General features: G+C 41.4%; 1 protein-coding gene across 1 annotated transcript; it reads right to left on the bottom strand.

Annotated features, from left to right (window-relative positions):
* Nucleotides 1-11871: 11871 nt before the first annotated feature.
* On the bottom strand, nt 11872-86315 carry LOC309601904 (transportin-1-like). Its single transcript, XM_082335163.1, has 25 exons — nt 86256-86315; nt 85994-86107; nt 72540-72615; nt 51484-51633; nt 46520-46626; nt 45399-45532; nt 42850-42931; nt 41991-42113; nt 38019-38137; nt 34198-34258; nt 33394-33565; nt 31100-31252; nt 29127-29352; nt 28024-28195; nt 26448-26534; nt 25556-25663; nt 25164-25322; nt 24363-24450; nt 23175-23273; nt 22870-22965; nt 19947-20022; nt 19063-19162; nt 17511-17585; nt 13530-13672; nt 11872-11974 (listed from the first exon to the last, which is right to left on the bottom strand). Exons 2-24 carry the CDS (start codon nt 86096-86098, stop codon nt 13565-13567), a joined length of 2676 nt encoding a protein of 891 aa, XP_082191289.1. The 5' UTR covers nt 86099-86107; nt 86256-86315; the 3' UTR covers nt 11872-11974; nt 13530-13564.
* Between the last annotated feature and the right edge of the window lie 45972 nt (nt 86316-132287).

Genomic DNA, 132287 nt, shown 5'->3' with positions numbered 1-132287 from the left:
AGGCTGCATGTGTAAAGACTATGCAAATATGATAATTAGTTCCAGGAAACAGAATGAATATGTATAGTAATTCCGGGAAATCCAGTGCACATGTATGTAACAGGGGGATATAAGCTTTGACTGATGCAACATATGGCATGTACGTTAGGTGGAACTATCCCCCGTGCATCCAGTGCTGCAATAAAGAGAATGCCTGTTTCTTAATGCTATATTGGTGTTAAGAGGTTTATTCCTGATTTCAGTGACATATACACAAACTGAAATTATTATCTGATGAGAGATCACTGGTGAGATGATGGCCTACAGTACACTTCTGGGTAAGATGAATGTTTTTAACGTCTTTTCTGAATTCAAGATAAACAAAAATAATTGTGTACACAGTTATAGATAGCTACATTTATTACAGTAAGAAGTCAGCTGATTTTTTTTTCAGTTTTGTGTAATACCTCATCAAAGTTCTTTCGAAGATACTAATGATTTTTGTGTTTTATTGAAGCATTTACTAGCAAGGTTTAACTGCATTGTTTTCAATATCCCTGGAATGATGTATTCCATCAGGCTGCATCATCTGGCTCGCTGTATACTTCAATGCGCACTTCTATTGATCTAGTCACCAAGCTTGATTGCATCCCATAGTGGTGGGTTGACCCTGGCTGGCCACCAGGTGCTGACCCAGTCACTCTCTCACTCCCCTCCTCAGCTGGACAGGGGAATGAAAATGTGACAAAAGGCTCGTGAGTCGAGAAAAGGACAGGGAGATCACTCAGCAATTACCATCACAGGCAAACCAGACTCGACTCGGGGAAATTAATTTAATTTATCATAGAATCATCATAGAATCATGGAATGGTTTGGATTTGATGGGACCTTAAAGATCATCTGGTTCCAACCCCCCTGCCATGGGCAGGGACACCTTCCACTAGACAAGGTTGCTCAAAGCCCCATCCAACCTGGCCTTGAACACTTCCAGGGATGGGGCAATTTATTGCCAATTAACAACAGAGTAAGATAATGAGAAATAAAACCAAATTTTAAAGCACCTTCCCCCCACCCCTCCCTTCTTCCTGGGCTCAACTTCACTCCTGATTTCTCTACCTCCTCCCCCCGAATGGCGCAGGGGGATGGGAATAGGGGGTTGCAGTCAGTTCCTAATGCTTTGTCTCTGCCGCTCCTTCCTCCTCACAATCTTTCCCCTGCTCCAGCGTGGGGTCCCACCCACAGGAGACAGTCCTTCACGAACTGCTCCAGCATGAGTCCTTTCCATAGGGTGCAGTCCTTCAGGAACAGACTGCTCCAGCGTGGGTCCCCCATGGGGCCAAAGTCCTACCAGAAAACCTGCTCCAGCGTGGGCTCCTTTCCATGGGGTCACAGGTCCTGCCAGGAGCCTGTTCCAGCATGGGCTCTCCATGGGGTCACAGCTTCCTTCGGGCATGCACCTGCTCCGGCATCGGGTCCTCCATGGGCTGCAGGTGGATATCTGCTCCACTGTTAACCTCCATGGGCTGCAGGGGGACAGCCTGCCTCACCATGGTCTTCACCACAGGCTGCAGGGGAATCTCTGCTCCAGCACCTGGATCACCTCCTCCCCCTCCTTCTTCACTGACCTTGGTGTCTGCAGGGCTGTTCCTCTCACATATTCTCATTCCTCTCTGTTCCGGCTGCTGTTGCCCAGCAGTTTCTACCCCTTCTTAAATATGTTATCACAGAGGCGCTACCACCGTCGCTGATGGGCTCAGCTTTGGCAAGCAGTGGGTCCGTCTTGGAGTCAGCTGGAACTGGCTCTGTTAGACATAGGGGAAGCTTCTGGCATCTTCTCACAGAAACCACTCCTGTAACCCCCCTGCCCCCTCCTGTAACCTTGCCATGCAAACCCAATACAGTCATTTATTACTTCAGTTACTTAAATTATGAACCCAACAGCATTGTTTCAGAGTGAGTCACTTGGTACCAATACTCCACCTTTATTACTCTTCTGCTCTATTGCTGCCAAAAGCATGTTTCATCAAATCAACTTTAAATCAAATGGAAGGATTAGAAAGCATTAGTTAACATTAGTAACTACAAACTGCAATAGTTTAATGGTTGTAAATTTCATTTTGACTCTTTCCAGTCACACTTCAGCCCTGCATGAAAAATCCTTTGTGATTTCTAATATATTCAGTAGATTCGTTACTACAGGTACACCATACTAAGTTTTCTCATCTAAATTCTATGTAAGAAAGATGGGGAAATAACATGATAAATTATTATGCTGTAATAATGTCAAGTACCCCCGTGACTGTTCACTCAACTCCTGCTCAGTTTGGCTAACAGCTCATGCTAAGGCCTGATGCATGCTGGGAGCAGCGCCATTAGGTCAAAGCAAGGGCAGGACCGGTGGTCAAAAAGAGCTAAAGGGCCATTATGCAGCCATTATCACCTGCAGATTGCTGTCTCCTGCAGCCATCATCTTTGCATATTGATTGTCTGGCAGTTTCTTCAGAATCTGCTAGCTCATGGAAATGGCATAGACCAAACCTCCAAGCTGGAGGGTATAAAACATCAGCTTACCCAAAAAGCTTTTGAAGGGAATTCAACAGCAGCTGGACTGCTGAGGCTTTCATGCTTCCCGGTGTGATACAGGGGATGCCTGCACCATGACAGAGGAGGAAGGATGAGCACTCTCACCGTTGGCTAGGGAACTAATTTTTCTCATAGGTGCATGAGTTAAGAGTTATGGGTTATGAGTTGCGAGTTATGAATTAAAGAACTTGCATGTGAGAAACCTCACGACTTGAGTGGTGAATAACTTAATTCATGTGATAGACTAGTCTGGGAAAAGGGGACTGAGCCCTTGTTTGTTGGGTTTGTTATATTTCTTAGTGAACTCATAAAATAAAGTTTAATTTACAGAGTATGTTGTCCTGTAAATTTGAGAGATCCAAATGGACCCTGACAACCCATTCAATGGCTAGCTGAATTTATATTGTTGATGTATCAATATATTTGATGTTGCGTACGTATGTTTTAGGCACTTACCTTGAAATATGTCAATCAATGAACTTGAAGCAGCTTATTTGCAGTCAACTAATAAAAAAATAACCTAAATGAAAGAGACTTAAGCGTTTAAAGGATTTGAAGTAAATGAAAAGCAAACAAACCTCAATTGTTCAGAAGAGCAAGCTCCAATTGTATAACTTCACTTAGTACCAAAGTGCTCCATAGTACATACTACACAAGCAAGATGTAGTGTCCAGATCGCAAAGATCTTCTCCAGTCTGGTTATAATATACAACAGAAACAGAAAAGGTAACTTGTGGTAGAAAGACCTGAAGCTATACTAGTAAGATTACATGGTATCTCAGGAAGGTATTCTTAGTACAGCATAGCAGAATAAATGGTGCTTGTGTTTTTAATTGAACCAAATAATGGTTCACTCTGCTGGAACAAAATAATGTCGTCTTCAACCCATTGAAGGAAAGAGAATATTTGTTCATACTTATGATGATTTGACATAATTAACGTTTTATTAACCATGATGGCAACACAGACGTTAAGTATAGACAACTATCAAGATGGACAACAGATGCAAGTAGTAACAGAGTTAAAAACTGAACAAGATCCCAACTGCTCTGAAACTGATGCAGAAGGGGTGAGTCCTGCCCCTGTAGAATCTCAGACTCCAATGGATGCAGACAAGCAGGCCATTTACAGGCACCCACTATTTCCCTTGTTAGCACTATTATTTGAAAAACATGAACAATCTACACAAGGCTCAGAAGGCACAACTTCAGCTATGAAATAGAGCCTTTAATTATTACTGTACTAACAAAGAGGAAATGCAAAGGCTCAGGAGTGAGTTTTATGAAAGACAGTAAATGAAATAATGAAAAAAGATATTAGCCTGGACAGAATTTTTAGCTAAGTAAGAAGCTGCCATTTGAAATGCTGCAAAAGAGGTAAAACAATTTGCTTATACAGGTACTGAAGTAGGATTGCACATTAAAAATCAGAATGGCAGTACGGACAGGATAGGCAGTAAATGGGTCACGTTTGGGCAGAAGTCATGCTATGTGAAAATAATTCTAACCTTTGATTCTTCACAACATCCATAGGTATACATACTACTGCTTACAAATGGCAGCCATCAGCTTGAGCAGCTGGAAGACAGACATGAACTTCATAGTATCCTTATTACCTTGATAAAAATCTTAAAGCCTAAGTGCTTATGGACGTGTGCAGACTTGTATTAATAATGATTTAGAGGACCTCCTGTCTCCACACACATTGAGTAACATCCTGTTATTTCTGCCAAATTTGAAATTAAGATAATGAGGGGTTTTTTTTAAAGAAATAAAAGTAGTCAAGATGCCTATGGTTCTTAATTAGACAAAGCAAGCTCTGAGTTGTACCATTGGGCAATTATTTCACTAACAACCCTCTGTTAAATGCTGCCATTTTATGGATTGAGAAACAGTTACACAGCTAAGTGAATGTTTGCAACAAGTGAGAGCTGTGGCTCAAGGTTCCAGTTAGCTTCCATCTGGTTTTGGCCCAAAGACAACAGTTTTGGTGTGTAAGCAAAACTAAAATTAGCTACATCATCTTATGGCAGAGTACTGGAGGAAGTGATGCAACTATCTTACTCCCTTATGCTAAGGTATGTAAAGAATTAAAGAAAATGGATACTTGAATTCTTACTTTGTCATGCGATTCATCTGTTCTTCCAAAGTATTTCCAATGCTCGAAGGAAAAGGTGCACACATTTACAGGCCTGGGGTTATTTTGGACATGGCTCCAAAATGTTTATTTGAGCAAGTACATTTCAGAATGAAAAATGTATATGCAAGACCATGACCATCATTGTGCTAAGGAGAAAAAAAAAAATTAATATGCAAGATGACTCAAAATTTCCTTTTAAGATATGATCAAGTTAAAGGAAGGCACTGAAAGATGCCTTGTGTCAAGATGCAGTTCTGGGAAGAAAAATACCACTTCGGAATGTAGTTGTAAAACATTTTGCCTTTTTTTTTTTGTTGGTTTTAAATCAAATCCCTCTTTTTCAGTTTTTTTTATGGTCTCATTTACTGTTTGAGTTTTCAAACTAAGGAATCCTTCAGTTTCTATATTTGCAAGCCACAGAATCCCCTGAAGTAGTCAACATGTATGTAAATCTGAAAGATAACTTGAGAAAACTGCAAATTAAATACGTCCTACATGTAGGGCATTGCTTGACAATCATTTCAAGGTAAAAGGACTGGCAAATTACATTGCTTCTCATTGTGTACAGTACTTTATCAGAGAAACAAAATTCTATTTAGCATTTGTATTAAGCGCTGGGGGAACAGAGAGAAATAATGGACAATTAAAAAATATCAATATCTGTGATAGTAATACTTCAGTAGTTATGCATCCAAACTAACCTGTATGCTGTAAACCCAGGGGAAGACTAAGTTCCCCTGTATGTTTAATAAAGGAAAGTTATGACTATCCATTTTGCCAAGGGGCAATAAGAAAAGGAAAAATGGGTAAGACTGTCAGCGTAACAGAGTTTATTTTCATATTTTAAATATAAATTAAGATTTGACAAAAATTATTTATACCTGAAGCTACAAAATAAATACTTCAATTTTTACTTTTATGATTCAAATGAAGGTCTGGCAAAAAAGAATTAGTGTCATAAAAATCCCTGAAAAACTGTATGATTCAAAAGTAATTCCTTATATGCCATCACTTATACATATATATGTTAATAAATATGCAGAATAATTGCATGTTTTCCTTAAAAAGTAGACTGATTATTGGAAAAACACTTTAGCCTGCCATTTTAAGCCTGCCATTAATCAGATTAATATTTGGGTGTCTTTTGGAAGGTTTCAATGGTATAATATTGCTCATTTTACGCAAAACAAGGGCAAATGCCTCTGAAAGAAGTGCATTTTACTTATTAATACTTTATATAATCAGTATGTTTCATTATGAGTCATTCCAGGATAACAAAAGCTACCAACATCTATTCTGTAAGCATTTAACATATATAAAAATTAATTTATGCACACAATATTCCGATTGAAATGCTTTATTTTTCATTCATAGAATAGAATCATAGAATCGTTAAGGTTGGAAAAGACCCTTAAGATCATCGAGTCCAACCGTTAACCTAACACTGCCAAGTCCACCACTAAACCATGTCCTCAAGCACCACGTCTACCTGTCTTTTAAATACCTCCAGGGATGGAGACTCAACCACTTCCCTGGGCAGCCTGTTCCAGTGCCTGACTACCCTTTCGGTGAAGAAGTTTTTCCTAATATCCAACCTAAACCTCCCCTGGCACAGTACATCTTTAAATGAGATGCTTTTTTTTTTTTTTTTTTTTTTAAAAAGAAAAAGTAATAGCATGACATGTTGAAAGGACAATCCTTTGCACTGATTATCTGCCCCCAAGCAGCATGAAACATCTAAACTCAATTGAATAACTTATCCAAAGATCATTTTTGTTCAGATAAAATGAAAATCCTACTTATTCAAGAGAGTCCAGAACTTACATGTGTGAACCAGAAGAGTGCCCTACTGAGTCAGGCAAAACACAAACTGAACATGAAATTTTCATCTTTCATTAAAAATTGGAATGCAACATCTATATTTAAACAACTTTATTAACATAGTCAAGCAGTGATTAACATTCACATCTATTATGTCACATCATACAAATGTAAATACAAAATTATTACAGTACAATATATATTCTCTGCATGATCCAAAATATTTGGTGGCCCCAAAAACTCTTTAAAATTCAGCAGCTTATCAAAAATTAAAACCATATTCTATTTAAAATGAAGTTCTGTTAGCAAATATGCAGACTTCAAGAAATATCACTCAATTTAGTACAGTTTGAGAGGTTTCAGGAGGATATGTTTGAAGGAAACATTCCAACATTGTGGCACACACAGAAACATCAGTTTTAAAGCTTTCAAGCAAAACTCATACAACCTAAGTTGTCAGCAGAAAGATCAGTCATCTTTCATTTTAAACTATTTTATATACTGTATCCAATTAAAAGCTTTAGAAGTGTTTAGTATTAGTAAATCAGACATACATAGCTACCTATCTTTTCCCATGAAAAAAGACAGTATTACACTGGAGATTTCAACAGCCAAATAAACCTGCTTATACTCATCTTTTTTTCTAATCACCATCCCCGCAAAAATCACCCAGGCCTTCTCAATTTTGTTGCTCACCCGAAATAAGGAATTAGATACCCAAGGCAAAAGTAGCACAATAGAACCAGCTTATAGAAAAATGATACTATACTATAAGCGCCGAATTCTTCGAGATGTGGATTTGGCTTACTTAAAAAGTATACTGTAACACCACACAGGGATTCATCTTTTATAGAGCCATTTTAACTTCCCTCACATAAATACATTCAAGTAAGTATCCTTATTATTTTAGCAGAATATACTCTACAAGGCAAGCAACAAGAGTACTCACCTCAGAGTTTCCCATTTAAACTAATTATCTGGCCTGCTCCAACCATTAAGTGCAAAGAGCAAGCATTAGCGGTAGACAAAAACAAGTTTCTATTGGAGAAGAATACTTAGTAGACTGATGGATGCAAGTCATTCTGGCAAATGCATAGGTGAGTGAAATACACAGCTACTGATTAAGCTTTATTTACTCAAGATGAGGTTACTGGAAATACATAATATATCACAAATATGTATGCAAACTACATCAGTATCTATCTGAAATAACTGCAGGATGTTTTGCAATTTACAGCAGTCATTTCACTGTAGAGCTTAACCTTTATCTAAGATAAAAAGTTACTCTTTAGACCCTATATAGAAGCTTTATGCATTTATCCTCATGAAAGACAGTATTGAAGCAATTAGTGTTAAGTTGCAACTTCTTTCCTTGACAAAATCTGAAACAAAAGATTTCCAATACAATGTTACATTTAAAGCATTTTTCAAGAAATATTTCAGTTGTTTGAATATGGAGGCATTCTCCTCAAGGGAAGAATGTTTTTGCACCTTTATCTGTTAATACATTCAATATGAATAAAATAGGTGAAGCAAAAGTCATTATTGTCCAACAGTAGAAGGTTAATTTAGAGTAAGTTTAAGACAGAGGAGCTGCCTAATATGAAATACATAAACTGATATAATTAAGACACATTTTTATAAGCATGTGTTCTGAACAAAAAGGATACAAGAGTATTCACCTGAGATAAAGCTAGTATTTGAATATTTCTAAGTAGCAATGAGTTTCACTTGAGGAAAGCCACTTGAAGCTTTAAAATATACATTTTACTATTATACAATATATGCAGTTTAAGTAATTAAGATTGATGCTAACATAAAAGTCCTAAAATAAAAAAAAAAAAAAAAAATCACAGTGTATCAATATTGTTAGTTACAAAATTTATGCTACTTCATAACTTTTAAAAATTATAATGATTATAAATTTTAAACCCATTCTTCCAAAACTGATCTTTTGAGTACAAGCTTTAAGGAGCAATAAACTAAAGCATAAGAATTAGCTTATTACAATTTAAATATATACATATTCACCAATTTAGAAAATAATCAAGCTTTGGAAAACCTTTACAAAACTGATTATTTTTGCTTGTACTGCTTAAAATAATGAACTAGTCTAGTCTTTTTTCCTAAATGAAAAGAGCTGTTTCCTGAATGTGTAATGAAAAAAATTTAGTATTGAACTTCTAATTTAACAGCAATTTAGAACTGCCAAAAAGATGCATTTTATAAGGATTTTAAATACCCTTTCTGTTACCAACTTAGGTTGATCAGCAGCTTTTCTTCACTCTCTGAATCCTTCAAAAAGGGAAACTCAAAACAGGAAAAAGGCATATATAAAAACAGTAAACACTGACCTCCTGAGGTTCCTACAACAAAAATATTCAAGTAGAAAATCTACACCATTACTTAGCAGCAGCTATTTCTGTAGTTTAGCAGACTAACAGCACTTTATTCAGTGTGTAAGGAGCAAATGAAGCTGTGCTTTTAGCATGCTAAGAGGCAGAAACACTGGAATGTAACAAACTCACAATTCTACTAGTATAAACATTCAGTCAACATTCAAGAACTGTCAAGACTACACCACAAGAATTAAAATACTTTTTATATATCCCATGATGCAATAATGGAATTATAACTGTTAATGCTGATTCAGAACTTTTCTTACCTCAGATTAAACCCTAAATGGCTTCTGCAAATCTCTGCACTATAGTATGCATTAGGAACATGGTTTATTTGCTTTAAAATATACCATGAGAGAACTTACTGATACAAAAGACTATTTTGTCCCTACTGTTTATTTCTGCCTTAATTATTTTCCTTGCTGTTATACCAGATCAGTTCACATCTGTAAAAATACCTATTAAAATACTATGTACAAAAGTGGCATCCTAAACTAATCTGAGGTGGAGTCATTTTATTTGGTTAAAAGGGCTTTCTGAAATTTAAAAAGTTTAGTTAAACTTAGATTGTAGCTGTAATGCTACAGTATTATTTGGGTAGGTTTTCTATTCTACAAATTTTTTAATGTCATTTCTCTGAAACTCTTCCCTAATTTTCAAACACACTCAAAATTAAAGCAAGTTTGCATCTAAAATAATATCCTACCTTGCTAAATTTTAAAGTTTTTTTTTTCTTTTTCTTCCAGAATTTGTTTTTAAAGTGTTTTTAGTGACTAAAACTATTACTAATTTACTTCAGTGTTATTAGTTAAGAAGGAATTTTGTATTTGCTACCAAAGCAATGTAATTTGAAAGCAAGTTATCACATGCAATTTTGACCAATTTGAATAAATTGGCAGGGGGGAGAACGGGACACATTTAAAACATGCATCCTATCATGCATTAAAAAAACCCCCAAACTCTTCAAACAGCATTTATAAGTCCACACTCATACAGCTCAAACTTCAGTGCAATGGCTAAATCATTTAACGCTCAAAGAACAGAACCATGCAAAGAACAGCAAGTTCTTAAAAAAAAACCAAACCAAAACCCAAAACACACAAATAAACAAAACCAAAAAAAACACCAAAAAACTCCCCAAACTGTTATCCAATATGCAATTCTGCAATGCAAAGGTGAGAAACTAAATCTATAAAAAAGCTGTTATGGCTTAGTTTTGTTTTGCAGGTTAATTATGCAGCACTTGAAAAATGGAAAGCTGTGGCTTCACCTCTGACCAGCAGAGTTAAAAATCTCTCCATTATCCTTTATCATCATGGGATACTCTTTAGGCAATCTAAATTAATAAAGACTTGCCACTTTCAGATGAACATAAGATCAAGTGTACCAGTTAGGATTTCACATTCACAGTACATAAGAAAATACACATGGAAAGAAAAGTAAAGGGTTAACTTAACAAGGATTTATTCACAGGAATACATGTAAGTAGAGGGGAAAAAAAAAAACAAAAACAAAACCCAAAACATCAACAGAAAAGCTAAACAAATGAAATGAAGAGGATCCAAACCAACTTTCACTCTGTAGCTTTAAACTTGCACCCTTGTGTATTTAACTACATCACAAAGGGCCACCAACATGCGCCGATACATTGTAGATACCCTGCATTACATCCATTAACTTAACCATCTCTAAGATCATGCTGTGAACAAAAAGAAAGCATAAAAGGTAATACGTTGAGTGGGAATAAACACAAATATAGCAATCGTCATCAACTTATACAATTGTCTTTATGTGCCAACTAACATTTATGCAGCCTTTAACAGGTCTTACCATGTAACTCATTTTTAGAGATTCTGCTAAAAATCACTAGTATATAACCATGCAGAAAGCACATCACATTGACAGCACAGAGGCAAATATTTTGCACAGTTATATCAGCTTTCCACATTGTGCAGGTTACACACAATACAATATCAATCTTAATCTTAACAGATCCTAAAAAGGTATTTCAAGGCCTAATTGTTAACTACAGTACTTTATATCCATATTCTTAATAAAAATAAGATCCACAGAATCTTAGAAAAGGAATTTTAAATGCAGGGCTATATTGAATTGCTAAACTGCAACACAAGACTGGCGCAACATAGGGAAATGTATACCAATTTCACTCTATGTGATGCAAGCATGCTACTTTCCCACTAATTTAAATTACTTCTGATCACTATGAGCCAGAATGCATGCCTGAACCTTAAACTGCACGTTAAGAATAATGCCTTACTCTAGGAATGAAATCTAATGAAGTACAATAACCAAATCATATCCACTACTTTAATTTTTTTTAAATGTAAAAATTAAGATTTCAATCTTTCCTTTGAAGTGTCCTTCCCCTTACCCCAAAAATGAAAGGAGTGACTCATTTGGCAGCTTGCAGGTTGCTTCATTTTGTCCAAGTTAACCTTTATTAATTTACAACGGAGTTTCTATATTGTACACTGCAAGTGCCTGCTCCTAATACAGACACAAGCTGCATTTTAACTGTACTAACTTAATTTGTTTATTTATTCATTAACATGCAAATTACCTAGGAATCCCATCAAGCAGGATGAAATAATGTAGAAAACCCCTACTTAAAAATAAGCATAAAAGAAAAAAGAAAGCCTTTTACTGTTTGTGACCCCCATTCTTAGGTTTCCTTTACTGTGCGCAAAATAGTTTTCCTCTTTACGTATCCCTATGGTTCAATTATATGTTTCTTATTTTGTTACAATTCCCCACAATAGTCCAGAATGTGCTGTTTTGTTAATAGGTTTTTTTTTCTTCTTCACATCCAGTGCAGAGTTGTAATAGGAGACAGATTTCCACCCACAAAGGCTCCAGATGTTAAAACATTTCCCAACATCGACTTAATACAGTGACGGCAACACCTCCCTCCCACCCCTCCCAGTAGGGTTGGGATTGTACTGTATTCCCTACTGGTTTACCCTTCCCCCCAGTAAAGGGTAACATTTTCCCTGGGTGCAGAGGCTCCCTCATAGTCTCCCAGACTGAAGGACCTGTAAAAGAAAAGACAGAGGTATAGTTAAATCTTATATTGAACCTTAACTGACAGATCAGTGCATAAACAAAGAGCTTTTTTGCCTTTTTTAAGCGGTAGGTGCCAACCTTTAACTTAAACACAAATTTATGCCTAGATTTTCCCTTTTAAGTCTGTTTAAGAAAAGAGCCCATTTATACCAGATAAATTATTATTCATGAAACAACACCATATACTTTAAAGCTACACTGACAGTTCCACTATTGTGGCTAAGCTTAGATTTAAGATAAAAGCAGTCCTATATATTCTAACAAGCTTTTGCCTTTTTAGTATAAGATTATGAGGTAGTTATGACATTGAGAAAGAATATTAAATGTACTTTCTACTGACTTAACAATTTCACTTTTAGATGGATTAAACAAGATAGCCATAGTGTCTCCTCAGTACAAACTGAGAATAATTGACAATTTTACCACTTTGGATTCCTCTTCATTAGGATGAAAAAAACCCACTTATTTCAGAACTAAAATGCCCTTATAAATATGTAAATGTTTGAAATTGGTTTATTTTTAATCCATTGTTCAGATCAAACATGTAATTCAAACAATTTCTTATGTCACTGACTGACAAATCTTAGGCTGACTTTTAAATCGTTGTCCATTCAACAATAAAACAGAATTGCATGATTCACTCCCATAATTTTAGTACAAAAATTCTAGAGGAAGTATCAAATTTATATAAAGATTGAATGAATAAACTTAATTTGCCCTCTTTTTTGGGTAGTATAATAATCTCTTCACAGTATCACACTACTTTACATGCAGGAACTTTGCTTTATACAGTGTGCACAAAACAGCATACAAAGCAAGGTGGTATAATAATACAAGTATTCTAGAATGCACAATCACTGTTCTTTGCTGAAGTTGAATCATTCCCCAGACAGAACTGTAACAATTCTGAATTGGTGCTTAAAGTGGAACACGGCAATAATAAACACATCAGCCTCCCCAAAACATCAAGCTCTACAGTCAGTAGAGTTACAGGTTAGCATAACACCCTTTATTCAGTGCAAAGATCATCTAGTATGTTGTTAGGAATGTATTGGACTTCTCATGGCTAAAGTGTCTTAACAAACTTGCTTTCCTATCCTAGGGAAATATTCCTGCTTAGACCACATCTACCATCTACTAATTCATAAGACATAAGGGAGCCTGTGACTTTAGTATGATGGCTTGAGGATTATAATCATCATTTTGCTTATTAAACCTGAACGGGCACTTTGTTACACCTACACTTCCAACCTTATCTTGATACACTACTGTGCATATTATTCTCTCTCTCCCCCAGAATAAAAGAACAGAGTCAGACAACTGCTTTTGCTACAGCTACCACCATTTAGGTACACTATCATCAGTTTGTTTTTTTTTTTTTCTTCTTCTTATAGGAAGGAAAGATATCTGTTCCAGTGTAACTGAAAAATTTTAGTCTAGTGAATTAATTATGCTTCATATAATGTAAACAGGGAGGAAGTCTGTTATACAGCTCTGTTTAGCAAGGAAGATTTGTGTGCTTACCTCCAATTATGGGACTGCAGCTACAGTGCATAAGGTTAAACTCCATAGTAAGCTGCAAGGCGCTCTTTTAAGGGAAGAGGAAACTGGTCAGAGAAACGCCTCCAATTCTCATCCCCAACTTGATTTTTAAATCCATGAAGAATCTACAAATGAGGGGGGGAAGTCAAGATAATCATTAAACAGCAGATACTCGATCATTATTTACTAGCAACATACGCAGTAAGCCACAAACTGCTGGATTGTGCATCTGTCCATTTGAATTTCCCAGTTTAATATTTAAATGTTACTAAGAAACAAAGGAAGTCTAGTAATGGCTTCCTTAAAAGAAAAAAACCATTTCAGTTAAGGGTGACATATAGAATATAGCTACCCACACAAATTAGCATAAAATATATAAATATATATTCTATATAAATATAAATATACATATATGTGTGTATGTATTTTTAATGACTATGGTGACTTAAAACCTAGAGTTAAGCCATTTCAGAATGCTAAACATTTTGTCAATTGACACAGTTTATATGTTAAGATTACTGTATTCATGTTTATTTTTTTAAATGTATAATATGTTCTAGGAGGAAAGCTGAGCCAGAACCACCGCCAGCATTTGACAGAATGAATGCCTGTCAGTTTCTAGCACAAATACAAAAGCATCCTGTGAGAGCTGTGTTTTTATCATGGAACCTGTAGACAACTATTACTAAAAAGGAAGTTATTAAAATCTTTTGTGTTTTGAAAGAACAGGGATCCACAGCAGTCAAAAGCCAGCATAAAGAGGGGAAGAAAAAAAAAAAAAAACCCAAAACTACAGGTTTCAGTCTGGACCCTCCAATGTAATAAATTAACTGAAAACTACAAAAATTAAATGATACTGTCAAAAAGGTCTTCGTATTTTAGCTTGAAAACAGCAGGTTAAAAGGCAAAAGAACAAAAGCAGATTAAATGGCTCCTCTTAATAGAAAATAATGCAGAGCATCTATAAAGTTTTGGGGTTTTGTTTGTTTGTTTTTTTGGTTTTTTTTGTTAAATTGTGGAACAGTCTCATGAAAACATCCTCACAAAAAAGGCAATGTCAAAGTTAAAGCTCATGGTACTGAGTTCACCCTCAACACAACTTTCTCAAGCAGAGCTGTTCTTAAACAGCACGTAGCAATAACAACATTAGTGTCACCAGTTAATTTACTGCTTTTTTCCCTGAAAGAGACCTTCCACAGGCAGATTCACCTCTCGTAACCCAAAGAGACTGATTAGCCAGCTGCTAAGAAATTACCGAAAAATCTAAGAATGTTAAGGTACAACAAAAGGAACACTTTAAAAATCATCTTCCAGTACAGCAAGTGAGCTTCAGCTACAGTCTTCAGATATCTTGCTTTTATAAAACGTGATGCAATTCTTAGGGTATGTATCAGATCTCAACACTGTCAGCTCATCTACCTGTGCTCTTGGAAGGGGTATTTTATCTCTCGGCTCTAGTGCTCCAAAAACAACAAACAAACTAACCAACCCACCCACCTCAAAATCCAAACACTTGGACAATCCACTAGCAAGAGAAAGACCTCATAGGACTACAAAAAGCTTTTCTGCATTGTTCCTAAAAGGCACAATTATTGTTGGAAAAACATGTAACTGGACTACAGTAATTGTGTATTCAGCTTGCATGGCAAAAAGCACAAAAGAATACACTTTAAAAAGCAAGGATATCCTTATGCGAAGTGACCAAGAAACATTTTTGAATGCATTAGATCCCACATGGATATCCCATGGATATCCTGGAAAGAATCTGAAAGAGAGGAGCATAGCTTATTGAAGCAAGTATTGAATGCTGAAGGACCAGGACAGAAACATGTACTGAAACTGCTTTGGACAATCATCACAAACAGCATCCTGGACTTTCTTTTAAGCTTGTATTTGCTGTTTCCTTTGGCTGATGCTAGAATACTCACAGCCATGCATTTCCTGACCCCGATATTAGAATCATAGAATGCTTTGGGATGGAAGGGACCTTTAAAGGTCATCTAGTCCAACCCCCCTGCAATGGGCAGGGACATCTACAACTAGATCAGGTTGCTCAGAGCCCCATCCAGCCTGGCCTTGAATGTTTCCAAGGATGGGGCATCTGCCACCTCTCTGGGCAACCCGTTCCAGTGTTTCACCACCCTCATCGTGAAAAATTTTTTCATTGTGTTTAGTCTAAATCTACCCTCCTTTAGTTTAAAACCATCCCTCTGATCATTTTTGTGGCCCTCCTCTAGACCTGCTCCAACAGGTCCATGTCTTTCTCATACTGAGGACTCCAGAGCTGGATACAGTACTCCAGGTGGGGGTCCCACCAGAGCAGAGTAGAGGGGCAGAATCACCTCCCTCGACCTGCTGGCCACGCTTCTTTTGATGCAGCCCAGGATACGGTTGGCTTTCTGGGATGCGAGAGCACATTGCTGGCTCATGTCCAGATTTTCATCTACCAGTACCCCCAAGTCCTTCTCCTCAGGGCTGCTCTCAATCCCTTCATCCCCCAGCCTGTATTGATACTGGGGATTGCCCTAACCCAGGTGCAGGACCTTGCACTTGGCCTTGTTGAACCTCATGAGGTTCACACAGGCCCATTTCTCCAGCTTGTCCAGGTCCCTCTGGGTGGCATCCCATCCCTCAGGCGTGTCAACTGCACCACTCAGCTTAGCGTCATCTGCAAACCTGCTGAGGGTGCACTCAATCCTGCTGTGTCATTAATGAAGATATTGAACAGCACTGGCCCCAGTATGGACCCCTGAGGAACACCGCTCGTCACTGTTCTCCATCTGGACATCGAGCCGTTGACCACTACGCTCTGGATGCGACCATCTAGCCAGTTTGCTATCCACTGAAAAGTCTGCTCATCAAATCCATATCCTTCCATATTCCTTTGAAGCCTCTCAGATAACTGGTCTCCTAACTAGGAAAGTGAGATTTTTGTCTTTGCTCCTCAAGATGGGATTCAGAAGTTCTAGATTCTGTTCTGATGTTCACACTTGGCATTACTTGAAGAGAAAGTGCAAATACTGACCCATGATCCAAGTACGTACTTAGAAATATGCTCCATTTTAGCTTTAAGAGGATCATTAACTTTTGACATACATCCTTCCTAAAAACAGAGATTTCACTTTAGAACATACAAGGGGAGCCACACTACTTAACAGTAACAACATCTGTTCATGAAACTGAAATAAGTTTATTTTGTTCTGGTTTTTAACCTAAGACACTAGTGCCAAAACACAATATATTATTTTCTGGGTGTTTTTTTCTTTTTTTTTCCCCCTGCTTGTTTATTTTACACAAGGCAAACAGTCCTTTTGCTTAAATTCTATTGACACTTTGTCTAGGGATGCATTCTTGGCTATCACTGTACATTAGTTTCTTGAAGACTTGCTTATCGAAGAGGAATTCTGAGGAGGATTAAGCAATCCCCAAAATTTATTTTCAGCTGAAGCAAGATAAACAGATCAGGATACCACTGGAAGATTTTTCATTTGCAATTTCCTAGATATTTCTCAAAAAAACGTAGGCATCTTGGGGGGGGGGGGGGGGGGAGGGGAAGGGGAGAAGTTTTAAACCACACAGATCTCATTTTCTAGAAAATAAAAAAAAAAGTCTTATATGTGGTATAAAAAAAAACAACCCTGTTCTTCCAAATGCAGTCAAAACGTAGTAGGCTAGACATTATGAAAAGCTCTTTGAGGATGATTATCCTTTCAAATAAGATCTCAAGTGAGCTTTTCAACACTGTTAAAAAGAATTTTGGAATAACCTGAAAGCATGTAAGAAAATATAGGTAAAAAAAACTTCAGATTTTTATGATGTTTTGTCTGAAAGTTTATGACTTTGCAAGAAAGCCTTCATGACCACAAATACAGTAAGTGCTAACAGTGGAAACAGAAAGCAAGAAATAAACAGAGGATCCAAAACAACCACAGTTCAGATATACTGTCATACTAGAAACATTACCTTACAGAACATGTCTCGAAGATCATCTTTTGGGCTAATCCATGATGCAACAGCATCACAAAAAAAAATAAAGTCCTATAAGATTAAACAATCACATAGGTTAGAAGCCTCAATTTATAGGTCTGAAAACAATGCTTGATGTTCGTTCTAGGAATTGTGCAGGGTATTTGATCCTAATTCACAAGTGCTTTTGGTTTTATGTCTTTATTTTCCAGTTAATTCAGACAATAATGGTAAGTTATTGTATGCTTAAGTGTATGGAAATAGAAATAGCTGAGTGTAGGAATAGCTTTGTTTAATCAGGTTTTTGATTAAAGAAAACCACAGAAAAAAAACCCAAACAAAACCAACAAACACACACCTCCTCCCCTCCCACGCCACACTTGTCTAACTAATTCTTTCAGTACACATACCGAGTTTGAGAACCAATCATCTTAATAACAGTCGACAAACTCAAGACCACACTTGCAACTCACTCTCACATATTTCCAGTTGGGAAAAAAGCTGCTGTATTTCTTTAAGCAGAGGCAGAAGTTGTTTCTGGGATACACAGAACGTTTATCATACAAGTTCAAAATTAAAGCCATCCCAAAATCCCTACATTTAGTTCATCCGCTGTCATGCATTACCTCCTATTACACCATTAAAGTATCAGTCTTAATGATTAAGTTGATAATGCACATGGTTTTGGATAGGAACTGAGGATAACTACTACACAGGAGGAGAGCTGGGATAATGAAGAGTCCTTAATTACTCCCTCCCTTTAAGCTGTGTGAAAGAACAAATGGGAAATGAGGGAAATGCTAAGTACAGAATAAGGGATAAGTGAAACGAACTGAAAAATTCAAAACAAGATAGAGGCTCAATTCTTGTGTTTCAGAGAGAAGGATTCCAGGCAGAGGAGAGGGAAATTCACCTTCATTTTCCTCTTCAAAAATATTACATTGGTACAGCTTTACTTTGGAGCTGCGGAGACTAAAGAGCAAGTCATATTCTATTCTTGAGATGTACCATTTATTTTAAAGAGATGCATCTTCCTTGTCATATTGACTATTTAAGCAATATATCCAAAGTTGAAACAGAATCTTCCCTACTCAAGTTTTAAGAATGAAGGGGTGGTTATTGTTTTTATTCTGTTTCTTTTTTTAAAAGCCTAGATTGCATCTGAAAAATAGGTTTTAGTATGTCAACTTTTGCCTTGTATTTTCATACATATCCTCAACATAAAAAAGACTGACAGAAGTATCAAAATACAGTTAATCAAAGTTCATTATTTACGTAGTCTTTATAAGTAAAAGATAAAAAAATGAATTTAACAATACTGTCCTTTCCTTTCCATAAGTGATAATTACTGAAGCAGAAATGCTGATGTATCATGATATGTATCATTTGAAATATAAACATTTTGGCCTCCTTGATGTCAAAAAAGCAGCTACAGCATGTACTACAGGGAATCAACATCAAGCTAAATTTTTTCATACTCCATATATGGCTTTCACTAAATTTCACATGAGTAAAGAAAAAAACATTAAGATCTATTTATGTATCTTACTTGGACTACTCCACTGGGGTTGACCGAGATCATGGTACATATCCCACGGAACGCTGAATCCTTTTCCTCATTGTCTCTTATGTTTCGCAGAGAGGTGCACCTAGTAAGTTGGAGAGCAAAACTTAGCTAATTCTACTACTTTTATATTCAGTCAAGTCAGAACTAGATGACAGTATTTGATGGAATAAGTCACACTGATAAGATTATCTGAAACACTATTTTGAACACTTAGAAAGATACTTGTTGCATACAGTCTTTACTAGTATATTCCCATTAGGCATCATCTCCAGAATCTTGCTTTCCTGTTGCACTATATACAGTCGGAAAGTGTGACCTGTATTCCATTAAATACAAAAGAAACATGTATATGAAATATTTATAGAAACTATCATTATTAGAAGCAGAACATATAATACTATTGCAGTATGAATTATGTCAGATACCACTTACAGAACAGTTATTTAACTTTTACAGCAGCAAGCAAGCTATTTTATACATAAAAAGTCTAGAAACATATTCCTTAGAGCAATTCAAGCCTCAGACTGAATTTTAAGTAAAGTAATGCAGTTTAAATTTTACAGTATTTGCATGCATTGTATTATCATTCTGGTGGATTTTAAAATGCTCTTTCGTAGTCAAGCTTTAACACGCAAGCATGTGACAATCTTATCCCATGCATAAATTAGTCGTTAGCCACAACATAAAGAATACATGACGGTGCTACTAAAAACTCACAAACCTGATAGGACAAGATTAGTCACATGGTTGGCAATGATTAAGGATTGAGATTTTGTAACCAACTCAAAATATATCTAAAAGTGAGATAGAAGAAAGAAAGAGAGTGAAGAAAAATGAATTAAAAAAAAAGATTGAATAATACACACCAGGGTCTTATAAACTGCTGTAGCATGGGGGCCACCTCTTGAGGACAAACGTAACCAAGACGACCAATTGTTATTGCTAAGGTAATGCAATCACGGTTATACACCACCAAACGCCAACCAAGACATGAGCAAATGAGGGGGGAGGAGAAAAAATAAAGAAAAAACAACAAATAACTCAGAAACAGAAGCCAACAGAATCTGTGTATGATAGTAAACATAAGATTTCACCAGTGCTGTTTATTACCACCCCCTAAATAAGAGGCAGCAACATATATGGTATACTCTCCAGGGTAAAAGAAAAATTAAAGAAAATGAGAGAACACCAAAAAACACAATTTAAAATCCAAAGGCTTTCTGATGTAAGCAGTCATTCTGCCCTCTTCAGAATCATCTCTTACAGTAAATTTACCTACCATACACTTCAGTTTTTAATAAAAAGAACTATTATGGATACTCTTGACAGAAAGGAATTAACCATTTTCAGTTTTAGTATCAAGTAGTCCTAAACATTTTATTTTTTCAATATTTTGAATTCAAGATTTTAATAGACCTACTATCTATCAGTAAAAATACATTTATAAATATTTTTACATTGAATATATTGTGGTCTATCTAATAAATGCTAAATAGATTAAACACTTCTCAAATAGTACCAAATATTTGTTTTCTTCATAATCTTGTAGAGAATTTAAAGTGGTTGCTAACTCACAGCAACTGACTGCAGAAAATTAATTCTTTAATCCCAGTATTTCTCCTGTTCAGAAAAGGCTTCCTCATAAAAGTTGCATAAGAATCTGACTTCTGATACAAAAGCATAAGGATACATGAAAAGCAAAACCACTTCTTTGGATGATTAGGTAGTGTGGTCCTTTGTTCTGAGGGACAGACTGAAGAAAATATCATCATGCAAATGTGTTTTAATGGTGTTTGCTCAACTCACAAAAGATTAATCTTTAGAAAAAGGAGAAGGTGGGGAATAACGTATCAGGATTACTTGAAGCAAAATACATGAATAATACTAAAATCCAGCAGATTTATATGAAGCAGAGAAAGGAAACCTATGTTCAAGGGACATACTATGCAACACCAATTAACAGGCATTTGTGAACAGTTTCATGAAACATGCAATAAAGCAGATGATGCTTTCTCCAATAAAAGTTTAGTGTAGGATACACTAGCATTTTGAAACGTACTCATTCCATAAAAGCTGCAGCTCACTGGTAATGTACTATTTTGCCCAGACATTACTCAGTTTCAATATGCACTGCCTCAAATTTTCAGCAGATCTAACTTATAAAACTGCATTTGAAATGCTACTTTCAAATGAAAATACACTTTTTGAGGTTCATCTGTAAGTTCTCACAGCTACAGTCTGTACAAGGAATAGTAATTTCTGTCAAAGCTTAACTTTTTGGCATGTACTCATTATTTTCTATGCAACTACTTTTACTTAAGGTGGTCTCATATGTTTCCATGGAAGTGTTTTCATAGCTCATTACATAACAACCTAAAGCAGAAAACAGTAATACTCTTGCAGGTACCAATGGCATGCAGCACAATATCCCACAACAAAATTATAATAAGTACACCACACCCAACATTTATTTGCAGTTATGCATCCACATTTAAAGTAACTATTAAGATACTAAAAAAGTCAGTGTTTGAATGCTTCAAAAAATTCTCTAGCACTGATGGAAGCAAACATTTAAGTACTGGATGCTTCTCAGTTACAGGTATTGCACATCCATCAGTGCAGACGAAGGGGGTTGGGGCAGGGGGAAAGAAAATTTATATTTCTATACTATTCCATGGTGTATTTCATAACAAGTAGTTATTTGCTCCAAAATTATCTTTTCAAAAAGCAGTACCTATAATATGCCAGACAACTAGGCAATTTTTCCTTCAAGTTCACCTTCCATACTAAATGAGGGGGTGGGGTGTAGAGAATACTGGAGGAAAAATATGTACTGAAAAAAAAAAAAAAATCTCTCTCCAATTTATCTCATACTTAGCTGAAAAAAAAAGGTAACTGTAGCACTGAATTTGCATCACTTTCAATTATGTCCGGTATAATGACTAAACTATAATTTTTCTTACAGGACAGTTTTCAAACAGAAAAAAGTCAAAAGATTCTCAATTAGTAAAATAGTAAACCAGAACCCTGTTAAATTATTAATAAAGTTTTGCTGAAGTATGGAAGGTGCTCTTCACACCAGAACATGCCCTCTATAAATGCAAAAGAAACAAGCCTCAGAAATTCTGATTCAATAAGGCATTGGGGGACTGCTCCCAATTTGGAAGGCAAAGCTGCTGGCCAGAACATAGAAACGTGCATGCCACTGTGTTAGACTTGTTTTCAGAAATTTGTTATTAAGTGACCAGGTAATAGAAGTTATGCGTAATTTCAGTTATGTTGTGGTAAAACTGCCATTACAGATCTAGATTTTTGAGCATATTACTACAAATTAATCTTAAAAAAAAGTGCATTTTTTGTAAATTCAAAGAGTTCATTAGTTGTTTTATATATGCCAATTACATTTGTTTCAAACACTAGACATATATATACAGTACACATGTGTAAGGACATGCATATATTAAAGCCAGTGTAAAGCCACTAAGTCTTTAAGTGTTACTGCATACATTTGTCATATTGTATACGTAAATAAAATTGGAAGAATACTTAAATAGATGATAAATAAATATAAAGTGTTATAAAGGTGAGAAAGCAATAACTTTAATAATCTAGATATATGATAGATGTCTTGCTGCAAGACTGAGACTTGTAAGAGCTTCTGCAAAATAGTTTTTGCTTATAAAAGACAAATACATAGCAATAAAATAAGTTCTATGCAATTTTTTAAATCATTATATAAAAAAATAATCTCTAATTCCCTTCATCATGAATGGTTCAGTTTTTGGGTACCTGTGTTCTCTAACAATGTCTTTGGTGTGTTGGGTCTGTTAATTATTTCTACAAGCTGGTGCAACACCATTGGAATATAAGGCTGCATCTCTATACCTGAAACAGCCAAAAAGAAACATTCAGAAGAAAATTACCATTAATATACATGATCTGGTACACTGAACTTACTGTCAAGGACAAGAATATTAAATTTAATTTAATTTTTAACATGAAAGTATCACTAAAAATAAAAATAAAAAAAACCCCAACAACAGACAATCCATTCTAAATGTGCAAAGATTCAAAGAAAAATTTAAAAATCTTACCCATCTGGATGGAGATTTCTCCGATTGCCCAGGTGGCATTGTTACACACAGAAATGAATTCAGGGTTTAGGTTAGTTCCCAAAACGGGCATGAAATCAGCTAGAAAGAACAACATTTTAAAATCTCATCACACAATACAACCATCTTGTCCCATTACTGTAAGATCATGGGGGGGGGAGGGAGTTTTTAAAAAATCATGTAAGCATATTTAAATTATTGTAAAGCAGTACACCTGAATTAACAAGAGCTGTATTTCTGCTATATATCAGATTAACCTGGATTTTACAATCTAAGCAGATCAATGCAAATCTTTTCAAACTATGATTTAAAAATATTTCTAAATAGGCTTTACCTTTATGTAACTCTAGAAACCTTTTTTCTCCCCTTCCTGGGGGTGGGGGAAGAAAAAACACACCTGGAGAGCTATGTATTCAGCTGTGCTAAAAAAACCCAACCCAAACCAAAACACACCCCCAAACCGAACAACAACAAAACAAAACACCAAATACACTCCCCCCCCCCCCCAAAAACCAACAGCCAACAACAATGAAGCCTAGAAGGCAAATCACCGCCTTGATTAAATTTTAATAAAATATTAGTCACAAAGATAGATTATAACATCTGCCAAATAAATTTTAAATTCCAAGCCTATCCAAGCATTCATTTGTAAAGTTAAGTGTTTCTCAAGAGTATCTGAGGGAAGAGACAGTGAATATCGTGGAAGTGTATAACTGAAGTTACTTCCCTACTGAAATTAAAAACAAAGCAAAAAACCCAAAACCTACCCTCTAGCCAAGTTTTCTAATTTCAATATATATAAATTATATGTAACAATAGATTCTAGTAGAACAAAAAAGCTACAAATTCAAGAATTTATCAAAGAAAGCAACTGTTCTAATTGAAGTCTAAGTACATCTGTTTTGCTATATTCCAGCACAACAGGAAGCATGTTACATTATAAAAATCATGCAGCAAAATGAACTATTGCACTGTCTACAAAAAGAAGAACATGTCTTAAACACACAGTTCAAAGAAGAAAAGACTACAGATACTTGCTGATAAAGGAAAATGAAAAATTACACCACCATTACAAGGCAAGCCACAGAAAATGGAACTTAACAATGGCTAAACCAGTCTCTTATCAGTTTGTAAAACATGTTAATTATTTAATATGTAAAAGAAACATACCGATGCAAGGCTTAACATGCTGAAAACACGCCTTTGTCAGATCACCTAACAATGCAAAAGAACTCTGCCGTACCTCAGGCATTTTATCCTAAAGAGAGAAAGAAGAAAACCTGACAATTCTAGAAGTGTTTCTGATTCTCTTAAGAAAGAAAATCCTTGGATTTGTGGTGGGTTGACCTTGGCTGGCCACCAGGTACCCACCAAGCCGGTCTCTCACTCCCCCTCCTCAGCAGGACAAGGTGGGGGGGGGGGGGGGGGGGGGGGGGGGGAAATGAGATGTAAAAACTCATGGGTTGAGATAAAGACAGTTTAGTAAAGAAAAGCAAAGGCCATGCATGGAAGCAAAGGAAACAAAAAGGTTTATTCTCTACTTCCCATCAGCAGGCAATGTCCAGCCACTTCCTGGGAAGCAGGGCCTCGGTACGCATAGTGGTTGCTCCAGAAGACAAGCACCTTAATAACAAATGCCTCCCCTTCCTCCTCCTTTCTCTTAGCTTTTATTGCTGAGCATGACATCACATGGTATGGAATATCCCTTTGGTCAGTTTGGGTCAGCTGTCCTGGCTCTGTCCCCTCCCAGCCTCTTGCCCACCCCCAGCCTACTGGCCTTTGGGGCAGGGGGGTTGGAGAGACAGCCCTGATGCTGTGGGAGCACTGCTCAGCAGTAGCTAAAACACTGGTGTGTTATCAACACCTTTCTAGCTACCAATACAAAGCTCAGCACTATGAGGTCTGCTATGGGGAAAGTTAACTCCATCCCAGCCAGACCCAATACAGGATTAAACAGGTTACTCATCTCACCTGCATGCATTGGTACATTAGTGTCAGGATATTGCTGCGAGCCACTAGCTGTTCAATGTTGCCTCCAAGTCCTTCAGCTAAACCACTGAGTAAATCAAGAGCCACAATCATGAAATCTTTATCTGGAGCCTCATATTGGTCTGGCTGAGCATTGTGCAGCTGCAACAAATAAGTACGCATTTTCAAAATGAGTATTAGATTTTCTCAGGGGTATGCATAAAAGTAAAATCAAAACAAATCAAACAAAAAAAAATTAGTTTCAGAACTGCAGCTTCATTTAAATATTCAATGGTTAATACTACAAATCTCCCTGCAAACCCGTAACTTTACATAGTTAATACATTGGTTTAAGAAGATATTCTGAAATCATTGGAATAGCAATAGAAAAATACCATGGCTTGTGCAAGAGTCTTCTGCACCAGATTTACACAACGCTGGTACACAGGTTCACAGTACGGAAGAAAGCCAGATTGCAAGGCAGTAGCAACTGACGACAGGCACTGGAATAAAATAAAAATAAATAAATAATAAAAAAAGGAGTGAGAGACACACACACTAACTTTCCTCACCTCCCCGAAATACCTTTTACTTAGGAGAGGTAAATTAAAAGCATTTTAAGTATACCCACAAGTAACTGATTAAGTAAAAACAACCTAGAAAGGCAGTACCAATTAGCTAAGCCAAGGCAACTGTCAGCTAATTGTTACTCTCTCCTACATATGTCAGTTGAGAAAATTTCTCAGAAGCAGCATCTTCTTAGAGGTGGCCAAGAAAGTTCATATGAAGACAATTACTATAATTCAGCTAGCACTTAGACTTAACTTCAGTATCTTGACAATGTACAAGTCGTAACATTACCCAAGAGTTATGAAACTAATTTCTCTAGAAGTGTTTTCCTGCTTCACACTTGGAAAGCACAGAGAATAGACTACATGGTCTGGTTCATACCTTCAGCCTGATAATAGTTTTAATGGAGGGATGAAGGGAGAGCAAGGAGAGAGAGAAGACAAGAACAACAGGGGGATGAAATAATTTTTTTTAAAAAAAGAATCCCAAAGAAAACACTCAAGAATGGCAGAAAAAAAAAAATCTAAAAGATTTCTGCTAAACCTAATGACATTTCATCAGTCACAAGATTTTCTCACTACAGTCATATTTTCTCCATAATGGGAAATACCTAACACTGTCAGCTTTTACAGTCACACTTCCTAGTAGGAGCATCTTTAGTAAAAGGGGTAATTCCTAAAAGAAGTTGATAAAACATATTCAAATTTTAACATTTACCTCTAATAAAGGGAAAAGATCTTTATCTTCATCCTTCAACATGTTCCACTTCTGGATTAATGGAGGCATTAGCATCTGAATATATTCCTGTTTAGGATGAAAATGTATCAGCTACTGAAACACTTCATTGCATACTAGTTTATTTCAAAGCTAGAAAATTGATATATTAAGAATTGATATATTCTACTCTTTCAGCAAAAGAAAATTGATATACTGTAATTCAATCATTGTTGCAATATATAGTAGTAGTTTAACATTAGAATTTACAATTTATGTCTTAAGTTTTTTTGCTGAGGCACATAAGTACCTTTTCAAAATGAATCTCCAGGTTTGGCTTCAGTCTAGCAACTTTTAATAGCTGCCTGGGTTGTTACAAATCTATAGGATTGCCTCAGAAAACGTTTTTACCAGCAATGCAATCTGGCTGTGCATCTGCCACCTGCTTTTCTCAACCATTTCCCATTGCCCTGATGCTACAACCCTATCCCCCCAAGTTCCTGAAACCTCTTCCTCAAGCAACTACCCATCCACGAAGAAAGTAATTTTCTATTCCTCCAGAAGGGCGCACTTACCAATTCTGTATAAAGATGTTGCATCTTCCCTGCCACTGCTGTCACAGTCACAAGGACATTAAGCAAGGCATCCCTGTAGTACTGTTGCTCCCAGAAAGTATCCAAAGAGCCAACAGATGCCGCAAGCTAATGCTATGTCCAAAGATACAATATTTCAAGTGACTGAAGAAAGTCCCACCATCACCAGGAGCTCTCATTTAGCTTCCTCCTGGTGCTGTCAAATGTCAAGCTGGCCAGGGCCAGAGAGAGATTGAAAAAGATGTCCTTTGATGGTGTGGAGTCTTGGACGGCAAGTAAAATGCCATGGCAACAACCCAAATTGTTTTATTCTAGTGTGTCTATGTCATGTGAAGCACCATAGAGAAATAAAGCAAATTTCAATAGCCATCATAAGATGTATGTGACATGTATGCCTATCCTATTAATGAACATATGTACACTACAAAAACCCCACTATATTTCCCTGTGTATCTGTGCTTTGTCCAAAGGATTCTGTGTTTTTATATATAAAATGCACGTCTGTCCCACTCTCAGATAAAGCAATTTCTAATGATGATGTGCTCCAATACATTGGAAAGACACACAGAGCAGCTTAGCTCAGCTTAGTTACCAAAAAAAAACCAAACAAACAAAAAAATCAGTCATTAGAAATTAGCACACACATTCCACCAATTTCTTTAAAGTCCCATTTCATATCTATATTGATATATGTATCTCCTCTGAGCTGAAAAATTCTGAGAATGAGGAAAAAAAAGTCATGATAATGAGAAGCACATTTCACAAGCCACCACACACCCAATTGTTTATTCAAAATGAGGAATATTTGTGTAGTGGGAAAATTACATGCAGTCTATGTATTTTACATGTAAATATTTATTATTATTGAAGCCTACACAGAAAGGTCAGCATTTCTGTTTTATAACATGTAAAGCACACTACAAAACCCACCAAACCAGTTTTTCAATATATGACAAGTGCTTCTACAGAACATAAGGTATACTCACTGGTTTATTTAGATGATGTCCTACAGAATCTGCTAGAGTTCCTATAGCATCATAAAGAATGAGCAGGTTTTTATGCTGGTATTTACTAAATGCGAAGACCAAAGTGTCAAGTATATACGCAAGATAAGGAACAAGCTCTGTACAAGCCTCCTCTTCTAGAGTAGCAAAGGCACTGAATGACAAAAAACCCACCCCAAACAGGTCAGTCAGTATATTGGAAAAAACCCAAACAAAACCACCCCAAAACACCCCACACTACCCATTTTTGTTTAAACACAGAACTGTAATTAGTCCTCAAATTCATCCAAGGTATGTTTTCAAAATGGTATTACTGAGATAAACTCAATCTATTTTGATTGAACACAAAGATTCAGCTCTTACATCGTGATGAGCAAAATTTAAAAATATTCCTAATCTAGATCTAATTCTGCTTTATGAAGAAACTTTCTTGGCAGTCTGCTGTGTACATTCCTGCCCCATGCAAACTGACACGTAAAAGCTTTATTTGCCGAGTTTCCTGCACAAGAAATGTACCCAATGGTGTGTCCGTTATTATTATTTTTTTTTTAATATTAGCAGACAAGGAGGAGAAGGGAATCTTACCTCCAAGGATCTCCTTTCAAGAGAAAGGGAATATCTCTTGAAATAACTGTAACCCAAATGTTTTGGTAATCCTGAGCTAAACATAAAAAACATCACTAATGCAATGACTGGATAGTTTTCCTTTGTCATCAGTATTGACCTTGTTCATAGGCATATAAAAGCCAGATTTCTGATCAATGAAACTTCAAATAATGAAAATAAACAGTTGTTACATAAAGATAATGTCTTTTACTGCAATAGATTGTTTAGTTTGGTGATTTATATACTCTGAAAACAAACTGGACAAGAGAAATACAAATTAACTTTTTTCATTTTATTACAACTCTCAGTAATTTGTGATCCTTCAGAAGAAGTTGAACCTACTCCAATTTAAAAGGAAAAAAATAAAATACATTAAGAGCTAGAAATGGACTCATGCATTCATCAATAAAGGCATTAAAATAGATTCCCATTAAAAAGCAGTGTCATGGACAGTCCTTTTTGTTTAAGCTTTGGCTCACCTGCAGGCAGCTTCTTGTACTCTCTTGTTGCTATCCAGAATACGTTTTAGCAACTCAGTCATTAATGGCTTCAAGTATGTGTCTGGGGGTTGACTAACTACCCAGTGTGCATAGCGACTAAGAGTCCAGCATGTAATGGAGCGCACAAGAGCCTTTTTGTTAGAGAGGCACTGAATAAGGTGAGGGATCAGCTCAGGAAGATATGGAATCATACCCTGCATGCAGCCTAGAAGGAAAAATATAGCTATTACAGTACAAGAAGTAGAAAAGGTAATAGAATTTTTTGTTATTTCCTAGAAGGGACATATTTTCATCCTCTATCATGTAGTAAAAATTTTTAACAAAATACAAAGCAAGTCTACCTAATTTATGTTAAGTCCTAAAAAGAAACCTCACCATAAACAATAATTAAAATCCCCAATAAAATTTACATTCATTTCAACTACATTTCTAGTTCAGTGCTTCCCCAATCCCCAGAAATTCTGCTTTATTAAATGGAGTATAGCAAGAACATCCAAATAAAATTAGTTTATTGTCATGGTTTAACCCCAGCCAGCAACTAAGCACCACACAGCCGCTCGTTCACTCCCCCCACCCCAGTGGGATGGGGGAGAGAATCGGAAGAGTAAAAGTGAGAAAACTCATGGGTTGAGATCAAGACAGTTTAACAGGGAAAGCAAAAGCCACGCACACAAGCAAAGCAAAACAAGGAATTCATTCACTACTTCCCATTGGCAGGCAGGTGTTCAGCCATCTCCAGGAAACCAGGGCTCCATCACGCATAACGGTTACTTGGGAAGACAAAATGCCATAACTCCGAACTTCCCCCCCTTCCTTCTTCTTCCCCCAGCTTTTATTGCTGAGTATGATGTCATATGGTGTGGAATATCCCTTTGGTCAGTTGGGGTCAGCTGTCCCAGCTGTGTCCCCTCCCAACTTCTTGTGCACCCCTAGCCTGCTCGCTGGTGGGGTGGTGTGAGAAGCAGAAAAGGCCTTGACTCTGTGTAAGCACTGCTCAGCAGTAACTAAAACATCCCTGTGTTATCAACACTGTTTCCAGCACCAATCAAAAACATAGCTCCATACTAGCTACTGTGAAGATTTAACTCTATCCCAGCCAAAACCAGCACATTTATAAAGCTTGGAAGTCTTATGCTAGTCTACTCAGAGTGACCAAGACAACAAGTAGAGAAAGATTAGGCCTTGATAACAAATCATTAAAAAGAATTCCTTAAGAAATTTAATTTTCTTCTTGTTTTCTCCTAATATCACACAAATACTGACCAGCAATAAAAGCTACACAAGTCAGCAAGGGCAGTATTATACTGAGATTTGCCAGAATTACTAACTTTTACCTTGCTTGACTTGCAATCAAAACCAACAAAAAAGTTTTCTAGCAACAAAGTATGTTCACTAGGCACTGTAGGGAAAGATAGATAATCCAGGCATGGACCCAAACATATTCCTTCAGTTTGCAAAATGGACAGAGATGCTGGAAATACAGGCAAAAAGCCAAGCCTGTGAGTAAATACAAAGAAATGGAAGTTATCACATTTAAATCAGAGAACCATCTACGAAAAGCAGCTCAGGGCACTGAAGTCACAGGACCGGTCTTCTCCATTTCTGAAAACACTGAATGAAACGTAGGGCTCAAATTTATTAAATATTCCTCTTATATCAAATCAAGATAGTTCTTCATGAGAGACCAATAAATATATGCTGCAGAGTTAAGAAAGGAACGAATAAAAGAAATTATCCAAGTTATTTAGCCTCCAAAACATGCATAGATTTGAAAATGAAAAATTAAACAAATAACTGCAGTCACCAACTAGTAGATGTAGAGATTAATCACCAAAACCAAATCAGCTAAGGACATATACTTGTTTGCACAAGTAAATTCACCTAGAAGGAATCACAGAGCTGCTTTAGAACCAATCAAAAATTCAGCAACCTGATATGCACTGTTGCCTTACCTTCAGCAATTGCTCCAAGAACAAGGATACCAGATTCTTTAACGACCCATTCGGGATGGAAGAGCAATTCCTTCAAAAGGGGCAAGATGTGTGGCAGAAGTTCATCACGAAATACATTAGCCAGGACATCTAGAGCAGCAGCAGAACATTTCCCTGAGGGGAATTAACAGTGTTAATCTCTGCTTATTATACAAGCAGTTGTAGTTAGACAGTATAATCCTCATTTTAACTTTGAGCTGCCAGGGCATTAGGAGGAAAGAAAAGGAACTTCCATTTCATTACAATACATAGGGATCCACTGCGCTCTGGTACAAAGCCGGCTCTTACAAATCCAATTTTGCGGCATTTTATAGCTGTTAAAAGGACTTATACACTGGGGATATTAAAACACTCACTGACAGGAACCACACCAATAATGTTGCAATATAAATACACTACATAATTTCAGGATGGTGTAACACTACGGAAGAGGGAAGGTCTGTGACGTGAATGTAACATACTAGAGAAACTAAGGAGAAAGGAGAAATAGCCTAAAAATATTAGCCATTGATTAAAAAGAAAATGTTCAAACATGATCCATATGTCAAAGCAAAGAAAGGCAAAATCATCAATCTCTAGAGACTGAAAGAAATTTGCTGGCCTTTGCTCAGCTTTTATATCTTACTCCTAATTCTGTGATGCACCAATACAAAGAATACCACCTCAAAATTTGTTTGAAAGTTTTTAATCTCATTTTTAGCACACAAAAGTTCATAAAAGAACAACTTCAAAACATGATTCAGAAATCCTTACTCTGGTTTTCTGCTGTGGTGTTGTCATGTCTAGAAAAATAATAAGATGGATTTATAAAGAATGCTTGTATTACAGAATTTATACTTCACTTTTTTTGCTTATTATGATCTCAGTTCCTTCTTAATCTGTCAGAAATTATCCAACTAGAACAAAAGTATATACAAGACAGGTAATCAGGCAAAAAATATGTTGCAAATGTAACATGCAAAAATCCTAAACTGGGCCTAAACTGCTAGTGGGCCCAAACAGGACACAGGTAAGTTTTCAGCTGGGAGGTAGCAACTACTAGAATAGATAATAAATACAAAACTTTTTCTGCTCTGTTCCTAGATGATGTCCAACAGGTTTGAAAAAAACAAAACATAAGCCCTCAACTCAGAGCATATCTCCACTGCAAAGCAATAATAAACAGCACAGACTCCCCAAGACCAGCACCTGCTGCTTTCAGCTAAGACTGTTTCAGCTTTCTACTAGAGGAAAAAAAGGCAAGCTCCCATATTTAGTTACCAGGTCTCATTAGTAAGCAATGCCGCTAATTGTCAGGCTGTGCTGATGTTTCCTCTCTGTTCAAATTAGAAGTCAAATATAGAACACTGGATAAGAAATAGGGCACACAATTCTGAATTTCAGATAATCCAAATACTCTCAAGTCCATATGACATACATCAAAACAGATTTCTTAACTGTTCTATTCTCTCTCTTTCCTAGTCAGCTGTAGCTTCCTCACCATCTTAACCAAAACTGTGGACCACAGGGCGCCCTCTGTCATTTCAGCTATATTTTTCTGAAAAATATGTATTTAATTCTGCAATCTCTACACACAATGACTACAAGAACAGCATTATGAATTTAAAACTATAAAAAAAAGATACTTTACAAAAGCAAGCATATTTGTGCTTATTTTCTTCTAAAATAATAATTTTAAATGTTTAGATATGTCTCAAAGTTGTTTGATCCATAAGCTTCAAGGTACATTCATCTGTACTACTGTACTACATCTGAACTACTGGTAATGGCTGTCAGTAGCAGCATGTTCAAATGGGGGGGGGGGGGGAATCAAACATACAAACCAGATTTAGAGGAAAGACTGAAGTAAAAGAAAGCATTAAGCTTCCTCAAGTAAAGTACAAAGTGTAAGACTTTTTTTTTTTTAATAAAGTAAATAGGTGATCCATGATTTGTATTATCTTGTAGAATTAAAATTCAAAATCCAAAGCTTCCATTGAATTGCATCCAGTAGATGTTTGCAGCTCTACCGGCCATATTTGAAATAAGAAATAAACTTACAGATGGCTAGCTTTTGTCAATACAGTTATATCGCCAAAACGCCACCTGAAAGACTCCCCCTCTGCCCCAACCACCGATTATATCAGCAGATAGTTCTTTTTCTATTCAAAAGCAAAGCCTCAGTATTTCTATATACAAACTCCCCTTTTTGCTGTGGTTCTTGTATTATGCAAATAGCTATATTTTAAAACATTTTACACATTACTTTGACATACTTAAATTCCAGTCAGAAATAGTATCATCATCATCATCAAGATCATCATCATCATCGTCATCATCTTCAATACCATCTTCTTCATGTTGCTGAGCTACTGTCCGTGAACGATGAAAACGAGGTCTTATGTCCTGTTCACTATCTGGAATAGCTTCATCTTCTTCAACATCCCCCTGTCATCAAAATGTTTTATCAGATAAACTAGTGCAACTATATTGCTCAAGGAAGTTAAGAATGTAGTGTAAATTTTAGTTCAAGATTTTATAAGCATATGAAAGATTCACATCCCACTTGTGCTGCCCAGCTAACTAAAAATGCCATTGTTCCTGCATTCTGCTACAGTATTTACCAGAAAAATGACAGGAAAATAGAAGCAAGAGAGGTAAGCTCACACAAAAGCACAAAGTATCCTTCTTGTTAAGAAATTACTCTTGACGGGAATGAATTAGAAGGAAGAAGAGAGAGAGAGAAATTCTAGTACACAGACACATTCTAAAATCTGATGGAAAGAGCTGTGTAGTTCAAGCTAGAAGGGCATTAGAATTAATTCTGAACATTTTTTTAGGCTGCATTGCTGCAGTAATTCATGGGTAAAAGTATCACAGCTCTGCCAAAGATGGGTGGGAGCAAACAAATATGGCAGAAGTCGCATTTAATTTTTAGAACAGCACACCTTGCCCCAGAAAGCTAAATCTCCATTGAACAGATGGCAGACCAGATCTGGCCTACCAGCTCAATCATTCTGATTTACAAGTCAGAAGCTAACCAGATATTCTTACTGAGTATAAAAGAACTCAATGCTTACCTTCAACAGAATAATATCGATCTCTGAATATTTCATACCATTTACCAGCACAGGTATCAGCCTACAAAGAAATATTGATACATGTAAAGAAGGAAGACCCTGGTAATTACAGGCCTGTCGGTCTCACTTCAGTGCCTGGTAAAATTATGGAGAAGGTCATTCTGGGAGTTATTGAAAAAAAACTTGAGAGACAATGCAGCCATTGGTCATAGCCAGCACAGGTTCACGAGGGGAAGGTCCTGCTTAATCAACTTAATTTCCTTTTATGACAAGGTCACCCATCTAGTTGACCAAGGGAAGCCAGTAGATGTGGGGTTTTTTTGGATTTTAGCAAAGCTTTTGATACTGTCTCTCACAGTATCCTTCTGGACAAAATGTCCAGCATACAGCTAGACAAGTCCATAATACGTTGGGTGAGCAATTGGCTGACGGGTCAGGCTCAAAGAGTTCTAGTAAATGGGGTTACATCAGGCTGGCGGCTTGTGCTCTTTAATGTTTTTATAAATGATCTGGATGCAGGAATTGAATGTACATTAAGTAAGTTTGCCGATGATACTAAACTAGGAGGAGCTGTGGCCTCCCTCAAGGGTAGAGAGGCCTTACAGAGAGATCTGGATAGACTAGAGAGCTGGGCAATCACCAACCGTATGAAATTTAACAAGAGCAAGTGCCGGATTCTGCACCTGGGATGGGGTAATCCTGGGTATATGTACAAATTGGGGGAGGAGAGGCTGGAGAACAGCCCCGTGGAAAGAGATCTGGGGGTTTGGACTGATGGCAAGTTGAATATGAGTCAACAGCGTGCCCTGGCAGCCAAAAGGGCCAACCGTGTCCTGGGGTGCATCAAGCACAGCATAGCTAGCCAGTCGAGGGAGGTGATTGTCCCACTCTACACTGCACTGGTGCAGCCCCACCTCAAACTATTAAGAGTCTGTCCAGAGGAGGGCGACCAAGATGGTGAAAGGTCTTGTAGGCAAGACTTATGAGGAGCGGCTGAGGTCACTTGGTTTGTTCAGCTTGGAGAAGAGAAGGCCGAGGGGTGACCTCATCGCAGTCTACAACTTCCTCAAGGGGGGCAGCGGAGGGGGAGGTGCTGATCTCCTCTCTCTGGTGACCAGCGATAGGACACGAGGAAATGGAATGAAGCTGCATCAGGGGAAGTCCAGATTGGACATTAGGAAAAAGTTCTTCACCAAGAGGGTGGTCGGTCACTGGAACAGGCTCCCCAGGGAAGTGGTCACAGCACCAAGCCTGTCAGAGTTCAAGGAGCGTCTGGACAATGCTCTTTCTTAGTCATATGGTTTAGTGTTAGGTAGTCCTGCGAGAAGCAGGGAGTTGGACTCGATGATCCTTATGGGTCCCTTCCAACTTGAGATATACTATGATTCTATGTTGAAATAACACATAAATAAAAGCAAGCTGGTTTTCAGTTACCTGGGCCATAATTTTCGTTGTAACCACCCCCTCCAAACAACAACAACAAAGGGTTAGCCTGATAACAAAAGCTAGTACCTTAACCATACTTCATTTCATGAGGTTCATCAGTAATTTGTAATCTGAAAAAGTGTTAATTTCTAACTAGAGGTAGCCAGATGGCGCAACCGAGTTTTACACTTTAAAAACAGGATATTCTTCCACATGATGAAATTTATTCTGAAGTACCTTTCAGGAATTAAGTCTAAAGCTTTTCAGTAAGAATTCAAACTCCCAAAATATGCTTGATAAAAGAGTTATTAAGTTGGCTCTCACAAATAGTATTTGTCACTTTATTTACTTGTGGCTGAAGACTCTACCTCACTACTCTTAAGGATGGAAGTCTAACTACATTAAGCCCTCCTATCCTTTTGTGATTACTTCAAGTATCACCCCTTAAGACAAGACCCCAACATTGCAGAGATCTTGACGTTAGTCAAGTCATTAATCTATATTAGAACTTTACTTAGTTATTAAACTGGTTATGGCCATGGGACTCCAACGGTACTGATGTATGGCAAAAAAAAAAAAGTACTGGGGGGAAAAAAGTAAAATACTTCACATAAAACCACATTCACTACAAAAATAAATCCATAAAAATAAAAATATGTATTATAAACCAAATCAAGCTACTGAAATCACCATGGACTGACCCAGCACCAGTGACAGACTCAATCCCTGTATATTCTGCAGCTGAGAAGTATTGTTTCTGAAGGTACTCAGGCCAGCAATAATATTCACGCATCTCAATGGCACGTTACCTTCTGAACTTTTAATGAAAGAATAGTAAGTATTCTGATTAACATCCATTCATTGGCATTTCTGCAGCATACTTCATGAAGTATGCAGGAGCTATGTATTTTATAAGAAAGCCTACAGGAGCAAAATGGAACAAGATATTAAACAAACAGGTTTTTAGAAGATCTTGTCCCATTTAATCTAATATAAAAAATTTAAGATTCTCATCAAGTATTGGTAAATTTATATAGCTCCCTAGTCAAAAACGACTCACCAACAAGTTGTTTTCAACAAATATGACATTGAAAGATGAGAGATATGTAATGTTACTCTTATCTGTTTTTCTAGAAGTTTAAAAGCTTCTTAAAAAAACACAACAACTGAGGATGAAACTGTTGCAATGTCAATGTTCATGCAGGCCAGAAGATGTTTAAGTTTTATACTGAGAAGGTGACTAGTATTAATATGTGTGTTGGGAAGGGGGTAGGTAGAATCAAGAACTGTGCTATCATTGTTTTGTCTTTTGAGCTATAAGTGTAGGAGTTAAGTAAAAACATTTTAAAACTTAGAAATCATTTCTCATAATATTGGTTCTCCTGTTTTTAACTCCTATTCCTGTACTGCTACAGTAGGTGTTTTAATCTCAATTCTCTGCTTTATAATTGCTTATGAAAACTGAAATTTTGACACACCCCTTTTTTTTTTAAATTGCTTTACATCTAAAATGGTCATATTTGCTGAAAAGAATGCATCTCCTCTCAACATCTTGACTGGAAGAACAGAATTACAGACAGAACTGCTCTAGTATTTTCAAAAACCTTCCATGCATATGTCAAAAACAGAGTTTCCATTTCCTGGGAACACTGAAGAATTGGTTTCCTATTGTGAAAGTCTTCAGATTAGTCTGGAAAAAAGTTACAAGCACTGTTGCAGTCATGCAGATGTTTAAATCTCAAACATGGTTATTCATTCCCGTTCAATCAAGGATCTACATTTTAAGGCTTAGGATAACTTTTTGAAATTTACAAAAAAACATTTTTGAAACTTAAAAAAATACTGTCAGTCTGAAGAAGTATGAAGAAACACATTATACGTGCTTTCTTCAAGTTTAAATTGTAGTGGCAACTGACATGAAATTGATTCCTAAATCTAAATGATCTTGTCATTTTGTTATGTTCTTCATAAAGATGGGGAACCCTTGGCATGACTATGCACATAGAAGCATTGCACAGAGATGCTCACAATAGCAGTTGTCAAGACAACGTGTTCACGGTACACCAGATATTACAGGTAATGTCACATGGAGATGTTTGTTGCACGTTAGTATACCTTTGCATCCATCTGATGCTTAACAGGCTGTTAAGCTCGAGGTAAAGCACCAGTGACAGTTTAGGTTGCTTCTGGAGCTGAGTCTGAAATCCGCAGAAGTCTTTTCAGGGACCTCTGTGCTACAGCCATTTTTAATATGCACAAGAACTAGCTACAGGAAACTCCTTCTAAGCATACAGCAAGCTAGATACAGTCTCTATAAGAGTAACCAGGAACAAGTCAACTGAAGTTTAAAGATGACTATTTCAAAATAACTAGGAGTTGTAATTCTTAATACTTACTTAGTAAGATGCCGACATAATACATCTTTACAAATTGGCTGTTCAGCCAAAGTCAGCCAAAACTCACAAGCCTCCAAAGCCACATTTTCATCTTGGTCCTGGGTCCTTTGAAGCATATACTACACAATATAAAAAAAAATTACTTGTATAAGATATAAGTTTTAAGTGCCCAGAAGAAGCTATCAACATTGCAAAGTGTGTTTGCAAAAACAGACTATGCTACCAGAGTAATTTTGTCTCTTTGGAGCGAGGGGAAGAAACAGATATAAGAGACTACTTAAGGCTATGGTGAGAATAAGCCAAGAGACTTATTCTTAATGCTAGATGATTCAGATTCTAAGTTTCTTCACTGCTTAAGTGAGAACATTATTGCCAAGGAACTATAGACAGAGACCCAAGATAATAAACTGCAGTTTCCTGAGAAGTTTTTTTTTTTAAATTATTTTACCACCCCCCCTTTGCCCTTTTGAATAAAAAGGTACAACTATACACTTAGTAAGATGGAAATACTTTTTATATCCAGTACCATAAAAAAGCTTCCCTTTCAAATCTTGATTACCTGACAGGATGCAATTAAGTAGAACCCATAAGAGGGAAAAAAAGTCTCACTTTTTTCTAGCATGAATGGTAATTCAGAGATTCAGTATCAAATCCTTAAGGACGCTGTTAAAATTTAATCCCCCTTAAACAAAAAATAATCGAATACCTGCATAAACAGAACGTCTAAGTATACCACGGCTACATCAGTTTCTTATACACAACTGCCAAAACAATTTAGGGAAGATGCTTGCAACTTCCAAGATAGTAATTTCTGCATTCTTCCATGCCAGCCCTTATTTCTGAAACAGTTGGTTCTTCCACTCATTTTAGAAGCTGCATGGAAGTCATGCGGCTACCTTTCCTCACACATGGATTTAAAATGAGCAAAAGAAATCCTTCTTCAGAATACCACTTTATTCTCAAAGTTAAAAAGAATGGGGTGACCTATATTATCCTTACGCATTTCAGGGATGCAAGATTTGCCACGAACACACCCCTTCTTACAGAACTGCACTAAATTGCAAGTGTTTCCTAAAGGGTCACTACTGTGATTAAGAACTCACAGTAACAGAAATACTGCTCTATTTTGAGTTGTCAACAGATTACAGCTTGGAAAATTTGAAAAATGTCCCACCCATTGCAAGCAAGGCTTCATTAATGCACCTGAAGTGATTTGGCATTTTTCCCCAGAGGGCTTGAAAATCCACTATTTTGTTGTATCCAGTTATTTGTCACAAAGACAAAAACAGAATGACAAAAAGTAATCTCTGTTTGAAGGTGCTCCTCATACTGTCACTTCCTCTTTAAGTATGTATTATAGTATATGCATCATGAAGTTAGTAGATTGATAAGGCTACTTACACTCAGTGGTATAAGACAGCCATATACACAGCCTGGAAATCATAGAACGCTTTGGGCTGGAAGGGACCTTAAAGATCATCTAGTTCCAACTCCCCTGCCATGGGCAGAGACGCTTTCCACTAGACCAGGTTGCTCAAAGCCCCATCCAACCTGGCCTTGAACACTTCCAGGGAGGGGGCATCCACAACTTCTCTGGGCAACCTGTTCTAGTGTCTCACCACCCTCACAGTAAAGAATTTCTTCCTAATATCTAATCTAAATCTACCCTCTTTCAGTTTAAAACCATTACCCCTCGTCCTATCACTACACTCCCTGATAGAGTCCTTCCTCATCTTTCCCGTAGGCCCCCATAGTAAGAACAGTGATACTAGTAACAAAGTAAAGTGTGGGAAGAGTATTTGAAGGCTTTTTTTTTTTAATATTATCATGCCAAATTTTAATAAGTACTTTTAATGATAAGCTATAAAGTTCTATTGACTTTAGGCAATGGAAATAGTTGCTTCATAACAATAAATTACAAAATAGCATAGGAAGATTATTCAAAACTGGTTTGCGTACTCTGTAACAAACAGTGTTGTGTTAGTTTTGTTATGTCAAGCCATCAAGAAAAGAATAGCATGATGCACAAAGCATTAAGAACGCATCCTTTGAGCAGTAACAGACGTCTTTATCTGAAGAAAGCGACAGGATGCACACAATCTTATGACTTCAGCAACAAGCTGAGTTTGTGTGTTATAACTTCATAACATCAATACTTGTAATGAATGAATAGCGTAATCTCATTATGCATTGTATAATAAAAAGTCAGGACTTCTATTGAGAAAGATCTTAGGAGTCATGTGTTTGGCTAAATATGCTCTATGAACATACAAGTGCAATCTAATAACTGAAATCTGTTAGGTCAGTTTACTCCTGACATATCCTGTTGTCATGTTCTCAGACAAAGGAAGGAGGGAAAAAAAAAAAAAACCCAAAAAACCCCACCACAAAAAAAAATACACATCTGCTCACCTGAAAGTACATGCTCAAAAAATCCACTGAAATCCAAACTCAGCCATTCCTGTATGCTCCAGGAACTTGGCAAGAAAGTTAATACTAAACCTGTCTGCTTCAAAAGCATGATGCTGGCCAAGACCTTCTGTCTTAGAATCACTACTGGATCATTAATATACTTAACTACTTTAAAAGTGATTCTCCATAAGCATAAAAAAAAACATCATGTGGACACAAGTTTCTCTCTTTTTAAGACTTCCTTCAGTTAGAGCAGCCACCATCAGCAGCATTCAGCTTGGAGGTAATTCAAGCTTCAAAGGGGCAAAACCGACTCATTTGAATGTTGAACAATAGTCAGCTCTGGGATATTACATTTGCACATACCAATATGTATACAGAACTGGGGAAATCAGTAACAGTACACAGCAGTCCCAAAACTGGGGGGGAAGTCTAAACTTTGTTATAGAACAAAAATTCACTACTACTGCCTTTTGTAGAGAAGAAGCTTAGTAATAGTTTTCCCAAAACCAAAATACCAGATACAATGAATGAGAATACAATCTTGGATCTTCTTCTGGTTGGTGACATCATTTCTACCTGCAAAGTCCAGAAGTTCCTTACTGATCTTAGGAGGGTGAAGAGCCAGATAAGTTATCACTTGTTGACAATATAATCTCCAAAGCTTTATTCTCTCTCTCTCTCTTAAAAAAACCCCAAACCCAACCAAACAAAAGAAAAAAAACACCTCAAGTACCAATAATCCCTACTTTTCCTGTGTTACATGAGAACATGTCTGCCAGGGTTGGTGTCATGGAGTTCCAGACATGGAACTTCCAACACATAGGAAGACTAGACAGCAGGCCAAGGCTGTCACAGGTCACTTCAATTTTATGCCTCTCTAATGCCTTTGTTCAGGAGCAAAAAAAACTTAACACCTTCTTCGTGTTGTCTGGACCTAGCCCTTATGGAATTTGACACTGGGTTACGACCTACTTGTTCATATGAAATCTGCATAAGAAACATACTGATCTTAGCTATATTTCCAGTCTAGCAAGTAGTATATGTAAAGGCTACCTAGAAACTTCCAGTATTTCCCAGAAACATGGAAATTACAACTTAAACAGTTGAGCAGACAAAAATCAGCTGATTGGTCCTCTGGTAGGCAAGTCTGCACTAATCTAGAATGATAAAGGAACTATCAAATGACACTAATATCTACAACTGAATGCAATGGCAGGCAGCTTCGTTAGTAGCTCAAAGAGCATCTCAGCTATATAAAACAACATTCCTTATCCTTGTTGTGGTCAAAAGATCCAAAAAAGGTGACAGCTTCAATTTGTAAACTGTAGCAGTATCAGCCCTAGAACTAAGATTTTTAACATGATCTTCTCACTTGTGGTCAGACAATGCCTGGCTGCTCCATGGTATATCTGATCCTGGCCATTTCAGGATCAATTAACTTAACGAAGAATGAACAACTGCCATATGTCTTGTCTGTCAAATAAAATGTCAAGTTAGCAATTAGCTAAAAAGAAACTTTCACATGTTTCAGCATGCAATCTGGGAAATGAGACTCACCTCAACTATACTAATCATATGAGGAAGCAGGCGATCCATTCGAACTTCCAGCAACATTACCAGAGCACGGCAAACATTTTTGCGTACTTCAGGCTCCTCATCACCAGCCAGTGCAAAAAGATTCTGTTGGAACGTAATACCAGTTGAAAAGTCTCAATTCATCTAGCTGAACTTGTATTTAAATTGACATTACAGGCAAACTAAAGTATGCAAACATGTACTTCTGTACCCTCCCACCCCACACCTCAGAATACCATATTATTTCTTAAAGACATACGGTTTAGCAAATGAACTCTCAGACTCTCAATGTGTATTGTTACCCAGTGTTTTGGTCATATGTACAGCATACATTATGTACATTAGATACAAGAACATTATTTCCTGAATTATTTTTTTTCCCCTAAACATTAATGAAGTTCTGAAGCTAGAAAACTCCTTCAGTACATAACAGTAGCAAATAAAATACTCTAGATAACCCAAAATATCACCTTTCTAATCCACATTCAGTAGCAATATTCAGAGAGACCCATCATCCAGACTCAGTGACATGATGATCCCCGTACTTAACTCTCCATCACAGGTAAGTGACAGACTGCTGCCAGTACCTTTATGCAACAAGAGTTTCCTCTATTTATGAAAAGGAAGCATCTTTCAAAATACTATTTCTTGGGCTGGGATAGTGCTTAGACTAATCTGAGCGTAAGCATACAGAATGAACTTCAGTCCATGGGGATTGAAGCTAAGAATGGGAAGCCAGCAATGGGGAGTTTGGGGGTAGTGGTGGTTGTAAAACATTATTCAAAGCTCTTGATAAATCAGATATGTAATTTAACTCCTCCAACCAAGAATGCACACTCACCTCAATAAAAGAATCTATGTGCAACATAAGAGCTTGAGTTCTGCTGATGATAAATTGATTGACACATGCAACAGCATGAGACCTACAAATGGAACAGTTAAAAAACACATTTTTCATGAATTAAACATTTTCTAAACTGTACATGGGCATAAAAAACATTAGGAAGCAAATCACATTGTCCAAGCATCTTCTAGAGGCAAAAGGGAACAAATCTGCACATCTATATTGTTACCAAGAAAAATTACTAAACCACATTTTTAAGTACCACCTTATACTCCAATATATCTAATAAATAATTTAAAATAAAGTATTCAGTAAATAAAAAACAGAGCAGGATGACTATACCTGGTACATTTGTTCCGAAAAGTACGTAAGGATGTTCTTTTTCAGTATATTATGATTATTGATCTTCTCTGATATTAACAATTCCATACAAGTCAACATGGTGAAATTTTAGCACACCCTTCTTCATTGCTAACTATCCAACTGCCTTTGCAATATTTTTAGTATTTAATGAGACCAATATGCATCAGTAATATAGTTGTAGCTTAGAACAAATACACACTTGCATTAGGATACATACTAAAACACTTGTGGTAGAAACATGCTAAAAGTGAAGAATTGGTTCTTCTATTCCATTTCATGCAGCCATTACTTACAAGCCTTTTTCATTCTCAGAGATACAAAAGCCAAATTACGCAAGTAAAGACACAAGGCAAAGCTACCTTTAAAAGCCTTTGAAGATCCATTCAAGTATTTTTATTAATGTAACTACAAACGTCTAGTCTGTTCAGACATTTCTTGGAAGACAGTCTCATAAAAGTGTGTTCAAAAGTCGTCTTGACAGATTTAAATATAAAGTATTTTACTGACACTATTAATATTCTTCATACTTCAGCACTATGTACTGAAACCAAGCCATGGGTCAGCAGGTGATCTGCTTTAAAGTTGAAACTGGTTTAACTATCTCAAAGCCACAAACATCACAGCATACAAAAAGTGAAAGACTGTTTAATGTGATAAGGAAAAAGGAGGTTTTTCTCCATCTTTCCCAGCTCCAATGAAATATTAAGCTTATCTTTCCATAAGTGCAAGTTCATGTTTTGTTATATATTTTTCTTAGTGTGCATCTATTTTAGGTGAGTTTCTAAATCTTATTTAAATCCCATCATGATATATTCCTAGTTATACTCTTCCTTTTAGTCTTCACCATCTACTACTGTTGGCAATAATTGCCGCCTCCAAGTTGTAGAATCTTTCAATATATTTTTCAAACAGGAGTTCAAAAACACATTTCATAGAATCACACAGAATGGCTGAGGTTGGAAGGTACTTCTGGAGGTCATCTGGTCCAATGCCCCTGCTCATGTAGGGCCACCTAGAGCTGGTTGCACAGGACCACATCCCAACAGCTTTTGAATATCTCCAAGAATGGGGACTCCACCACCTCTCTGGACAACCTGTTCCAGCACTTGATCACCCTCGCAGTAAGAAAAAGTGTTTCCTGATGTTAAGGTAAAACATCCTGTGGTTCAGTTTGTGCCCACTGCCTCTTGTCCTGTCACTGGGCACCACTGGAAAGAGCCTGGCTCCATCTTCTTTGCACCCTCCCTTCAGGTATTTATATACATTGATGAGATCTCCCCTGAGCCTTCTCTTCTCCAGGCTGAACAGTCCCAGCTCTCTCAGCCTCTCCTCATAGGAGAGAGGCTCCAGACCCTTTATCATTTTTGTGGCCCTTTGCTAGACTTTCTCCAGTAGCTCCATGTCTCTCTTGTACTGGGGAGCCCAGAACTGGATATGGTACTCCAGGTGTGGCCTCACCTGGAGGGTGAGGGGAAGGATCATCTCCCCTGCTGGCAACACTCCAGCCCAAGACACCATTCACCTTCTTTGTGGCAAGGGCACATTGCTGGCTCATTTCAGGGTAAAAGCTACTGTTCTTGTTGATAAATATTAGCAATAACAAGTTAATTCTGGAATTTTTCTTCTATCCTATACTTCTACTACTTTGGAGAGATTAATACTGTATTAAAGTAAGAAGATGTTGAACCCATTTAATTTGAACCAGCTGAAAGATAAAGAACTTTCTAAGTTTTGGTGCAGTTAAAAAAGCAGAAAAATATTTTTCTGCAAGAACTCAGAAACTATTATCAGCAAACGATTTTTTACTCTCCCATTGCTGCAGTCATTACAAAATGAATGCAAGATAGTTCTTTATAATCAGAATATGAAATTCTAACCACAGCATTGAAATAAGATATTATTATTATTGAATAATAATATGCAAAATCTTAAAAGGAACAGTTTGATTTTCAAAGTCATATTCTAGATTTGGAAGATATATAAAGAGGTGAGGCTGATCTATTAAATAAGCAGATAAGCATGGGAATTACTGATGCATGAAATCTCTGTGCCTTCTCACATTTGCACATGCAGGATCATTTAAAAAAACTAAGCATGTTTTAAACTGATCTACAAAGTATCAACCTCGCTGCTCATATAAATAAATTTTTAACAGGTAACTTCAGTACAACACCTAAACCTACCTTATTTTTGGACTGCTGTGCTTGAAGAACTGCAAGAATTTAGGTATCATGATATTGAGTGGTCGGTCCAATACATCACTATCTAAAATTTCAGCAGAATCTTCACATATCTTCTGAAGAGCGCCAAATGCACCCTGTTTAAAAAAAAAAAAATCTGTTCTTTTACATTTTGAAGAAAGTAACATTTCAGATTTTGTACAGAACAGGTAATTTTAGCGCAACACCACAGTAAATGTAGCTAATTAACAAAGTAAATGTAGCTAACTAAATATGGAGTTAAATTAAAACATCCTTAAAGGCTTTTTATTCAAGCACTTTATACTGTTATTTGTAAACTCTCAAGCTGGATGAGTCTATACTAGAGAAGTGGTAATTTTAATTTTAGCATTCAATGCTCATTTATTCAATCATATTTTTAAAAATGCTTAAAAGCAAGATCTTATTTGAAAAATAAATGGCAAGTTGCAGAAGCATCCAATTTAATTTCATATACAATTTTATTTCGTTTAATGGTTTGTTATAGGGCAAAACAGAACTCTGGACATGATGGTCAATTTGAGTTTCATTTTCAAGTGTAATTAAAATTGTGTGATCGCAGATTTTTATTTTTTAAAAATCTGACAAGACTGTTTTCTCCTCATAGCTTAAAACAGTTGAGCTGATATTTATTTACTTTCCTTCATAAACACCGAACAAAAACAGTTCATTTCACACTAGCCTGATATAGCAGTGACAGATCATGTTTCCAGATTAAGTTATAAGAAGAATGAACAACACTACTTTTAAGTAAGAGAAAATTCAGGGTCAACTTGATGATGCCTAAAAGATTGGGCATCACAAAGTGGTAACTTCAGGACACTTCTCAGCTGAGATGCTATGACTGCCCATCTACAGTCTTATTCTGCTTTTATGCAAAGCAAACAAATTCATTTGAATGAACACTAAGAACATAGAATACAGGTAGAATAAAAAGTATCACATTTGAGCCACTGTTCTCTGAAGAGATTATATACATGCATATACACACACACAAAATACTATACATACATATAGTATCTATGAAGAGAGATAAAAAATAATCAAATTTAGATGATAATCCATTTCAAAATAAGTCTCCTTACCTCACAGGTATTGTAATCTTCAGAATCCAACAGGCTGCAAAGCTTTGGTAAGAGTTCAGGCCAATTCTGTAATTCCCCTTTTGAAGCAATGGTTGTTATCAGAATGCCTAAGCGAATCAGAGGAATAAAGGAAATGAGATCTCATAAATCTTCACAGGTTCCACACTAATTTTTCTCATTTTACTCCTCTCAAAGATCTAAGGAGTTAAGAAATTTCTTGTTTTATTAAGAGCTGGCAAGCATAAAAAGAGGAAGTACATTTAATTACAAATGGTATTTGAAGGGCTTTGAAATACAAAGGCAGGTTGTTCCTTCCTGCTACCATGAAGGGCTCAGATGTGACAAGTCAAGCACAAAGTAATTCCAGTTAAGGCAATAATCATGCCCAAACACTCCAGGGCAGGTTCTGCTCTAAGTTTACTAAAATCTGTACAATTCTTGACCTCCAGTAAACATAGAGTATCCATCTCAAGTCACCTCCTCTTTATTATGATATAAAAGCATGAACATGGGAAGCTGTCATTCAATAAACTTATAACCCAATGGTAAATTATGTGTTCACAACTTTACTATGTTTACACAAAACATTAAGGACACATTCTAAGACTGAGATACCTACTAAGAGCTTACACACTATGGCAGGTCATCCAGTGATCAGCTGTAGGGGTTGGCTGATTCAGATCCAGGAAACAGATAGGATGGCCCAAAGAGTCACTAATTCCATTTCCAGCACATACAGAAATCCCAGGAAAAACCAATTAGGTGACAGGAATGGGAAAGGCTGCTTATAAACTAGGACCAACTATGAGTCCATTTTGCCTCAACTAGTAATCTCCCAAGTGACAAGTGACGAAAAAAAGCTTTCCTAAGCTTTTTCATTGAGCTAATTGCCATATATCCTTTTTCTTTGGAATAAAATGTTAAAATTCTTATTAAATATACAAGAATACAGGACAACATTACAGAGCAAAGGACATTCTGGGCGAGACACAAAGATATTTTGCATTGTGTTTCCTTTGATGCAATAAGGCTGGAGAACCCAAGAGGACAAAGGGCAAAAATGAAGACAGAGGTAAAACACAATTTTACAGCTCCAGAAGTAGCTTGCATCCAGTTGTCTTCATAATTGCAACTAAGTAGAAAAGATTCCCAAAAGCCTATGGAGATCTATGGAGTCTTAAAGACTATTTCTCCTGAATATTATGCTCCTGCAAAGAATATCAGATGCATTAATAGAAAATAGAAAATACATACAAAATAAATTAATGTTCTTGCCTCCTAGACAAAGTACTTAAATTGCAAAATTGTCTCCCTGACTTAGATCTGGCACAGGTTTGTAGAATTAACACGAATTGAGAAACAAACTTAAGAATGAAATTCCTGGAACTCCTCTGGACCAACATGTGAGAGAAGTCATAAGTCTTAAAGGGGTTGGTAGTTTTGGAAAAGAGTTGGTTTAAAATATTTTCAAGATCATAGAAGTTTTCAGAAGATGACAAATGGTCTGTCTGTACTTGTAATATGTGCAAGCTTTCACAGCTAAAGGAAAGACTATTTGAAAACTACTTTAAGCATTCTTCAAAAAGGCTTATCCTAGACAGCAACAGGATAACCTAGGAGGAAACACTTCCAGATGTGTAGGCAAGAAATGACTCAAGGACATCGTCCCCTTGCAACAGAGATGCATGCAGTTCAGACCATACATGTAATCACGAGCTTTCTGTAAAGGTCTGCAGAGAAGCCATTTAATGTTGTGCTTTTAATGTGGGTTCTGTGTGGTGTGGTTTGTTTTTTTTTTTTTTAAATGATGAAGAGACACTTTGGTGGGGACAAAAATAAATAAATAAATAAATAAATAAATAAATAAATAAATATCAAACTATCAAGAACTTAAAGAGGCAACAGGCATAGCATTTGAAGTTTTGCAAAAGGTTTTAAGAACAATGAGGAAACAGCCATATAAAATAAAGTTTTAGGCACTTATGTTCATGTTAAAAGAAATCTACATAGGCTTCTAATGAGCTTCATCTCCTTTCAAATGTGAAATAGTTCCCACCCGCCTGCTGCTTTAGTTAGCCAGCAGGGAACAGAAGACACCAGAGGTTTGCCTTTGTGGCTTTCTCTGCAACACAAACACAGAAACAGGGTCATCAGAAGAATAATCAAAGTAAAGAAATAATCAGTTTAGTAGCTTGCAGCGTTTTGACAGGTTTGGGCTAGAGTTGACAGTTAAACGAGGCCTTTCCTTCTGACCAACATACTAAGCTGCAAGGTTAGAAACTGGAAACTGAAAATCTTTATAAAGGTGGTCTTTGATTTGTAATGAACTTAATTACAAATCAGTATTACAGAATCTGTTCATATTTCACTTGACAAATGTGCAATCTAACAAGTACAGCAGTTGAGCTAATTGAGCAGTAAACACATGAGAGAACAGACTCCAGAGGGATGTCAGAAATTGTTAAAAACAGAAGTGTAATTGTCATGACAGCATCTTTTATGTCACTATTCCAATTACATGCAACCCCAGTTTATGGCATCACCTCTACAATAAAAAATTTGAACGTAAAGAAAAAGCAACTGTGCTTCAGTACTTTCATGCCAATAACAGGGCAGGGGAAAGGTTGGGGGGTTTGGGGTGGTGTTTTGCCTCTGTAGCTCCTAAAGTTGATTTCTGAACCCCTCAATTCTAAAAAGTTGAACTTCATGACAAAATTCCCCCCTCATAAGGAAATCATTAACTTTCACTTTCCTTCTGCAATGAAGCTCTTCAGTCCTGCCACTACTCTTAAACACTCAAACTATTTCCCCTGCTTGCTTTTAAGCAGGGAGCTACACTAAGGTCCTGCCTAGACTAGAATCCCCAGAAAGTTTTAAGAACAGTCGTAGACACCTCCTAAATAGATGCATTTATTTCCTGGTAAGTTTGTGGGTCCTCAACACATGCAGCCGTCTTTTTTGAACTTGAATCCATATTTCAATGTTGGCACAAGGGTTTTTAAAACCTGTACCACACAGCACAGAGAAGTTCCACACTTACTCATTTGGGGGTTAAAACATGGAAAAGCTAAGTAAGGATACAACAATGTGTAGTTACCATTCGGCCCTGAATCACAGTTCTAAAATAGACTCTTATTGCCATCTTCATTGTCCTCAGTGAGGTGACCTCTGAGAATGTGATTAATCAGCTTGCCTCCATCTTGGTCAAAAGGTATTAGCTTTTGTCTGGTTAGAACCAGATGCCAAAGACCACAAAGGCTGCATTACTTCTTCCCTGATGCTATTTTGATGTACTTGCTCATCTTCCTCTCAGAATTCGAGAGATCTTATTTGCGGTTGGCTCATTAAATTGATAGCACTTGAACAGCAAAAACATGTACGCATCTCAAAGAGCAGCCATGACTAGCACATGCCAACTCATATGCTAACAAGGCAGCTTAGGCAGGTAGCAATATATTTACACCCGGCTAGTATCAAGAGACCGGCGAGTACTGGACCAACCTCACTATTAAGACAGAAGCCTACAAGGATTCAACATTTAATTACTTCACACAACAGAGTGCAAAACACATTATAAATAGCAACTCTTATTCTGTAAGCATACGGTTCATCAGTTAGTACGCATCTTCAGAGTTCATATATGCTTGAATAATCCCTGCAAGGACCACTTAAAGCTCAACAGTAATTGAGCTACTAATCCACAAATGTTTCCTACTAGGAAAAATGAAAGAATAAACTGCTCAAAAACAAACAAACAACAGGCCACACACACACACCCAGCCGCCACTGCCACCACCACCATCAAACCACCCTAAGACAGCAATCCAAACAGAGCTGTAATATAGTCTTATATTCTTTAGTCAGCTCCATTGTACTCCATTGACAACTCGCATGAACAAACAAGCAAGCACAACTCTTCTACAACCTGAAATCACAAAAGTACCTGCCACTCAAAGACTTGTTTCTACTGTCATTAAGGAAATGGGGCATTAATAAAATTCACAGTAAAGCAGCTTCACAAGGGATGAGACAGCAGGAAAAAGCAGAGATGGACATTTTTCTCTAGTCCAAAGTCCTTAACCCAGATATCTGGAAAACGAATCCTATAGAAAAAGCAAAGGACTCTAAAGGAGCAATAACTGGTAGATTATTTTATAACAGAAATCAGCTGATACAAGCTGAATTCCTTTCTGAACTTGCACTCGCCCCTGTTTTTTTCTACTGTACTTAAATATACATTTATTTTACTTTTTTCTAGTTTTTGGAGTGGACAAGGAAAATTACTATGATTGTAGTAATTGGGGGAAATCACATTCTCAAAGAGCAGACAGAAAAGCAACATTACCTAGAAATAAGTAAAAATAACGCAAATATGCATGTCATGGAAGAGGTGTACTAAAACACAGTATTTAGGAAATCAGAAATCCATGCAACAAAAACACTTCTATCTGATGTTCTGATCACCACATTTTATCTACTGTTTTCTGACAGAAGGTATTTAAAAAACAGAAACTCATTATGTTAATGTGTGCCATGCATGGTATAATGATCCCCTGAAGGGGTGTGCATATGGGAGGGGCAGGGAGGAAATCAGCTAACAGAAGTGTTTCATTGATGCAAGTGGAGTGCTGAAATAGTTCTGAAGTCAGACCTTTACCTTGTTCCTGGTTTTAGGTACAAAAATTGGCAGCAAGCTGAATTTCAGTAGATTCAAGTAAACTTAGTCACATTTCAAGAGATATGAACTGAATTGCTAAATCGGTTTTAAGAGAATAGGAAGCAAAAATAAGTGTGACTTTCATATAGTCACACTGAAGATTAACATCAGCATCAAAACATGACGTAGTTGTGACAATTATCAGAAGCAAACAGTTTTAGGAGTTTAATAACTCTCACTAGTACAGCTCTCACTTATATCAGTAACATTTCCAGTGTGCAGAAGACAGCAATAAGAGTAAACTTACCTACAGTAGCTCTAATTAAGGGGGAGGAATCACCAATGTTGTTCAGGCATTCACTTTTAATGAAGTCAGTTACCCCATTTGGAAAGTTGCGAAAATGCGCTTTTACATTATTCTTCAAGATGAGACCACTCAAGGAACGTGTTGGTTCATCTGCAAAAGAAAATAATCACATTCAAACTTCGATCAGCTCATAGGATAAAGCAGATTTCCAGAACAATGCAACAAGATCAAAGCTTATAGTGAGAGATATTAATCTTTATTTCCTTATCTCTCCTTCCAAATACACCCATCAATTCACATAGCAAAGTTTTTTTCGTTTCAGAGTTCACTATTTCTATTTATTCAAAATTAGAATATCAGTATTGCAAATTCTACATTTAAGAGTTTTGTATAGATATAAGCAAGGAATAGATTGAACTCATGGGATATAGGAGACTCATGAAAGACATTAGTCAACCAAAGACATTCAGACATTCTGATTATACTGACAGGCTTGCTGTAGCACTATTACTGTACGAAACAGATGACAACCCAGCTTTCACCATAGTAAGACCTAGAAATGAGGTAGGGACTATGCAGTAAGTCTGTCGCCCCCTACTCACACAAAAATACAGTGTTCAGTTTTCCTATAAAATATTGTACTCCCTTCAGATACCAGCTGTTCTATTAATCTGTTAATCTATTAAATTAATAATTAGAGGGAGAACAAAAAAAGGCTTTAAACAATGTTAACAGGTAAGTGTTATATAGTGAGAACCAGAAGAAAAAAGCCACCAGACTTGACCCAAACAGAGTAATAATTTAAGTTTAGGCAACAGTTTGAGTTCTCTTCACTGAGCTCTTTTTGCCTGCAAATTCCTCTAAGTTATTGGGACAAGTAGAGGAGCGGAAAAAGAACAGCCTAGATTTTTCAGTTATACTGGAGCAGGCTCATGTTTAGTTCTTCAACCAAGGGCATGAGTAACTTGGTATTACTTCTGAAACATGCTGAAAGTGAGATCTGGATGTTCTACATAGAAAGGATTAGTTTATAGTATAAAAAAATTTAAATTTACAGTTTACAGCAATCCTAATCAGCACATGAAGCTAATTTTAATTAGCATTTTAGCCACTTGTTTTAATTTTTTTTGTATGAAGCTGATGTTGTTTAACCTCGGTAGGCTTAGCTAAGTACCACACAGCCACTCACTCCCCACACGGTGAGATGGGGGAAGAGAATCGGAAGAGTAAAAGTGAGAAAACTCATGGGTTGAGATAAAGACAGTTTAACAGGGAAAGCAAAAGCCACGCACACAAGCAAAGCAAACCAAGGAATTCATTCACTACTTTCCATGGGCAGGCAGGTGTTCAGCCATCTCCAGGAAAGCAGGGCTCCATCACACATAACGGTTACCATCACTCCGAATGTCCCCCCCTTCCTCCTCCTTCCCCCAGCTTTTATTGCTGAGCATGACATCATATGGTCTGGGATATCCCTTTGGTCAGTTGAGGTCAGCTGTCCCAGCTGCGTCCCCTCCCAACTTCTTGTGCAGCCCCAGCCTGCTCGGTGGTGGGGTGGTGTGAGGAGCAGAAAAGGCCTTGACTCTGTGTAAGCACTGCTCAGCAGTAACTAAAACATCCCTGTGTTATCAACACTGTTTCCAGCACAAATCCAAAACATAGCCCCATACAAGCTACCATGAAGAAAATTACCTCTATCCCAGCCAAAACCAGAACAGAAGCCCTGATTTGGGCAAGAAGTAAGGATGTTCAAAGTTCCTTTGCACCAAGAGTTACAGTTTACACACAGACCTATTCTAGGCCTTCAAAACATTTAACATCCCAACAGAAATATAAGCAAAATAAGAGATATAACTTTCAAATATAAAGTATTTTAAAACTAAGCTTCAATTTAACCAAGCAGATATACAGATACTATGAAGCTCATTGTGTCAGAAATAGCCAGATTAGCCAGCTGGTTTAGATAAAAGTCAAGGGCATATTAAGGCGAAACTTGAGCACTGTTTTTTCTTTATGGACTATCCTATGGGACACTGTGGTATGAAACATCTTAAATCCATTCCTTTAACCAAAATAAGAAAAGAAAGACTATTCTTCATATCCCACAAACTTGCAGCAGAGATTCCAAGGGATTCATAGTGAAAGTCACATCTCTGCCAAATGAAAAAGAATTAAAGAAGCAAGAAAAAGAAGAAATATTAAAAACAAAAAGCAAAACCAATTATCACCATATTGAGAGGTGACAAGCAGATATCACAATGATGGACACTAACCATTTGAGCTTGAGAAGCAGCACAGAATCTGATACTTGGGCATTTTTTAAAAACCACACCATAGTCAAAGATCTTAGTTTGAGAAAATTTTTTCTGAATGCACAAAGATATTTATGGAATCCAGGTGTTTAACAACTTAACAGCTACACTGTCAGAAGACAGTAATATAGGTCTGGATGGAGTTCTTGCTGTAACACCAAGATTACAGGCAGATGGTCTAGGAGCCGAGTAAGACACTCTTTAGTCTTCATAGATTCTGTGAGACACTCTGTCAGCCATATGCTTCAGCCATCAAAAGAGATCACAGTCTTGCCTCCTATCTCAGTCAACCTGGAAGTAGAGTTGACAAAAACATATAGTACAAGAAAACGAAGGAAAGTGAAGACGACCTCTGGGATTTGATATCATCATTGGTGCCAAATAAGTTCAGTGGAAGATTCCCCTCTCGCGTTGCCTCACTTTATAATAAAACCATATCATGCAAATATCATTTGGTCCTCGATAAGTTTACAATTGTTGCAAGACTAATGCTAGTTCCAGATTTTAATGGTTTACAGACAAAGCAAAAGGACACATACCTGTATTAAACAGATATCAATTATTTTAAGGCTACTGTAGTGATTTAAATCATAGAATCATAGAATGGTTTGGGCTGGAAGGGACCTTAAAGATCATCCAGTTCCAACTCCCCTGCCATGGGCAGAGACGCTTTCCACTAGACCAGGTTGCTCAAAGCCCCATCCAACCTGGCCTTGAACACTTCCAGGGAGGGGGCATCCGCAGCTTCACTGGGCAACCTGTTCCAGTGCCTCACCACCCTCATAGTAAAGAACTTCTTCCTTATATCTAATCTAAATGTACTCTCTTTCAGCTTAAAGCCATTACCCCTTGTCTTATCACTACGTGCCCTTGTAAAAAGTCCCTCTCCAGCTTTCTTGTAGGCCCCCTTCAGGTACTGGAAGGCTACTGTAAGGTCTCCCCGGAGCCTTCTCTTCTCCAGGCTGAACAACCCCAACTCTCTCAGCCTGTCCTCATAGGAGAGGTGCTCCAACTCTCTGATCATCTTCGTGGCCCTCCTCTGGACTCGCTCCAACAGGTCCATGTCCTTCTTATGTTGGGGGTCCCAGAGCTGGACGCAGTACTCCAAGTGGGGTCTCACCAGAGCAGAGTAGAGGGGGAGAATCACCTCCCTCAACCTGCTGGTTATACTTCTTTTGATGCAGCCCAGGATATGGTTGGCTTTCTGGGCTGCAAACACACATTGCCAGGTCATGTTGAGCTTCTCATCAACCAACACCCCCAAGTCCTTCTCCTCAGGGCTGCACTCAATCCCTTCATCCCCCAGCCTGTATTGATACTGGGGGTTGCCCCGACCCAGGTACAGGACCTTGCCCTTGGCCTTGTTGAACTTCATGAGGTTTGCACAGGCCCACCTTTCCAGCCTGTCCAGGTCCCTCTGGATGGCATCCCTACCCTCCAGCATGTCGACCGCACCACACAGCTTGGTGTTGTCAGCAAACTTGCTGAGGGTGCACTCAGTCCCACTGTCCATGTCCCTGACAAAGATGTTAAACAGTGCCCATCCCAATACTGACCCCTGAGGAACGCCACTCGTCACTGGTCTCCACTTGGACATCAAGCTGTTGACCACAACTCTTTGAGTGCGACCATCCAGCCAATTCCTCATCCACCGAGTGGTCCATCTGTCAAATCCATGTCTCTCCAAGTTAGAGACAAGGATGTTGTGCAGGACAGTGTCAAATGCTTTGCACAAGTCCAGGTAGATGACATCTGTTGCTCTTCCCTTATCCACCAATGCTGTAACCCCATCATAGAAGGCCACCAAATTTGTCAGGTACAATTTGCCCTTAGTGAAGCCATGTTGGCTGTCACCAATCACCTCTCTGTTTTCCATGTGCCTTAGCACAGTTTCCAGGAAGATCTGTTCCATGATCTTGCTGGGCACAGAGGTGAGACTGACTGGCCTGTAGTTCCCCGGGTCTTCCTTTTTTCCCTTTTTAAAAATGGGGGCTATGTTTCCCCTTTTCCAGTCACTAGGAACTTCACCAGACCACCACGACTTCTCAAATATGATGGATAGTGGCTTAGCAACTTCATCTGCCAGTTCCCTCAGGACCCACGAATGCATCTCATCAGGTCCCATAGACTTGTGCACTTTCAGGTTCCTTAGATGGTCTCGAACCTGATCTTCTCCTATGGTGGGCGATACTTCATTCTCTCACTCCCTGCCTTTGGATTCTGTGAGTTGGGCGGTGCGGCTAGAGCACTTACCGGTGAAGACTGAGGCAAAAAAGTCATTGAGTACCTCAGCATTCTCCATATCCCAGGTAACCAGGTCTCCCGTTTCCTTCCAGAGAAGGACCACATTTTCCCTAGTCTTCCTTTTATCACCAACGTACCTATAGAAGCTTTTCTTGCTGCCCTTAACATCCCTGGCTAGATTTAATTCTATCAGGGCTTTAGCTTTCCTAACTTGATCCCTGGCTGCTCAGACAATTTCTCTGTATTCCTCCCAGGCTACCTGTCCTTGCTTCCACCCTCTGTAGGCTTCCTTTTTGTGTTTGAGTTTGTCCAGGAGCTCCTTGTTCATCCATGCAGGCCTCCTGGCATTTTTGCCTCACTTCCTCTTTGTTGGGATGCATTGCTCCTGAGCTTGAGGAGGTGATCCTTGAATATTAACCAGCTTTCTTGGGCCCCTCTTCCCTCCAGGGCTTTATCCCATAGTACTCTACCAAGCAGATCCCTGCAGAGGTCAAAGTCTGCTCTCCTGAAGTCCAGGGTAGCGAGCTTGCTGTGCACCCTCCTCAGTGCCCTAAGGATCTTGAACTCCACCATTTCATGGTCACTGCAGCCAAGGCTGCCCTTGAGCTTCACATTCCCCACCAGCCCCTCCTTGTTGGTGAGAACAAGGTCTGGCATAGCTCCTCTCCTCATTGGCTCCTCTATAAGGAAGTTATCATCAGTGCATTCCAGGAACCTCCTGGATTGCTTATGCCCTGCTGTGTTGTCCCTCCAACAGATATCGGGGTGGTTGAAGTCCCCCATGAGGACCAGAGCTTGTGAACGTGAGGCTGCTGCTACTTAAGAACTAGAGTGTGTCCTCAAACAGCCATATTCCCCCTAATCAGGGCTTGTATGACATAGGGTGCATATGTGACAGCAACAAGGTTTTTGTAGCTCACCCAGAAGTCCAGGTGAGCTAAGAAAAGGGCTAGAATACAGAAAATGTATGAAGTATATCACTGTATGAAGTAATGCATAGTCTCTTACCCTGATCAGTAAAATATCCATAGAAGTGGACATGAATTAGAGTAGCATCCTACCTGAGAGGACAAGATGTCACACAGCTAGGTATTAAAAAGCATTTATTACTCTTTATAGAGTAACAGCTGAAAATGGCATCTCCTACCCATGAGGCTACACGCTGGTGTCTGATCTAGGCTGCAATGGCTCCTAGGAAGCAACATCACCACTCCTTTCTAGATTTTTCAGAAAGCAGACTTGCTGTGAGACATTAGGATGGTGTCAGAACAGTTTCAGTGTGCTATCTTGCAGTGCTGGGGCAGGTGCAACTGGTTAGCTCATCACTTTCATGAAGCCAAGTCTAGCCTTGTAAAAGGAATGTACAACTTCTCACATTTGTCACGTGCAAATAAAAATGCCTTTCATTTAAGGCCAAGAGGGAGTAGAACCCAGAAAAAACACAAATATTTTTTATACCACCAATAACAGTACCCACAGCATTTTTTGCCAGCTCCAGAACAGAGTATCTTTCCTGAAGGCAACCTAAAGAGCCATATAAAAGTGTGTCTTGATCCCACAGTCAAGATACCGGATGCTAACATCAGTAACTGACTAAGCATTACTACTGCTTTTGCAAAGCATTTTAAACTCCTTTCTCTTTCTTCTATAATGACATAATTCTCACTCTTCAGAACTGCATGAAGATTTTACTCAGCTGTGCCTTCTGCTTTCAAGAGATATTCAAGTGCGACAGTGTCATGACAGGGTCATTAATACCAATAATGACTGCAGCTCAGTATAGGCAGCTTATAACAGTGTATAGCCCTGCAGCACTGGACTGGGCAACGCCATTCCTTCCTAGTGAGGTTGCCTGCTTCATCTGAAGTGGCACACACTGTTCAAGCAAGTACAGATTCAACAGTACAAATTTTTATTTTGGTATCTCCAAGGCAAAAAGTATTTATGTAACTTCAAGTGATCAGGGTGGATGTTCTTCTCTGAACCAAAATATCTACTATTGATCAGAGGCAATTCTGACTGGGAAGCTTTAAGTCTCAGGAGTTTTAAGCATTCCAAAATGGCAGGCACTCACAGTTTCCCCTCATTTTCCTCCCTCCCCAAGGAAAAGAGACCGATGAAGTCTTAGGTAGAAACTGAAAAATAAAGAGACTGAAGATGGATTTCAAACAACTCTGAATGACTCTGAAGAGGAAGAGCAGCACAATCACACACCAAAGCTTCTTAGACATAGTCTCATTTTCATTGGTACTCTGAATAGCAGAGGATCAGTCACTTCGCTCCTAGTAAGAACTCTTGTGTAGAAAAATACTAGAAAAAAGTTAAATTTCTAAAATAATAATAAAAGATGAAATTGTATAAATTGTATATTGAATTAAAAGCAGGTACACGTTCTCTATTTTCTTATTGTAGCTTGATGCACAGCTGTTTAGGAAGAACACCTCCACTAGTGCCAAAACTCTACTCTGCCATTCGTTAGAGTGCAACCTACTATTGCTAATTGAAAATCTGGTTATAGTGTAGAGAAAAGTCAGCCAGAAAAGGAAGGAGAAAAAAAAAAGAGAGAGAGAAACACACTGAGTACAGGCTTAGGAAATAATGAGACAAGGTTTTTGTCTTGATGAATTAATTGTGTATTATAGGGGAGGAAGCCTATACTGGCAAGGAAGCGTACCAGTTAGAGAAACAAAGTAGCCTGGCTTTATAACAAGACCTATACATGCATGCCAACATGCAACTTTCTGTTAAGCTACACCTATAGGATGTAGACAGGAGAAGAAACTTCCAATGTATAGCATCCTATACAACACCAGCATTGGTGAGTGCCCTGTATCTTGTGCTTCCCAGTACTCACTTAGCAGTCTGAACAGTATTCTTAATTACTAAATTTGATAACACTGCCTCTTTTCATGAAATCCTTGTGTTCCAACAGCTATTCGCATGACATTGTCACATTTTAATATATAACATTCACCTTTGATCTATTCAGAGTGACCAAACTTCTATTCATCTAACCATGTCATTTCTTCAGATAAGAATAATTACTCTAACTCCTAATTCATTTATTGCCAAATGCTGTCTAAGCAACTTCCATTGGGAAGCTCATAATTTCGTTTCCCTATACACTTGACAGTGTTAAGGTACTTGTGTCCCATCGTCCCCGTCCTGCCCTGCCCCCCAACATACAAATACCAAAGAGAGATGACACTACTTTTTAGATGTTCTCAAACTGCAACAATAACCTGCATTCATTCCATAGTTTGGGATCTTGTAGCGAGTCATACTATCAGTACAGTGATTTTCCATTTCTTATTAAGGATTCTTCTGCTTTTGATAGAATTCTAGCACTGATTTAACTGCAGGATCAGGAGGTGATACATAAAATGGCATTAGAGAGGAAAAGAGCTGAGACAACCAGTTTATGGGGATATGACAGAGAAGCTGAAAGCACGAGTGAAACCAGAGGATTAGTTCTTTAAACTTTTTGTGTTTTTGCAAGCCTGTAGAGATATACAGATTTTGGCATTCTGATTGACCTGTGGTCATTATTAGTTAGAATGCAAAAACTTGCATAACTAACCAAACTAATTGTTAGTCAGCTGTTCAACACCCTTCCCACGTTCTCCACAGCTCAGTTTTATTTACAACGCTGTCTTCAAAAGCATAGCTGTTGCTACTTAATATTCAATAAATATGCAACACTCAGCATCAGCAGAACATTTCCAGCTTTGTTTTGGTGTCTTACAGACATTCCTAAACTTAGGCAGTTGTGTCAAATAATTTTCCATGACTCACATGAGTCAATTAAGCACTGATTAATTTCAGACTAGCCACCACATTTCAAGGTCATTTTTATATTAAGATATACCAAACATTTTGAAACATCCTCATTCTTGCTTCTGACGTGGTAGTAAACCATACCAGTTTAAGCTGAAAGTGTTATACTTAAGGCTACTTAAAAGCCCAGCATCAAAAAGAAAAAAAAAAAAAAAAAGTAGGGTCTTTTTCTGCTAGGAAACTCATGAAGGTGTCTCTGTACTGTATTCTTATACATTAGGACAGAAGAAGATATTCATCTGCTTCTCATATGACACTGCTCTGGTGGGATCCTTATGTTTTGGTTTTAGCTCTTAAAAGAGACAGCCAGTTTCTCATTAACAGATCAGAAATCTTCATGCACAACAGTGACCCTAGTTATGATTTTTGTCACATTTTGCATCTGTACATATTAAATCCATATCACTAGTTAAAACACACAAAATGACAGCTTATTTCTAAAAAAAAGATTTAACAGCTTTGAGACTGAAATCAGCAGACAAAGAAGTTTTGCTTTAAAAAGAGTTTCGCCCTAAGATTTAAATTTGCCAATATCACAAGTGTAAGAGGGCAAAATATGAGCCATGCTCATAATCATTATATCACAATCTGTGAATGGATAAACACTAGCAACACCTTCCCTTTCTCTAGGGAAACACCACACAGGGATGCTTGATATTGGCATTTTAAGTACACTTAGATCTGACATGAGAAACAACAAAGCAAACATCACTGAGCAGGAGAGTTTGACTTAACAAAAGTATACAAAGAAATACCCCTTACAGCAGACTATGTTCAGCTCTTAAGTTATACTAAGGAAAGGCTTCAAAGAGGTGGCTAAATACCTCCAACTTAACAAAAAACCCAAAAAAAACCCCAACACCACCACCCCCAAAAAAAAGAAGAGACACACCTTTATTATGGGGCCAAAACAGACCTTACCCAAGACTACCTGAACTTCAGAAGGCGGCACAGCAAACAAAACCAAAAAAAGTCTGATAACCTTAAGAATCAAGGGAAAGCCTGAAAACTTCTGTCCTTTCTGTCCACAAGCCACTTGAGAGAAAACATATTTCAAGACTCACCCCCAAAATGACTTTGCTTACAGTGAACAGCACCTTTGAAGAACCTAAACCAATATGGTTAAGTACATGAAGGCACTAGGCTAGTAAAACAGGTACTATGATCAAGAACCTTGTTATTGTACCTGTTCCTTTTTCAATGCTTTCTCTTTATGGGCTTCAGGTATAGGGAAAGAGATAATAGAGGTCCCATACTCCACTCATTCTGGATGCTCAGAATAAGGAGTTTCAATAAAGTATTCCCGAAGTATTGAATCACATAACACAATCCACTGGATAACTTCAAAGTTTCTTTCAAGACTCTTCAATTAAGAAATAAAAATCTGTCACTTCTCACACATGGTATGTATGCCATAGAACTACTTCGGAGAAGCATTTTCCTTAAATCTGCATTACAATATCTATACAGAAGCATGGAAAGGAAGAATTAGCCATCATAAGGGAGAAAAAAAAAACACATGGAATTTTTAGTGGTCTGATCTGACAAAATTCATTATCTCATAACTTGGTTTCCCTTAAGATATTTATACACCTCAATTACTTTATGCATTGATTACTAAAACTCAGTTGGGCTTAATTTCTTTTTGTAATTCTTAACGTATCTGAATTTAAGGGGAAAATAAATGTTTCGCTGTTGTTTAAGTAGGACACTACATATTTTATGCAGCATTTTAAACTGTAAGAGTACATTAATCTGACTTGACTTCTGAATTGTAATCTGATCAGATTCACTCCTTGGCAGTTATTTTAGTCTATTTAAGAATGACATTATCTGGGATGATGGTATTGGGGGTGGGGTGGTGGTGGTAGTAGGGGGGGTATTTGTTTTAGTTAAACAGTTAAAGCTGCTGAACCACTTTTCAGGATTAATCCTGCTTATCAAAAATACCTTCCTGAAACTGGAAGCTGGTTAATCAACACCTGACCTCACACAATGGTCTTTTTCTTGCTCAGCTTCAAAGATCTTTCAACACCAACACACCAAGAAAGTTCATAATGGAATGGACTCATGAAAACTGCTGTCCAGAGCAAATTTAAATTCCACCACTCATCAGAAACCATTCACATCAAACTCACAAGACCGCTTTGGATCCCAGTAATAGTTTATAAAAAGCCATTTAAAGTTCTGCTTGCAGAGCTAGATGAATTGTTAGTGTTGTTATTACCAGAAAATAAATTACCATCTGTAGTGACTTCTATTGAAATAAAAACTTGGGGGAGGATGGGAACAGGACCTTCCTCCATGGTAATATTTTATGTCAAAATAAGGTACTCTAAATGATTAAGTCATCATATGAACAAGATCAAGAGTTGCAGAGACACTGCTCTATCTTCAACTGGTTTTAAAAATCCAAAGCATTTTGGAAATAAACTTAAAAGACCATCCTTAAAGCTAATGACAAAGGCAGTACTCAAGCAGTATTCTCAATCCCAGCTCATCCACCTTCAGACTAAAAGTTTATCTTGAGGATTCTGATCCTTGAGTGTGATAGCCTCACACCAGGCCACGATCAATCCACTGAGATAACACTCTAGTAAGACCAGAGTTCCCACATTAGGATTGGGTGAAGAATCAGTCACTAAAACACAATCCAAGATTGGGATCACAAGGCCTTTGTATAGCTGTAACAAGATAGATAACTATGGCTATATGGGCCAGCAGAAAGTGACCAGGAACATCATGCATTTGTCTCAATATATGTTCCCATTAGACTGGTTCTTGCCAAGAGCCCAGCAACACTCCTAAAGGACAGGGAAAAAGAAGCCAAACTCAAAACTTAACAGAAACTGTGTGCAAACTAACCATGTCCTCTATCTCTTGCCTAAGAAGAATAAAAGGTAGATCTGAGAAAGGACATATATGTTTTGGCAATAAGGATGGACAGTCTGAATCTTAACTAGAATAGATCCTCTCATCAGTAGTTCTGTTCTATTTTCATCACGTAGAGAGGCATTAGGTATGTCATATCTTACCTAAGAAGCGGTAAGCTTTGACACCATTTCTGTTCTTGCAATTTTCATATAAAACATCCACCAACATGAAGGCCATATTAGGCTAAGTAGAATTCTGACACCATATAAAGATAGCTTCCTTTTCTGCTCTCTCAGAGGTGTGAAGACCACATTCAAGGAACAGATACAGGCATAAACATAGTAGGAATAGTCTGCAGAGATTACAAAGTCTCCATATAGTTTATCCTTAGAGTTCAATAGAGAAATGTTACCAAGAGGCAACACAGTAGTCTCTGCTGATGCAAGTAGACAGCATCATCTCAGCGTATGCTGATACAACCTTGCATCAACAAAATATTATGGCAAGATTATGACAGAGTCATCACACCCAATACTCCCTAACCAACAAGTTGAATTTCTGAAGACTGGAGAGTATTCTTGGTGAATGACAATGGCCATCATCTTTTGATAATTTAGCGTACGCCAGATCCACCTCTCATTCACAAGGTTCAGGATGCTGTACGAGATAAAGCAAGGTGTAATTCCAGGTTAAAAATAATAAGAAGAAAGACGCAGGGAATTGACAGAATTGCCCTACTGTAGCGGTTTTCGTGGCAAGGTCTTTGGTAGCAGGTGGGCTGCAGGGGTGGCTTCTGTGAGAAGATGCCAGAAGCTGCCCCCATGTCTGACAGAGACAGCTCCAGCCGACTCCAAGACAGACCTACCACTGGCCAAGTATGAGCCAATCAGCGATGGTGGTAGCGCCTCTGTGATAACATATTTAAGAAGGGGTAGAAACTGCTGGGCAACAGCAGCCGGAAGAGAGAGGAGTGAGAATATGTGAGAGCAACAACTCTGCAGACACCAAGGACAGTAAAGAAGGAGGGGGAGGAGGTGATCCAGGCACCAGAGCAGAGATTCCCCTGCAGCCTGTGGTGAAGACCATGGTGAGGCAGGCTGTCCCCCTGCAGCCCATGGAGGTTAACAGTGGAGCAGATATCCACTTGCAGCCTGTGGAGGACCCCACACCGGAGTGGGTGGATGTGCCCTGAAGGAGGCTATGACCCCGTGGAGAGCCCACGCTGGAGCAGGCTCCTGGCAGGACCTGTGACCCTGTGTGGGACCCATGCTGGAGCAGTCTGTTCCTGAAGGACTGAACCCCATGGAAAGGACCCATGCTGGAGCAGTTTGTGAAGAACTGCAGCCTGTGGGAAGGACCCACATTGGAGAAGTTCATAGAAGACTGTCTCCCATGGGTGGGACCCTATGCTGCAAAAGGGGAAGAACGTGAGGAGGAAGGAGCAGCAGAGACAAAGCGTTAGGAACTGACCGTGAGCCCCATTCCCCATCCCCCTTTGCCAGGGGGAGGAGGTAGTGAAGTCAGGAGTGAAGCCAAGCCTGGGAAGAAGGAAGGAGTGGGGGGAAAGTGTTTTAAGATTTGTTCTTATTTCTCATTATCCTGCTCTGGTGTTAATTGGCAATAAATTAAATTAATTTTTCCCCAAGTCGAGTCTGTTTTGCCCATGACTGTAATTGGTGAGTGATCTCTCCCTGTCCTTATCTCGACCCACGAGCCTTTTGTCGTGTTTTCTCTCCCCTGTCCAGTTGAGGAGGGGAAGTGAAAGAGCAGCTTGGTGGGCAACTGGCAGCCAGCCAAGGTCAACCCAGCACACACATATAAAACAAAGAGATCTGAGAAGCAGCAGCACCAACATGCACACACTCTAGAAAACAACTCATTAACAGAAGAGAGGCCTATAGGATTCTGAGCTCAGCTCAGGGGACAGAAAAGAAAAAAAAAACAACAAACAAAATTCAAAACCCAAAACCAAAATAAAAAACCCAAAAAACTAAGGCAGGGCAGAGCTACTACATTATCTTCCAGGTTTTATGCCTGCCAAACCAAGAATGAACAGCTACACTAATAGAGCATCTACTTGCCAGATGTTAACTGGGAATGCCACACAGCTGGTACAAGCAGGTCCAGAAGATTCTTAAACCATCTGGATGATAACTTCTTGGTACAGGTACTAAGGGAACCAACCATGAAAGGTGCCTTCCTCGATTTGCTGCTTACTAACAGAGAGGGTCTCGCGGGTAAAGTGGCGATTGGTGGCTGCCTTGGTCACAGCGACCACGAAGCAGTCAAGTTTAAACTCTATGGTAACAGGAGGAAAACTGCCAGCAGGACCTCAACTCTGGATATGAGGAGAGCTGACTTCAGGCTGCTCAGGGAACTACTTCGTAAGGTCCCCTGGGAAAAAGCTTTTGAAGGTGCTGGGGTCCATCAGTGCTGGTCACTTTTTAAGTACCACCTCCTAAGAGCACAGGAGCAGGCAATTCCAAAATGTCGGAACTCAAGCAGGCAAGGTAGAAGGCTGGCTTGGCTGAGTAGGGATCTTATGCTAGAACTAAGACAAAAAAAGAAAATGTATGGCCAGTGGAAGCAAGGTCAGGCGACATGGGAGGACTACAGGGACGCCGTTCGCCACTGCAGGGAGGAAATACGTGTGGCCAAAGCTCAACTAGAGCTGAAGCTGGCCAGTACTGTGAAGGACAATAAAAAGAGCTTTTTTAAATATGTAAATAGCAAAAGGCAGGCCAGAAATAACATTGGCCTGTTACTTGACGAGCATGGTCACCTCACAAACAGGGATACAGACAAAGCAGAGACATTTCATGATTTCTTCGCCTCGGTCTTCAACACCGATGATGGGCTCTGGGACGCCCAGAGCCCTGGGCTAGAGAACCATGACTGTGAGAACAACAAACTCCCAACCAACCCCGAACTTGTGCGATATTTGCTGCTCCAGCTGGATCCCTATAAGTCAATGGGGCCCCATGGGATTCATCCGAGGGTACTCAAAGAGAGCTGGCTGATCTCATAGCAAGACCTCTCTCAATGATTTTTCAATGCTCTTGGGAATCTGGGGAGGTCCCAGTTGACTGGAAGCTGGCAAACATTGTCCCAATCTTCAAGAAGGGCAACAGGGATGACCCCGGTAACTACAGGCCTGTCAGTCTCACCTCTGTGCCTGGCAAAATTATGGAGAAGATTATTCTGGGAGTTATTGAAAAACACCTGAAAGACAACGCAGTCATTGGTCCCAGCCAGCACGGATTCACGAGGGGAAAGTCCTGCTTAACAAACTTGATTTCTTTCTATGACAAGATTACCCACCTAGTTGACCAAGGGAAGCCAGTCAATGTAATCTTTTTGGATTTCAGTAAAGCCTTTGATACTGTCTCTCACAGTATCCTCCTGGACAAAATGGCCAGCATACAGCTGGATAAACACATAATGCAATGGATGAGCAATTGGCTGATGGGTCGGGCTCAAAGGGTTATAGTAAATGGGGTTACATCGGGCTGGCGACCAGTCACTAGCGGGGTTCCGCAGGGATCCATCTTGGGGCCAGTGCTCTTCCATATCTTCATAAATGACTTGGATGCAGGACGCGAAGGTTTGTTATCAAAGTTTGCTGACGACACAAAACTGGGAGGAGCCGTTGACACTCTTGAGGGCAGAGAGGCCCTGCAGAGAGATCTGGACAAATTGGAGAGCTGGGCAATCACCAACTGTATGAAGCTTGCCAAGCCACTTCCCATCATCTATCAGCAGTCCTGGTCAACCGGGGTGGTCCCAGCTGACTGGAAGTCAGCAAATGTGATGCCCCTCTACAAGAAGGGCCAGAAGGAGGATCTGGGGAACTACAGGACTGTCAGCCTGACCTCAGTGCTGGGGAAGGTCATGGAGCAAATCATCTTGAGTGCCATTACACGGCACGTGCGGGACAACCAGGGGATCAGGCCCAGCCAGCATGGGTTTATGAAAGGGACGTCCTGCTTCACTAACCTGGTCTCCTTCTATGACAAGGTGACCCGCTTAGTGGACGAGGGGAAGGCTGTGCATGTTGTTTACCTGGACTTTAGTAAAGCCTTTGACACCATTTCCCACAGCATTCTCCTGGAGAAGCTGGCTGCTCATGGCTTGGATAAGGGCACTCTGTGCTGGGTTAAAAACTGGCTGGATGGCCAGGCCCAGAGAGTGGTGGTGAATGGAGTCAAATCCAGTTGGCGGCCGGTCACGAGTGGTGTTCCCCAGGGCTCAGTGTTGGGGCCAGTCCTGTTCGATATCTTCATTGATGATCTGGACGAGGGGATTGAGTGCACCCTCAGTAAGTTTGCAGACGACACCAAGTTGGGTGGGAGTGTTGATCTGCTGGAGGGTAGGAAGGCCCTACAGAGGGACCTGGACAGGCTGGATCGATGGGCCGGGGCCAACTGCATGAGATTCAAGAAGGCTAAGTGCCGGGTCCTGCACTTGAGTCACAACAACCCCATGCAATGCTACAGGTTGGGGGAAGAGTGGCTGGAGAGCTGCCTGGCAGAAAAGGACCTGGGGGTGTTGGTTGACAGACGCCTGAACATGAGCCAGCAGTGTGCCCAGGTGGCCAAGAAGGCCAATGGCATCCTGGCTTGTATCAGGAATAGTGTGACCAGCAGGCCCAGGGAGGTGATAGTGCCCCTGTACTCGGCAGTGGTGAGGCTGCACCTCGAGTACTGTGTTCATTTTTGGGCTCCTCACTACAAGAAGGACATTGAGGTGCTGGAGCGTGTCCAAAGAAGGGCAATGAAGCTGGTGAAGGGTCTGGAGCACAAGTCTTATGAGGAGCGGCTGAGGGAGCTGGGGTTGTTTAGCCTGGAGAAAAGGAGGCTGAGGGGAGACCTTATTGCTCTCTACAACTACCTGAAAGGAGGTTGTAGTGAGGTGGGGGTCAGTCTCTTCTCCCAAGTAACAACGGACAGGACAAGAGGAAATGGCCTCAAGCTGTGCCAGGGCAGGTTTAGACTGGATATTAGGAAAAACTTCTTTACCGAAAGGGTAGTCAGGCATTGGAACAGTCTGCCCAGGGAAGTGGTTGAGTCTCCATCCCTAGAGGTATTTAAAAGACGGGCAGACGTGGTGCTTGAGGACATGGTTTAGTGGTGGACTTGGCAGTCATAGGTTAACGGTTGGACTCGATGATCTTAAGGGTCTTTTCCAACCTTAATGATTCTATGATTCTAAGTTTAACAAGGGCAAGTGCCGGATTTTGCACCTGGGACGTGGCAACCCTGGATGTACATACAGACTGGGGAACGAGAAGCTGGAGAGCAGCCCCACGTAGAGGGATCTGGGGGTTCTGGTCGACGGCAAGTTGAACATGAGCCAACAGTGTGCCCTGGCAGCCAGGAGGGCCAACCATGTCCTGGGGTGCATCAAGCACTGTATTGCTAGCCGGTCGAGGGAGGTGATTGTCCTGCTCTACTCTGCACTGGTGCGGCCTCATCTTGAGGACTGTGTGCAGTTTTGGGCACCACAGTACAAAAAGGATATGAAGCTACTAGAGAGTGTCCAGAGGAGAGCCACGAAGGTGGTGAAGGGTTCAGAGGGGAAGCCGTATGAGGAGCAGCTGAAGTCACTTGGTCTGTTCAGCCTGGAGAAGAGGAGACTGAGGGGAGACCTCAGCACAGTCTACAGCTTCCTCATGAGGGAAGCAGGGGCAGGTACTGATCTCTTCTCCCTGACCACCAATGATAGGACCCGAGGGAATGGCAGGAAGGTATGCCAGGGAAGGTTTAGGTTGGACATTAGGAAAAGGTTCTTCACCCAAAGGGCGGTGGAGCATTGGAACAAGCTCCCCCAGGAGGTAGTCACGGGGCCAAGCCTGACAACATTTAAGAAGCATTTGGACAACGCCCTCAGACATATGGTGTGAATTTTGGGGTTGTCCTATGCAGGGACAGGAGTTGGACTCGATGATCCTTGTGGGTCCCTTCTAACTCAGGATATTCTATGATTCTATGAAATGATAATTTTCATTTACAAACAAATTAGTAAAAACAAAGTTCTTTCATTCAGATATTTTTCAGTTAATCTGGACTCCATCTCGCCCAACTAAGGAAGATCTCCGAGCACCATGCCTCCTGGCCAATACCTTCTAGAGTCCTATACCTCAATCTTTAATGGCTTGGGATCATATTTTATTCCATCAGCTTGCCTACTGTCTGACTTCCAGGACTGCATTCTCTTTCCTCAATATTTTTTATATTGTGATATTTCTAACGTCAGGGTTTGTCTTTAGAAATGCACAGGAGTTTAAAGAAAGAGAAAGGAAGTGCTTAAAGCTAGGGCATGCATATGCCATAGCTGCAAGCTAGGGCATATATTTCCACTGATGAAATCATAGCACGGCAACACCTGTTTCCAGGAAGACCCAAGCTTAACAAGTTCTGACAGCTTAACAAGGCCCCCAGAAGTTTACAAACAGAAAAAAACACCACATACATGTGTAGGAGTACCACAACAGACCTAAATCCAGCAAGTCATAAGCATTCAGACACAGGAGCCTGACAAAGCTAACACTGGAGGAAAAAAAGAGTTTTTGCTGTTTTGGGCTGGGATAGAGTTAATTTTCTTCATAGTAGCTAGTATGGGGCTATATTTTGGATTTGTGCTGAAAACTGTTGATAACACAGGGATGTTTTAGTTACTGCTGAGCAGTGCTTACACAGAGTCAAGGCCTTTTCTGCTCCTCACACCACCCCACCACCAAGCAGGCTAGGGCTGCACAAGAAGTTGGGAGGGGACACAGCTGGGACAGCTGACCCCAACTGACCAAAGGGATATCCCAGACCATATGACATCATGCTCAGCATATAAGCTGGGGGAAGAAGAAGGAAGGGGGGATGTTTGGAGTGATGGCGTTTGTCTTCCCAAGTAACCGTTATGCGTGATGGAGCCCTGGTTTCCTGGAGATGGCTGAACACCTGCCTGCCAATGGGAAGTAGTGAATGAATTCCTTGTTTCGCTTTGCTTGCACGTGCAGCTTTTGTTTTCCCTGTTAAACTGTCTTTATCTCAACCCATGAGTTTTCTCACTTTTACTCTTCCGATTCTCTCCCCCATCCCACTGGAGGGGGAGTGAGCGAGCTGCTGTGTGGTGCTTAGTTGCCAGCTGGGGTTAAACCACGACAGTTATACTTTTTGCAACTCAAAAGTAATACCTCTGGTGCTAAAACAAAGCAAATCCCTAACCTACCCATAAGATATCTTAGAGGCGGGCCTCAGTGAAACAGCCAGCTTTGCAAGTGAAGTTATTTGTTTGCAAATAAAAGTTTCCTTGCAAAGTTATTTGTCTTTGGCCTGAGTCTTATGCCTCTGCAGGCAATTTGGTAGAAGCTCCATTGCAGTAAAATAAGTCTTTAACACACATTTTAATACACAATTCCCACATTCAGGAGCTGTCACCTAAATGGTTCTTTAAGCACAGGTTTCTCAGCTGTTTCAACAGTGGCAAAAACTGAATCAAAGGTTAGTCACACCTGCTATCTTATCAAGCTCTTTCTCATGCACTAGCTATCAAACCACCTTAAGTTCCACTGAATAAGCTGTCAGTGATGTTGGAAGCTTATTTCCATGACTCCTTCTTCTGGGATAGTATGGCCATAACAAAAGTATGAACTTCCAACAGTACGAATATCTCTACTTTGGACTGCGGTGTAAAGCACACTAGCTCTTTCCCCTAGCCAACAACCTTGGCAAGGCTGTAGGACAGGCTGCCAACAGAACCCTCTTCAGGAGGGAAGAGGAAAGAATACTTTCCCAGTCGTACTGAAGACAGTTATCTACCTGATGAGTCCATCACATTTTCCCCTACTGGTCCAAAAGAGGATGCAAGAATATTTTAACTACTGAATAGCAGTTCTAAAGGTCTCTTCACCTTGCTTAAGCAGGACTAATGAGGGACAACAGAGGGCTGCTGGTTGGATTCAAAGCAAATCCAACCAACAGTCTTCTGTCATCCCTCATTAGTCCTACCCAAGCAAGGTAACAGGATATTTGGAACTTGACAAGTACTATGAAAAGCACCAACACTGGACTCAATTATAGCACCTTCAAGAGTCTGCAAGTTTCCTGAACTAGAAATACAAAGTTAAAAACAGCTGCCTAGGACAAAAGATTATGACTAAAAATGTCACTTATGCAGGACAAGAGCTTCTCTGAAGCAACAGCTGCTTCTCAGCAGTCTCACAGAAGACTGACTTAATGTACCTATGAGAGATATCAGTGCAGTCTGATCCCAAACACCTCTTCTCAGAGGTTAACTTGCTACTTCTGCCCAGCTTGCTTGCTCAACTTGCCAGATCCTAATCCCCCCCCCAAAATTTAATACTTTAAAACAACCATTTTGCAATGGTTAGCATCTCCTACCCTTCATTCCATTCCATTCCATTCCAGACTGATGCGTGTAAACATTAAGAAGGGGAAAAAAAGACTATCAGATAATCTAAGGAGATCTGTTGGAAAGAGATTCTGACACATCACTAAACACACATCAGTATCTAGAACTTCAAGCTCAAGTGGTGAACAGAATGAAGAAAGGGAAATTGGCAAGTAAGGCAGTGTTAGAAAATATATTTGGGGGGGGGGGAGAGATATGAAGCAACCCTCTCGGCATATCCTTTGTACAAACTCCAAATCCCACTACTAGACTTACTCCATTTTTCATTTTTCTGTTAATGGTATAAAGCACATGAACAATTAAAGTATGATAGCATACTCATTAACAAGTAAGTATTGAATACTTTATATCTACACTAGTACCTTGCTCAAAATTTTAATATCCTGGCCGATTCAGGTCTTGAAAGTGCGCTCGCTCTCAAACTTGAGGTACTCCCCCAAGGCCTTAAAGATTATCAGGAGATTTCCTACATAGAACACACAAAAACATTTGGATATACTCCAGCCTTCAAATATGAAAATATACTTTCCTCCTCCTCTCTCTTTCCTTCCTCCTGAAGTAAGTTGACAGCACAACCAAAACACGAGTTCAAATGTAATATAAATGTTCTTGCTGATGCTTTGAATGTTACAGGGCCACATGTAAGTAAAATCTAATTCAAAGTGAAAAAAGCAAGCATTCAAAAACTCAGAGGTGAAGCATTAGAAGGCAGAAAAAGCACTGGTAGCAGGACACTACAGAAAAAAACCCAACCCTCCAAAAATCAAACACATTAAGTACAAACAAATGTAAAGAAGACAGAAGATGTGCCAAAACAGATCTTGAAATAAGTCTCTCTCACTGGCAAAGACCTCACAAATCAGTAGCTGTAGTACACTGGAAAGAGTGTCTTTCACACACCCTGATCAAAGAATGAAGATTCTGACAGGCATAATCTTTGGACAACTCTAATATGTTATCTTCAAAATATTTAATGGGTTTATTACTAGGGAGATCACAATCACAACTGGATTTAGCAGCACGTTTTATAATGTGTACAGTCATCATTCATCACCATGAAGTGCAAAGTTATTCCACAATTTCACTATAGTCTGATAAAAGTATGATGCTCCTACATTTCTGGGAAGATTTCATAGGACATTTAGAATGGAATCTATTCCAAGACTGAAACTACAAGCACCAATATGTTATCAGATCTTTTTCCACAAAGACTCCTGAGAGGATAGAGTTCTACATGGCTATGGAGATCAACCAACCAGCAAACTAACTATAGAAATCAGCTTCCTATTTCTTTCAAGCTAAATAAAATAAATTAAAAAAAAAAAAAAATAGAATAAACCAGTCAATATCTCAAGAACTTACCTTCAGACTTCAACTTTGTAAGAACAAAAATCAGGTAGTTGTTGAAATCTGGATACTGATTGAGTTGTTCTAGTTTCTGAAGAGAAAAACTGTTAAGGAAATTTGAATCTTCACACACAGCATTTATAGCTCTCTGGAGACTATGATTATTGAGTTATGTACTACTGCATCATTTCAAACAGCTGTGACTATAAGCTCACAACATACAGAGTATGAACAATCTGAAAACAGTTTCTGTAATTTTCATACTGAAGCAGTAGCTTTTAGTTATGTTGAAATCTGAAAAAAGAATCCAGGGAGAGACACAGAAATTAATAAATCCTTAAAAATATTTTAAAGCACCCCCCTCCCCCCAAAAAAAACAACCCCCCCACCTTCCTCTGTACAGTTTTAGATTTCAATATTTACACTTCAAAGCCAGCCAAACCTAAGGAATCCACTGAGACACAATCCCATAATATGCAATTTTTTTTCTCCACAATAAATAAAAGCATTTCAGCATTAAAATACAACAGCTATTATGATTTTGATAAGCTACTCACCTTAATATTAGTCATATGCTTTTTTATGATGCTAACTAGCCACAGCCTGAGCTTTCAGCAGTGAGAATGTTTAATTGTAAATGCCCAGATATTTGTACCAAGAAGTTCATGCTTATCCATGGTCTCTTAAAAAAAAAAACAACAAAAAAAAACCACAAACCACCAAACAAAAAAACCCCACAAACAATAAAACCCCTTCTGTACACAAACCGATTTTCTGAAGTCACGCTTCTCTGAATAAGTATCTTACTAGCAATACCAGCCTCTTCACTATGTCCCTGGGGAAACTGCAGGAAGAATGACTATGTTTCTGAACAGCTAGAAGCATGTAGCTGATTTTCTCAAATTTGTCATTACTTCTGCCACTGCTTGGCTAGAACAGTGATCTGGCATTCTCCTTGTATCCTGTTCTCACACCCTGGTATTAATTAGTATTATGCTCAACAATATTTTAAGTCATAAGTGTAAAGAACTGCTAGTGCCAAACGACGAGATGTCTCAAACAGCCTTGGTGCTAAAACCACAATGCAGAGCAACAGTCGCTAGGACCCAGGACCGGACAGTACCTGGAGTGAGGGTGAGGTAAGGGGTCCAGTGAAGACAGGAAGGCCTTGCCTCAGCCCCATCCCCCGCGGTCTATGAAACCACGATAAGGCACCTTATCCCCCCAACACGTACTCCCTGGGGGAGGGTCCTGGTATCACTTCTCTTGGTTTGACTGGTCACCCCTCTTAATTCAACTGGTATCTCTACCACTCCTGGAACTAGGAAGAAAGAAAATTCCAGAATTCCAGAGACTGAAATCTATAAATAGGGACTCTTACTTCCTCTCTCTCTCTTTTTTTCCCCACCGGATATCCCTGTTGGCAGGTCCAACGCTGGATCCAGAACTGGTGATTCTCTTTTTCTTTCCTCTCTCTTTCTCTCTCTCTCTCTCACTTCTTCTAAGGTTATTAAGTTGTTAAAGTTGTTAAATTGTAGTCAAGTACTGCACGGTCTACCTTGATTTTCCATAAAGCCGCATAGTTGGGGTAGATATAATCGTGAGAGGGTTGGCAGGTATCGAATATTTGTACTCAATATTTGTCTCTATAGAAGCTTTCTATTAAAGCTGGTATTTGCATACAGACCTTGAGTGTTAGTCCACCTTAATCCACACTGAGAGGATTTGCAAATCTTAGTCACCTCCCCCTTCCCCCAGGTGGGACGTGACAATAAGCATGCAGTGTCATCTTTAAGTTACTAAACCTACTAGATATCATTGGTATGGCAAAGTGTCCTGGTTTCAAATGGGACAGAGTTAATTTTCTTCTTAGTAGCTGGTATAGTGCTGTGTTTTGGATTTAGGATGAGAAGAATGTTGATAACACACTGATGTTTTGGTTGTTGCTGAGTAGAGCTTACACTAGTCAAGGACTTTTCAGCTTCCCATGCTCTGCCCAGTGCACAAGAAGCTGGGAGGGGGCACAGCCAGGACAGCTGACCCAGACTGGCCAAAGGGCCGTATGACATCATGCTCAGTATATAAACTGGGAGGAGTTGGCCAGGAAGGGGGGGACCACTGCTTGGGGACGGGCTGGGCATTGGTCAGTGGGTGGTGAGCAACTGCATCATGCATCACTTGCTTTGTATATTATTATTATTACTACAACTACTATTTTATTTTATTTTAATTATTAAACTGTTCTTATCTCAACCCACGAGTTTTCTCACTTTTACTCTTCCAATTCTCTCCCCCATCCCACCGGGGGGGGGGGGGGGGAGTGAGCGAGCAGCTGTGTGGTGCTTAGTTGCTGGCTGGGGTTAAACCACAACAGTCCTTTTTGACGTCCAACGTGGGGCCCAAAGGGTTTGAGATAATAACAGATTAACCAGAGAGTATTGAGGAATTTGTATCTGTTAACAGTTGCTGGTCACAATATTGATTCCTCTGTTCTCGATATTAGTCTACCAGATCTGCACCATGCTCTTGTTTTTGCAGTACATCTTAAAGATTGGTGTTGGGTTTTGCAGTTTGCTGTGCTCTGCAGTGATTAGTGATGTTTTGCCTGGGAGATTTGTTTTCAAAACAATGACCCTGAGCTTTATCTTATATTTGGGTTTTGTACTGAAGCCATTACTGTACTTCAGGTATCACCTCATGGAGACAATTAGCAATTATACCTCTTCCTCTGAGAGGTTTTTTATGGAGGAAATACAGAATGGCACCTTCACTGCTTTCTTCTATAATGTTTCCTCCTTCATTACAACAACTTTTCAGTATCTTGAACATCCTTGGGTAGTTAAGATACATCTATTGGTAGTTCTTGGGAATATTGTTTTGGTTTTTTCTAGAGTTAATAAGCATTTTAAGAATATCATCCAGAGATCTGCCCCAAGGCTGGATAGTTATGAGTGGCAGGGTGTGTGGGAGAGCATGGGCAAGTACCTAGGAAGGTGGGCCCCTCCAGTGTTTTGGAATTTCACCCCTGAATAAGTGCAGAATCATGAAAAACTAGTAAAGTATTTGGAAAAAGTATGTTGTCACCCTGGCAACTCCAGAGAGACACAAATCACTGCAATGTGCTGGGGCCTGGCCCATGCCTACCGAGCCGTATTAAACACTATTCAGAACCCTCAAGGGGAAGAGAAGGTCTCTGGATCTGACAACAAAATGACAGGCGCTGCAGCTACTCCAATCCCCACAACAGGTACTGCAGCTGAACCAGCCTGTGCCAGAATCAGTCACCCCTATACAAAAGTAAAAACACACAAGGAAATCAGCTCGTTTAGTAAGGGCCGATGATTAGCCAGGGCCATCACGAGAACAGGAGGAGGAAGAGGCAGAACCCATAAATGAGATGGTAACAACCCCATATCTGTCCCTGAGTGAGCTGCAAGATATGCAAAAAGATTTCAGTCGTCGTCCAGGCGAGCACATCATCACCTGGCTGCTCCGATGCTGGGAAAATGGGGCCAGTAGCCTGGAATTAGAGGGTAGGGAAGCCGAGCAGCTGGGATCCCTTTCTAGGGAAGCAGGCATTGACAAAGCAATTGGAAAAGGGGCAAAAGCCCTCAGCCTCTGGAGGCGACTCCTGTCAGGCGTGAAGGAAAGGTATCCCTTCAAGGAAGATGTTATATGTCACCCAGGCAAGTGGACCACCATGGAGAGAGGTATCCAGTACCTGAGGGAATTAGCCATGCTGGAGGTGATTTATGGTGACCCGGACAACAAGCAGTTATCCAAAGATGCAGATGAAGTTAAGTGCATGCAACCCATGTGGCGGAGGTCTGTACGGAGCGCAGCATCATCGTACACAAACTCATTGGCACTAATGACACAGAACGATGGAGAGGAACAGATGGTGGATGAATTGGCTGGCCAACTCCGACAATACAAAGAAAGTCTCTCTTCCATCCTATGGGCCTGCATCTCAGCTGTGGAAAAACTGTCTGAAAAACTGTCCCAGAACTTACAGCAACTCAAAGAGGATAGGTCCTACTCCCCACCTGTATGGACCAGTATCTCAGCCATTAGGAGTAAGCATTCTTCTGCTCAAGAGAGAAGATATAGTGTATACGCACTACAGGCCACCCTGTGGTTTTACCTGCGTGACCACGGAGAGGACATGAGGAAGTTATGCTAGACAGTTATGACCTAGTTGCCATCACTGAAACTTGGTGGGACGAATCCCATGAATGGAGTTCAGCTATCGAAGGCTACAGGCTGTTCAAAAGGGAAAGGCGAGGTAGGAGGGGTCAGTGCTGTTCAATATCTTCATCAATGACATAGACAGCAGGATTGAGTGCACCCTCAGCAAGTTTGCAGATGACACCAAGCTGAGCGGTGCAGTCGACACGCCTGAGGGACGGGATGCCATCCAGAGGGACCTGGAAAAGCTGGAGAAATGGGCCTGTGTGAACCTCATGAGGTTCAACAAGGACAAGTGCAAGGTCCTGCACCTGGGTCGGGGCAACCCCCAGTATCAATACAGGCTGGGGGTTGAAGGGATTGTGAGCAGCCCTGAGGAGAAGGACTTGGGGGTACTGATAAACGAAAAGCTGGACATGAGCCAGCAATGTGCTCTCGCAGCCCAGAAAGCCAACCGTATCCTGGGCTGCCTCAAAAGAAGCGTGGCCAGCAGGTCGAGGGAGGTGATTCTGCCCCTCTACTCTGCTCTGGTGGGACCCCACCCAGAGTACTGCATCCAGCTCTGGGGTCCTCAGCACAGGACTTGTTGGAGAGGGTCCAGAGGAGGGCCACAAAAATGATCAGAGGGCTGGAACACCTCTCCTATGAGGAAAGGCTGAAAGAGCTGGGGTTGTTCAGCCTGGAGAAGAGAAGGCTGCGGGGAGACCTTATTGCAGCCTTTCAATACTTAAAGGGGGCTTATAAGGAAGATGGGGACAGACTTTTTAGCAGGGCCAATAGCGATAGGACAAGGGGTAATGGTTTTAAACTAAAAGAGGGTAGATTCAGACCAGATATAAGGAAGAAATTTTTTACAGTGAGGGTAATGAAACACTGGAATGGGTTGCCCAGAGAGGTGGTAGATGCCCCATCCTTGGAAACATTCAAGGCCAGGCTGCATGGGGCTCTGAGCAACCTGATCTAGTTGTAGATGTCCCTGCCAATTGCAGGGGGGATGGACTAGATGACCTTTAAAGGTCCCTTCCATCCCAAAGCATTCTACGATTCTATGAAGTAGGATGGAAAACCTGCCTTGACCCTAGAGGCACAGGTACGTGAGTTACAAGGAAAAACAGTCACAGAAGGGGGTTCCTCCAGAACAATTGCTGCTCCGGTTTCCAGTGGGCATCTTCCCCAGACAGAGTAGAAGGGCTGATTTTGCTTCTGGTCTTAATAAAGGGACTTTTGATTCGCATTTACAAGAAGTAAGTAACGAATGCTATGACCAGGACTAGAGGGGCCCTGCCTCCAGCCAGGTGGAGGAAAGGGACAGCCGGGTGTACTGGACTGTGCGGATTCGATGGCCTGGCACATCCGACCCACAGGAGTATAAGGCTCTAGTGGACACCGGTGCACAGTGTACCCTCATGCCATCAAGCTATGAAGGGGCAGAACCCATCTGGATTTCTGGAGTGACAGGGGGATCCCAAGAGCTGACTGTATTGGAGGCCAAAGTGAGCCTAACCGGGAAGGAGTGGCAGAAGCACCCCATTGTGACTGGCCCAGAGGCCCCATGCATCCTTGGCATAGACTACCTCAGGAGAGGGTATTTCAAGGACCCAAAAGGGTACTGGGGGGCTTTTGGTATAGCTGCCTTGGAGACGGAGGAAATTCAACAGCTGTCCACCTTGCCCGGTCTCTTGGAGGACCTGTCTATTGTGGGGTTGCTGAGGGTCAAAGAACAACAGGTGACAATCGCCACCACAACGGTGCACCAGAATGAATATCGCACCAACCGAGATGCCCTGATTCCCATCCAAAAACCAATTCGTTGACTGGAGAGCTAAGGAGTGATCAGCAAAATTCGCTCACCTTTTAACAGTCCCATATGGCCAGTGCGAAAGTCTAATGGAGAGCGGAGACTAACAGCAGACTGTCGGGGCCTGAATGAAGTCACGCCACTGCTGAGCGCTGCCGTGCAAGACATGCTAGAACTCCAATATGAACTGGAGTCAAAGGCAGCCAAGTGGTATGTCACAACTGACATCACTAATGCATTTTTCTCAGTCCCTTTAGCAGCAGAGTGCAGGCCACAGTTTGCTTTCACTTGGAGGGGGGTCCAGTACACCTGGAATCGACTGCCCCAGGGGTGGAAACACAGCCCCACCATTTGCCATGGACTGATCCAGACTGCACTGGAACAGGGTGGGGCTCCGGAACACCTGCAATACATTGATGACATCATCATGTGGGGCAACACAGCAGCAGAAGTTGTTTTTGAGAAAGGGAAACAAATAGTCCAAATCCTTCTGGAGGCCAGCTTTGCCATAAAACAAAGTAAGGTCAAGGGACCTGCACAGGAGATCCAGTTTTTAGGAATAAAATGGCAAGATGGACGTCGTCAGATCCCAATGGATGTGATCAACAAAATCACAGCCATGTCTCCACCAACCAGCAAAAAGGAAGCACAAGCTTTCTTGGGCATTGTGGGTTTTTGGAGAATGCATATTCCAAATTACAGTCTCATCGTAAGCCCTCTCTATCAAGTGACCCGGAAGAAGAACGATTTCAAATGGGGCCCTGAGCAACGACAAGCCTTTGAACAAATTAAACAGGAGACAGTTCATGCAGTAGCCCTTGGGCCAGTCCAGGCAGGACAAGATGTAAAAAATGTGCTCTACACCGCAGCCTCGGAGAATGGCCCTACCTGGAGCCTCTGGCAGAAAGCACCAGGGAAGACTTGAAGTCGATCCCTGGGGTTTTGGAGTCAGGGATACAGAGGATCCGAGGCCCGCTATACTCCAACTGAAAAAGAGATATTGGCAGCATATGAAGGGGTTCGAGCTGCTTCAGAAGTGGTTGGTACTGAAGCACAGCTCCTCCTGGCACCCCGACTGATGGTGCTGGGCTGGATGTTCAAAGGGAGGATCCCCTGTACACATCATGCAACTGATGCTACGTGGAGTAAGTGGGTCGCACTCATCACACAACAGGCTCAAATAGGAAACCCCAGTCACCCAGGAATCTTGGAAGTGATCATGGACTGGCCAGAAGGCAAAGATTTCAGAATATCGCCAGAGGAGGAGGTGATGCATGCTGAAGAAGCCCCACTGTATAATAAACTGCCCAGAGAGTGGTGGTAAATGGAGTCAAATCCAGTTGGCGGCCAGTCACGAGTGGTGTTCCCCAGGGCTCAGTGTTGGGGCCGGTCCTGTTCAACATCTTCATTGATGATCTGGACGAGGAGATTGAGTGCACCCTCAGTAAGTTTGCAGATGACACCAAGTTGGGTGGAAGTGTCGATCTGCTGGAGGGTAGGAAGGCCCTACAGAGGGACCTGGACAGGCTGGATCATTGGGCCGGGGCCAACTGCATGAGATTCAACAAGGCTAAGTGCCGGGTCCTGCACTTGGGTCACAACAACCCCATGCAACGCTACAGGCTGGGGGAGGAGTGGCTGGAGAGCTGCCTGGCAGAAAAGGACCTGGGGGTGTTGGTTGACAGCCACCTGAACATGAGCCAGCAGTGTGCTCAGGTGGCCAAGAAGGCCAATGGCATCCTGGCTTGTATCAGGAATAGTGTGACCAGCAGGGAGGTGATAGTGCCCCTGTACTCGGCAGTGGTGAGGCCGCACCTTGAGTACTGTGTTCATTTTTGGGCCCCTCACTACAAGAAGGCCATCGAGGTGCTGGAGAGTGTCCAAAGAAGGGCAACGGAGCTGGTGAAGGGTCTAGAGCACAAGTCTTATGAGGAGCGGCTGAGGGAGTTGAGGTTGTTTAGCCTGGAGAAGAGGAGGCTGAGGGGAGACCTTATTGCTCTCTACAACTACCTGAAAGGAGGTTGTAGTGAGGTGGGGGTCGGTCTCTTCTCCCTAGTAACAAGCATTAGGACAAGAGGAAACGGCCTCAAGCTGCGCCAGGGCAGGTTTAGACTGGATATTAGGAAAAACTTCTTCACCAAAAGAGTAGTCAAGCATTGGAACAGTCTGCCCAGGGAAGTGGTTGAGTCTCCATCCCTGGAGGTATTTAAAGAACGGATAGATGTGGTGTCCGAGAACATGGTATAGATGGACTTGGCAGTGATAGGTTAACGGTTGGACTCGATGATCTTAAGAGTCTTTTCCAACCTTGACGATTCTGTGATTCTATGAAAATGAGAAGCAACATGCCCTGTTCACTGATGGGTCCTGTCGTCTTGTGGGGAAGCATCGGAGGTGGAAGGCTGCTGTATGGAGTCCTGTACGACAAGTTGCAGAAACTGCTGAAGGAGAAGGTGAATCGAGTCAGTTTGCAGAGGTGAAAGCCATCCAGCTGGCTTTAGATATTGCTGAACGAGAAAAGTGGCCAGTGCTCTGTCTCTGTACTGACTCATGGATGGTGGCAAATGCCCTGTGGGGGTGGCTACAGCAATGGAAGCGGAGCAACTGGCAGCGCAGAGGCAAACCCATCTGGGCTGCCGCACTGTGGCAAGATATCGCTGCCCAGATAGAGAACCTGGATGTAGAAGTATGTCACATAGATGCTCATGTACCCAAGAGTCAGGCCACTGAAGAACATCAAAACAATCAGCAGGTAGATCAGGCTGCTAAGATTGAAGTGGCTCAGGTGGATCTGGACTGGCAACATAAGGGTGAATTATTTCTAGCTCAGTGGGCCCATGACACCTCAGGCCACCAAGGAAGCGATGCAACATAGAGATGGGCTCATGATCGAGGGGTGGACTTGATCATGGACGCTATTGCACAGGTTATCCATGAATGCGAGACATGCGCTGCAATCAAGCGAGCCAAGCGGCTAAAGCCTCTCTGGTATGGAGGATGATGGCTGAAATATCAATATGGGGAGGCCTGGCAGATTGATTAGATCACACTCCCACAAACCCGCCAAGGCAAGCGCCATGTGCTTACAATGGTGGAAGCAACCATGGGATGGCTGGAAACATATCCTTTGCCCCATGCCGCCGCCCGGAACACTCTCCTGGGCCTTGAAAAGCAAGTCCTATGGCGACATGGCACCCCAGAAAGAATTGAGTCAGACAACGGGACTCATTTCCAAAACAGCCTCATAGGCACCTGGGCCGAAGAGCATGGCATTCAGTGGGTATATCACATCCCCTATAATGCACCAGCCTCCGGGAAAATTGAATGATACAACGGACTGTTAAAGACTATACTGAGAGCAATGGGCGGTGGAACATTCAAACATTGGGATACACATTTAGCAAAGGCCCCCTGGTTAGTCAACAGTAGGGGATCTGCCAATCGAGCTGGCCCTGCCCAATCAAGACTTTTACGCACTGTAGAAGGGGATAAAGTCCCTGTAGCACACATAAAAAAATATGATGGGGAAGACAGCCTGGGTTACTTCTGCCTTGGGCAAAGGCAAACCCATCCATGGGATTACTTTTGCTCAAGGACCTGGATGCACTTGGTGGGTGATGTGGAAGGATGGGGAAGTCCGATGTGTACCTCAAGCAGATTTGATTTTGGGTGAAAATAGCCAATGAACTGAATTTTATGAAGTAAATTGCTATATAGTACTGTATATTATCACTTCTGTGGTGGCTATATGCCATATTAATGATATTACAGTAGGAATCACCCAGATTAATGAAGAATGAACTTTGAGGAAACCGAGCAAAGTGCAGAGGTGATGGACCCAGAACTGGCTTCAGCATGCAACAATCCAACACCACACACCATCTCTCCTGCCCTGAAAGACTGTTATGACAGAGCCCAAAGTCATGGACTAAACGAACTCAATGGACTTTCTAGAGGGCTGGCCCATTGACTAAGGGAATGATATCTGTGTGTATATATCAAAAGACAGGAAAAGTGGTGGTGATTAATTGGAATGTACTGGAAAGTGTAAGACCTGGGCATGACATATATGGTATAGAATAAGGGGTGGATGCTGTCCTGGTTTCAGCTGGGACAGAGTTAATTTTCTTCTTAGTAACTCGTATACTGCTGTGGTTTGGATTTAGGATGAGAATAATGTTGATCACACACTGATGTTTTAGTTGTTGCTAAGCAGTGCTTACACCAGTCAAGGACTTTTCAGCTTCCCATGCTCTGCCCGGTGCACAAGAAGCTGGGAGGGGGCACAGCCAGGACAGCTGACCCAGACTGGCCAAAGGGCCGTATGACATCATGCTCAGTATATAAACTGGGAGGAGTTGGCCAGGAAGGGGGGGACCACTGCTTGGGGACGGGCTGGGCATTGGTCAGTGGGTGGTGAGCAACTGCATCATGCATCACTTGCTTTGTATATTATTATTATTACTACAACTACTATTTTATTTTATTTTAATTATTAAACTGTTCTTATCTCAACCCACGAGTTTTCTCACTTTTACTCTTCCAATTCTCTCCCCCATCCCACTGGGGGGGGGGAAGGGAGTGAGCAGCTGTGTGGTGCTTAGTTGCTGGCTGGGGTTAAACCACAACAGAAATAATCAGGATATTTAACAAAAAAAGATTTTCAGAATTAAGATTATTTGCTTCATAGGCAGTTACTTTACTTGCTGTATAGCTAAATCTCTAAGTATTCGAAGTCACTAAAACTTAGCCAAATGTCTCTGTGTTAGGACATTGATGGTCCTTCCAATGACCAACAGCTGGTGTCTCAGTCACAAACTTAAGTATCTAAAAATCAAGTTTTTTAGGCTGCTTGCATCAACTAGTAACTTTGCTAGAGAAACCTGCCCTCTTTCCACTTAATAAGAGAGTAAAGTGTACTTATCACAGCCACAAGCTCCTTTTCTGTGAAATACACAGGAGATGAAATGTAAACATGAAGATGGTCACAGCAAGTGAAAGTAATACAGAACATTCTACATGGCCCCTAGAAACTAACACACATTCAAAGATTGTTGTCAAAGGTGCCATGCCAAAGAGCTCTTTCAGGAACAGCCAAGAAGTAGGGTAGCACATTTCAAAATTTTTTTCTTCTTCTCTAAGCTTCAGAAACATAATGACCAAAACAGTCAGTCGAACATTACTAACAACTGTGAATTCCAATGGCTGAACTAAGCAGCAGCAGAAGCAAGCAGAAAGAACTGAAAGAGCAGTATTAAATATAAAATTAATTATAAAACACCTAATCGGTCTAGGAATCAAAGAATAGCTTATAGGCCATATTTTCTTATAAATTTCTTCACCCACTTTAATTTTTTCTTTTTTACTCCAAGAAACATCTATATCTTCATTTTAAAAATGTTTGAAAGCCTTACTAATTCAGAACTTTGTTAACAAAGGGTTTTGGCTAACCTGTGCTCTTCACTTTGTTATATTTGAGTTCTAAACGCCTAAATATGCCAAAACTGTGTCATAAAGAGCATGAGAGAGTCAACCCACTGATAATCTTATTTAAAAAATTATGGACTGAAAGTACTTTAAATTTGAAACCATTAATCACCATCCTACTTGGACATGCTACTAAGTAGTATTCCTCGCTACAACAGCCATCATAAATTTTTGTGGAAACAGTCTCAAAGGACACTTTTTTTTTTTTTTAATTATAGGACATGGCCTGTCAAGTTGTATTAGAACATTTTCCCAAACTGATAATACAATGGTAAAAATGTGCCGCTTATCTAACCTTTACAGGACCTCCTTGCAAGCACAGGTATTTCAGCACAGCAGGAAGTTACCACTGCCATTTTAGAAGAATTTCAAACATCAGTTAACAGCAGTTTTGTTCAGTAAATTTCTACTCATCTTCAAGACAGACAGCATCACTTATATTGCCCATCCTGCACATACACTGCTATTTTTCAAAAAACAAACCAGATGCCATTAAGTTATTTGAAGCAGAGCTTTAAAATGTAATTTTACATGAAAGCTACACTATAAACACTGTTGCTATAAACACTTTTGTATTTGAAATAGTGAAGAAGAGCACCTGTTTAAGTTTGGGGCATTATCAGAACACTTAGCTACTTCTGTATAGTATTTTTCAAAGGAAGCAATAGCATCTTAAGAATCTGAAATATGGCTACAAGAACAAGATGAAAACTACCTTCACCTTTCAAATAAGAACAGAAGCCTTCCAAAGTTTGACCACATCTGTTAGGAAAGCCTAGAAGCCAAGCAAACTTGCCTTCAAGCTAAACTCCTAAAATAACATATATATATATATTCTTACCTACATAAATGAATTCTGTTTCTTTCTGTGAAGACCTTCAAGCAAATGCCTTAAATAAAAAGGGATCAAGATGCTAAACTCATATCCTTCATAGGAGGATATCCTTTCAGGACTTCTAGATATTTTAAAGCACTTATATAGTTAGCTCAAGGAGTAGGAGACAGTAGACGAGAGCTTTATTTTTCAAGACTTATGCTTCTATTAGTCTTAATGTAAAATTTTCCTCTCTCAGTCTTAAAACCTTGCTATTTCATCACTTCTGCGATCAAGAGAGACTTAGGGGGGGAAGGGACGGGACATAGGACAGACACAACCACACGATACCCAAACAACAAACCATCAATCCACAACACTAACATAAAATGCACTGCAAAGCTGCATAAGAAGCCGCATATGGTAGATTTCCCCCTTCTCGTGAAATGCAAAGAGTGTAACGAGCAGTATTTCAGGCTCAGGATTCTAGGCAAGCAGAAACATCCTCACAACGCAGGAAAATGCAGTGTCAGAGCCAACAGGCCAAGGAGAGCATGCGGCTCCACCAGGGACACTCCTCCCATCAGCTACAGCTTTCGCCTTGAATCCCAACGCCGGATTAGTTTAGGAAGCTCCTGCTCACCCCCACTTTGCCGCAGGGGCGACGGGTACCCTGCGCCGCACCGCTAACTCAGCCCGGCGGGCAGCGGCCCCCCCGCTCCAGCCCTCTCGGCAGGATCCACCACGGCGAGGGTTGCGCTCCTGCCGCGGCTGAGGGCTGGGCGCTGGCAGCGGCCCAGCGTGGGGTAACCTGGGAAAGCAGCAGATACCGAAGCAGCCACGCCAGGGCTTTAAAAAGAAAAAAAACGAACCTTGGCTCCGGGCTCGCAACAGGTGCCCGGGCTCCCGGCAGGGGAAGGCGTCCCCGCGGCCCACAGGCCGCCTCGGCGGTTCAAATGCCGCGCCACAGCCACCCGCTCCGGCGGAGGCTCGGCCCACAGCGCTCGCTGTGGCGGCTCCCCGGGCAGGCCCGGCAGCCGCCGCCTGCCGCAGCGCCGGCCTGTGGCCGCGCTGCCCCCAGCCGGCGTCCCCGGCCTCCCCCACGCTCGCCCGGGCCGCCGCGGCCCCGCTCTGCCTGCGCGCCCCACCCGCCCGCGCGGCGTAGGCCTCGACCAAGGATACTTGTTGCACGGCTCTCTGTGTGGTGGTGTCCGGGGACTGGGACTCCTTGAGCAGCTGCAGGATCTGCTGAAGCCCCTGTTCATCAGGCTTCCACTCATACTCCATCTTGGCTTGCTGCAAAAAAAAACAAACAAGCGGCCTCGGTTAGCGACGTAGCAGGCCCCAGGCGGGGGGCGGGGAGAAGCGAGCGAGGGAGCTGCGCACGACCCGCTCTCACCCACGCACCCCGCCGAGCCTGACCCCACAGACGGACAACACTGACCTGCTCCTGCCGCCGCCCGCTGTACACCGCACCGAGCTGACTGAGTCACAGCGAATTTGCAATCTGGCCCTAAGAGCCGCCTCGCGTCCTCCTGGGTCCTAGCGCCGGGCACGCCTCCGCTCGCCCGAGCCGCCTCGGGCCCGCCGGCGCTGCTGTCAGCCTTTCCCCAGTGCGTCCCACACCGTCAGGAGCCTGGGGGCGACAAAACACGAGCCCCTCAATCCCGGGCGGCGGAAAACGGAGCGCCTCCTCCACAGCCCCTCCCCTCCAACACCGGAAAACAGAGAGAAAGCTCCAGCAGCCCCGACAAGCGAGGGGCGAAGCGGAGCCCCAGTCCGGCCTCCTCGGGACAGCTGCGGCCGCGCACCCGCAGTGCCTGGCAGCGAGCTAGGAGGCTGCCGCCCACGGAGCAGAAGCCGGGATGCGAATGCAGACCCAGGAGTTAGGAACGGGGTACCTGCTTTGCCGTCTGCTTTACTTCTATGTGATTTGTTTTAATGCTGTATAGATTTCATAAGTTCTCAATTTCACGTGTAAAGAGGGAATAGGACCAACTACACAAGAAGGAGGGAAAGAAACTCAAAAGAAACTACTTTGAATACCTGGTGTATCTTAGCTGCAAAATATATCAGAGGAAATCTCAGGTCAAAATTAGGAATTTTTGTGTATATAGAATAGAATAGAATAGTTCAGTTGGAAGGGACCTACAATGACCATCTAGTCCAACTGCCTGACCAATTCAGGGCTGACCAAAAGTTACAGCATGTTATTAAGGGCATTGTCCAAATGCCTCTTAAACACTGACAGGCTTGGGGCATCAACCACCTCTCTAAGGAAGCCTGTTCCAGTGTTTAACCACCCTCTTGGTAAAGAAATGCTTCCTAATGTCCAGTCTGAACCTCCCCTGACACAGCTTTGAACCATTCCCATGTGCCCTGTCACTGGATCCCAGGGAGAAGAGATCAGCACCTCCCTCTCCACTTGCCCTCCTCAGGAAGCTGTAGATATGAGCAATGAGGTCTCCCCTCAGCCTCCTTTTCTCCAAACTAGACAAACCCAGAGTCCTTAGCTGTTCCTCATAGGACATGCCTTCCAGCCCTTTCACTGGCTTTGTTGCCCTCCTCTGGACGCATTCAAGGACCTTCACATCCTTCTTAAATGGTGGGGCCCAGAACTGCACACAGTACTCTAGGCAAGGCCGCACCAACGCTGAATACAGCAGGACCATCACATCTTTTGACTGGCTGGTTATACTGTGTTTGATGCACCCCAGAATGCAGTTTGCCCTCTTGGCTGCCAGGGCACTCTGCTGACTCCTATTGAGCCTGCTGCCAACCAGCACCCCTAGATCCCTTTCTGCAGGGCTGCTCTCCAGCCACTCCTCTCCCAATCTATACTTGTGCCTGGTGTTACTCCGTTCCAGGTTCAGAATCCAGCATTTGTTCTTGTTACACTTCATGCCATTAATGCTTTTATATATATAAATACACATGCATTACATACATATTATATATATATAGCTATTTTATATATATTATATATATGCTACTGGGCAAAATAAGAACATAAACTGCTTAAAACTGGTCTAAAATATGAAAATGAAAAACAGTAATTCCTTAGCTTTTTACAATCTTATTTTTAGTCATTGTGTTTGTAATCATCCTGCTTACATCTCAATTTAACCGAAAACTAGTTTCACTTTCTGCTTCCTCTGCTGCAGCACAGTACTCAATATGAGTGCCACGCACATGCTGCACATCACAGCCTTAACAACTGTTCAGAGGCATCGAGGACAGGGAACATTAGTGGTTCCTAATGGTGCGGCCCAGGGAATTTGCTGTGTGGCTCTTCATCTCACCTCCCCAATGTTTTCAATTAAATCAGTATTTAAGTTAGTCAGCTGTCCAGTCTCAGGTGCTAAGAAATGTCCTGAGCCAACTTTCCTTCTATTACTGTGAGCCACCACTCTTGAAGGAGCCAGAACTAGTACCCACAGCACAGTCTCCAGCAAAACAGCAAAGGGAACCATCATAGGCAACTAGTAAGATGGGCACTGTATTTATAATATCTACATATCTGGATAATGAGGACAGTGAAAGAGGGTACTTGATGAATCGGGAAAGCATGCACACCAGAATAAGAAGCAGGAAACAGCTACATAGCAGAGAAGTATGCAGCACAGCACATGAGAGAACAAAACCAGCTTTAAAAAAAAACAGCCAAGAAATGGGACATGTTTCTTAACCTCTTCTGTTTAAGTATTTGCCATAGTTATCACAGGGCTGTTTGGAAGACAGACAGCTAATGCAGCACACCTCTTGAGAGCTTATCGTACTGAAATACCTACAAGATGAAGTCAGGAAGGTAGGAGAGTAAAGGCTTGCCACCAGTTAGTTAGTAGGAAAGGACCGGCACAAAGGTTTATATGAGATTTTTGTGAGCAGTGGGAATCTCCACTAGTTTCCCTCTAGTACAGAAAAGTTTCAAGCAAAGGATCTGGGTTAGCCAGACCCAGGCCATTAAAACCTATGTTCATGGCTCACAACCATATGGGCAGGAGAGTTCTCCATAGTGATGCTTGCACAGATGGAGCAGATGAAAGGTGAGGTCCAACAAATCAAGGAAGTGCTGATTTTGGTCTCATTACTCTAACTGCTGCCTTGCCAGGAAGGTTGTAGAAATTTGATTATCTTTGAGACTTTTGGCCCACTGTCAAATTTGGTTGAAATTGATTAGAGCTTCAACAGTTACTATTCAGAAATTATGACACAAGGATTACATCTGTCTAATTTTATCAGGAAACCAAGTGCATGAGACAAAAATAAGATTAAATATGGAAAACAAGGGAAGAGACCAGAAAGGAAGGTTGAGAGACAGAACAGGAAAAAGCAGGAAGAGAAGCAGGCCGTGGATCCATAACTAAAGAAAAAGTGACTTAGGTTTCCTTTCCATGAACATGACCAGAATTAAATCCCGGTAAGATCTTTCTGCAGTGGAAAAGAGAGAAAAAGGCCTAAAAATCAGAGTATGAATGGGAGCCTCTACAATTAGTGGGGACATCTAAAAGCTTTAGATGATTGTCCTCCAGGGTAGGTTCCTCCTTAGATTCCATACAGGATCCTTTGCCACTGGGAACTACTTAGCATATATAGAAATCAAAGCAGGTACCTCATCTTGCTGGATACCTTCTCTTTTTGATCGTTACTTTGAAGTTATTCTTACCCATCTCTAATCCTTTAAATTCTGTGAGGAAGCAGGAGAGGGGAAAATAATTTAACTGAGTCAAGAAAAAAATTCAGATTGAAAGCAAAGAACATTATTGAAAAACATGAGAAAATTCTTTCTTTCCATATCCTTTGTCTTTGTTTCTTAGTACCTGTTTCCCTCAAGCAAGAATCTTCTTGTGTAAAAAGGAATTAGGAATCAATGTTAAACTAAGTACCAGGCAGAAGCAGGAAAGATACTCATCAAAACATATGATGGCCTAGTTCATCCCACTCAATCAGTAGAATGGACCAGAAATAAATTTGAAACACTGCACCTATAAATGTTAAGACGACAAATATTCACTGAAGACAGGAGTCTTGTACAAATTGCTGAGGCTAATCTTTGATTTCTCTATTATCCAAGCTTCAAATGTCACACACTATCCAGAATCCACTGGTATCACAACAGTGCGTAATATTAAAAGATTATCAAAAACCCCAGCAAACACACTAATCTATATCTTTATTTCTCTCTCCACAAACCTTGCCTTGTTCTACTCAAGTATCCACAAAGAGCCCACAAGTAAATTTTTTATCTTTGTTTTTGTTGCCAATACTCTCTTCCCTTTCTCTCTCAGAATGTCCCATTAGATCAGGCTGAAATGACGCATTTCTGGCATTTTTCATACAAGGAAACACAAGGAATGGCTAAAATATATAGCACTGCTATCTCATTCAAAATCCAGTAGTTAGAGCAGTAGCTCTGAATGCACGAGGCAGGCTTCAATTCTTGCTTCTTCCTAGGGTGATGAAGCCAATTTTTTTCTGGAAAGTATCCTTACCATCACATTACAGTGTACTTGGTGCTAGGTCTTTTAATCTCTCCTGTTAAGTTGTTTTCCATTATATTATAAACAGATATTAACAGGAACTTGGATTAGAAACTGTTTCCTAATCAGCATCCTGTATAATAATTGACAGTTAAAAGACAAATGTAGACAGCACAAATAGTTAGGAGACTTATAACAGAATACCTTCCCCATCCCTCCAGTGCACTGAAAAGAGAAATAGGAGACTCTGGTGCAAATCCCTGCCAACACCCAGCCAGAAAAGAGATTTGAACTAGTAGGAAGATGTCCCATCCCTCAAATGCCATAGCCTCCAAGCTGTACCTTTGGGAAGTACAACTTCTCACTGCTAGCAGTTTTGAAACTAATTTCAAATAATTATTCTCTAATCAAAATTAATTCTCAAATTTGTCCTAATTTCAGAGTTGTTAGACAGTTTCAGCCACTGAAGTTTCATTTAGAAACTTTTCCCCTGTCTTTAGTTTTACTACATTGGTAATATTGGATTTTTTTTTTTCTTTTAGAGAGAATTCTAATGAGCTACCTTCCTTCTTGTCACAAAATTCAGGCACTGCTATCTGTAATATTGGTATTTTATAATGGGAATCAATCATCCAATCCATTGCTAAGATCCAGGCTTCCAAGTTTCCATGCAGATTGCTTATAGTGTCTCTGTCCCTCTATATATAGAAGGTTTGTATGCACAGAGGAAATAACTGATATTCCATAATAGCTCTCTGTGTAAACTCTCTTATTTCAGGCTGAGATGTGCATTAAGCTAATCAGAAAAAAAAGCTCTTATAACACAGAATAAATGTGTCTACGCGAAGGAGCTCATGCAGAATAGCTATCACTGCATTATTTTGCAATGCATTCTGCCTGGAGACATGCCCTAAGCTTTCACTTAAAAAAATACTGGTAGTCCTCACACCCAGCACATCAAACGAGAATCCATTCTAAAACATTTAGTGCGGTCTTCCTGAGTTCAGCCATATAATACAAGATTAATATTTATTACACAGTGATTTATTTGAATAGTCTTTAGAAGAAGATAGTTTGACCCTGTGAAGCACGGGAGAGGTTACTGAGGAGTCAGATGGAAAGATGGTCTGAAAGGATTTTCCTTTTTTTTTTTTCAGTCCATGACTGAAACATCTATGAAGTTAATTTTCTACTTTTCCAGAACTGATTAGTTATTATGATAGAACACAAGTAAATTGATGGATTGTTTTAAACAGAAGTCTGAGGAAACTTTATAAAAATATTTTTAAGATGGGATTTCAACATTACTTTATATTTGTGGAGAATTATATAAAAATATTATCCATGAGAGGCTGTAAGCTTACTACTTTCTGGCTAATGCAACAGTAACTAATTTCACTGTTAAAAAAGTGAAATTATGTAAAGAATATTCCCCAAAAGTAGAACACAGGACTTCATCGTAAGATTTGCACAAATAGTATTAAGTTCCCATATGCAGGAGTGGGATCTCTTCTGGTAACTAAGGATACAAAAAACATTTTTAAGAGTTCTTCGATGTCAGAGGATGACAAAAGGCTGACTAAGACAGTACCAACAGGAAATCCACCTAATGGAATGTAAGACAAATCTGACATGATCCAATGTACAATGGTAAGCCTTGGGCTCAAATAAAAAGTTTTGTGGAATGTACCAAACTAAGAATCTGCTTCATTGGTATGGTTAAGATTATCTTAAAAAAGAACTTTGTTTTATAGAAGAATTTGTTCTACCTGTAAGGAGCAATTTGTTAGCAACATTCAAAGCAGCAAATGTATGGGCTTTCACATAATATAATTTCAGATTTGGGTACAGTTATTTGACCTTCATTTCCTGTGGTGGATTGACCCTGGCTGGATGCCAGGTGCCCACCAAAGCTGCTCTATCACTCCCTCTCCTCAGCTGGACAGGGGGAGAGAAAATATAACGAAAGGCTCGTGGGTCGAGATAAGGACAGGGAGAGATCATTCACCAATTACCATCACGGGCAAAACAGACTTGACTTGGGGAAATTAGTTTAATTTATTACCAATCCAATCAGAGTAAGGTAATGAGAAAATAAAACCTAAATCCTAAAACACCTTCTCCCCACCCCTCCCTTCTTCCTGGGCTCAACTTTACTCCTGATTTCTCCACCTCCTCCCCCCTGAGCAGCACAGGGGGATGGGGAATGCGGGTTACAGTCAGTTCATCACATGTTGTTTCTGCTGCTCCTTCCTCCTCAGGGGGAGGACTCCTCACACTCTTTCCCCTGCTCTAGCATGGGGTCCCTCCCACAGGAGACAGTCCTCCACGAACTTCTCCATCGTGAGTCCTTCCCACGGGCTACAGTTCTTCATGAACTGCTCCAACGTGGGTCCCTTCCACGGGGTGCAGTCCTTCTTCAGGAACAGACTGCTCCAGCATGGGTCCTCCACAGGGTCACAAGTCCTGCCAGCAAACCTGCTCCAGCATGGGCTCCTCTCTCCACAGGTCCACAGGTCCTGCCAGGAGCCTGCTCCAGCACGGGCTTCCCACAGGGTCACAACCTCCTTTGGGAGCATCCACCTGCTCCGGCGTGGGGTCCTCCACGGGCTGCAGGTGGATATCTGCTCCACCATTAACCTCCATGGGCTGCAGGGGGACAGCCTGCCTCACCATGGTCTTCAACACAGGCTGCAGGGGAATCTCTGCTCCGGTTCCTGGAGCACCTCCTCCTCCTTCTTCACTGTCCTTGGTGTCTGCAGAGTTGTTCCTCTCACATATTCTCGCTCCTCTCTCCAGCTGCAATTGTGTGCAGGTGGGTTTTTTCCCCCCCCCCTTCTTAAATATGTTATCACAGAGGTGCTACCACCATTGCTGATTGTCTCAGCCTTGGCCAGTGGCGGGTCTGTCTTGGAGCTGGCTGGCATTGGCTCTATCGGACACGGAGGAGGCTTCTGGCATCTTCTCACAGAAGCCACTCCTGTAGCCCCAGCTACCAAAACCTTGCCACACAAACCCAATACAGTAAGGAGCAATTTGTTAGCAACATTCAAAGCAGGAAATGTATGGGCTTTCACATAATATAATTTCAGATTTGGGTACAGTTATTTGACCTTCATTTCCTATTCTCATTCATTCCCTACGGCTGGTAGGTCTACAAGTAGAATAAGAAGCTGAAGAAACTAAGAGAAATTATGTTAACTTTCTCTATAATTGGTTTTGACTTATGTTGCATAACATACTAGAAATTGTGTACATGTGTACGACATCTTGTAATGAATCTGAACTCAAATTTCCTGGAACACTGGACATTTCAATGTCAGATGCAAATAAATCTGTAATAAGATTTGCTCTTCATGGAATATCAACTTGATGATGGAGTTTTTCTGAGAGTACCTACAGTTATGATAATGCACCTGCTCAGGAAATCTGCTAGACTGTTACTTGTGAGAAACAGAGAGCTGTTCTGGCTCATCATTATTGAGGCATCACTGTCCACAGTTTCATGTTTTTTTTTCCCAAAGGTGAAAGAGCAGTATTTATTTTTGCAGATAATGTCCATAAAAGCCTGCACTGTGGAATCCCATTGAGCAGACAAAATAGTACTCATAATAACATGACAGCTTGTAATTCCACTCTTCAGACAGAAGTATGTTCCTTCTTTATTTAATGAATAGCTCTGCTCCTCATGTATCCAACAATCATAGAAGACGGAATCATCATAGAATCATTATAGAATGGGTTGGGTTGGAAAGGACCTTTAAAGGCCATCTAGTCCAACCCCCCTGCAATTGGCAGGGACATCTACAACTAGATCAGGTTGCTCAGAGCCCCATCCAGCCTGGCCTTGAGTGTTTCCAAGGATGGGGCATCTACCACCTCTCTGGGCAGCCCATTCCAGTGTTTCACCATCCTCACTGTAAAAAATTTCTTCCTTATATCTAGTCTGAATCTACCCTCTTTCAGTTTAAAACCATTACCCCTTGTCCTATCACTATTGGCCCTGCTAAAGAGTCTGTCCCCATCTTCCTTATAAGCCCCCTTTAAGTATTGAAAGGCTGCAATAAGGTCTCCCCGTAGCCTTCTCTTCTCCAGGCTGAACAACCCCAGCTCTTTCAGCCTTTGCTCATAGCAGAGGTGTTCCAGCCCTCTGATCATTTTTGTGGCCCTCCTCTGGACCCAATCCAACAAGTCCTGTGCTGAGGACCCCAGAGCTGAACACTACTCCAGGTGGGGTCTCACCAGAGCAGAGTAGAGGGGCAGAATCACCTCCCTCGACCTGCTGGCCACGCTTCTTTTGAGGCAGCCCAGGATACGGTTGGCTTTCTGGGCTGCGAGAGCACATTGCTGGCTCATGTCCAGCTTTTCGTTTATCAGTACCCCCAAGTCCTTCTCCTCAGGGCTGCACTCAATCCCTTCATCCCCCAGCCTGTATTGATAATGGGGGTTGCCTCGACCCAGGTGCAGGACCTTGCACTTGGCCTTGTTGAACCTCATGAGGTTCACACAGGCCCATTTCTCCAGCTTCTCCAGGTCCCTCTGGGTGGCATCCCATCCCTCAGGCGTGTCAACTGCACCACTCAGCTTGGTGTCATCTGCAAACTTGCTGAGGGTGCACTCGATCCCGCTATGTCATTGATGAAGATATTGAACAGCACTGGCCCCAGAACGGACCCCTGAGGGACACCACTTGTCACTGTTCTCCATCTGGACATCGAGCCATTGACCACTACCCTCTGGATGCGACCATCCAGCCAATTCCTTATCCACCGAACAGTCCGCCCATCAAATCCATATCTCTCCAATTTAGAGAGAAGGATATTGTGGGGGACTGTGTCAAAGGCCTTACAGAAGTCCAGATAGATGACATACGTCGCTCTTCACTCGTCCACTGATGCAGTCACTCCATCATAGAAGGCCACTAGGTTGGTCAGGCAGGACTTGCCCTTGGTAAAGCCGTGCCGGCTGTCTCGAATCACCTCCCTGTCCTCCATGTGCCTTAGCAGAGCTTCTAGGAGGATCTGTTCCATGATCTTCCCAGGCACAGAGCTGAGGCTGACAGGTCGGTAGCTCCCAGGGTCCTCCTTTCTACCCTTTTTAAAAATGGGTGCAATGTATCCCTTTTTCCAGTCCCCAGGGACTTCACCTGACTGCCATGACTTTTCAAATATCATGGAGAGTGGCTTGGCAACTACATCAGCCAATTCCCTCAGGACTCTGGGATGCATCTCATCGGGTCCCATGGACTTACGTATGTTCAGGTTCCTCAGGTGGTCTTGAACCTGATCTTCTCTTACAGTGGGAAGGACTTTGCTCCCCTAGTCCCTGCCTTGCAGTCCATCCACTCGAGAGGTGTGGGAAGAGAGGTTGCTAGTGAAGACTAAGGCAAAATGTTGTTGAGTACCTCAGCCTTCTCCTCGTCCATTGTTACCAGTTTGCCAGTCGTGTTCATCGGGGGGGGTACGCTTTCTTTGACCTTCCTTTTCTGGCTGACATACCTATAGGAGCCCTTCTTATTGTTCTTTGCGTCCCTTGCCAAGTTCAGCTCCAGCTGCGCCTTAGCTTTCCTGACCCCATCCCTACACAACCGGGCAACGTTCCTATACTCTTCTCGTGTCCTGGTTTCAGCTGGGATAGAGTTAATTTTCTTCCTAGTAGCTGGTGTTTTGGATTTAGGATGAGAATAATGTTGATAACACACTGATGTTTTGGTTGTTGCTAAGTAGTGCTTACCCTAGTCAAGAACTTTCCAGCTTCTCCTGCTCTGCCAGGTGCACAAGAAGCTGGGGAGGGGGCACAGCCAGGACAGCTGACCCAGACTGGCCAAAGGGCTGTTCCATACCATATGACATCATGCTCAGCATATAAGCTGGGGTGAGAAGAAGGAAGGGGGGGACGTTCGGAGTGATGGCGTTTGTCTTCCCAAGTAACCGTTACACGTGATGGAGCCCTGCTTTCCTGGGGATGGCTGAACACCTGCCTGCCAATGGGAAGTAGTGAATGAATTCCTTGCTTTGCTTTGCTTGTGCGCGTGGCTTTTGCTTTACTTATTAAACTGTCTTGATCTCAACCCATGAGTTTTCTCACTTTTACTCTTCCGATTCTCTCCCCCATCCCACTGGGGGGGAGTGAGCGAGCGGCCATATGGTGCTTAGTTGCCGGCTGGGGTTAAACCATGACATCCCAGGATACCTGTCCCTGCTTCCACTGCCTGTGCAATCTCTTCTTGCCCTTTAGTTTGACCAGCAGGTCTTGACTCAGCCATGCTTGTCTCTTGCCTTCCTTGCCTGATTTCTTACACCTGGGGATCGAGAGCTCTTGCAGTCTATGGAAAGCGTCCTTAAAGCTCTGACAGCTCTGTTCTGCTCCCTTGTCCCTGAGGGCAGTTTCCCAGGGGGTCCCACTAACTCCTTGAACAGCTGGAAGTTTGCTTTCCTAAAATTCAGGGTCCTGACTTTACTCTTCACCTGTCCCACATCCCTCAGGACTGCGAACTCCACCAATGCATGATCACTGCAGCCCAGGCTGCCTCCAATATTGCTGTAGAGCAATATAGTTTCCATACATACGAAGGTGGAAAACCACCACGCCATTGCAGATTAAATGGATGATGGGCCACAGCATGCACAAACATTTGATCTTTTGTAGAATAACTAATTAAGACTTAATGCAAATTAAGGTTTATAAACATCAACACATAGTACAGGCTTACATACAAGTCAGAACTGAAAACCAAGTCTATTGCATTTGTTGGGTTCAATTAGATACATAATACAGTCAGCTGCAGAGACAGAAACCTGTTAAGCTTTCACCAATTTGGAAATCATCAGGAATGCTTTGAATTCTATTTTGATAGGATGAAACACTTATAATTCATTAAAAAGTCCAGCTGACTGAACAAGTGGTAGGTATAATGCAAACCTGCAAAGATCTCTTGATTTAAAATGCCGTTCATGAACTAATCTTCCGGACAAGGATACATTTGGATGCATCATCTCTTCAAATGTGCTGTTATTTCATTTCCACAAATAAAGATACCAAATGGAAAGTTCTTGCATTGCTAATGCTTTGCCCCACTGTAATCACACATGCTAGTTATTAAAATGGTAGTACATATTCTTAATGCTGACAGTCATAAAACATTCTGAAACTGAATGGAGAGCTGTTTGATAAAATCATCAACTCCTGAATTTGTGACAGAAGATATCAGATCTATCAGCTGAAGTCTAAAATAGCAAAATCTTCCCTTCACTCCCCCCCAGGACATAAGCTTCTTTCTCCAAATTCTAGACTACTTTACTTATATCTCGTACATGAAGCTTATGAACCTCTTTAATTGCCTAACATGAGAGGGATTTTGGAAGACATGGAAAATAAAGGATAATTATGGATTGGGAGGTCAAAGCGGAATGCACTGCCCTGGGTAACAAGCCCCACTCATTGTAACAGGCCAAATCTATTCCAAGGGGGTAAGCGGGTATTCAAAGGCAGGACTCATTCTTGAGTCACTGTAATTCAGTGTGTGCATTTTGCCAGCTTAAAATCTTTCAAACACACCAAGATTAGTGTCAGGTACACATGAACCATATTCAACTCCCTATTTGTTCCCCGGGGCTCAAACAGCCTCAGGGCCAGTTCTGGTTAATATCTTCATTGATGATCTGGATGAGGGGATCGAGTGCACCCTCAGGAAGTTTGCAGATGACACCAAGCTGGGTGGGAGTGCTGATCTGCTGGAGGGTAGGAAGGCCCTACAGAGGGACCTGGACAGGCTGGATCGATGGGCCGGGGCCAACTGTAAGAGATTCAACAAGGCTAAGTGCCGGGTCCTGCACTTGGGTCACAACAACCCCATGCAACGCTACAGGCTTGGGGAGGAGTGGCTGGAGAGCTGTCTGGCAGAAAAGGACCTGGGGGTGTTGATCAACAGCTGGCTGAATACGAGCTGGCAGTGTGCCCAGGTGGCCAAGAGGGCCAATGGCATCCTGGCCTGTATCAAGAATAGTGTGGCCAGCAGGACCAGGGAGGTGATAGTGCCCCTGTACTCGGCACTGGTGAGGCCCCACCTTGAGTACTGTGTTCATTTTTGGGCCCCTCACTACAAGAAGGACATCGAGGTGCTGGAGTGTGTCCAAAGAAGGGCAACGAAGCTGGTGAAGGGTCTAGAGCACAAGAGCGGCTGAGGGAACTGGGGTTGTTTAGCCTGGAGAAGAGGAGGCTGAGGGGAGACCTTATTGCTCTCTACAACTACCTGAAAGGAGGTTCTAGCGAGGTGGGGGTCGGTCTCTTCTCCCTAGTAACAAGCAATAGGACAAGAGGAAACGGCCTCAATTTGCCCCAGGGGAAGTTTAGGTTGGATATTAGGAAAAACTTCTTCACTGAAAGGGTAGTCAGGCATTGGAACAGGCTGCCCAGGGAAGTGGTTGAGTCCCCATCCCTGGAGGTATTTAAAGGACGGATAGACGTGGTGCTTATGGACATGTTTTAGTGGTGAACTTGGCAGTGTTTGGTTTCCAGTTGGACTCGATGATCTTAAGGGTCTTTTCCAACCTAAATGATTCTATGATTCTATGGAAGTTGCACAGCATAGATAAAACCAACACTAATTTTAAGTATTTCTTCAGAATTTCAAAATTGAACTTCAAAGTCCAGCTGAGGAAAGCAGAGTTCAGTCCCACACATACTTGTGACTAAATTAACATAATCTCAATGGACATCTGTATAATAACCAGCTTTCCCTAATATACACTTACCTAAAGTGTAGGCAGGACAGCTAAACTTCACTCAAGTGAAAAAAAAAGAAAAAAAAGAAAAAAAAGAAAAAAAAGAAAAAAAAAGAAAAAAAGAAAAAAGAAAAAAAAGAAAAAAGAAAAAAAAGAAAAAAAAGAAAAAAGAAAAAAAGGAAAAAAGAAAAAAGGAAAAAAGAAAAAAGAAAAAAGAAAAAAGAAAAAAAGAAAAAAGAAAAAAAAAAGAAAAAAGAAAAAAAGAAAAAAGAAAAAAGAAAAAAGAAAAAAAGAAAAAAGAAAAAAAGAAAAAAGAAAAAAAGAAAAAAAAGAAAAAAGAAAAAAAGAAAAAAAGAAAAAGGCTGCAGTAATTCCATCTATACAATACTGTGACAACAGTGTTATGAATTTTATTATCTTAAATTAACATCATCTTCTGGAGGACCCAAGGATTAAATTGCATTGAAAACATTACACTGTATATGACCACTTTGTTGAATTTCCTCCGAACTTGAGATATCTCTTGTAATCTCCCCAGAAGATGCTACAATAGATGTTCCAGAGTTCAAAAGCACATACTATAGCATCTTTTCTAGAATTTCTTCTGACAGATGTAATGTTTTATCACAGATATCAAGTTGTTCTATACTGGGTAACTTCTAAAATGAACACCTCACTTCCTTATTTATCACTTTATCACCAAATCTCTCAATTCTAACACTTCATTATGATTTCTGCTATTATCTTTGATAAAACAAGAGCATCAAGAAAACTGGATGAAAAATATAAATTAATTCTTACTGCTGCCAAATTGATAAATGTTATTTTCTATTATTGTTTTCCCTACGTGTAGAAATATTTGGTTCTAATGTAAAAAAATCTAAGTATCATCTGTTATTTGTGAAAATAGCAACTCAGATTACTAATAACTCACAGGTCAACTTTTAAAATTTCTATCATAGTATAAGCTCAACTTGTATGACCTCAGATAATTTAGGATAGTTATTTGTTTTCAAGGGTATACTCTTTCTCCAAAGCTTCAGGAAATAAGTGTGGTAAAGAAAGTTTTAAATTGTCCTTATGTCCAATCAAATCTGCATTACTTCTGAATTTAGAAACATCCTGAAACATGCTTATCCAAAGCAAGACCTACAAGAAGATCCTCAAAAGGCAGCCTCTATTATTTTATTTGTTTATTTTTCTAAAAAACAAGGAGAGTTCCACCCCAGTGGAGCTGAGGTTATCAAAACCTCACTATGCTCCATTAGCCCTGTTACCTAGCATAAAAGAAACAAAGCACTGGCAATAATCTCAATGTCTGCTGATTCTCTCTCTCATGCGGAGATATAAAAGTCCATATATTATATTCATTTTTTTCTTATCTAAAAGAAACCTATCTATCTCATCTTTCAAGCACATTGTACAACTATTAATGAAAAAGAGACTGAACTTTGTGGTGGTTACATGCAAGATTCACCTCTGTTTCATAAAATTCCCTTATCAGTATCATCTTTTCCAATCCACATTTTAAAGGACTGCGAATGTAAGTAGCAAACAAAACAAAGCACACCTTGAAATGTACACCCCAAATGAAGGAAGCTGTGAAAATGCTGCCAATTGTGCTTTATTTAATTTTTGTTTGCTATTTTGATTCTGTGCAATCACCGAGAAATTAAAAGAATCACTAGAATGGACAGTGCCTAACCTAAAATGCTTCCTTGCTAAACTGAAAGATATATTACCATCGTAAATTGTAAAATATATCACAAGTACTCATTGGCTCAGAGAACAACTGTAATAGGGTATTCTCCAGAAGCAAAACATTGTGTGAAATTACAGTGCATTACCCAGTTTTTAGTCAAGAAACAGAGAAAGGCTATAGAAAGTCTTCTATAGAGAGGAGGATTTTGGAAGGGAAGCTGTCTGAAGATGTTTGGTAATGTGACCAAATGACCAACTCGATTTTTACATATCAAAGGTTAAAAGATTTTAAGATAAGCAGATATCTGAAGATGTGACACACAAACACACACATACTTGCACTAGTGTATATACTTCTGTGTTAGAGAGAAACATGAAACAATCATAGATAAAAAAAAAACAACAAAAAACAACAAAACAAAACCCAATCATTTCCTCTCATCAGTTTGTCTACTTTAATTCCTTTTCCATTGGGCTCCAAAAGCATCTCTGCTTCAGACTCCAGTGTTTTCAACATAGTGCTGACTAGTTTCTCACACACGAGTGAAGAATGTAATTACATGATTCTAGTGTTCTTGTTAATGCAACTGGTTCCCATTTGTTCAAAAGGTCCATTCAAACCTGATCTTGTTTGTTTTTAACTACTTATGGACCTGATTCAACAACTGAAGCTTTCACCTCTTATGCCAATTCCACTTACCTACGTTACATCTAACGGAGTGCAGTGAAGTCCCTCCTGATTTCCAAACACATAGCTCAGGGCTTGACTGCACAAGAAAGTTATACCAATTTAGCTTAAAATTGCCTATACATCAATTTGCAAAATCCTGTGTGAAACAATGTATTTAAATTTAAGTCTGGCTTATGGGTGGGGTTTTTTTGGTTTGGTTTTTGTTTGTTTGTTTGTTTTTAAGGAAAGGACTCAAGCTCAACTGATGTAAACCAGACTGAAATACAGGCATCTATTTGGACTTTCGCATTGATTTAGCTTATTTGGTTTAAAAAGCAGATCTGTGCTTTTTATTCTCCGATGAGAATTAGACTCTTGTCTCTCCACACTTGTCTGCTACTGACTTTCCTTGTTTCTCTATAAAAGAGGTGGCCAAACTGTAGCGCACATACCACTCATGTCTGCTTTTGTGATATGCTCAATGCTGAACTGAGCCACAGCTCCTGGCTCTCACTGCTCTTACACAGGCAGCAGATTAACTGCCTACTAGGTCCTGTAAAGCCTCTGTAAACACAGTTAGGAACTACTGCAGCCACCACCTGCATCCAACAATAATGGACAGCTCTGCTGCCCCCAGGCAGACCTGCACTTCTGGTTCAGGATATAGGAAGAGGACCAACACATGGTGAAGTAGGAAGACCAGGATTAGGGTGATGGCATGCACACAGGAGAAGCTAAGATTCCACTTTGTACTTGCTGGAAGTGAAGATTCATGATTTGGATGTGTGCAGGGGGAAGGATGTGGCTGAAGTGCAAAATTAGAGTAAACTTCTGTGGGTGCGTGAATGGATGGGGAAGGTGAGTGTGAACATTGGACTGCAATCCTAGCTTGGAAGACAGGAACATGCAGTAAGAAAGCTGGGAGGAGAAGAGCCATAGATGAGGCTCTGGTTTTGCATGGTTAGAAAAACATGTGACCCTGGATGCCAGAAGTTAACAATGATGATCATATACCCACTAACTAGGTTTGGAAACCCCTGGTCTGTGCTACTTCACCATCACTTCTGCAAGTATTTCCTTTTCGGGTTCTAACAGAGTAACAATTTTCTTGCATCTTTGTACCTACTCACCTACTATTTTCTATTCTCTGCCAAAAACATTTTGTCTTGCCTTTCTCTCTGCTTTTATATTTAGCATTGATCAATTATTTAAATCAATGCCCTTAATGGCAGGTTCTTCATAAGCAGCATATTTTGAATGTTTAAGGGATTTCACAATGGCTTGTAGAAAATGCTATATAAAATTAAATTATTTAATAGGGGGATAATTTAACAGAAACTTTATATTCTATACTCAAGGCTTAAAACCCATAAGTTTTCTTTACACATGATTTTTTTTTTAATTTAGGCCTCATCTCAGATTTGACTCATAAAAAAAAAAAAAATATATATATATATATACACACACAAACTCAAAATTTCAAAAGCATTCAGTACACCGGAAATTAACAGTGAATTTTTTAATTGTTTAAATTACACTCTGGAGTCTGGTTTGGAAAGGAAAGCCTTCTGGAGGCTAAAAGTGATGTTTGGAAGTTTATTTCTATATCATTAAAAGATGCCACATTCCATGGCATCCATATGTACATGCATAAACAGATTATTATGTACACTGATTTATCATGTATATGATAGATCACATACATAAACCCAACAACACTGGGTCTACACAAGTATATATCTACCAATGAGATATTTTAAAAATAAAATTTTGGTATGAATTGCAGCCCTGATCTTGGGCCCCTATAGCTTCTGCATATTATACATACATATATACATATGTATGTATATATATGTGTATATAAAAACACATATTATTTTTTCTTTTTTTTCAACTATCATATAGATATGAAATCTATCAAAAGATATAGAAAACCTATCCAAGCTATCCAAATCAATACTATAAAACAGTTTAAAGAAGTGGAATAGGTGATCAAAACATACTACTGTTACACGTATTTAAATGTTCATAGAATCTGGAACTGAATTAACTGGTAAAATTCATTTCTGTGGTCAAAACTAATGAAAGTTGCAACATAATTAAGACATGAAAATAATGGGAAAAAACAGTCCTAGCCCTTTCAAAAACAAAGAAAAATCCTCCCCCTGTTGCATATCACTGGCACAACTCCATTGACAATAATGCACTGATCAGTACGTAAGTTTCACAAACCTGTGGTCCAAATTTTTATACACAGTGAGAACAACACTGAGTCTACAAAAGGAGATCTCTAACAATGAAACATTTCAAAAATAAAATCCCAGTATTGATTTCAGCCCTGATCTTTAAACTGTACAGATTCTGAATATCAGCTTTAATGAAGGAGGATTATACTTGGCCTTCTGACACCCTCCTTTGTAGCTATAGCATCATGGTGTGCCCGAAGCAGGAGCAGGAAGGAAAGTTGATTGAATTAAACTCTACTCTAGCTCTGCCAGTCTGCTGGACAGCTCTGTGTGTACCTATCACCTGATTATAAGGTAGCTCAGTCCCTGGGGTTGCTCCTATTTACACCATGAACCTAAAATTAAGCACATATATCTGTTCTCTTGAATATCTGCATACAAGCACTCCTAAACTGGAATCTAAATGATTATACTACAAAAATGTATGTCAGATAATCCAATAATAGCCTACATACATAAACCCATCATTAATGTTATTTTCACCTTCCTGCCACAAGGCATGCTTAGCTCAATTTAGCAGCTGTGCTTATATCTATATCAATTTCAGAAGTCACTGAAGTCTGTGTCACTGCCTATATCCAATGGTAAACATGGTCCTTAGCCATGTGGCGGTGTGCTTCCCCCCCCCCGCATAAGCAATAACCACCAGTGGGGGTTGTGATGGCTGCATCCAGCTTATGCTGGACTTTGGGGATGGATAGCAACATAGTAGCCAAGGGCTGTCTGGAGCAGCGATCTAAAGGTCTTGCTGGTACACAAATATGACTATGAGTCAATCATCTTTCTTACTCTATAAATAGTGGACAGCCCAGGGCCCCTTGAGCTCTCCTGCACGGCAGCAGGCTGCACGCCAAGATCTCCCCTTGACTAGGGAAGGTTACTCCTCGAGGTTGAGAGATTCCTTACCACAACAGATCCTCAGTAAGTGACTAATAGCATGCTAAACTTTGAAATCTTAGCTAAGTGATATAAAGGATTGATTGTGCATATATAATCCTTTAGACATAAACCATCAACCAAGTCTGGGACTGGGACTGGATCCAGCCACACCTAGACTCCTCTTTGAGAAGGAGTTTAGAAAGCAAGGGGGTGCTTTCTGAACCTCGTAACTCAACGGGAGGGTCTCCCTGACAGTCTTGTCTGACCCTGTCCTCTATGCAGTAAATAATCAAGTGTACCTTGCCATCAAATCTTGTTAAACCACTGTCGCATTTACCATTGAACCTTTTTAACTCACTGCTTTATATCAATAAAGTATATTGTTGCTTCTCTCTTATGAGTGAAGTGCACTCTCACTCCATCCGTGATGAGTCAATATTAATTCTAACCAGAGCCTTCCTCCTTTAAGACAGAGAGTAAACTGCTTTTTAACTCTGTTTTTGCAGGATCATAGTTATCCCTTTGTATTATACTGCTAATTCTGATTATAAAGAAACTATTCTTCCCAAATGTGGGCAGCTTTCCTCCACCCTCCCACATATAACGCAAAAATAACTACAGTTCACACAGCAGATGCAAAGCAAGGACTTTTAGAAACAGACCATATACTGTCATTTTTAAACGTAGCTGAGACTCTGGATTAGAAATATGGGCTCAGTTTCCAATTCTACTAAAGGCTCCTTGTATGATCTTGGGCATGCAATTATTTTTTCTGTTTAATTACTCATGTACTGAAGGGACACAAGTTAACTTTTTGTTCAATGAGTGTTGTAAGGATTGAACAATATCTGTGAAGTATTCAAATACCACATTAAGGACTACTTAAACATGCAAGAAGGCAAGCAAACAAGTTATGAACCTATGGTAGCCAGAGTGCATAGCAGAACACACCTCACAGTAGGAGGATCTCTCGGGTCCTGAGCATAAATTCAAGGGAGAGGAATTGTTACCTTCGCAGCAAGGAGATAAAGAGCTCAAAGACTGAGCAAGCCATTTATACCAACCCAAAAACCGTTTGAACCCTTTGTACAGTCACCCCACAAACGCTTTACAAGTTCCATCGGCTATCTCCATTGAGCACCTAAATTAAAAATCTCCCCAAGCAAGCAAACAAACAAAAGCACAAGACAAACACGGGATTTCACTCCTCTCGAATATTTCTTAGAAAAAAAATGTAAAGAAATCCCACCTAGCCAGATCTGGACAGCAGGTACCCTACACACCCCAGAAAAAAGGCAGGAAATATGGCCACTTTCTTATATCCGAAGGCGACTTTCACTTTCCGGCTCGCTGCAAAGGCAGAGTTTGCGGCCCGGCTGCGGGGACGGCACCAGCTGTAGCACCAGAAGGAGCCGAGGGGGGTCCTCCGACCACGAACCCTCAGGCCCCGGCCACCCCTCATGCACCGGCCACCCCACCCCCCCATCCATTGATCCATCCATCCATCCATAGGCACGATGCGGCAGAGCCCACGGCGACAGCGGGAGGGGAAGGGGCAGCCCACGGCCGGGCCCGCACGGCTCCCCTCCCAGCGGCAGCGCGAAAACCCCTAACAGCAGCCGGGCCCGCGGCTAGCTGGCTGGCCGCCCGCCCGCCCGCTCGCTCGCCCGCCCGGCCCGGCCCCCGCCCGCAGGCAACGGCTGCCGGAGATGGGACGTCCCAACCCGCCCCTCGCAGCCCGAACACCTACCCACACCATCCCAGAACCCGGCAGCAGAGGAGTGACGAGGGAGCAGCCCGCCCTCTCCCTCCACGACTCCGTACCCGAACCCGCTCCGGCCCCTGAAATGGCTGAACAAAGGGAACCTCGCTCCGCTGCCACCACCTCTCCGATTGGCCGGGGGGGGCGGGGCTCGGCGAGCGGGGGAGGGCGGGGGCGCCACTAGCCGGTCATTCTGTCAACGGCGGCCTCGTCTCGTGTCCGTGGCTTCGGGTGTGATAGAGACGGCAGTGAAATGGCCGCCCGGCCCCGCCCTCGGCCTCTCCCGGGCTCCCATGCACAGAGCCGCTTCTCCCTGCTGGCTCCCTGCTTCCGCACGGCTCGCTGCTGCAGACACATGCACACAGGCCTCACGCCCAGGCACTGCCTCCTGCCTGGGGACGGGGGCGACATTTGCCCCCCTCAGGGGCACCCACACACAGTCCCCTTTCTCATGACCCGCCACTGCCTCCCTCAAAGAGGCACTAGTGTGAAGGGCCACCAACTCCTCGGGAAGCACGTACACACCCATAAGGAGCTCTCTTACCTCCTCAGCAGTACCTGTCTCTCAGAGCCACCGGCACAAACAGGCCCCTCACGGGTGCCTTTCCCTCCGAGCACTGCCAGGCTCCCCAGGCCAGGCTCTTCTCCCTGCACCCCCCACACCAGGGGAGCAATGGCAGCAGCGGCAGTGAGCTGCAGGGGCTCCGCAGGAGCTGGTTGACACACATCATAAAAATTAAAAACAAGGCTAAGGGCTAGGCAGCAAAGATGCATCACCCTGGATTTCATCTTGAGTTGGCAACACAAGTGCATAGCCAGGGTCTTCCTGGACTTCTCTGGGGATGAAGAGATTGAGAGCAGCCCTGTGGAGGACTTCGGGATACTGGTGGATGAAAAATTGGACATGAGCCGGCAATGTGCATTTGCAGCCCAGAAAGCCAATCGTATCCTGGGCTGCATCAAAAGAAGCATGGGCTGCATCAAAAGAAGCATGGCCAGCAGGTCGAGGGAGGTGATTCTGCCTCTCTACTCCACGCTGGTGAGACCCCACCTGGAGTACTGCATCCAGCTCTGGAGTCCTGAGCACAGAAAAGACATGGACCTGTTGGATTGGGTCCAGAGGAGGGCCACAAAGATAATCAGAGGGATGGGACACCTCTCCTTTGAAGAAAGGCTCAGAGAGTTGGGGTTTGTGGTGGGTTGACCTTGGCTGCCCACCAGGTGCCCACCAAACCGCTCTATCACTCCCCCTCCTCAGCAGGATGGGGGGAGAAAATAAGATTAAAAAAGCCATGGGTCAAGATAAAGGCAGTTTAGTAAAGAAAAGCAAAGGCCATGCATGGAAGCAAAGGAAACAAAAAGGTTTATTCTCTACTTCCCATCAGCAGGCAATGTCCAGCCACTTCCTGGGAAGCAGGGCTTCAGTATGTGTAGCTGTTGCTCCAGAAGACAAATGCCTTAATAACGAATGCCCCCCCCCCCCGCCCCCTTTCTCTTAGCTTTTATTGCTGAGCATGACTTCATATGGTATGGAATATCCCTTTGGTCAGTTTGGGTCAGCTGTCCTGGCTCTGTCCCCTCCCAACCTCTTGCCCATCCCCAGCCTACTGGCCTTTGGGGCAGGGGGGTTGGAGAGACAGCCCTGATGCTGTGGGAGCACTGCTCAGCAGCAGCCAAAACACTGGTGTGTTATCAACACCTTTCTAGCTACAACTACAAAGCACAGCACTATGAGGGCTGCTATGGGGAAAGTTAACTCCATCCCAGCCAGACCCAATATAATCTCTACCCCTTATTCCATACCATTTGCACCATGCTCAGGTCCCACATGATTTGATTGTTGGGCACCAACACCGGCTTGGTTTGGGTCATCGTTGCACTCTCCTGGTTCCTTGCGAAACTCACTCTTCATTGGTTCAGGTCATTCCTGCTACATTACTTCCTACAACATACAACTCGCATCACAGACTATTTTCCCCCCAAGGTTAAACCTGCTTGAGGCACACACCGGGTCTCCCCAATCTTCTGCATTACCCACCAAGTACACCCAGGTCCTTGAGTGAAAACAATCCCACAAATGGGTTTGCTTTTTCCCAAGGGAGGAGCAAACCACACCACCTTCCCCAGCCACTTCCCTATGTGCACTATGGGGACCTTATCTCCTCCCACAGTATGCAGGGGTTTTGTTTGGGCAGGACCAGGATGGTTAGCAGATCCTCTGGTGTTAACCAGCCAAGTGGCTTCTGCTAAATTTGTATCCCAGTGCTTCCATGCCCCATTGCCCAATGCTCTCAACATAGTATCTCTCTCTCAACATTATATCTCTCACTCTTTCCAGAGGCTTGTGGGTGATAGGGGATGTGATACACCCAGTCAATGCCATGTTTCTTGGCCCAGGAGTTTATGAGGTTATTTCAGAAATGAGTCCCATTGTCTGATTCAATTCTTTCTAGGGTACCATGTAGCCACGAAATTTGCCTTTCAAGGCCTAAGATGGTGTTTCAGGCAGTGGCATGGTTTACAGGGCATGTTTCTAGCCAACCGGTAGTTGCTTCCACCATGGTGAGCACATAGCGCTTGCCTTGGCGTGTTTGTGGCAGTGGTCCAATATAGTCAATTTGCCAGGCCTCGCCATATCGAAAACCCAGCCACCACCCTCTGTTCCGGGGAGACTTTACTTGTGTGGCTTGCTTGATTGTGGCACATGTTTCACATTTATGAGTGACCTGCATGATGGCCTCCATGGTCAGGTCCACCCCTCGATCACGAGCCCATCTGTATGTTGCATCTCTCCCTAGATGTCCCGATGTTTTGTGGGCCCATTGAGCTACAAATAGCTCACCCTTATGCTCCCAGTCCAGGTCCACCTGAGCCAGTTCAATTTTGGCAGCCTTGTCTACCTGTTCATTGTTTCGATGTTCTTCAGTGGCACAGTTTTTGGGCATATGAGCAACTACATGGTGTACCTTTAGAGTGATGTTTTCTACTTGCACAGCAATGTCTTGCCACAATGCAGCAGCCCAGATGGGTTTACCTCTGCACTGCCAATTGGTCTTCTTCCACTGCTGTAGCCACCCCCATAGGGCATTAGCCATCATCCAGGAGTCAGTACAGAGATAGAGTACTAGCCACTTTTCTCGTTCGGCAATCTCTAGGGCTAGTTGGATGGCTTTCACTTCTGCAGACTGACTTAACTCACCTTTTTCTTCAGTGGCCTCAATGACATGTGTGGGACTCCACTCAGCAGCTTTCCACTTCTGATGGTTTCCTACCACAAGACAGGATCCATCAGTAAACAAAACATAACGCCTTTCATCTTCTGATAACTCATTATATGGTGGTGCCTCTTGGGCACGAGCCACCTCCTCAGGCAATGCTCTAAAATCTCTGCCTTCTGGCCAGTGCATGATCTCTTCCAGGATTCCCAGGCAGCTGGGTTTCCCCAGTCAAGCTCATTGTGTTATCAGTGCTACCCACTTCCTCCATGTAGCTCTGGTTGCGTGATGTGTAGAGGGGATGTTTCCTTTGAACATCCAATGTAGCACGGGCAAACGCGGTGCCAAGAGGAGATATGCTTCTGTACCAAAAACTTCTGAAGCTGCTTGAACCCCCTCATATGCTGCTAGTATCTCTTTTTCAGTCGGGGTGTAGTGGGCTTCTGATCCTCGATACCCCTGGCTCCAAAACCCTAATGGTCGACCTCGAGTTTCTCCTGATGTTTTCTGCCAAAGGCTCCAGGTGAGACCATGCTCCCCAGTTGCAGTGTAGAGTACATTTTGCACAGCTGGCCCTGTCTGGACAGGCCCAAAGGCTACCGCATGAGCTATCTCCTGTTTGATATGCTCAAAGGCTTGTTGTTGCTCAAGGCTCCACTCAAAATAGTTTTTCTTTCAGGTCACTCGATAGAGAGGGCTCACAAGCTGACTATAACCTGGAATATGCATTCTCCAGAATCCCACAAGGCCTAGGAAAGCTTGTGTTTCCTTCTTGTTAGTTGGTGGGGACATAGTTGTTATCTTGTTGACCACATCCATAGGCACATGACAACATCCATCCTGCCATTTTATTCCCAAGAACTGGATCTCCCATGCAGGTCCCTTGACCTTGCTTCTTTTTATGGTTGTCCTGGTTTCAGCTGGGATAGAGTTAATTTTCTTCCTAGTAGATGGTAGGGCGCTGTGTTTTGGATTTAGGATGAGAATAATGTTGATAACACACTGATGTTTTGGTTCTTGCTGAGCAGAGTTTACACTAGTCAAGGACTTTTCAGCTTCCCATGCTCTGCCAGGTGCACAAGAAGCTGGGAGGGGGCACAGCCAGGACAGCTGACCCAGACTGGCCAAAGGGCTATTTCATACCATATGACGTCATGCGCAGTATATAAATTGGGGGGGAGTTGACCGGGGGGCAGCGATTGCTGCTCGGGGACGTGCTGGGCATTGGTCGGCGGGTAATGAGCAATTGCACAGTGTATCACTTGCTTTGTATATTATTATTGTATTATTATTATTGTTATTGCTATTATTATTATTACTACTACTATTGCTACTATTTTATTTTGCTTAAATTATTAAACTGTTCTTATCTCAACCCACGAGTTTTCTCCCTTATACCCTTCCGATTCTCTCCCCCATCCCACCGGAGTGGGGGGAGTGAGCGAGCAGCTGTGTGGTGCTTAGTTGCTGGCTCGGGTTAAACCATGACAGTCCTTTTTGGCACCCAATGTGGGGCACAAAGGGTTGGAGACAATGACAGATTTAATTGGAATGTGCTAGATCGAATTTATAGCTGTTATTGATGTTTAGCTGTTAATCGGCAGGCACCTGTGCTTGCCATGGGGCTTGCTTGCCTTACTGTGTATTAGAGTTTCGTGCTCATTAGTGGCTGCTTTTTGCTTTTGCTGCTTGCTGTACTGCTGAACTGCTTATCATCTTACTCTGCCGTGCCTGGGAACATTTTGATAACAGCAATGGCCATGCGCCTGGGCACTGGCAGATGGCCAGGGCATCACTGCTATTTCTGTGCTGCTGTACTGGACAGGCTGGAACTCCATTATGAACTCGAGTCGAAGGGACTGTGACCTGTAGCTGAATCCACGTGGGAGCAGGACACCCCGAAGCGCCTGTGGACGTGGATAAGCCCATGCCAGAGCAGGTATGTCTCGAAGCGTCTGTGGCCATGGTTATGTCTGTGCCGCAGCAGGTATACCTTTTGAAGGGATTGTGGCCCAAGGATAAGTCCACGCTGGAGAAGGTACACCTTGAAGCATCAGTGGCTGTGTGTGAGGTCATGCTGGAGCACCTCAAAGCATGTGGCCATGGGTAAGGCCATGCTGGAGCAAGTATATCTCTGAAAGCATTGTGGCCCATGGAGAAGGCCACACTGGAACAGGTGTATCTCTGACTGTGGCTGTGAATAAGTCCATGCCACAGCAGGTATACCCCTGGAGAGACTGTGGCTCATAGATAAGGCTCCACTTGGAGCAGGTAAACCTCTAAGGGACTGCAGTCTGTGGATACGTCCAAGCCGGAGCAGGGGCAAGGGGAGGAGTCCATTGCAGTGTTAAACCCAATGGTTTGGTCCAAAGGGGCCAGGGGTGGAGATTGTAATGGAAACACCTTTAAATTGTTGTAACCCATGATCCGAGTTGCATGTTATGGGAATTACTATAGCAGGAACCACCTTAAACAATGGAGGAGAAGCCTTAAAAGCAGCAGTGCAAGTGCAGCAGTGACCCGACTTGAGCTGGCTTTGGTGCCCAGTAATGCCACACAGCACACCACCTCTCCTGCCCTGAGTGACCACCATCACAGATGGAGACCAAATTCACGGACCAAATGAACTCAATGGACATTTTGTGGACATTTGTGGATGTTTATGGACATTTCACAGACGTTTCACAGGGGTGGTCCATACTAAGAGAATGATACCTGTGTATCGTATCAAAGGATGAGAAGGGGGCTGGTGGTTAATGAGGATGTATTGGATAATGTGGGACCTGAGCATGACATAGATGGTATGGAATAAGGGGTGGATACTGTCCTGGTTTCGTCTGGGATAGAGTTGATTTTCTTCTTGGTGGCTGGTGTGGTGCTGTGTTTTGGATTTGGTATGACAGTGGTGTTGATAACACACTGATGTTTTGGTTGTTGCTGAGTAGTGTTTTACGTCCCCTCCAATGATGCAGTTGTTATGTGACCAGATTTGTACCAGACACATGATGGGGGAACAAAAATTTTGGGTAAATGCTAGAGGCGCTTCCAGTCATTTGAGAAGAAACAGAGAACATGGCTTTGCAGTGCTTCCATAAGACATTACATGACCTGTCTTTACTGTAAGATTTTTCACAGCTATTGTCATTATCAGGCATTAGCAAGGGTAAGCACAATGCAGATGCTATGACCGTACTGTCTGTGACACAGTGAGACTAGAATCCCAGAATAACTCAGCACTTGGTAAAACACACAGATGATTTTTCTATAAATACATTAGCAACAAAAGGAGGGCTAAGGAGAATCTCCATCCTTTATTGGATGCGGGGGGAAACATAGTGACTGTCCTGGTTTCATCTGGGATAGAGTTCATTTTCTTCCTAGTAGCTGGTATAGTGCTCTGTTTTGGATTTGAGATGGGAGTAGTGTTGATAACACACTGATGTTTTGGTTGTTGCTGAGTAGTGTTCATACTAGTCAAGGACATTTCAGCTTCCCATGCTCTGCCCAGTGCACAAGAAGCTGGGAGGGGGCACAGCCAGGACAGCTGACCCAGACTGGCCAAAGGGCTATTCCATACCATATGACATCATGCTCAGCATATAAGCTGGGGAAAGAAGAAGGAAGGGGGGGACGTTCGGAGTGATGGCGTTTGTCTTCCCAAGTAACCATTACGCGTGATGGAGCCCTGGTTTCCTGGGGATGGCTGAACACCTGCCTGCTGATGGGAAGTAGTGAATGAATTCCTTGCTTTGCTTTGCTTGTGCGCGTGGCTTTTGCTTTACCTATTAAACTGTCTTTATCTCAACCCATGAGTTTTCTCCCTTATACTCTTCCGATTCTCTCCCCCATCCCACCGGGGGGGAGTGAGCGATTGGTTGTGTGGTGCTTAGTTGCTGGCTGGCGTTAAACCACGATACCTCCCCACTTGTGGCAGGACTGATCAAGGAAAAAGTTGCAAAGGTGAGTAAAGAAGAATGCCTTTACAACATCTACCAGCTTTCGGGGGCAGTCTGTTTTCAAAGTAACAGTCTGGACCTGGTTCCTGTCTCACTGCCATGGGCAAGTAAGATGGAAGCAATGGAAAGTGGTAGCACTCCATTTTTAGGCTCAAAATAATTAAGAGGAATATGGCACTGAAATTAAAAATAATATCTGATATCTACCTCCAGGAGATGCATGCTTTCCTACCAGGAAGGCCAAATTTGAACAGGCACAAAGAAACATTTACATAACAAGAAGCAGCATACTGTATATGAGATCTGTAGACCAGAGCTGAAGTGGCAGCAATTTTTCTGGTGATAGGACTCCTCAAGCAAATAAACCGCAGGGCTTTGAGAGCACATCAGAGATGCACATTAATGCTTAAGGCATTCAGATGAGAGCAGAAATAAGTCTGTTGGAGCTATTCCATATCTGAACAAGAGGCAAAGTAGTCAAGTTTGCAAGATGCTTGCGTGCACAGAGCTAACAAACACAATCGGGAAGCAGGACGCCCTGTATTATGTGTTTACACAATACATGTCATACATATTGCTTTACACCATGATGTGATAAATCATTCATTTGTATCCGCAGTCTGACATACTTTAAAACAATCAGCAAAGGACAGCATTGCAAACCAGCTTGTCACTGCTGATTCTCTAAGCTTTCAGTGACTACTGTTTTGGTCCATATTTTTACTGTTTGTCCTTTTAAAAAACATGTGACAATGTAGCAAGTATCAAAGCAGGAAGAAAGGAATATGGCCAAAGCAGTAGTTTAACTGTGTCCGTCCTTTCTCAAAGAACTGGTGTTAGACATCTGCAGCCTGGATGATAAAGCACTGCACCTTTCCCCTTCCTCCCTTAACATCATGCAACTTGCAGTGTTACCTAATGGTCTTGCACACTTCTGCACACTGCAGTCCCAGACCATCCCTCTGATTGCTTATACCTAATAAAATATACATAGATTCTCTTTCTTCCCTTTCCCATAGTTTAAAAATGGCAAATGGCAACTTAATCTTATTTTGCTTTTTATCCAAAATTTCACACAACTTTACAGACAATTGTTAAACCTCATAACCCTCAAACAAAAAATGTATCTGTGCACTTTGTCAAGAAGGAAACAGAACAGAGAGATTAAATGACCTATTAACAAGCATACCATAAAATTAGTGGCAGCATCGGGAATGAAACAAAAATAAAAACTCCTATCTCACCATTTCTTGTATCAGCCACTGTACTATAGAGTCTTCATCACTGTCCTTGTAATGCATAGCAGTGTATGACAACTTCCACCGATGCTCTGCCATTAGCAACTTCATTACTTAATATTTTCTTTTTCTGCAAATGGGATAATGTTGCAATAAAATTTTTCAGTGTAGATTATTCCCTGCCTGTAACAATTATCTCTAAAATCTGGATGTGATTCTTCAGTGTTTTATGCCTTGAAAACAGTATATCTTCAACAATTTGTACTCCACAAGCAACAATAATTTTTTTTTTTTTTATAGGATATTGAGATAACCAGAAAAGATGGCCCTCTTCTTAAAGGAAGTCTAGCAAGGGCTTTAATTTTCTTAAATTATTGCCATCCAAGTTGAACACTAGGGGTCATATTTAGATAACCACTGGCATACTGTAGAGCACATCAGGGAGAAAAAATAACCACACACTCTCACCAACAACCCATCACGTTTAACAATTCACAGAGGAACAGCAGTGATTTTCATAGAATATAGCACAAATGTTGGTTTGCTTTGAAGTGCTGGGTGGACTCCTGTATTTCTGTGCTTTCACTAGGAGATTGGAAACAAAATGGGAAGGCTCACAACGTGCTTACAGCATCAGACCAGTTCTATCTTTTCCCCTAAAGAGGAATGTTCCTGCACAGACGTCTCAGAGTCTGTGTTCTGTCCCTCTTGTATTTTCAGTACCACATCAATTCCAGTTCAGGAAAAGTGGGGCACAACATTTTTGTTGTTGAGCCAAAGTGCTCTTGGGAAACCCAGAAAGTTAATTTAGGAGCCAGATTCAGAGGGAGCAACACCAGTTGTTTCATCAGTTTTACTAAGCTTTTGTATACTTACACATTTCTTGAAGTTAATTTTCACCGCCTATAATCCCCACAGAAGAGAGCTGACTTCAGGCAAAGTACCTTGACATTACATAGATTCCTGGAAGCCCAAATAGTGCCCTTGTGAGGAACAGATGTAGTATAACATTAATTTTTCATCATTTTGCAGTAGTGGAAAGAGACTGCAGGAGATACATGCTTTTATGGAAGTGCAGCTCTACCAGTGTTGAGAGAGACGTGTTCACTTATGGCAAACAAGAAATGCTAGAAGTGGCCTGATGGACATCTTTGCACTCCCACTAACCCCAGCTGTGCAGTGGTTCCCCAGCAGCTGTGGAGAGCTCGCATACTCATGCTGTTATGGATTGTCATAATTCTGGGTTGATGTCAACTTGCAGCACTGTGCTACTGCAGGTCCATACAATGAAATGTAAATGTAGAAAATAAGCATTAGCTCATGCCTGATGCCTTTCTGTCCGCATGGCTTGCTTGTTTCCTACATTATAGTTTCCACTGCTTTGTCCAGTCACCTTTAAATGTCCGAAGTACTGGAGTTTCCACCATTTCCTTTAAGAGACTATTTCATGGTTTAAAATGTCTTGCTGTCAAGGAGGTTTTCCTAACATTCATCCTAAAATTTCCTTCTCTTAATTTCATCTCATTATTCCTAATTAAACTCCAATGTAAAGAATTCCTTCCCACAACTAGAGCCACATTGTGGCCGTCTTTCATGTATATGCAAGCTGAAGAAGGAAAAGGGAACTTGAATTTACCCCTGCCCTGTGAGATGCAGAACCAGCATCAAACAAATCTCTAAAGAATCTTCTTTCAAATTAGAAATGATGAACATATGTAATATATACAGTTAGTTTGAACTCAGATGCTGTAGAAAATGTGAAACAGAACTGAAAATAAATAAGCAGTTCAAGACAAATAGAAGGTGTAGTGGATTTTTACTACCCTAAAGCTTTTTTAAAAACATTTACTGCTATTCCATACTAAAGATGCAGTGTCACATCTATATCTTTAAATCTTTCTCTGAAAATGTACTGCCACACTTAAGTATCCTCACTGTTTTGTGGAGCTTCTTGTGAAACTCCTTGACCACTACAACAGCTCTTTCTTAAGTGGTTAACAATTTACTCCAAAGTCTTATACCTTATAACTTAGTAATAACAGGTTATCCCTCGAAACAGGGATTCGTGATCAGGCATGATGATAAGAGACCCTGGATTTGTAGATTTGACTAAAACTCATTAGCACTTTGGGCAACAATAACAGATTAAGTCCTTATTGTCCTGGTTAAATTCCTATTTACCTCTCTTGTGCTGACATTTAGTTCTCCTGTAGTTTCAAATTGAGTGTGCTGTTTTTCATTTCCCTTCTCAAAAACGGTTGCACAACATCGCTAATATGCAGTGGCTGCTTTGGTTACATCTCAGACACTGAGCCTCAACACTTAGTGGCATAACTGGTGAAATACTTCAACCCCTAAATATTTTGCATGAAAACAAAAAGCTCCGTCAATGCAGAAATTTAGCAGTATAGACATTTTTTGTTAAAATGCATAGCTGCATCACAAAATTTTCTCTTCGGAAACCCATGCTTTCCTCACATATATCAAGTTTATCTCTGGTTTGATTTCAGAAAAATCAGAACAGTATCAGCTGAGACCCAAAAGGACTAAAGCAACTTTTAGCAGAGACAAAAACCTGCAGAAACAAAAAAGGAACTTTTAAAAATTCTCCAATTCAAATGAAAAGGACTATATTTAAAATATTCTTGCTTTTTAAGTTCTCTGGGAAAAGATCAGCTTGTCTTGAGAAATGACTTGGCTTTAGAAAGCAGTATACAAAGCACACCAAATACCAACTCTTGAGACTTAGGTCTGTAACCGGGATACCAAAACATTATATTACTTTCATGCTTTTTCCTGCTCGAGCAAAGAAAAGCACCACACAACTGAGAGCCCGAGCAAACATGGCTTTTCCTACTCTGTGTACAGCTGAATTTATGGGATCATTCCAAGTACTCAGGCATGCCAAGGACCATTGAGTAACTACTTCCCCCCACTCATCTCAGCAGGACAGATTTGATCTGGGGGTGGGTGGTAGTGTGATGCTGACCCTGTCTTGAGGGTGGGTGAGAAGAGTACAGGTCCAGCTCATGGTCCTTGGGGATGGGCTGGGGCACTTTTGTGGATAGTGGGTGGAAAACATACTCCCTGCTCTGCTGGTGTGTTGGAAAGGGTCTTGTCTGGAGAAAAGCAAAGAAGGCAGGGAAATGGAAAGAAGAAAATCTGATTTCTTTGAGTCCCTACAGACAGTTTGGGTGCAAACCAGGTATAATCACTGCAATATTTTTTCATCCTTGGGTGCAATGCGACAAGGGAAGTGTGTAAAGGCTGAGGCTAGTAGCTGGAACAAGCCAGCCTCTCACGTGAGTCTTCACAAACTAACATACACAAAGCACTATTGTTAGTATTTTCATGCTGGTAGGTTTTAAGCAATTTGTTGCATTCTATCAGTATGTCCCATTTCAAATCATAAGGGGTGCCCTATTAATTCTATAAAATGTAATCCTGACAAGGGGAAAGTTTTACAGACTGTCAGAAGTTATTATGTTTTGTTACTCTCCAGCTTCAGAACTAGACTTTTAACAGGAGAAATTTTTTTCTTTCCCATACTATATAGATAATGATTTATAATGAGCAATTGTGTTTATTTTAGCATAATCTATTCCTAAAATCAGAAGGACTATGAGAAGGATAAATAGTAAGATACAGAGTTTCTGACCAATAGCCATACAGGACTATTTTTATCAAATATGTAGCTTTGGGACAAAAAATCCCACCTGATGGGGTGTTGTGGTTTAATCCCAGCCGGCAACTAAGCATCACACAGCTGCTCGCTCACTCCCTCCCAGTGGGATGAGGGAGAGAATCGGAAGAGTAAAAGTGAGAAAACTTGTGGGTTTTGATAAGAACAGTTTAATAGGGAAAGCAAAAGCCATGCATGCCAGCAAAGCAAAGCAAGGAATCCATTCACTACTTCCCATCGGCAGGCAGGTGTTCAGCCATCTCCAGGAAAGCAGGGCTCCATCATGCATAACGGTTACTTGGGAAGACAAACGCCATCACTCTGAATGTCCCCCCCTTCCTTCTTCTTCCCCCTCGTTTTATTGCTGAGCACGATGTCATATGGCATGGAATATCCCTTTGGTCAGTTGGGGTCAGCTGTCCCAGCTGTGTCCCCTCCCAACTTCTTGTGCAGCCCCAGCCTGCTCACTGGTGGGGTGGTGTGAGAAGCAGAAAAGGCCTTGACTCTGTGTAAGCACTGCTCAGCAATAACGAAAACATCCCTGTATTATCAACACTGTTTCCAGCACAAATCCAAAATATAGCCCCATACCAGCTACTGTGAAGAAAATTATCTCTATCCCAGCCAAAACCAGCACATGGGGCAACTTATCAGAGGCAGGTTAGAGGCTGGAAGAATTAGCACAGGAGTCTTATACAAATCACCTGTACTTAATACGTTTTTGAATTCCAATAGTAATCATATAAGCATCATCTGCATGCTTAAATGTTGAATTTAGCATTTCAAATCACAAGCTGGACATCTTTTAAAAGCTGGTGAGAAGGACTTAGCTTGGGAACCACAGCTTATGCAAAACGCTCAAGCATGGGCATTTGCTGTGGATATGAAAACAGTCGCTCTTCTTTGGGTACTAGCTTCAGCAGTTGACTCTTCAAGTAACAGTTTCCCTGTTTGGGAGCAGCAGAGACCCCTATCAAATAATTGACTGAACATCCTCACTTCTTTTCAATGAGGATTGGGCAATTCAGCACCTTGCAAGAACTGGATAATGTTTAGGGAACTACAGTGTCATGTTTTGCTGTAATTTGCTGTAAAGCTGAGAAAACATTCCTTTAGTAAATCATAGTTGGAGAATTATTTACACATACTTAAATTCAAGTTTTTGATACTGTAAGCACAAGGACTATTTTCTGCAACCTACTTATCTGGGGTTTTATCCACAACATATTAATAAAATGTACTAATTTGTTATGGAGTACACCACAATGTACAACGCACAAAATGTAATTGTTTTGCTAGGATATAAAGGATATAAAAAGCAAAAACTGCAATATGAGAATATGACAGTGTCATGGTTTAACCCCAGCTAGCAACTAAGCACCACACAGCCGCTCGCTCACTCCCCTACTGGTGGGATGGGGGAGAGAATCGGAAGGGCAAAAGGTGATACAAAAATTCACGGATGCTTCTCCTCACAGTCCGAATCTCCCCAAGGGAGAAACGGAGTATTCAGAGAGTCCCTGAAATGAAACTCAATAGCAGCGAAGTTACTATTAAGCAGGAATTCTTTATTGCAGCGCTGGGCAGCGCTAGGGATTCTCCACCATAAGTGCTCCACCGATTTGGTGGACTTTCAGAGATTATATACTATAAAGTCCTACATATTCATAGGATTTCCGAGAATTCATTTACATAAACATGAGATTTCCTGGAACTTATTAACATATGCAAATGTCCGATCCGCATGCGCAGTCGTCTCCCGTGGTGGTCTTCAGGTGGTCTTTGGGGGTCTTCAGATGAAGGCTCGTAGTCTTCTTCACTGTGTTCGCTGATTGACCTTTGCTTCTGCGCAAACTCAGTCCTAGGATCACGTAAACGGTGTCCTTCAAGGCTGTTGTCATTCTTTTGTGACTTCCTATCTTCCGTGCATTTGTTCTCCCAAGGCCCAGTTGTCTGAGATGGGATTATCCCGGAGCCCCCTTATCTTACAACCATTCTAAGTACTCTCTAAATCACAAAGGCCTTTCTTTTGTTTAGTTAAGTGACTAAGATATTTAAATATCCTCCTTGCCCCTAGGCTTTTCAGGAGGCATTTTGATGCAGTGGCTTTATCTATCTTGGCTTTAACCCTTTCAAAGGGGAAAACTCGTGGGTTGAGATAAGAACAGTTTAATAACTAAAGTAAAATAAAAATAGAACAGTAGTAATAGTATTAATAAAAATAATAATAAAAGCACAAGAGTAATACAAAGCAAGCGATACACTGTACAATTGCTCACCACCATATCACTTCTTGAAATAATACTTAGCTCTCCTAAAACTAATGGTGTAAGAGAGATGCTGCAAAGGCTGAACCCCAACATCCTCTGGTTTCTTTCTTTTATCGTTTCCAGGTATCATGTTTAGCCTTCATCTGAACAAAACTATAGATGATAAGGTGAATATCCATTGATTTTTTCCCCTTTTCTTAAATGCACATCATACAAAATATAGTGTGGAATGTAAATCTGTTTTGGCTTGCAAGAAAGCCTATAAAGGTAGCAGGGATCCAAAATAAGGAATACAATGGGTCTGAAAATAAAGAAAGGCTGAGCAGGCAGGGAGGGGAATTCCCTACATTTCTATGGGCTGTGTCAAGACACATAACAGCAAACTAGGAAGAAAGCTCAGGTCAGGGTTAAATATAGACCAGTTCACTCTAAGGGAGAGAGAGGGTGCAGGGTCTTTGGCAGTCCCAGGAGCTCTCTTAGCTAAAGGTGAGGATAACCAGGACTGTCCTCAGATTAAACAGCTGAAGATACCCTGGAAGCAAAACCCTGACCTGGCAACTGCAAGGAGTACCAAGGGGGTGGGTTCACAACTGGCTTCAGCTGGTCCAAGACTACACTGCCCTTGACAGCAACAGCCCTGTGCTTTCCGTCTTCTCCTTCCTTGCCACTTCCCTTGTGTCAGACCGTGGTGGTTGTTCAGATAAGGCATGATATCGCATTTAACTGCTTTGTCTTTTCTTTCCTTTTTGTAACAATGTCAAAATATAGCTGACTATTTCATCCCTGGGAGAATAAAGCAAGTGTATTCCCTTCCACTAAACATTGCATGACCATGCTGCGGTTTTTAAGTGACCTAGCTAACAGAGACTATTCCTTTACTTTGGGACAGGTGAATCATTGTGCCGGGCAGGACTGTTACTCACAAGGTCTCTACACCTCAGCACCGCCTGTGGGACACTTCCTGCCCTGAGGGGTGTGTTAGGGCCTCGTGACAGGCTGTAACCAATATCCTTCAGGTAAGTGGCAAAAGGCACGTGAAAACAGCCCAGCTGCCCTAAGCGATGCACCTCTGTCTTGGCTTTTCATTCCCTCCGCCACCGGTAGCTCATTCTTGCCCCTCCTACTTTATTCTCTAATAGGATGTGATCTATCTTGCAACTGCACAGTGCTTCAAATCTTGTCCTTTAGTGACATTGCGTTTTATAGAATCATAGAATCATAGAATGGTTTGGGATGGAAGGGACCTTTAAAGGTCATCTAGTCCAACCCCCCTGCAATGAGCAGGGACATCTTCAACCAGATCAGGTTGCTCAGAGCCCCGTCCAACCTGACCTTGAATGTTTCCAGGGATGGGGCATCTACCACCTCTCTGGGCAACCTGTTCCAGTGTTTCACCACCCTCATCATAAAAAATTTCTTCCTTATATCTAGTCTGAATCTACCCTCTTTTAGTTTAAAACCATTACCCCTTGTCGTATTGCACCTGGCCCTGCTAAAAAGTCTTGTGAAAAAGTCTTTCTGAAGTTTGTGAAAATGATGAGACACACCAGAGACTAAGACAACTGTTTGCTTAGTGGATTACGGGAGCAAATTATTAGCACTAACACACAGAGGATCTTTGTGTGTTTGATCTCTCCATGTATCTGGTTTAGTGTCAGCTGTTGGCAAAGAAGATGAAAAGGGAATCTATGATACAGGCAGCCATGGGGTAATGAAAAGAAAAGAAAAATGTCTTCATAGTCTGTGAATTGATTTTTTATTAGTGCATTAAAGAAGTTTTAAGAGTGTGCTATTTGCTAGTCGCGATAAAAATGTTGAAAGTAATTGATAGGTAGTTGTCCTGGTTTCAGCTGGGATAGAGTTAGTTTTCTTCTTAGTAGCTGGTAGGGCGCTGTGTTTTGGATTTAGGATGAGAATAATGTTGATAACACACTGATGTTTTGGTTCTTGCTGAGCAGAGTTTACGCTAGTCAAGGACTTTTCAGCTTCTTGTGCTCTGCCAGGTGCACAAGAAGCTGGGAGGGGGCACAGCCAGGACAGCTGACCCAGACTGGCCAAAGGGCTATTCCATACCATATGACATCATGCTCAGTATATAAAGCTGGGGGAAGAAGAAGGAAGGGGGGGACGTTTGGAGTGATGGCGTTTGTCTTCCCAAGTAACCGTTACGCGTGATGGAGCCCTGCTTTCCTGGAGATGGCTGAACACCTGCCTGCCGATGGGAAGTAGTGAATGAATTCCTTGCTTTGCTTTGCTTGTGCGCGCAGCTTTTGCTTTCCCTATTAAACTGTCTTGATCTCAATCCATGAGTTTTCTCCCTTTTACTCTTCTGATTCTCTCCCCCATCCCACCGGTGGGGAGTGAGCGAGCGGCTGTGTGGTGCTTAGTTGCTGGCTGGGGTTAAACCACGACAGTAGTTCAAATCCAAATTTTACTTCTCCCAAAACCAATAAAATAAGGGTTTATAAACCTAAAGATTATTGAAATATCTTTCAGATGAATGTGTTATTGAAAGACAATTTTTGCTTTGGACTTTGTAAGAACTAATACATGATACCAAACCTGATTTATAAGAATGGCATATCTGATTAATCTATTTTTTCTGAACTGAATGAAGACTAACACTAATCAAACATGAGAAATAATGAAAAATATATGGACTTGAAAAAATACCACTGAAATTCAAGAATCAAATACTCCTAGATCTGCCAGTGCAAAAAATGGTAAACTGAATTTGCTATGAAAATGTCTGACTGTCCCTTGCTAGGGAGCGGGGACCCTCATTTGCACAGACACACGGTGGCATTCCCATGACACCTGAGCATGTGCCACTTTCCGTCCCTGGCCATGCATGCTAAAGGAGTGGTTTAGCCATTGTATGATATAGATGCAAGGAACTGGTGTGGCGTGGGCAGCTTTCAGGCAAAGACTATGACCATTCATCCCCCACCCATCCTGCTCAGCGTGGTGCAGAGTGATTCTAGCCGCTGGGAAAAAAAAAAATCCCCTTTTTTGAGTGTTTTTTTAATCCTGTGCTGAATCACATTCCTGAAAAATGCCATCCTGTGGAAAGAGATCCAAATGGGGCTACATCTCTGGCTGGTGACCAGTCACTAGCAGTGTTCCTCAGGGCTCAATCCTAGGGCCAGTTCTGTTCAATATATTTATCAATGATCTGGATGCAGGAGTTGAATGCACCATTAGCAAGTTTGCTGATGATACCAAACTGGGAGGTGCTGTTGACTCTCTCGAGGGACAAGAGGCCTTGCAGAGGGATCTAGATAGATTGGAGCATTAGGCAATCATTAATGGCATGAAATTTAACAAGTCCAAATGCTGGATTCTGCACCTAGGACGGAGTAACGCCAGGCACAAGTATAGACTGGGAGAGGAGTGGCTGGAGAGCAGCCCTGCAGAAAGGGATCTAGGGGTGCTGGTTGGCAGCAGGCTCAATAGGAGTCAGCAGAGTGCCCTGGCAGCCAAGAGGGCAAACTGCATCCTGGGGTGCATCAAACACAGTATAACCAGCAGGTCAAAAGAGGTGATGGTCCTGCTGTATTCAGCGTTGGTGCGGCCTCGCCTAGAGTACTGTGTGCAGTTCTGGGCCCCACCATTTAAGAAGGATGTGAAGGTCCTTGAATGCGTCCAGAGGAGGGCAGCAAAGCCGGTGAAAGGGCTGGAAGGCACAGCCTATGAGGAGCAGCTAAGGACTTTGGGCTTGTCTAGTTTGGAGAAAAGGAGGCTGAGGGGAGACCTCATTGCTCATATCTACAGCTTCCTGAGGAGGGGAAGTGGAGAGGGAGGTGCTGATCTCTTCTCCCTGGGATCCAGTGACAGGACATGTGGGAATGGTTCAAAGTTGCATCAGGGGAGGTTCAGACTGGACATTAGGAAGCATTTCTTTACCAAGAGGGTGGTCAAACCCTGGAACAGGCTTCCTTAGAGAGGTGGTCGATGCCCCAAGCCTGTCAGTGTTTAAGAGGCATTTGGACAATGCCCTTAATAACATGCTGTAACTTTTGGTCAGCCCTGAAGTGGTTAGGCAGTTGGACTAGATGGTCATTGTAGGTCCCTTCCAAGTGAAGTATTCTCCTCTTCTCTTCTCTTCTCTTCTCTTCTCTTCTCTTCTCTTCTCTTCTCTTCTCTTCTCTTCTCAGAATAGCACAGAGCTTTTCAGTGAGCTCAATCACTGTGAAAAATAGACATCCAGACTGGCTAAGCAGAGATGTGTCATAACCCTGAATATATATTCCTCTTGCACACAGAATCAAAACTCAGGCTGTTGGTTGGGAATGCACATGATTTAGGAGATGAAGCCTGTATAACAACCCTGAAGTTTTAGCACTTCAAGTTTTAGCAATTTAAGTTTAAACTTTCACTTATCTTAGACTTAAAGACAAAAATAATAAAAAAGAACAATTTCATAAGTGATCTAACAACTTTCTATTAAAAAGCAATTAAAAAAAAAATCACCTGAGACTCAGAGATCTTTCCTTGCCTGAGGCGAAGAGATCCCTTACTCCTCGATGTTGAGAGATCCCTTATTCCTCGACGTTGAGAGATTCCTTGCCACAACAGATCCTTGGTAAGTAAGTGACTAATAACTTGTTAAACTTTGTAAGTTTCTCTAAGTCAATTTTCCTTTGTATGTTTCTTCCATGCAGTAATTAATAAGGTGAACCTTGCCATCAAACTTATTGAACTTTGGCAAACCCCTGTTAAATGTTGTTAAATTCCATCGAATTCATTGAACTCTGTCAAATTATTATTTTACCTCAATAAAACATATTGCTGCTTCTCTCTTTTGAGTGAGGTGCATTCCACTCATCCGCAACAGAAAGAAGGAAAGAATTGTATTGAATTGTATTGTGTATTGGGTTTGCGTGGCAAGGTTCTGGTAGCAGGGGGAGGCTGCAGGGGTGGCTTCTGTGAGAAGATGCCAGAAGCTGCCCCCATGTCTGACAGAGCCAGTTCCAAGTCCAGTCCAAGACGGACTCACTGCTGGCCAAACCTGAGCCCATCAGCAATGGTGATAGCGCCTCTGTGATAACATATTTAAGAAGGAGTAGAAACTCCTGTGCAACAGCAGCCGGAACAGAGAGGAGTGAGAATATGTGAGAGAAACAGCCCTGAAGACACCAAGGTCAGTGAAGAAGGAGGAGGAGGAGGTGATCCAGGCACCAGAGGAGAGATTCCCCTGCAGCCTGTGGTGAAGACCATGGTGAGGCAGGCTGTCCCCCTGCAGCCCATGGAGGTTAATGGTGGAGCAGATATCCACCTGCAGCCCGTGGAGGACCCCACGCCGGAGCAGGTGAATGTGCCCTGAAGGAAGCTATGACCGCATGGAGAGCCCGTGCTGGAGCAGGTTCCTGGCAGGACCTGTGGACCTGTGGAGAGAGGAGCCCACGCTGGAGCAGGTTTTCTAGCAGGACCTGTGACCCCATGGGGGACCCATGCTGGAGCAGTCTGTTCCTGAAGGATTGCACCCCATGGAAATGACTCATGCTGGAGCAGTTTGTGAAGAACTGCAGCCTGTGGGAAGGACTCACATTGGAGAAGTTTGTGGAGGACTGTTTTCTGTGGGTGGGACCCCACGCTGGAGCAGGGGAAGAGTGTGAGGAGGAAGGAGCAGCAGAGACAAAGCGTTAGGAACTGACTGCAAGCCCCATTCCCCATCCTCCTCTGCCACTCGGGGGGAGGAGGTAGAAGAGTCGGGAGTGAAGTTGAGCCTGGGAAGAAGGGAGGGATGGGGGGAAGGTGTTCTTATTTCTCATTATCCTACTCTGATTTGATTGGCAATAAATTAAATTAATTTCCCTGAGTCGAGTCTGTTTTGCCCATGACGGTAATTGCTGAGTGATCTCCCTGTCTTTATCATGACCCATGAGCTTTTCGTCATGTTTTGTCCCCCTGTCCAGTTGAGGAAGGGGAGTGATAGAGCAGCTTGGTGGGCACTTTGGCGGCCAGCCAAGGTCAACCCACCATAGGAATCGATTCAGGAGACAAAGAAAACCTGGATTTATTGTTATGTTATTTTGCAGTATAAAATAGGTCTCTAATATCTATAATTTTATTTTCTTGAAATGTGGAGAAAAACAATGATTACAAGAAAAACAATTGGTGATGTTTTTTGCAATGCTCTTAGCAGCACAGTAAATCCAAAAATACTTCAGTAAATCCAAAATACTTCAGTTGACTTCACAGGATTCATGCTGATGTAAGAGATTAAGATCCTCTTCACAGTTATATAGGGCAGGCTGAAACTAATCTCGGCATGCATTATAAAAATCTTAATCCACATAGTAACTTTACATGTGGAAAATTAACAAAAGCAATATTGCAGTTGAGCACGAGAATTATTTCACTATCAATCAGTTGCACCCTGTTGACAGCTATTTACAGTATTGTCCTGAGAGTGCTGATTCACTCCCAGAACCTGAACTGTGGCATTACAGTTATTAAGAAAAAGAACAGAGAAGAAACCTGTTCATTATGCTATTGCTATTTGTTAACCATCTGATTTGGAACCATTTGGGCATGTACTGTGCAGGTATAACCTCTACGGATGGAACAGCTGCCAAGAAGAGAACATGCAGTCTCTCCTTCTCCCTTTTTCATGCTCACTGCCTGGTAAATGTAGGTTACCTTATTATGCAAGCTAACAATCTTTGCATTGTAGGTGGTTTTAGACAAATAGAAGAAAAACCAAACAGCACGTCTGAGAAGGGATCAACAGGCTTGGCTGATGGCATCCCCACACTAAGGGATGATTCGGGAGCTCATTTGGGTTTCTTTTCTTTTCCCCCAGTTTTTTAAGCTACTCATTGTCAGATGCGTTATGACAAACCAAAAAGGACACCGCTGTATGTAGACTGACTGTTCAGCTTCTAGGTAACTTTCCCCAAGGTGGCACCTACTGGAGCTCACTGTAATTTCTGTCCAGGGCATATGTCTGGATTCAGTTTACCACTGTGTTGTTGGGTCTTGCTTCTATACAGAAAAACAATACAGGAAGAGTGTGCCAGGGCCTGGGGAGCAGCCTATGCAGCTGAGGGTGGAGACTAGAGAACTTCTACAGCCAAAGACTTTGATTTTCTCTTGATCTGAAACTTCCACAAGAATGGGAATTATGATCAGACCTTGTTATCTAGGCCCAATAGTTTGACTGAGTTTGCACTGCTGAGAAAGTCTCTGAAAGGGACAGCCCAGTGAGGAGGATACCATACCACACCACTAACGATGCTTTAGTGGGCTAATCTGTCTCTGTGAAAAGGGACCAATTGCGATATACATCAGTGAGAAAGAAAGAACCAGTCCAATGAACTTAGAAGATTTGGAACAGCATAAAGTAATTGGACCTAACAGCGGCTTTCATGAAGGATTTCTTCTTGGAAGGAGACAGCAAAAGGCAGCAAACAGTATGCAGAGGATCACTTTGAATGGCGCTTCCAGCTGCAGTCCATTTCCAATTCCTTGTCCAGTGATCTGCCATTGGTAAAAGGTCTCTCTGCCTTGAGGAGCAACCTTGAGAGGTGTCCCAGCTCAAGCCATGCTGCCTAGCAGGGAGAGCTCAAAGAAGGCTCACTTAGGCTGTCATATTTATGGGATAAAGTGGTTGGCTCGTAGTCAACTCACATGCGATGGAAAGGTAAGCATGAGACTCCTTGTACCCAAAACATTCTTTGTTCCTTGATAAATGAGCTTTGGAAAAGCCACCTGTTATTTATGCGTTCATCGCATGATTGGTGTTCCAAACTCATATGTATTGATGTTTACTGTGTCACTCTATTCCTTTTTGGGTTTTTGGAGAACAGGTTGAAACTAGGGGAGTTCTTGGCCTTTACCTCCTTTGGAGCCTGTACCAAACTACAGCTAGTTTGGTTAAGGGGTCGAGCACATCCATCACACACTTACTTTCTCTTCCTTCCTTCCTTCCTTCCTTCCTTCCTTCCTTCCTTCCTTCCTTCCTTCCTTCCTTCCTTCCTTCCTTCCTTCCTTCCTTCCTTCCTTCCTTCCTTCCTTTTTCTTCCTTTCCTTCCTTTCCTTTCTTTTTTTCTTTCCTTTCTGTCATGGTTTAATCCCAGCCAGCAACTAAGCACCACACAGCCACTCACTCACTCCCCCTCCCTGGTGGGATGGGGGAGAGAATCAGAAGAGTAAAAGTGAGAAAAGTCGTGGGTTGAGATAAGAACAGCTTAATAACTGAAATAAAATAAAGTAAAATAATAATAGTAGTAGCAGCAGTAGTAGTAGTAATAATAATATTAATATTAATATTAATATACAAAGCGAGTGATGCACAATGCAATTGCTCACCACCCACTAACTGATGACCATCCCATCCCCGAGCAGCGGTCCCCCCGCCCCGGCCAACTCCCCCCAGTTTATATAATGAGCTTGATGTCATATGGTATGGAATAGCCCTTTGGCCAGTCTGGGTCAGCTGTCCTGGCTGTGCCCCCTCCCAGCTTCTTGTGCACCTGGCAGAGCATGGGAAGCTGAAAAGTCCTTGACTAGTGTAAGCACTACTCAGCAACAACTAAAACATCAGAATGCATTGCATTCTTTTGCTTATAAAATTCACCCTCCTGTTAAGCTTTCACCCATTCCAGGAAACACTGGTGATGTTATAAGTCCAGAGATCACTTGTAGCACCTGCACTGCTCTGTCAACTACTGATTTCCATAATCAAGCTTTTAGTTGCTGAATATTAAAATGAAAGCCTCTCCAGTCAAATCATTGCTAGATGTCTTCTGGAAATAGCATCAGGAACTGCATGAAGGAGCACAGGTGCCAAAGAGCTACTTCCTATGTTTGGTTTGCAGCTTATTAATTCTCATTATTGTACAATAAAAGAAATAATAATCTTTATAGGATAGCGTACCAACTTGTCCTCCCATTAACACTGGATTTATAGCAATAACTAAGTTTACTTCAGCAACATTCATCTAGCTATTGCTCCTACAGCAAAGTCTGGATGCACAATTTATAGGACAGGGCCATATGAAATGGCTTTTTGTTTTACTGTCTTTCACAGAACTCAACACTGAATTGCTCGCCGATGAGCAACACTGTCTTAGGTACCACGTTACAATGCTAACCGAAAACGCAGCCCCAGCGACAGTGTGAAGGTGTTTACTGGCAAGAATATTAGAATGAAAACAAATTAGTAGGGAAAAAAAGGGAGCATCTACTTGCTCTAAGTGGACTTCGAATGATAGATAAAGTTAGGGGAAAGCATAAAAGTAAACAAAAACACAGTGGAGCACAATGGACTAAACTTATCCCAAGAATAACTCCAGTCAGCTGGCCAGTTGTCAAAATATGCTGTTGGTTGTCAAAATATAGAATCATAGAACCATAGAATCGTTTAGGTTGGAAAAGACCTTTAAGATCATCAAGTCCAACCATTAACCTAGCGCTAAGTCCACCACTAACACATGTCCCTAAGCACCACATGTACACATCTTTTAAATACCTCCAGGGATGGGGACTCAACCACTTCCCTGGGCAGCCTGTTCCAATGCTTGACCACCCTTTCAGTGAAGGTTTTTCCTAATATCCAATCTAAACCTGCCCTGGTGCAACTTGAGGCTGTTTCCTCTTGTGCTATCACTTGCTACTTCGGAGAAGAGACCGACCCCCACCTCACTACAACCTCCTTTCAGGTAGTTGTAGAGAGCAATAAGGTCACCCCTCAGCCTCCTTTTCTCCAGGCTAAACAGCCCCAGTTCCCTCAGCTGCTCCTCATAAGACTTGTGCTCTAGACCTTCACCAGCTTCATTGCCCTTCTTTGGACACGCTCCAGCACCTCGATGTCCTCCTTGTAGTGAGGGGCCCAAAACTGAACACAGCATTCATCTCACCAGTGCCGAGTACAGGGGGACGATCACTTCCCTAGTCCTGCTGGCCACACTATTCCTGATACAAGCCAGGATGCTATTGGCCTTCTTGGCCACCTGGGCAGACTGCAGGCTCATATTCAGCCATTGATAAATAATTTTTAGATCATTGATAGATCATTGATAAAGATATTAAACAGAACTGGCCCCAATACTGAGCCCTGGGGAACACCACTTGTGACCGGCCACCAACTGGATTTGACTCCATTCACCACAACTCTTTGGGCCCGGCCATCCAGCCAGATTTTTACCCAGCAAAGAGTACGCCCGTCCAAGCCATGAGCAGCCAGTTTCTCCAGGAGAATGCTGTGGGAAATGGTGTCAAAGGCTTTACTAAAGTCCAGGTAAACAACATCCACAGCCTTTCCCTCTTCCACTAAGCAGGTCACCTTGTCATAGAAGGAGATCAGGTTAGTCAAGCAGGACCTGCCTTTCATAAACCCATGCTGACTGGGCCTGATCCCCTGGGTGTCCTTTACATGCTGTGTGATGGCACTCAGGATGATCTGCTCCATAACCTTCCCCAGCACCGAGGTCAGGCTGACAGGCCTGTAGTTCCCCGGATCCTCCTTTTGGCCCTTCTTGTAGATGGGCGTCACATTTGCTAACCTCCAGTCAACTGGGACCTCCCAGGTTAGCCAGGACTGCTGATAGATGATGGAAAGTGGCTTGGTGAGCACTTCCACCAGCTCCCTCAGTACCCTTGGATGGATCCCATCCAGCTCCATAGACTTGTGTGTGTCTACGTGGCGTAGCAGGTTGCTATCCATTTCCCCTTGGATTATGGGGGCTTCATTCTGCTTCCTGTCCCTGTCTTCCAGCTCAGGGGGCTGGGTACCCTGAGAACAACTGGTCTGAGTATTAAAGACTGAGGCATAGGCAGCATTAAGTACCTCAGCCTTTTCCTCGTCCTTTGTTACTATGTTTCCCCCCGCATCCAATAAAGAATGGAGATTCTCCTTAGCCCTCCTTTTGTTGCTAACGTATTTGTAGAAACATTTTTTATTTTCTTTTACGGCAGTGGCCAGACTAAGTTCTAGTTGGGCTTTGGCCCTCCTAATTTTCTCCCTGCATGGCCTCACGACATCCTTGTAGTCCTCCTGAGTTGCCTGCCCCTTCTTCCAAAGGTCATAAACTCTCCTTTTTTCCTGAGTTCCAGCCAAAGCTCTCTGTTCAGCCAGGACAGTCTTCTTCCCCGCCGGCTCATCTTTCGGCACATGGGGATGGCCTGCTCCTGCGCCTTTAAGATTTCCTTCTTGAAGAATGTCCAGCCTTCCTGGACTCCTTTGCCCTTCAGGGCTGCCTCCCAAGGGACTCTGTCAACCAGGCCCCTAAACAGGCCAAAGTCTGCCCTCCAGAAGTCCAAGGCAGCAGTTCTGCTAACTCCCCTCCTTACTTCTCCGAGAATTGAAAACTCTATCATTTCATGATCACTATGCCCAAGATGGCCTCCAGCCATCACATCACCCACCAGGCCTTCTCTGTTCACAAACAACAGGTCCAGCGGGGCGCCTTCCCTAGTTGGCTCCCTCACCAGCTGTGTCAGGAAGTTATCTTCCACACACTCCAGGAACCTCCTAGACTGCTTCCTCTCTGCTGTATTGTATTTCCAGCAGACATCTGGTAAGTTGAAGTCCCCCAGGAGAACAAGGGTTAGCGATCTTGAGACTTCTCCCAGCTGCTTATAGAATATTTCATCTGCATGTGTTTAATAGGGAAAGAAAGAAACAAAGTATAAAATCTGTCCTAGAA

Source organism: Platalea leucorodia, assembly GCF_965183815.1.
Source record: "Platalea leucorodia genome assembly, chromosome: W".
NCBI lineage: Eukaryota > Metazoa > Chordata > Aves > Pelecaniformes > Threskiornithidae > Platalea > Platalea leucorodia.
The sequence above is the reverse complement of the archived record's forward strand: the minus strand, read 5'-3'. Positions and strand labels throughout refer to the sequence as shown.

Excerpts from the sequence above, each read along its gene's own strand:
- LOC309601904 (XM_082335163.1), bottom strand. The coding sequence starts at position 86,098 with ATGGAGTATGAGTGGAAGCCTGATGAACAGGGGCTTCAGCAGATCCTG. Across the intron at positions 34,259-38,018 it reads TTATGTCGGCATCTTACTAA|GCTGATACCTGTGCTGGTAA; the intron begins GTAAGTATTAAG and ends ATTTCTTTGTAG. Across the intron at positions 25,664-26,447 it reads ATCTTTTCCCTTTATTAGAG|TGCCTGTCGTCAGTTGCTAC; the intron begins GTAAATGTTAAA and ends ATTTTATTCCAG.